Source organism: Tasmannia lanceolata, unplaced genomic scaffold (genome assembly GCF_043159265.1).
Source record: "Tasmannia lanceolata isolate RefF3 unplaced genomic scaffold, GAP_Taslan_0.1 ptg000005l, whole genome shotgun sequence".
Taxonomy (NCBI): Eukaryota; Viridiplantae; Streptophyta; class Magnoliopsida; order Canellales; family Winteraceae; genus Tasmannia; species Tasmannia lanceolata.
Window position 1 is genome coordinate 20,408,040 of NW_027518682.1, and position 142,308 is coordinate 20,550,347.

The 142,308-nt window shown below is 38.4% G+C and overlaps 11 protein-coding genes, 1 long non-coding RNA gene and 3 pseudogenes across 24 annotated transcripts; 8 read left to right on the plus strand and 7 right to left on the minus strand.

Annotated features, from left to right (window-relative positions):
• The first annotated feature begins 1,958 nt into the window (after positions 1–1,958).
• LOC143877893 (putative ubiquitin-conjugating enzyme E2 38 pseudogene) lies at positions 1,959–2,825 on the plus strand (annotated as a pseudogene).
• Positions 2,826–3,145: 320 nt separating this feature from the next.
• LOC143877892 (transcription initiation factor IIE subunit beta-like) lies at positions 3,146–11,376 on the minus strand. Its single transcript, XM_077380197.1, has 5 exons — positions 11,153–11,376; positions 6,507–6,800; positions 6,195–6,326; positions 5,377–5,493; positions 3,146–3,975 (listed from the first exon to the last, which is right to left on the minus strand). Exons 2-5 carry the CDS (start codon positions 6,771–6,773, stop codon positions 3,631–3,633), a joined length of 861 nt encoding a protein of 286 aa, XP_077236312.1. The 5' UTR covers positions 6,774–6,800; positions 11,153–11,376; the 3' UTR covers positions 3,146–3,630.
• A 3,731-nt stretch (positions 11,377–15,107) lies between these two features.
• On the plus strand, positions 15,108–22,025 carry MSL10 (mechanosensitive channel of small conductance-like 10). Of its 6 annotated transcripts, none has more exons than XR_013250834.1 (6): positions 15,108–17,432; positions 17,516–17,639; positions 18,266–18,559; positions 18,640–18,842; positions 20,121–21,598; positions 21,686–22,025. XR_013250834.1 is itself a non-coding variant. In XM_077380201.1 (6 exons), the coding sequence occupies exons 1-5, from the start codon at positions 15,961–15,963 to the stop codon at positions 20,377–20,379; spliced, it is 2,352 nt and encodes a 783-aa protein (XP_077236316.1). In that variant the 5' UTR covers positions 15,108–15,960; the 3' UTR covers positions 20,380–20,412; positions 21,672–22,025. The 6 variants fall into 6 exon arrangements, 3 of the variants coding, with proteins under 3 accessions (XP_077236316.1, XP_077236315.1, XP_077236314.1); XR_013250835.1 differs by having other exon boundaries at positions 20,121–21,551; positions 21,672–22,025; XR_013250836.1 differs by having other exon boundaries at positions 20,121–21,551.
• A 1,202-nt stretch (positions 22,026–23,227) lies between these two features.
• LOC143877895 (NAD(P)-binding Rossmann-fold superfamily protein) lies at positions 23,228–30,719 on the minus strand. Of its 2 annotated transcripts, none has more exons than XM_077380203.1 (9): positions 30,452–30,719; positions 29,251–29,337; positions 29,119–29,177; positions 27,386–27,481; positions 27,182–27,262; positions 25,791–25,853; positions 25,527–25,683; positions 24,464–24,559; positions 23,228–23,596 (listed from the first exon to the last, which is right to left on the minus strand). In XM_077380203.1, exons 1-8 carry the CDS (start codon positions 30,618–30,620, stop codon positions 24,495–24,497), a joined length of 777 nt encoding a protein of 258 aa, XP_077236318.1. In that variant the 5' UTR covers positions 30,621–30,719; the 3' UTR covers positions 23,228–23,596; positions 24,464–24,494. The 2 variants fall into 2 exon arrangements, with proteins under 2 accessions (XP_077236318.1, XP_077236317.1); XM_077380202.1 differs by having other exon boundaries at positions 25,510–25,683; positions 30,452–30,718.
• A 2,282-nt stretch (positions 30,720–33,001) lies between these two features.
• On the plus strand, positions 33,002–41,547 carry LOC143877896 (small ribosomal subunit protein uS3x). Its single transcript, XM_077380204.1, has 6 exons — positions 33,002–33,198; positions 33,420–33,567; positions 33,709–33,880; positions 39,835–39,889; positions 39,968–40,099; positions 41,167–41,547. The coding sequence occupies exons 1-6, from the start codon at positions 33,169–33,171 to the stop codon at positions 41,332–41,334; spliced, it is 705 nt and encodes a 234-aa protein (XP_077236319.1). The 5' UTR covers positions 33,002–33,168; the 3' UTR covers positions 41,335–41,547.
• A 3,714-nt stretch (positions 41,548–45,261) lies between these two features.
• ACL5 (S-adenosyl-L-methionine-dependent methyltransferases superfamily protein) lies at positions 45,262–51,893 on the plus strand. The gene is made up of 10 exons (XM_077380206.1): positions 45,262–45,576; positions 45,718–45,784; positions 45,912–46,006; positions 46,102–46,204; positions 47,063–47,151; positions 49,005–49,161; positions 49,287–49,362; positions 49,691–49,749; positions 49,863–49,999; positions 51,603–51,893. The coding sequence occupies exons 1-10, from the start codon at positions 45,434–45,436 to the stop codon at positions 51,685–51,687; spliced, it is 1,011 nt and encodes a 336-aa protein (XP_077236321.1). The 5' UTR covers positions 45,262–45,433; the 3' UTR covers positions 51,688–51,893.
• A 1,680-nt stretch (positions 51,894–53,573) lies between these two features.
• LOC143877899 (uncharacterized) lies at positions 53,574–54,201 on the minus strand. The gene has a single exon (XM_077380207.1). It carries the CDS (start codon positions 54,088–54,090, stop codon positions 53,722–53,724), a length of 369 nt encoding a protein of 122 aa, XP_077236322.1. The 5' UTR covers positions 54,091–54,201; the 3' UTR covers positions 53,574–53,721.
• A 7,221-nt stretch (positions 54,202–61,422) lies between these two features.
• Positions 61,423–63,196, minus strand: LOC143876825 (protein ELF4-LIKE 4-like). Its single transcript, XM_077378520.1, has 2 exons — positions 63,031–63,196; positions 61,423–61,996 (listed from the first exon to the last, which is right to left on the minus strand). The coding sequence occupies exon 2, from the start codon at positions 61,969–61,971 to the stop codon at positions 61,627–61,629; it is 345 nt and encodes a 114-aa protein (XP_077234635.1). The 5' UTR covers positions 61,972–61,996; positions 63,031–63,196; the 3' UTR covers positions 61,423–61,626.
• An 11,086-nt stretch (positions 63,197–74,282) lies between these two features.
• LOC143876829 (acyl-CoA-binding domain-containing protein 1-like) lies at positions 74,283–107,140 on the plus strand. 2 transcript variants are annotated; one of them, XM_077378522.1, is made up of 5 exons: positions 74,283–74,438; positions 75,035–75,152; positions 75,231–75,293; positions 75,408–75,513; positions 107,128–107,140. In XM_077378522.1, exons 1-4 carry the CDS (start codon positions 74,427–74,429, stop codon positions 75,479–75,481), a joined length of 267 nt encoding a protein of 88 aa, XP_077234637.1. In that variant the 5' UTR covers positions 74,283–74,426; the 3' UTR covers positions 75,482–75,513; positions 107,128–107,140. The 2 variants fall into 2 exon arrangements, with proteins under 2 accessions (XP_077234637.1, XP_077234636.1); XM_077378521.1 differs by lacking the exon at positions 107,128–107,140 and having other exon boundaries at positions 75,408–75,689.
• LOC143877900 (E3 ubiquitin protein ligase DRIP2-like) lies at positions 80,267–94,053 on the minus strand. Of its 5 annotated transcripts, XM_077380209.1 has the most exons (9): positions 93,728–94,053; positions 93,482–93,525; positions 91,757–92,016; positions 90,722–90,821; positions 86,494–86,812; positions 85,783–86,240; positions 85,637–85,684; positions 81,758–81,830; positions 80,267–80,684 (listed from the first exon to the last, which is right to left on the minus strand). In XM_077380209.1, the coding sequence occupies exons 3-9, from the start codon at positions 91,872–91,874 to the stop codon at positions 80,502–80,504; spliced, it is 1,299 nt and encodes a 432-aa protein (XP_077236324.1). In that variant the 5' UTR covers positions 91,875–92,016; positions 93,482–93,525; positions 93,728–94,053; the 3' UTR covers positions 80,267–80,501. The 5 variants fall into 5 exon arrangements, with proteins under 5 accessions (XP_077236324.1, XP_077236325.1, XP_077236323.1 ...); XM_077380210.1 differs by lacking the exon at positions 93,482–93,525; XM_077380208.1 differs by lacking the exon at positions 93,728–94,053 and having other exon boundaries at positions 93,482–93,694.
• On the plus strand, positions 95,835–96,931 carry LOC143876826 (stress-response A/B barrel domain-containing protein UP3 pseudogene; annotated as a pseudogene).
• On the plus strand, positions 101,478–103,076 carry LOC143877901 (stress-response A/B barrel domain-containing protein UP3-like). Its single transcript, XM_077380213.1, has 2 exons — positions 101,478–102,364; positions 102,750–103,076. Exon 1 carries the CDS (start codon positions 101,502–101,504, stop codon positions 102,360–102,362), a length of 861 nt encoding a protein of 286 aa, XP_077236328.1. The 5' UTR covers positions 101,478–101,501; the 3' UTR covers positions 102,363–102,364; positions 102,750–103,076.
• Positions 107,141–110,741: 3,601 nt separating the features above from the next.
• On the plus strand, positions 110,742–111,680 carry LOC143876828 (stress-response A/B barrel domain-containing protein UP3 pseudogene; annotated as a pseudogene).
• A 10,024-nt stretch (positions 111,681–121,704) lies between these two features.
• Positions 121,705–123,414, minus strand: LOC143876830 (uncharacterized). 2 transcript variants are annotated; one of them, XR_013250481.1, is made up of 4 exons: positions 123,220–123,414; positions 122,761–122,890; positions 122,262–122,470; positions 121,705–122,168 (listed from the first exon to the last, which is right to left on the minus strand). It is a non-coding gene; the product is annotated as an uncharacterized LOC143876830 (long non-coding RNA). The 2 variants fall into 2 exon arrangements; XR_013250480.1 differs by having other exon boundaries at positions 121,705–122,470.
• A 12,638-nt stretch (positions 123,415–136,052) lies between these two features.
• Positions 136,053–137,883, minus strand: LOC143876831 (transcription factor MYB1-like). Its single transcript, XM_077378524.1, has 3 exons — positions 137,546–137,883; positions 137,152–137,281; positions 136,053–136,970 (listed from the first exon to the last, which is right to left on the minus strand). The coding sequence occupies exons 1-3, from the start codon at positions 137,676–137,678 to the stop codon at positions 136,361–136,363; spliced, it is 873 nt and encodes a 290-aa protein (XP_077234639.1). The 5' UTR covers positions 137,679–137,883; the 3' UTR covers positions 136,053–136,360.
• Positions 137,884–142,308: the final 4,425 nt, after the last annotated feature.

A 142,308-nucleotide genomic window follows, 5' to 3' on the forward strand; every position in this document is an offset into this window, starting at 1 on the left:
TCCACCATTTTACACCCATCCATAGTAGCATGGGCCAGTAATGCTAATAACACTCAGAACTTTGTTGTTTAGTGCAAAATTGGCCAAGTGGCCAGTCTCATCATGACACTTTTTTCGTAATATGATGGTATTAACTCAAAAACTAAACTAACTCTTGATCATCTCCTTTCCTAATCAACGTATTGTCCTTGTCTTTTGTGCATGTGTCACAACAAAACTTGGCGGCGCAACGTTGCACAGGAGGTTCTGGGCAACGACCTAAATAAAGAGAAAAAAGGGGGTGTGGAAATATCAAACATAGGGTGTGAAAATATCAGACCATGGAATTGATATTGCCACAACCCCTGCTTTATATTTTAGTGCGTTAGGTTGCGTAGCCAAGTTTTTTCGGGTAGCCCAAAACAACATAAAACAATTTCTAACTAATGGAAAAATGGGGAAAGAAAGGCAGAGAAGACATTATAAGAATCAATTTTGAGAAAACAGTTCTCATCAAGAGCAATTGAAAGGAAAAGTTGATTTTGGTCATAACAATCTTGAGAACAAAATAAAACATTGTAATCACAAAAAAAGAAGAAAGAAAGGGAGTTCAAAATTGACCAACATAGTGTTTTGAAATGCAGCAGCGCCTACATGGATGATCCAACCATTGCTTTGTTGACCCCAACTTAACTAAGCCCTGAGATCCTATATGATAGATATGTTTTGACTATGTTGGCATATGCACGTCCTTTTGATAGTAGTATTTAGAAATGAGTGGTGCCCACATGGATGATCCAAGCCGTTCCTCTGTTGGGCCACCATGTTGTCCCACGATAGTTCTTAAAAAATTGCAGAAGCAATATAATATTTACTTGCAAAGGAGATCGGATAACTAAGATCATATATGGGTAACTACTGTGTTGGTATCCGCACATACTTGGACATAGGTTTTAGAAGCACTGGGTCCACACATGATTTAGAGAGAGAAGTAGTTCCGAAATTTCCATGGCATTATAGGTACGGTTTGATTTAACTTTTGAAGATAGAATTTGAGCCCAAAAGTGATTATTTGACTCGAATTATAATTAGGCCCCGTTTGTTTTGATTTTGAGAACTGATTGAGAGTCCAAAATTGATTTATGGGGTCAAAATCGAATGTAATTGTGAGTCCAATAATCAGCTTTGGAAATACAATCGGTTCTGAAAAACAAAAACAGATAGGGCCAGAGTGATAGTATATCCAAAATAATTGGGACGAAGTAGAGGGACATAATGGGTGGGCTATAATTTAGAAGTACAAAAAAGAAATTGAAGAACCAAAACAAAAAAAACGTAGCATGATTCAAGACACAATAACCAAAAAATGATTGAAGATATCACTTAAAACTAAACAATAAAAATTGAAGATGAAATAAAAAATATCTAAGTTTTATTTACCTTGGGGAAAATCTGAAGTGGCTTGTGAATAAGGAATAGAGAGAAATATAGAGAGATGCATGTCTTTTATAGATATGGAAAACTCCTTATTCAATGACGAGAGAGGAAGTTGCTGAGATTAGAAAAGCTTCTTATTCAAAGAGGAGATAGAGAAATTAGCTACAAATAAGTAGGATGGATGCGTTCTTAGATATAGGAGACAGATTTTAGCATATATTTTCTTGAGATCTTTCAATTGTAAGAGAAAAGGAAAGGGGAATAGAAGGGGTCCGCTACATTTATTGAAATAAATCCGGGTGAAATATTTATGGAAAAATAAGATAAAGAGGGGAAGAGAAAACGTTTGGGCTGTAATAAGCCAAGTAGATTTGTAGGAGGAAGGGGAGGGATGAGTAAACAGCCTTTCCTCTTTATTATATAAAAAATATAGACTTTATTATATATTCCTCTTTATTATATAAAATATAGACTTTATTATATATAGATTACCTTAACAGAAAGGAATTTTAGCATGATTTGTTTTGCTTAGAGAAGTGGGTTTTCTTCCTTGCCTTTTTCTCCTCGCTGCTGCCTTCCCTTTCACGCCTTCATGGAGCAGCAGCCCAAACCCATCTCCCTAAAATGGTATTCTCTCTCGCTCTCTCTAAGTTTGAGTTTCCTTCTATTCTCTTCTTCCCAATTCCGTAGCAGACTTGTTCGTCTATTCTCCAAGGGGTCTTCAAGCAACCCAAGTTCAATCAAACATTTGGAAGAGAAGGATCAAAACACACTTAAGGTGATATATAGAGAATTGAAGCGATTTGACAATGTGGGTGGTGATTATTCAGACCACCACTACATGAAAAAACCAAACAAGTCGGGGCAACCAACAAAATCATGGACAAACACAATCCAGCAAGAGTGGAATATACTAGAGAAGGGTCTACCCGAGTCGATATTTGTTAGAGTTTACGAAGAGAGATTGGATCTTATGAGGGCCGCCATTGTAGGAGCAGAGGGAACTCCCTACCATGACAACCTCCTCTTCTTCGATATTTTCTTTCCAAGCAATTATCCCAACGATCCACCCAAAGTATATTTCCACTCGGGAGGCGTTGGGTTAGACCCTAATTTATACCCTGATGGGAAAATCTGTCTTAGCCTTCTTAACACTTGGTATGGCAGTGGATGCGAAAGGTGGGGAAATAAAGTGTACTTCAAGTCCTTGTTTCAATCCAAGGGTTGGTTTTGAATTCCAAGCCTTATTTCAATGAGGCCCGGATATGAGAAGATTGCTGGCAAACCGGCAGGGAGAAAAAATCCATAAAATACAACGAGGATGTGTGAACGATGCCGTATGCGTTAAAGAGGCCTCCAAAGCATTTCGAGAAGATTGTGGCCTTGTATTTTAGATTACGTGTACTTGCTATTCTAGATGCTTGTAAAGCGTATATTAATGGGGGCCAGGTCGGATCTCTTTCTGTCACCAACCAGGTCTGCTCATCCAAATTCAAGGACTCACTCCAACAGCTTCTTCCGAACCTCTGCACGGTCTATACTCAAATTGGGTTAGATTGTGGGCTGTTTATGGAGCAGGAGGAGAGAAAGTCTTTGTTAAGATATCTAGATCGTATATGGTAAGATCTGACCGTTAGATTATTAATGATCATGTCCGTTGATCCAAACCGTTCAATTGATAGGCCTGCATTAGAACCCCTGAGGCCAATCATCCAATTGAAACATCAAATAGCCAACGAAAGCTCAGTTAAAAAGAAGAGTTGAAATCAAGCTCCCTCAAGAAATAATAATTTGTATCTTGCAACTACAACATTTTGCAATGCACATCTTACAATTCAGCAACTGCATTTTTCATTATGTCAGAGATTACTTAAAATTTTGCATAAAGACAGACAAATCTAATGTTTTAATGAAGTATCAAAGCCAAGCCCAAGCCGCTCTTTCAAAGGCCTCTCATGAAATTTCAGAAACCAAGCCACCCAATTGCCATGAAGAAGCACCCAAATTACACCGCTCCCCAACACCACCCTTCTGAGATAGCAAGTCATCAAGCACTCTCCTCTCCCTCTTTCCTTATTCTCAGTCCCATCATGAGGCATCTGTTGATTAAAAATCTAACCTGGGAAGGGACTCTGGGTCATTTTCCACAGCTATAATTATTGAGGATCACCTAGTTATAGGAAGACGCAGAAATAAGAACATTGTCATTAATTTTCAGGTATCCGGAACGTTTAGGTTCTGGAAAAGCTCCGGAAGATGTGCATTTGTTAACTTAGTCCTCTTGCTTATCTCGCGCTTCTTCTTAGGTTTGGGTTTGGGGGCAATGCCATGCACCTGAGCCATGGCCTTCCTCTTGACGGTGTTAGTCGCAGGCTTCATCCCATTCTTTTGGAGATCCTTCTCGATATCTACCATGTCACGTGGCAGTTCAATCCCTCGGAAGAGTTGCTTCAGATCATCATCAACTTTTATCACCACCTTGGGGTCATTCGGGTAGGCTATGTCCTCTTGTGAGTCGAAATTTGACAGCAGCCATATCTCACCTGCACCTTTCAGACCCTGCAAATATGGGCATGTAACTTTGGCTTTAAAAAACACTAAGGATCACATTTAGTTTGTAATAATAATGAAACAAAGGAACATAACAATTGTATACGAGGTAATAGCATCTGGCCAAGCCAAGAATAAGAAGGATTTCAGCTGCGGCAATAACAGAGGGAGCTGTAAAACTACCAGTTGCTATAAGGAGCATCATGCGAGAATCAGTAAAGCAGAATCATAGATAGCACATTTGTTACAATAAAATGAACCACCAAGGTCCAAAAAGCCGCAGGTTTAGCCTGGTTAGCTTGGCATGGCTTTGACGGGTGCTTAGTACCATGTCAACAATTTCAGGTGTTCATAAAGCCAGTGAGGTTTTCAATGAATAAGACAATTTAAACTCAAAAATTGAAACAGATTTAAAAAAGTCAAAGTTGGAAACAGAACAGAATTCCATGTCAATCCTTTGTTTTTCAATAATGGTGGAATGTCAGAATTAGATTCTAGTGATCTTAATGCCTTGGTTTCTAAATGAGTGCATGTCCTTGAAGATCAGAGCAGATTCTAGACAAGATTCGGGGACAAAAGATATATGGGATTTATCTTCGGATTTAGGCACCCTTTGCCCATATTTTGTGAATCAAATGAGTTGAAGGATCCTGTCGACTGAAGTCGTTAGCTATTCAGTCATGTAATGGCCAATTATTACCCTCTTGTAATCATCTTTCTTTCAATCAAGTATCGTGGTGGAATAGAACAATGTATGATTCAGGTTAAGTGATGGCATGACATGAGGCTTTGGCTTCCTTTAACTTATATAAGAGAACATTTAATATTCTTTTTCTTTCTTTTTTTGAATGGTAAAAGAACATTGAACATTCTATTCTTTTAAATTAAGGTACTTTAAACATTTGAAAAGGCAAATACATTTTTTCCTATGTCAGTATAATGGGAACATCGGATCACATTTACATTACCCATTGCACAAAGTTTTGAGTGCAATTATAATTTGGTCAATGGGGAAAGATTTTAAAGTTTTTTTTTTAAAAAAAGTATATGATGTTAAAAGTTTTTTACTCCAAGCAAATCAAAGGTATAATTTTAAATAGGGAAAAAGTAATACCATTCGAAATGGGTTTGTGCCTTAATTAATTCAGAGTCAGATGAAGCTTTCAGACATTCTTCAGCTCGCTAACCATATTATTTGTGGGAAGCAGTTTAGCAAGTATGGAATGGAGCCTCGCATCCATGACATTTGTTGCCCATTTTTTTTAAAGATAACTAAATTAATTAAGAGACAAGGTCTACAAGGGGGCAGAGGTTGCCCCTCGAACATTACATCCCAACGGACACCGGATTTAGCTAACAAATCAGCTAAACCATTAGCTGATCTCGGAATACAAGTAAGCATTCACGAACCTGTAAGTCCTCCATAACCGAAGGGTATGCATCTTTGAGATCCACAACAGCAATGCCTTCACGGTACTTCCGTATCAAATTAAGCAGCTGGGTTTTGTCCTTCAAATCATGCTTAGACTGTAAATGAAATAAATACAAATTATTTCATAACAATTTGAATGTTGTTAAAAGCATCTATTTAATAATCCATCTAACACAGACATACATATATGCATATGAGGCTACATAGCTATGCAGAAACAAGCATTCGCACATGCACTATATGCAAGTAACATTTTTATGAAAACGCTTTTAGCCATTCTAACCTGAATTCTTTTAACATTCCGGATGCCCCCGTAAATGAGGATAAACGAGAAGAAGCAAAATATCATGATTTCCTTTATAAGCTTGACGGACGAAATACTATGGCTGCTATGCCTGAATACTAATGGAAGTTTCGGGTAACAACAAAAACACCTCACTGACTGAGAATTGGAAGTGCCTTTGGCCTTTGAAAATGAACATATAAATAGACACCATGCCCAATTGCGCATTTTTAGGAGTTGTAGGGAAATTCATATGAGGAGATCTGCAAACTCTATTGTGGACGGTTTGGCAAAAGACGGTGTGAATCGTGAGGTTACATGTACTGGAGAGGGCATATTGGTTGGCGAAAATGGGTGATACCTCCTGTATTTGATTTCACGCTGATCTAAGCTTGAAATTGGGATTTTGCAACTGTTTGGGGACCTCTTGTCCCCTCTCTGAAATCCTTTTCCTTTGGAATAAATTTTAGTAACTTTTTCCCCAAAAAAAAAAAAGTGTAGGGAAATAATTACCTTGTAAGAGAAGCGCCTCCCATCATAATACACTTTATGGTTATTCCTCAAACTATCAAAGACGGCCTTGTTAGCGTTCACATCAACATAACATGCTTCATTTATCTGCTCAGGTGTAAAGGCCTGCCTCGTCTGTTAAAGTTTGAAATAAAAGTTACATGCAATTGCCAGAGATGATAAATTACTATTGCATTCTTTATAATATAAAGCATACACCTAAAATTTACAACAAACAAGGGTGCCACTAGTTCTATCTACCAACCCTCTTTAACTGCAGATATGAGAGTAGTAGATGAAAAGAAAGAATAATACCTCTAGGAGAAGGTCAATTACACGTTTGATCTGAGCACCAACAGGGGACTTCCTAATGTTGTTGATGTGCTGGAGCCTATCTGTATCACTTGAAAATTTGACTGCAGGTGGAGCTCTTGTTGAAGATGAAGGTGCATTTGGTGGTACATTCTTGTGAGATTGAGTGGGCTTAGAGGAGGCTGCTCGAGCTGCAATGCTGGTCAAGGTTGATTGGCACTTCTCTTGCTGCTGCTTGAACTTATTGAGGCTGTCCTTCAATGACGACATCTTGGAAGAGGATACATAAACCGAGTGCTGAAAAAACAAAAAACAAAAAGCGTAGATATTAAGAAAACATAAGGTAAAAACTGTTACAAATTGAATGCCCATCACATTAGAAGCAGAATGTTCAAATTTTGAAATATATTCTCACTAGCAGAGGCTTTTTTTTTTTAAAGATGACTTTTATTGCAAGCTCACATGCATAGGCAGGGACAAGACGTCCTCCTACTAGTACATAAGAGACCAAAGATTCATAGTGGCAGAGAGCCCCACACATCAGACGACTCCCTATACAGCAATTGTATTCTTAAGCATGCAGTGACTACAACTGGACCACAGAAAAGACAATGCTGCTCGGCTGCACAGAATGCCCCCAGCACGATCAGCTCCACCAGAGATACACCCAAGAGCAGATTATAATGTCACACTAGTATAGACTTGTGCCTTCTCAAAGAACTACTATAGTTCTTCCCTACTGAGGTAGAAAAGATAATTTATATGATTACATAACATTCAAGCAATTAAAACATGGAGCCAAATAATGGTCGGGCAAAAGTATGGCAAAACTTCTTTATGTCAGATTTAGGTTAGCAAGTATGGCAAAACTTCTTTATGTCAGATTTAGGCCAGCAAGTATGCACATCACAACATGTGACAAAATGCAAACAACTATGAAAACTTTTTTTTTAAACCTTTTTTTTTTTAAGACAACGGTGAAATGTAATAATCCTAACTACGAAAACCTCAATAAACAAATGCAACCTTCATTATATTTTAATTTTAAGCATTTTCCATATTAAAAAAAAGAATAGTATGCACAATAGCATTAAAGTTTTAACAGAATCCTAAACAGATCTTCGCTATCCCTCTTGAGTGTGTATGGAGCCTCACTGTGACAAAAATAGCACAGGCAACCAACAACAGGATTCTGTAACCAAGTGGAGCCCTCCTGAGCCAAGACAGCTTAAGTTAAACTTTGATGGCTCCAGTCTTAACAATCCTGGTCCTTCCGGTCCTGGTCCTTCCGGCATAGGCGGCCTTCTAAAAGATGAGACTGGGACAGTTTAATGGTCCATCTCGGGGGCCATCAGTATAGCGGATACCAATGAGGCAGAACTAAGAGTGGTGCTCCAAGGGTTGAGGACTATTGACCCAACCCTTATAGATAAGTTTGTGGTGGAAGGGGGGCTTTCTCAACATCATTAGACGGTTGAAGGGTGATTCTCCTCCCCCTTGGCCGTTTGCACATTGGATGGATGAGATTTCGGATCATGTAGTTCAATCATCGATTGGTTTCCTCCATGTCCGGAGAACGGCGAATAGTGTTGCCGATAGGTTAGCTAGAGGAATCACTAGAGCTTCTTAGGAGATTTTTTATTCCCTTCCCCCTTGAGGGGCTTTCACTGTATCCACATTTCTGTATTGACCATATCTCTCCCCCCCCCCCCCCCCCCCCCCCCCCCCACCCCCTCTTTGAATCAATACAGTTCATTACGATTCAACAAAAAAAAATGATTCTGTAACCAATGACTAGTTATGTATTTACTTTTCAATCTGAATGAATTAACTACTTTGTTTTCTTGCAACTTCGTGAGAAATTTAGGAGGAACTGGTTTTCCTCAAATTGAACCAAAGGCATTATTCTCTTCTTCAACACCAAATCGTAGGTGGTAAGGAGAGAGGATGCATCAAACTAGTATCAGAGCCGGCTGCAATGATGGACAAGAATAAGATGGTGTGCAGTGACGAGGCCTCTTTGCAGCAAATGCTGGAGACCTTGGTTGAGATAGGCCAACGATTGGCGGCCATTGAAGCTAGGCAAGCTCAGAATGACAGCAAGCTTGACGAATTGACAAGCTTTGTGTACAAGGGTAAAGTTGAGATGAACGAGAGCCAAAGCATCCAAAGAGGAAACGGAACTGGGCCGTCACATTTTAGTTCCACGGGTGCTATTCAATCTCAGACAATGAAGCTCAATTTTCCAACCTTTAATAATGGATATCCATCTGCGTGGATTTACCGAGCCGGGTAATTCTTTGCTTACGACTAAATAGACTTCGAGGAGAGATTAATATGCAAAATTGCTAACATGCAAACATGTCTCAAACAAAACCCACTAACATGCAAAACTACTCCGAAGTGCACTTCTAACTTCCAACAAACACCACTCTTAATAACCCACTAACACCACCTACTAAACTGATGTGATCCGGCCTTGCCTTCATACTATCTTTAGAGATTTTTCAATTATTTAGTTTTTGTATTTATCTAGGACTTTATATTTCATTATATTGTTATTATGTAGCCTGGATGGGGGGTTTATCCACATCACCTAGGGTCCACCATTACCTCACCACTACCCCTTTACCTATACCATGATTTTCAATTTGACATTTAGCCTACTTTTGAAGCATCAAATCTTGTTCAATTGTCGTGATATTGGTGTTATTAGAAAGGTTTTTCGATTACCCATTAAATTAGCCCAAGATCACTCAATTTGGACGTGATTTGAAAAGGTTATGGATGATTTACGGACGTAGTACATGTTTATGACGGGATTCCTATTTTAGGGTGGTTTTGTTTTAAGTAAGGGCAATGACTTACGTGAAATGATTTCATTGGCCAAGAAAGTAGACCCATCTCTATCTCTTAAAAGAGCTTATAAAAGGGAGGCCAGGAGGGACGAAAAATCTACAACTTGGAGAAAATCGTGTGAAGCCCCTCCTCTTAACGTTTGACACAAGGTATACAAAAAACCCTACGGTTTTCACCTTCTATCCCTCTTTTTCTATCTTCTTTCCCTATTCCTCTTCTACATAATGTCTCCCGTATCTCTCTCTCTCTCTCTCTCTCTCTCTCTCTCTCTCTCTCTCCATCACTTAGTTTTCCCATAACAGTCCCATGACTGTCAAAGTGCATTTCAAACTCTTTTCTCCCCTTCCACTCTACTCCCTTGCCTTTCCTTTCTTTTTATTCTTTTTCCTCACTCATCCCTTCACCCTTCTCTCATTCTTTACCTACCCGCAGCACACACTTTTCCCTTATTTGGGTGTTTATTCAATTGGACTGCAATCCTTGTTGTCTAGATCTCTTCTTGTCCTCTTTTCCTTCTATGTTCCATCCTCCCATCCTTCTATTCTTGTTTTCTGCTGCTCTCGCAACCTAGGGACTATTAAACTGCAATTTTGGGGTTGTTTGATACATACGGCATCTCATTTGACCTTCTTTTATTGCCTTTTGTATTCCCATCTATACCTAGTTATTCAAGGGTTTGCACGAATGTCTCTCCATCATATTTGTTCCTTCTTGGCCTGCATGAGTGGTGGCAGTTGTGGCTTCTTTAGATTGTTCAAGCTTCCAGGCTTCTCCACTGCCCTCTTGGCCTCCGAATGCAAGATTCGAGGTGGATGCATAGGCTTTCTGGGTGAAATCTGATCAATTGTTATTTCCATCCCTATTAGCCATTCTTTGACTGGCATATAGTCAGATACCCTTTTGGCCAGAGACCCTTGCTTCTACAGTTCTACCTGATTTTTTTAGATCATTTAGCCCATATAGATGGTTAGTTGGGCCCTAGTTCTATTATTTTATTTATTTTTCATATTGTATTCAGACATTTACTCCCTGCTGCCATAGTCATATATATTTGTCATCTTTTGGTGTAAACTATTACTACTACTACTACTACTACTATTATTTTATTTATTGATAAGTTGGGGTTACGCAAGACCCTGCCAGAATATACAAGAAAGAAACAAAACGAAATTACAATCAAATGTAGGAAGACCTCACACAGTCTTTAAGAATGCAATCCATCAGGGAATGAAGAAAGGGGGAGGGGGGGGGGGGGGGGGGGGGGGGGGGCGGTAGGATGTCCTCACTCTTACTCGAACAGTTGTGCTTTGAGAGTAAGTCAGCCACAGAGTTTGCCTCTCTCCAAATGTGAGAGATATGTCATGAATTGAAGGGCGATAGACTAAGAGGGTTTTCATGATTTATGAGTGAGTAGGAAGGTTCTTCCAAGGGCTCTTGTAGGTACCATTGATAATCTTGACAGCCCTAATAGAATCCGATTCCACCAACATATTTTGAATACAAAAAATCAATACAGATCAAGAATACAAAAAATCAACTAGAAATTTTACTTCTTCGTCCTGCTTTCAGTCCAAAGCAATACAGATCAAACCAAGACTAAGGTTCTTTTCCATCCAAAAATTCCAACCTAACTAAAAAAAACAATAGAAGAAGGGGGAAAAAAAAAGAGAAACAGAAGAAAAAACTAGGGAAGAAAAAATAACAACGGCGAGAGTTGTCTGAGGGGATTGATTTCGCCTTTACATAAGATTAATCCCTAATCTTGACAGTGAAATCGATTTTACCCTTACCTGTTATTAAACCCTAATTTTCGAAGCTCTTTCCTTGAAACATCAGATTGCACGACGAGTTGTCTGAGGAGATAGGGGGGAAATCTGTGTGTGTGTGTGAGAGAGAGAGAGAGAGAGAGAGAGAGAGAGGGAGTTGTTTTCCAGGGGACTTGCTCTCCGTAAACTTTACCCTACCTATTTGATTTTCCAGAGCGTGATGGCTTTTTATTCTTCTTCTTTGGTTTTATGGGCAAGCTGGGGAATTATTCTTCTTTTTTAAGACTGACATGTTTTAAGTCATGACCAACCTTGGCAATTTTCGGGGGCAGAAAAGGTAACCCGTAATTTTTTTACACGAGATTTTCTCTTGAGATGGCGTGCCCATAGATTTTACATGGTGCGCGCGGGTGGAGTCCAATGTTTTTCAAAAAGTAAGTGAGGCCCTATTCCTAGCATGATCCAAACCGTTCATTTCCTAGGCCACAACGTGTAATAATGGAAAACCTGTGCCAAAGGATAGGGGTGTTCATTATTCGGTTAAAACGAATCGAACCGAACCGAATTGGTTCGGTTCGGTTCGGTTTGGTTTTTTTTTGTTTCGGTTCGGTTTCGATTTTTTTTATTTGGCAATTCGGTTTTGGTTATCTCAAAAAAAAATTCGGTTAACCGAAATAATGATAAAAATCATTATTTTTTCAAAAAAAAGTATAATATGAGCACTCCAAAGGATGATCAAAACCGTCCATTTGATTGATCACAACTTAATTAGGTTGTGCTCCAAAAATCATTTCGATTGGATGATCCTAGCCCTCCGATCGAAATCAAGTTTTTGCTTTTTTCCCTCTTTTTTCCCACTATTCGGTTATTTGGTTTATTCGGTTATAACCGAATAACCGAATTTTTAATCGATTCGGTTTCGGTTCGGTTATAACCGAATAACCACCCCTACCAAAGGAAGAGCCACAATAATAGTTGAAAAATTATAAATATAAATAGGAGGAATGCTAAACTCACAGGGGCCCTTGTAGAAACCGCCTACAAGGGCTGCACTATTGGATCATACTGATCCAATAGTCCAGCCTTTGTAGGCAAGACTCATGTGAGTTTAGAATCCCTCAAATAATAGTTTATTTTTTATTAAATGCTGGAGCAGTGATAAATTCACCCCCTTGAAAGAAGAATACACCCCCGTATGACCGTATTCCAGTTATATAGGAGGTGTATTCTTCTCTAACCGGGGTGTATTCTTCTTCCAAGGGGTGAAATTTATCACTGCCCCTATTTTATTGTACGTTATATAATGGGAAAACCTTGGTGGCCATGGACATGCCCCAAGCATAGCTAAAACTTAAGAGGTTGTTTCACCTACGCCGTCAGGTAGGAGAAAATGTTTCGCTTAATCTTCTTCTTTATTTCTGCTCATCCTCTTCACCTCTTCTAGATGTAAGGAGAAACTAACATTTTGGGAACCAAAGCACCCGCTTCCACATCAATAAACACCACCCATTCGGATGAGCCGATAAATATTGGTGAAATTGGCATTAATGGTCCAATAGCTCAATTGGACAATGTTTTGTACTTCAACCTATGAGATTGTACTTTACTTTTGCTTAATTTGATTATGGAAGACATTTATTGTCAAAACTCAAGTCAACTAAGCCTTTGTCCCAAGCTAGTTGAGGTCGGCTAATGAATCTTTTAAAAAAAATTCATGAAGGTGAAAGGATCTACCAGGCTCAAATTAACTAAGTCTAATCCTGACACTAGTTGGGTTCATCTACTAAGTCAAGATACTACAAAAATTAGGGTTTAATAGTTTTTTCCCATTTATGTCTAGAATCAGGGTTACTTAGTGTTAGGCTTGGGAGTTGACTTAAGGTCTCCCTTTTGATGTGTGACTGAGTCAATAAAGGATATTGTAATATGATAAGCAGATGGCCCTGTTCATTCGTTTAGACGAAGACGAATGAGGAAATGATGGGGTTTTCCACGTGAAAAAATCAGAAAAGAAGAGGAAAGGGGTTACCAGCTACCTCTTCTCAGCAGTTTTTTTAGAAATTTTAATCTGACCGTTTGCTTGATCCAAAGGTTGAGACATGGGCGACGAAGTGTGTTCTCCTACATCGCAAGGGACGTGAAATGGCCTCAGAACTTAAAACCTTATGATTGTAACTTTGTATTTATTTGTTAAATACTTTAAATAGATATTTCTTTACATCAAGTAAACATTTTACATAACAAAAAACTATGCCAAAGGATACTATGTTATAATGTACTTAATAACGAGATTTTATATGGTGAATGGGCATGTAGATTGGTATATGCAGTACCACGCTTGTTATTTGATCCAACCGCAGCGCACTTTTAAGGTGCTGCTGGTGGATCAAATATCAAGGGCAGTACTTCTGTAAGGATACCCTCGCGGTTTGACCTACATGTACAGCAACCCTATCATCCTCCCTGGGTGTCCTAAACAATTTAGTAAAGAAAATCAGGATTTTTTGTCACTCAAAAAACAAATAAATAAAGAAAAATAAACAAAAAACAGCCCTATGCATGTTGCGTATAATCAAATCCATTGAATTGGTGTAGTCCATAATTTTTCAAAAAGATTGTATGGCCACTTCCCGGGATGATATAAACATGTCATCTCTTGGCCACAATGTAGATAGGTTGTGTCCCAAAAATCATTTCCAGAGGATGATCCTAACCTTCCTAGAGATCGGAGGGTTAGGATCATCATTAGACCTGGCAAACGGGTGGGTCGGGCCGGGTCAACCCACGGGTGATGCGGGTGTGGGTCCACGGGTCGGGTGAGGAAATGACCCGCATTTTTGCGGGTCAAAATTTAGGTGACCCGCGCGGCCCGCGGATGGGCCGGGTTGACCCGCAAATATGGGATTGTGATTTGACAGCATCTGTTTTTTCCGTAATTCTCATAGCCTTTTATATTTTATTGGTATTTTTTAGTAATTTTACAATTTTATAACCATTTTTAGGTAATTTTTCATTTAAAACTTTATAAAATTAGCTATTTTACTTCTTTTTTTCTTTTTTTTTTTTGTGTAATGATTACTTTTTTTCGTTTCCTAGCAACATTCGCCGGTGCTTATCTTTGCACCAAGATAGCCACTTGACGAGAAATTGCCATAGGAGAAGCTTGGTAGTAAATTCTTATAAAATAAAAAACAGATGTAAATTCTTATAAAATAAAAAACAGATGTAAATGTTATCAACACTACTATTTCTTATGAGCGCACTCTCACTTTATTAAAAGTATGGTATGGCCCACACCATAGGATGATCTAAACCGTCCATTAGATGGGCCATAGCCTAAATAGGTTATGCTCCAAAAATCATTTCCATAGGATGATCCTAACCCTCCAATCTGAATGTTAGAGGGTTGATCCTGACCCTCTATAGATGGGAGGGTTAGAATCAACCAATGGAAATAATTTTGGGGCATAACCTATTTAGGCTATGGCTCATCTAATGGACAGTTTGAATAATCCTATGGTGCAGGTCATACCGTACTTTTTATAAAGTGAGGAGTTCCCTCATAAAAAACAGTAGTGAGGATAACATTCTCAAAAAAATTAAAAAAAAATACTGTAAAAATGCGGGTGCCCGCGGGTTGACCCGACCCGTGTTTTTGCGGGTTGGGTCACCCTGGGTTAGTTTTTTGACGGGTCACTAAAACTTAGACCCGTGCCCGCAAATTTGCGGGTGGGTCGGGTCGACCCGCGGGCACGGTCGCTTTTGCCGGGTCTAATCATCATATGAAATTGATTTTTGGGGCCCGCATACGCTGTGGCCCAACAAAGGAACAGTTTGGATCATCCTTTGATGGTGTCCACAACCATAAGTCAATATTTGAACTTCCTAGAAGCATGTTCAAGTAGTGTGATTTGGCGGCATTGATATAGAGAAGTAGAGAACCACCATTCGAGAAGGAGGTAGAAGTGCAGAAGAGATTTCAGAAAGATCCCGTTGCAGGAATTATGATTCATGTATTTTGTGAGCGATAACAAGAGAAAACGTGGCTGATGTCAGCCACCACAGAGCCCTTTTCCTTTTTTCTAACAAAGGCGAGGGCGGCTTCACATATAATCAGTTAAACAAAACCAGAATTTAGAAAGTTTTTTAATATTTTCAGTCAATAAACCACGGCGTCACCAAAACCTTCCCATTTTATAAATCTCCTTCACTCATTTTCTACTTTCTTCGCAAAAACCCAGACATTTTTATACTCTTCTTCTCCACTTTTCCATGTGCTCTGCTGCTTTTCAGTTTCAGCTTTTATTTATTTAAATTTCTTATCTGGACTCACCTAATGCTGACCCTCTCATCATCTTTTGAGACTCTTATCTGATAATTTTCAAAAAATTTATCTTTTTACTTCTTTTACCTTTTTTATTTTTTTTTTCTGAAAATGCTCTTGCGCTTTGCTGTTCTACTTCACCGTTTCTCCGGCTGCCTAAACATCTTTATTTTCCGGCGTTTTTTTTAGGGGAAAAAAGGTAAAGCAAGTGAACCTTATTCGATTCAAATATAAAGTTGTGAATATGTTGTAGAATTTCTGCGGAAAATTCGGTGATTCTCTTCTTTTTCAGCTCGTGAAAAAACCAGTGATTCTTCTTTGCCAGATTAGAAAAGATTTTTTTTTTTTTTTCTGATTCAATAAGTTGTATTGATTAAAAGCTAGGGTTTTTCTATTAAAAAAAAAAGGCTAGGGTTTTTCCGTTCATAAGAAAAAAAAGCTAGGGTTTTTCCATTCAAAGAAAAAAGCTAGGGTTTTTCCATTAAAAAAAAAAAGATAGGGTTTTTCCATGGGGGGCGACGGAAAAGCTCTAATCAAAGGTGAAAAAGACGAGGTCATTTTGGTAATATCAGAAGAAGAAGCTTCGAAGGAAAGAGACAATAAGGATCCGAGTAAGGATCCTTCAAGTGATGCAGGATCATGCTCCTTTTCGAAAGAATCCGAGGCTTTGCCTCATAAGGAAATGAAAGATTTAGATGTTGAACTTTCAAACCTTGACAGTCTTAAATCCAAAATCCAGATAGCCACATTTATCAGCAGCCCTTCCCCAGAGATCACAAAATTCAGTCCAAGTCCTAACAAACCTCCCAAACCCCCAACAGACGCCCTAACTCGACGCCGTTCCCTTTCAAGATCAGTGTTCTCCAAGCCAAAGTCGAGATTCGTAGAGCCCTCTTATCCAACCTCTTTGAATCAAATCGAAGAGAATAGTTCAACAATGTACACGCACGCTTCAAATTCGCCTTATAGGAATTCACCTTACCGAAATTCTCCTCACAGAACTGCTAGCACTCCAAAGGAGAATCTCAAAATCGCCACAACTCCAAAGACACCCTTTTCGACTGCATTAGAAGAAGAAGAGGAAAAGATTTACAGAGAGTATCTCCCTGCTCGTGAAAAATGGCTTAAGAGATTAAAATTCGGGGTACTGCTTGAGTGGGTTGCGTTGGTCTGTGTCACAGCATTGTTAATTGCGAGCCTTAGCATTCACAGATTGCAGAATTTTGTGATTTGGGGTTTGGAGATTTGGAAATGGTGTTTGATGGTGATGGTAATTTTTTGTGGTGGATTGTTTACTGATTGGCTCATCAAAGTTTTGGTCTTTTTGATTGAAATGAACTTTGTTCTCAGGAAGAAGGTTTTATATTTTGTTTATGGTTTGAAGAGGAGTGTTGAGATGTGCATTTGGTCGGGTTTGGTTCTTCTTACATGGCTCTTGTTGTTTGATCGTGGAGTCGAGCGATCGCATAACACAGGAAAGTTTCTGAATTATGTTTCTCGAACTCTTGGGTCTGTTCTGATTGGGTCAGTTATGTGGCTGGTGAAGACTCTATTGGTGAAGATCTTAGCTGCTTCTTTCCATGTAAATACATTCTTTGATAGGATTCAAGAATCAATTTTTCATCAGTACATTCTTCAGTGCCTCTCTGGGCCACCTGTGATGGAGTTGGCAGAGAGGGTTGGGAGCACACAGAGTACAGGGCAGTTGAGTTTTAGGAGTATGAAAGGGAAAGGTAGTGAGGAACAAGAGGTGATTGATGTGGCAAAGCTTCATAAGATGAAGCAAGAGAAGGTTTCTGCTTTGACAATGAAAAGGTTGGTTATCACAATAATGAGTTCTGGCCTGTCGACAATTTCAAACACGATTGATGAGAGTGTTGATGAAGATGGTGAGCAGAAAGATAAAGAGATTACTAGTGAGTGGGAAGCAAAGGTGGCTGCCTATCAGATTTTTAGGAACGTTTCCAGGCCTGATTGCAAGTGAGAGAATTTTTAAGTGTTTTTGAGGTTCTGATGACTGGTTCATCTTGATCTCTAACCCGGTTTTTTGTATTGTGGAGCAGGTATACTGATGAGGAGGACCTACTGAGGTTCTTGAGTAAGGAGGAGGTGGATAACATACTTCCACAGTTTGAAGGAGCTGTAGAAACTGGAAAGATCAAGAAGTCGGCATTGAGGAACTGGGTGGTAAGATTTATCAATTCCCTCCCTCTTTTCACAGATTTTCTTATGTCCTTCCTTGCTTTTCGATCTTTCAAATACTAAGAAACTCATCCAATAGAATCAATTATTAAGTCCTGATTCTTTTAATGATAGTTTCAGATAGGACTATTAAGACTTTGAACAGTTCATAGTTTCATATAGAACTATTAAGACTTTGAACAGTCCTGTTTTACAATGTAATACAAAAGATGTTCTATAATATTGGCAGACAGCATAAATGAGACTTAGTTTCTGGAGAATAACTTTAGTATTTATTTTAGGGTCTGCTCACCTATTAACATGCATGTAGGTTCATTATTCCGCATTTCAACCTGCTTTTTCTACATATTACATCTAAATTCTCTGAACCAACAGTAATGGGCTTAAATATGGTTTTTGCTATCTGACTCTATAGAGTCAAGTGGCTAAAAACAGGCGATTTTGAAACCGCAACATGAGCTGATTAAAAAACACTACATTATTGGGACTTTTTTTTTAGAAGAACTGGGAAATTTCATCTAGTTGAGAGAAGGTTCATTTCTCGACATCTATGAATCTCTTGTTTTCCCAGCATGTCCGTTCAACTTCGTTTTCTTGATTCTTGTTTTCAGGTGAAGGTCTACCTCGAACGCAAATCTCTAGCACATTCCTTGAATGACACCAAAACGGCTGTAAGACAGTTAAACAAACTTGCAGCGGCACTTGTGATAATCTTGATCATTATTGTCTGGCTGCTTTTGATGGGCTTTGCAACAACCAAAGTACTAGTCTTTATCTCATCTCAGCTGTTACTGGTGGGTTTCATGTTTGGAAACACTTGCAAAATGATATTTGAAGCCATCATTTTTGTATTTGTGATGCACCCATTTGATGTTGGTGATCGTTGCGTCATCGATGGTGTGCAGGTAACTCCCTGACTATTGCCATCTTATTCTGTTATATTAATTTACTTAGTAAGCTATGCTTAAGAACTGTCTCCTTGCAGATGATCGTTGAAGAGATGAATATTTTGACAACAGTTTTCTTGAAGTACGACAATGAGAAAATATACTATCCAAATGCAGTATTGGCCACAAAACCCATCAGCAACTTTTATAGAAGCCCAGACATGCGTGAGTCTGTGGAATTCTCTGTTGATGTTAAAACCTCAATGGAGACTATCAAAGCTCTCAAAGAAAGGATAAATAGGTATTTGTTGACTATAGCCTTTTGTTTTGAATCTCTAAGCGGAGCAAGCAACATTAATTCTTAAATTAGTGTTAAAGTTACTTCCAAATCACGTGTACTTTTCTCGATGCTTGTGCTGGGTTAATGATTTGTTTCACTTGTTAGGTAGTCACCTAATGATGTCGGGATTTTATATAGTTTCATAATATGACCAGGAGAGAGAGAGAGAGAGAGAGAGAGAGAGAGAGAGAGGTTTGCATTACAATACAACGAGATAGATTGTTGTCCTAACCATAGTTATCGGAAACTTCCTAGTTGGATGGGGGGCTCGCTTCCTCGGAAACTCGCTTTGGAAGCTAAGTTCTTCTCGATTCCCAAATTTAGGGGAAGCACGTTTCCTACACGTTTCTTCCTAATTAAGAGTACATTTCCTATTTAGGTGATTATTTCATCCTAAAGAGAGAGGCTTTCTTCTTGTGGCGGCTTTCTTTCCTCCTTGTAGTACTTGATCGAGATCCGCACTAATGCTTCAAAGGCTAATCCGACCCTAATACAAAAAACACCACTCGTCCGGCTCTATCGATCAGTCACAAAGTCTTCTTTTCTACTTGTAATCCTTACCTATATTAACCCTTCCTCCCTGACCTACTACAATCCTACTCTTTTTATATATGTTGTTGCTTCTAATGAGGCATATTGTATGTTTCATGTCAACTTTCAACGACGCTTCCCACACATTCTCTTTATTTTATTTAAAACTTTTTGCTTCCCGCTTTTTATGTTTTCTAAACGCCTTGCTTCCTGCATCGCTTCTCATACTCGCTTATGGTCCTAACATCCATCAAAATCTATTCTTTCTAGCATTATTCAATTTAGTTAACCTTGTCACGTCTTTATTGTTATTACTATTAATATCTAGAAAAATACCCTTTACCTAGAGTCTTTCCAGCATGATTCAATTGGATGTCACATTATTATTATTATTATTTAATCTAGAAAAACCCCTCACATTCACTAATAATACTCTTTTTTCAACCCAGAATTTATCTAGGGATCCAGGCCGGCACCTTGAATTTTAGTAATATGATAGAAAACAGTACAAGAGGGAGACCTGCCGGCTAACCTCCAAACCCAAAGATAAACAATGAACTAAACAATAATAATCATCTTCTAAAACTATTTTGATTTGCCGTAAAGTTTTTTTTTGTAGTTTTCCTGAAATGGGAAAGTAACTTTTGTCGTCAAATTTTTTTCACATAACTGTATTTATGGTAGAAGTTGCTGTGTTGGGACTGGCAGGTACATAGAGAGTAAGCCTCAACACTGGCATCCTAATCATAGTGTGGTCGTGAAGGAGATTGAGGATGTGAATAAGATGAAGATGGCTCTATCTGTTCTGCACACCATGAACCATCAGAACATGGGAGAGAAGACCAGCAGGAGATCCGAGCTTGTCTTTCAGCTGAAGAAAATATTTGAAGAACTTGCAATTAAATATCACTTGCTGCCTCAGGAAGTTCACCTTATTACCACAATACCAATGACTATCAGTCGGTGATAGTTGCTTCATAGCTTGACAGACTGAATTAATGTGAGTGTTGTATTTCTCTCCTCCATTCATTTCTTTTCTAACTAGCATAAATGATACAGTTTGGCTGAGGATTTGAACCTGCCAACCTTGGATATTGGATCTACAACCATAAAAGAACCCCCGTAACTGGACCTTCCAAAGATGACCAATTAGTCTTGTTTAGCCTCTGCAGTTAATACAGAGATGGTTGTTGGAGTCTTGGATAAATGTATTGTATCTGTCTCTGTCATTGTTTCAAAACATGGTCAAGTTCCAAGTCCTCGAATTTGACTCAGCACAATGGATCGAGCAGTCTTACACAAGCTCTGTCCCAACTCCAAGTTGAGCTAAACTTGATCAAATGTACAAGGGGAAGTGCCAATGCCCTCAATAACTGAGCGGCAAGGAACACCAAGTCCCTTTGCCCTTCGATGTAACAGTTTTTGGTCTGCCTCAATTTGACTTGCCTATGAGAAAATGCACAAGGGAAGTCTTAGGAACATCCAAAATGGTTGTCATTCATCTGAAATCATACACTTGGCATGTGCGTGAGAGTAGAGTGTTCGCTTGTGGATAGATCATAGCCTTTGTTATTATCTGATGATCAAAACTATCTGATTGAAGGGTTGCAAATGAATATTTGAGAACAAATGTGAGCAACAATCCAGCTTCAATTTGAAAATTTGCTTAGATTAGATTTTTAGAAGCCATCTAAATAATGTGAGTTTCTGGGCCATTACCTATCTACAATGGTGCCCACCAGATGAACACTCTGGATGCCACATGAATGGTTGTACTTGAAAGACACAAAAAACTTCCCTATTATACTTGTCAATTTCCCAGTTGTGAAACTAAATCGAGTTATCATGCTTTTGAAAATGCTTAGTAAAACATGGAGAGCCCAAGTAAGTGTGGTGGGCACATGGAGAGTTCAAAACACGGCCAAAGCTAATCTTAGTCGACTTGGCTTGGTGTGATCGAGTACTCAGTTGACATGGTCATAACTCAGGAGAGTCGAAGGAGTTTTGATTGAATTTGTAGGGAAAAACACGGACTCGGACAAGAATGTGGCCAAGGTAAAGGGGAGTCGACTCAAGCAAGTTGACAATGACTGACAGGGGAAGAGTTCTGAAACTATGGTCCAAGTTGGACTTCCCAAGGTCGTAATCTGAGTCCAACCTTATTTCAAACCTTATCTCTCTACAAGGTTTAAGTATGGTTTTAGCTGTTATTATTTCATGTATGATTCACTCACCAGTCATATTGCTTGTTCATTGTAGTTACTGTGTTTCAGGTGAAAGCTCCCAGCTGTGCAATGGAGAGAACAGGATCCAGAAAGGAATGAATCACTTGCATATGAATACAAGGAGAAAGGCATTTTAGACTCTTGGAAAGTCATCCGGCAGCACTTATTTTCTTAAGGTAGAATTATTAGGGCAAGGAAAAATGATGTTTATGCAAGGGAGCCTTTGGGATGCCACAAGTTGTTTTGGTCTGTGGTTAGTGTTGAAGTTGACACGCATTTACTCATTTACTCATTTTTGAGTTTTTTCCTGTCAGTGGAATTTTGGCTTCATGTTTGGATTTTGTACTGTTATTGACTGAAAGAAAGAAAGTAAAAGATCGCTTGATGAGATTGCAGTTTTATGGTGAAAATATGGACACTCAAAACTTGGCAGACTTGGTGTTGAAACTACCAAAGTATCACTTACCTCTTAACTAACACTACTAATTTTAGTTCTCTTCTTGCCAGAAAGAGTACATCATATTTATGAAAATCTTTCCACATCTCACTTTTTGATGATTTTTTTTTTGTGGTGAGGGACCTCCCTCCAGAGTAAAAAGAAACTTGGCTTCAAGGTTTCTCAACCTATAAAGATGCACTACTGCAATCAAGCTGCAATAAATATGTGAAATCCATGGATCAGCTGGAAGTGATATTTACAGAAGCACTTGCTGCATGTAGTCCTTTTTTTCTGAATTGCAGCACCTGCACATAGTCAATTTGGAAATACTCGTTCGAAGCTACATGGATGACATCTACGTACCTAGTTGAGGATGGGTGTTTGAAGCTAGGACTCACCATATCTTAACTTATATTTAAGTTGGTATCAAATATGTAACTTGATAGAGCCCATCATTAGGTGGCCCTATGAACCTCCTTGTAACATTTTTAAACTAGAGGCTGTATATGGTATAATCATGGATTTAAATTTCGTTTTAGGGATCGAAACTGGAATTTTTTCTCTTTCAAATTTTGGTCATTTCAACCGAAATGTTTACAATTTCAGTCAAAATGACCAAATATCGGCTGAAATCTGAGATTTTGTTCCCAACAAAAACCTGAAATGTCGGACTTCCGCCGAAATTTAAAACAATGATTATAATAGTAGGGTGGGGAGCTAAGTTGCCCACAAGAATTTCTTGTTTTTTTCTTCAACTTGGTTGCATGCCAAGAAAATTGACAGGTATCGAATATCTTATATATGTAAATTTCGCTATAGCTATTAATTAAATACCATGTAGATATGATTTTTTTATAGCTATTAAACACCTTACATTTTAAAGTTCCGATGCGATTTCCACCTCATAGAAATTTAATCACAAAAGCATTTTTCTGCTAGCTAAACAGAAATTTACATTTGTAAGATCTTAAATGGCCTAGGGGCATGGCGCATGACAATCTAGGTTTCCCCATTATAAATAACATAGAACAATCCAAGTTTTCCCATTATAAATAATATAGATATGGTTGAAGCTTATCAATTGTATCTGTGATAGAATATATTTTAACTGGCCATCAACTTTGATTCATTAAAGTAGAATGCACCAAACATAAAAGCTGAAACCTAATTGATGTAGGAGCCAACCAGACCATTCAAGTCTAGTGAAATGAGGTCTTTCTAAAATTCAAAGAGGTTCTTCACATAAATTTATAGGTGAAAGGAGTAGTTCAAGAAGAACTTCTTACAAGATACCCTCTAATAAACAAGTTCAACAACACTTCTTTTCATGCCAATCCTTGTAAAAAATCAAGCATAGCTTGTCGGTCAACTTACTTAAAGACGTTAAGACCTGAAGCTCAGAAAGCTGAGTAGAAACATTTCCTGAATCATCTGGTTGGTCATTGAAGTTCCTCCGTGCTCTTCATCAGTGAGGCAAAACACTCTTTCCAGTCTGAAACTTTTTCTTCCCCATTCACTACCTGTATAGTAGTCGCATAATTCTTTACATACTCAGAAGATACGAAGCAGATCATATAATGCTAAAAGAGCTAGAGTCAAACTTGAGATGAAAATGAATTGGTTGCAAACTTGGTTATGAAAATCATTATTGAAAGTTTTGCCACAATCATGGATTTTATATGACCTGATTTAAACTTAAAATTTGTTCATTTTGAAAATGCAAATTTTGAAAATGTATGAGAAATTTGTGCGTCCGTTTGTAATTTTTAAATGTCATGAGGCATTTTGAAAAAAAAATGCTATAGTGGGGATTGAACCCACAGTAAGCAAATGCACTTAACCACAACTCTATGCACTCAAGTGTTTCCCAAATAGATATATTCAAGTGTTTCCCAAATTTCTCGAACATTTGCCTCACCAAATTATTCCCAAATCAGAACTTTGAAACTATGTTCAAAGCTAAATTTTGAAGTGCCTACGACTTTTCAATATTTTAGAACATGCAAAATACAGCTGTCTTATCTATCTACTCATCTAATTTTGTCATGGTGACTTCTCAGTAATTTTGTCATTGAGTAAGAAAGAAACTTGATAGACAATATTTACTAAATTGATTGGGATAATTAATGTATTAAAAAAGAACTAAAATATAGAACAAAAACAACTAAAATCAACTCTTCTGTATCAAATGCATCTTAAGGCGGGCGTAGCTTGTTCACTTACATTCTAAATTACCAAATGCTACTCTTATTTTTCTATTCCTTTGCCTCATATTTTTTTTATTCTGGTATAGGTTCCGAAGAGTTGATTAATTTTTTTTCTGCTTTCCAGTTATGAAGAGAGTTCCATGATTGACTAGGAAAGACTCATGGTATTAGTCAACCAACCTCGAAAACCAGTCCATTTTGTGGAACTGCATCAAGTGCCTCCACACAAATAAGAGCAGCATCCTCTTTGCTGAGTCTTCCTTCTGCTGCACTCCCCTGACATAGAAAAATATATACCCTGTTGGAGAATCATCAACATATAGATATCTATCAACTGAAGTTGAAAGTCAGTTTAGAAGATTTTCTCTTGGCTCATTAGCGAGTACCATTAGGCTAGTTGGTGCCATTCGTCTAACATGTACTGATATGCATCAATGTTAGACATGGCCACCTCTTAAATACTCAATATGATGCATACTGGTACATATTATTCAATATAAAAGGTGTATCATCATACATTGATGTTGATATTAATGCATAAATAATATACGTAAATTTAGTACACACAAAAATATGTCTGGGCCTATAAGAGTTTGCTGGGCCTATCGGAGTTTCTGATGCTAGTGAGACAGAGGTTTGAGTTGTCTTTCAGGGCATCAAACTCCTAGACAGAGGTTCCTTGGATTGGGTGATTGTGGAGGGAGATTCCCTCAACGTTATTCGCTGGCTTCGAGGTTCTATTGTTCCTCCTTGGAGGTTTGCGCAGTTTTTTGATGAGTTTCAGGACATTGTGAGTGGATCTTCTATAGCTTTTACCTATATTAGCGAGAGTAGGTGTCTTCAAAGTAGGCATCGAGATTTATGATTTTCTTCCACCTTGAGTTTTTTCCTTGTCTTATGAAATTATGTATGCTTGCTTCTATAATTATTTCAGTTTGACCACCTCGGCCTTACCTTTTTTAATGAAATGTACTACCATTAAAAAAACTTCTAAGCACATATTGGGGTAAGATCCATTACATCAGGTTTTCAGGGATCAATAATATGTCAACACATTTGGATGAGGTCGTTCTTTCCTTTTTCTTTTCCAAGAAATGGAGTACCTTACAGGTTGCATGTCCTGCATTTACATCTTGGACTCTGCATCATAGGTTTCACTTTTGCTGGCCGGATTTTCCTCCATCGACTTAATAGAAATAAAGAAAGAGAAAGAAAATGAAGAAAACCTCTTTAAAATTGAAACCTTGCATGCCACCAGGACTATTTTGCAACAAGCCAGCTCTGATGATAGTGTATGGAATTCCTGATGCTATCACTGCGGCTTCGTCTCTTTCAGCCAACTTCTTAGCCTTGCTATTCATGAGAGCTTGGATGCCACTGCTACCTCTATAAACAGCCAACTGCAACATTATTATAACTCAACTACAACACCCGTTCCTAACTTACTTTGAACGGGTGACTGCATTTTCACACGGAACCATGGGCATGTGCATAGAGTGCAAAAAACCTGAGATAGAAGAACAATATGTTGTATGCCTTTCATACTCCCAATATCTGATAAGAAACCCTCCTGTTGAAACATATATTCAGAGAAAGTATATCAGTGACACAAAAAGTACATTTTCTTAAGAAGAGATGAACTAGATATGTTGTATGCCTTTCATATGTTGAAACACGAAAAGTACATATGTTGTATGCCTTTCATACTCCCAATATCTAAAACAAGAACCATTATACAGTGCAAAACCCAGGACAGAAGCCCCATTTATTGGAAGGTTCAAACTAGATAACAGAATCAGACAGTAACTAATTGCTTCTTTAATACAATATCTCCTTGATTATTGAGAGACGTTGAATGGAGAAAGAGCCAAAAAATTCTGGAGATACTGAAAATCATTAATAACTAACTCCAGTCTCACTTTTTTATAGGTTTGAAGTGGTCTAAAATTGTCAACATAAGAAGACACACAGCCCCGCCCCAAATTACCTAAGCCCCATGCTGCACATTGCGTGCGAATGAAGATAAGTGCTTTCTGTGAAATGAAAGACAATCTTCTGCAATTTAGTGGTGTTTGTTAGCTAATTTTCAAATCTAATCAATAATAAGCGATTGGATGGCCCTAAATATTGAGATAAAATTTGCTATTTCAAAGACTGAGATACTTCAAAAAGGGCATCATAATTGTGTCTTAGCATTATTAGACACTTCAATATAACTCCGTACATAGCTTGCCCCCTATTGAGCAGTTAATTTTTTTGAGGTCTTTTCTCGTAGTATATGAGAAAAGCAATTCAATAGGGTTCCAAATGACTTTAGTAGCCTTAGACGTAATCTGTTGTCAGTGTAAGGAAGAAAAAATTAATCTATATCTGCTGCAGAAACAGGAAGAAAGCGATTATATTCCACCTAGCACCCCTTACTTGAACATCAAATAACACCTCACCACTTAAGTATTTTTCAAACTTTTATACTTTTTTTTTCATCTGTGTGTGTGTGTGTGTCTTTGGGTGTTTGTTGCATCTTGAAGCTCTTCATCTAATGAAAAACCCCAGCTCAGAGACACACCATTATTCAGAATTTGAAATATTAGAAATCAGAAATTAGCCCATTTTTTCCTATCCTTATCTCTGAATCTTTAATAGGCACATTTACCAACAGACAATTCTAGTTAACAAGCAATTATAATCAGAATTTGACTCACCATTATATTGCAATGGTGACTTCAAAATGTACTTTACCTAGGAAGCAAGCATAACTTAACCAAACCAGTATCACCAAACTAACAGATAGAGGTACAAGAATGCTATATAAACATGTTTGCCTATGAGACCAAGAAAACATCAGGCTTATAGCATTAATATGGGAGTATAAAGCCAATAAATTGAATGGATACATACATTTAAAGGGCATATTATTGCACGGACACCTTTCAAAGCCTTCACTAGGAATGACCCATCACTTGCATCTCCGGCAATTGACTTCACATACAAAAAAATAAAGAAAAAAAGATGACGGTCATGAAAAAATAATGGTTGTGAAAATTTATATATTCCCATAGCGCATAACTTAATACAATGAGAAAATCTCCTAGAATGTTGCACCTCGACATAAGTTCCAAAGGCTTCAACAGCGGCCCGCTTATCCTTCACTAGGGCCTTTACTTGAGCTCGTTTGAGAATTAATGATAGTATTACCATCTGTAGATGCCAACAGATTCCAAATGTTATTCTTTTCTCTGTAGCAATATGTAAATGCTACCCGTTGAATCGTACATACTCTAAGAATTCATGTAACTACAGTATTTAAGCTATAGATCTTAAATTATAAAAAAAAATCCATGGTATTCAAGAAAAGAACCAGACATGTTAATCTGTTCAAACGTGCATAAAACAAACAAAAAATCTTTTCTGAGCACACTGGAATTCCAACCATGGTTTCCAGTCAATGGAAACTGTTGACCTGAAGAAAGTTGAACTTAAGAACAGATGCTGCATAGTAGTCCACAGTTATCGGAAACAGATCCCTAGCTGGGAGATAGTAGCAAAGATTCAACTCAAGGTATCAGATCTTTTATCTGCTTCACAGTGGATGGATCCAATTGCACAAAATTTCCAATAGGCACTGATGTACTCCTATCCACAAGGCAATAGAAAATAATTTGTGGGTATTTAGGGTATGTTTTGCAGAAAGAGACTACCATGTGCTATGAGATCAACTGTGCTTGACATTTCCGGTAGGCTTGTGGGTGTAGATTGATAGAGGAATTTGAAGGATCGGTGTGGTGGTATACAGAAAGTGCAGAAGTGTTTACTTCATCGTTAATCTAGAAAACACGAGTAGTTCTTAATCACCAAAGGATGCATCATTCTTTTATTGAAAAACAAAATGTGCAAGATTGATTTGGTTTATGGCTCTCATTGTTGCAACTTATTGCAAGTTTGCACAACTTAAAGAGAAATCCTTGTATAACTTCTTAAAAAATTGTCATCGATCAATCATGGACACATCTTGTGCATGCATAAGCTTCAATAAGCAGCCAAATCCTGTAACATATGCTAATCTATGCTGCTCTAATTACATTATATAATGTACGGGCAAGGGTACCAGCATAAGCCTCAATCGATTTTGCGCAGCTTTTCCTCCTTAAGGGTTGCTCAAGAGAACTAAACGCATCATCCCATGGACTGGTAAAAGAAAGTGAAAAATTATGTGTTTTCGAGTGGATGCTCAAGATGGTTGCTTTTTTTTTTATGGTAAGATGGGATCGAACCCCTGAACTTAGGGTGAAAGAACATGGTCTTTACCAAGTTTGCTTTGTTGGTAACTTGGGGATTTTCAGAAGTTGCTGATTTGATTTCCACTTGAGATTAAGAATAATGCAAGAATGATTTTCTCCATTGTCAGTACCAATTGCCATAGTTCTCTTTGTATTAAGACATTTAATCATGGTGGTGTGGCAATGCACACGGTGAGTGCAGATGATTTCCCTGTGAAACAGGGTAATGGTTGGAGTTTACTAGATTAGTCTGTCATATCATCTTTTGACTATACAATTTAACAAGGAGAAAACATGAACAGACAATTTATCAGATGGACTGATTTAATTCGAAGGCCCTGTTTTGAGTCCAAAACTGATTGCTGGACTCAAAATTATGTTTAATTTTGAGTCCAATTATCGGTTTTAGACTCAAGATCCGTTCTCAAAATCTAAAACAAACTGGGCCTAAGTATGTATATAGTAAGAGAGATGATTCATTCCCCAGTTCTAATAATAAAATCCTGAAACATGCATTGCGATGTAAATATTGAAAGTCAGCTCTGTGTTAAAATCTACCTGACCAATCTCACTATCTCCACTGGTTACCAGAACTGCATCTCGAGTCTCCTCTTCTTCTGTGCTTCAGACAATCACACCGAGTTTTCTTCAATTCCTTAAAAACAAAAAACTTTCTAGTTACCCACATACCTTGGGATCCATTCTCTTCATCTTCAAGACCCCCATCTTTTGGAAGTAGATCAGGTGCACCATACCACTTCCTCAGCTTCGGTCCCCCTACCAATTTAAAAACTTTATGTTACTCCGACGCACAACTTTGGACCCACTATATAGTTTGAACTTTGAACTTCCAGGCAACATTTAAAAATGAATTAACTATAATAAAATCATACAAATAACAAAACCAAGAATGAACATATATACCATCCACATGGTTTGAACTTTGAACTTCCAGGCAACATTTAAAAATGAATCAACTATAATAAAATCATACGAATAACAAAACCAAGAATGAACATATATACCATCCACATGGTTTGAACTTTGAACTTCCAGGCAACATTTAAAAATGAATCAACTATCATAACATCAAACAAATAACAAAACAAAAAATGAACATATATAGTATCCACACAGACAAAGACAGAGAGCTGTCTACATCTAATTTCTATTCAAAGACCATAACCCGAACAATTTAGGCTACTGATATTGGCACTCTCATATTTTGATAATGGGTCCGACTACCTCGCCATTTCTTTTTTAATTGGCTATTAAGAAATTTTTTGGGAATTGTAATAGCTTTTTAAGAGTTGGTTAAAAATAAATGACAAGGTGAGTTCGGCCAATTATCAAAACATGGTAGGGCCAATATCAGTAGCCTTAATTTATTATCAGAAAAAAATTATAATTGATTTCAATGGCACCTTTTTAAATAGATAATTCCATTCTCAGAGTAGTTTTTGCTGCGGATTAAAATGAGAAGATGATAAAGAAAGATATGCCTTTGTGGGCATGTTGGGCAACAATGAAAAGTTTTTCCTTGGAAAATGAATTTTCTATTAAGGTCTGATAACTCTCCTTTTTGGGTGAAAACTTTATGTTACTGTACATCAAAAAATCCTGAAAAAAAAAATCACAGTATAAACCTGTTTCCTATCACTGTGAAATTCTTCAAGGGTAACAAAAAAATCCATGAAATTGTTTTCATTGTTGCCAAACACGACCTTAACGAAGGCACGATGAACAATCTTGTGATAAACGCATTGGTTTATGGTTCACGAAGAAGAAGACCTTGGTCATACATAGTGAAGAAAAGATAATACCCATACAATTATCTGAAATTGAATAAGAAAAGGGAGCCCAGAGGATGGTTTGAATAGAAGAAAAGAACCTTCAATGTAGTCTAGAATTTGATCGGTAAAGCTGAATTTTTTCTTGGAAGAGCAGCAGACAGAATTCCCGAGCCTGGTGAAGAAATATTGTGCCTTCCCAGAAAGAGAGTCACGTGATGGGAAAGGAGAGGAGAGGATGTTGGGAAGAGATGAAGGGAGAGAAGCCATCAATATTGAGGAGGAAATCAGTTTTTCCTGTTCTAACGTTCAGATGTCGAGTGGATAAAGCTCGAGGTAAAACGTTTGGATGCCATTGTGTACAATTTGTGTACATCAGAAGATGAGTTGCGAGATGGAGGGCCCATTCCATGCATGGGTTTGGCAGTTTGGCTAGTGTTGGTTGCAGGCCACGCCCCATCAAAGGATGATGTGTGAGATGGTGGGTCCAGTGGCGGAGCCAGGATTTATGCATAAGGAGCGAAGCTTATACGGGCTTATACATATGGGGGGCGGGCATGCCTTCAAATTTTGAAGGGGGCTGAGCCCAATTAAGGATTTGGCCCAACTCAACAGGGGCAACTGCCCCCTTCTACCTTTAACTCCGCCCCTGGGTGGGCCCCACCTTAATGCATGGGTTTGGATGAAAGATTGTGAGCCCACTGTTGTATTTACCGTCATCGCTAACCCTTGATATTGTTTCCACGGCTGACAAGTCAATGATGTAGAGATATAACCCTAGTCATATCTCCGTAGTCATGCCACTTTACGGAGATTTCCTTGTTAGTGACACTCAAACATGGTGTTCCAAGCACCCTGGTCAAAGACTCAGAATTGGGCTGAGCCCAATTAAGGATTTGGCCCAACTCAACAGGGGCAACTGCCCCCTTCTACCTTTAACTCCGCCCCTGGGTGGGCCCCACCTTAATGCATGGGTTTGGATGAAAGATTGTGAGCCCACTGTTGTATTTACCGTCATCGCTAACCCTTGATATTGTTTCCACGGCTGACAGGTCAATGATGTAGAGATATAACCCTAGTCATATCTCCGTAGTCATGCCACTTTACGGAGATTTCCTTGTTAGTGACACTCAAACATGGTGTTCCAAGCACCCTTGTGGTCAAAGACTCATAATGCACTTCACCATTATGTGTTGTGAATTGTGATCAAGGTTTTAAATTTCGGTTAACGGAGTAAATTTCGGCCGAAATTCGGTAAAAAGTCTTCAAATGTCGGTATTTTGGGCCAAAATTTCAACTGAATTTCTGTAAAACGATAAAATAAATATTATTTTTTCGAAATTTTGGCTCAAATTTCGAAATTTTAGCCGGAAATTCTGAATTTTTGTGCATTTTAGAACTTTCGGTACGTTTCGATTTCGGTCAGATTTCGGTTTGAAATTTCGGCCGAAATTTAAAACCCTGGTTGTGATTTATAGTCTTCTACACCATCCAATCCATGAAATTAGGACTGGATTGTTCAATATAATCTAACTATCTAGCTAAGAGATTGGAAAACGACATTTGATGTCAAAAATATAAAGTAATATTAAAGGCAATATTAAACAAGTATCTACATCATTGATTATAATTTCATGACATATAACCAACGAGTTTGGACTAAGCGTGGTCCATTTTCATATACCCATTAGGTTACAAGGTTTAAGAGTTGGGAATATCTAAACGTAATGCTGCATCCTTAGGACCGGCCTGCATTGTGCTCTTCTTGGGGGTTGAAGAGACGTAGCGCAATGCAAGATGCAAATATGGAATGAATGTGAACTTCCGCCCAATTTCCATGTAAGACTCCATTGTTCTGAGTTTTTAAAATTATATTTTCAGCCTTTGATGGATATTAACTTGTAGAATACTATGTTCTGCAGCCTTCGATGTTTAATTTTTCTCATTTTAATGTCTTTTCAGCTTAAAGCATCCTCGTAATGGTTCATTAGTAGATTTCCTAATTTTTCTCTCACCCTTTAATATATCTATTTTTTATTTTTTATTTTTTATGATATTTTCCTGAATTCAAACTTTGTTAAGTACGACTATTTAAGAAGATCAGATGATCACCTATAAGTTGAAAGTAGATTATTTACCAAAATGTTGAAAAAAATACACCAAGGGTTAGTGGGCCGTGAAAACTAGGGGTGCAAGTCGGGTCGAGGCCAACCCTAGCCCAACCTAAGATAGGGTCCCTTAACCCTAAACCGACCTGACCTGAGGAGGAGGTGATCAACCCTAACCCAACCCACCTCTAAATATCTCTGCCCTAACCCAACCTCTCTAACTAGTTTTTTCCTTGCTGGGTTCGGGTTACCCTAGGGCCAAACAGGAAAAAGAAAAAGCACATAACCCTAAGAAGGATCACGATAATATTAGAGGACGGAGGCCAGGTCGGGCCGGGTTAGCTTTTCCCAACCCAACCCAACCCAAGCCGACCCAAAATGGGGTCGAGAACGACCCAAGTTCACCCACGGGAAAAGCCCAAAAGAGGTGCGCGTCCTGCGCACTCGGCGTATTATAATAACTTTATAAGACAAAGCAGTATGCGATTAGGGTTTTAATAGACAGAAAGCAGAGGTACCATCTTACCCGTCCAGAACAAAACCCTAGCCTGCCAACCGTCCGATCCACTTCACTCCCATCCCGCTTTCTATAAGACATCCAGCCGTCTCGTTTTCTCACAGAAAGCTAGGGTTTTTTTTCCTCACAGAAGAACCAGCTCTAGCATTTCTGCAGGCGTTTCTAGCTCTTCTCTCTATTCGTGTCCTGAAACATGGCGACTCAGATGAGCAAAAAGAGAAAGGTGGATTTTGGTTCTTCACTTTGATTCGGATCTCTCTCTCGCACTCTCTTTCGTTTTTCTCTTTCGTGCTCTTCGATTCAGACGCTAGGGTTTACAATTTTCGTTTTTCACTTTTGATTTGGATCTCTCTCTCCCTCTATCGATTTTCTCTTTTTCGTGCTCTTCGATTCAGACGCTAGGGTTTACATTTTATTTTTTCTAATGATTTCTTCCTCTTGCAGTTCGTTGCGGATGGAGTTTTCTTTGCGGAGCTAAATGAAGTATTGACTAGAGAGCTTGCGGAGGATGGATACTCGGGAGTTGAGGTTAGGGTTACCCCGATGCGCACTGAGATCATCATCAGGGCTACTCGAACTCAGAACGTTCTTGGTAATTCCTATTAGGGATTGATCGTTTGACCCCCTTTTTTGTTTAGTTTGCATTTTAGAAAAATAGGGTTTTATTTATTTTTGAATGGAGAAATCTATGGGTTTTGTCCTGATTCAATGCCCCTTTTTTTTATTCTCGAAGGTGAGAAGGGCAGAAGAATTAGGGAATTGACTTCGGTTGTACAGAAAAGGTTCAATTTCCCAGAGAACAGCGTGGAGCTGTATGCTGAGAAGGTTAACAATAGAGGGCTTTGTGCTATTGCTCAGGCAGAATCCCTCCGGTACAAGCTCCTCGGCGGGCTTGCTGTTCGGAGGTACTATAATTTTTTCAATTTTATGTGTATTCTTTTAGTTAGTCAGCTCTATAAAAAGGTATTTCTCAATCATGAATTAATATCACTTAAATTAGTCCAACATGCTGTCAATTAGCAATTTAATACAGTTTAATGCATGATACAGTTGGTTTAAGTTAAGAGTGGTTGATTCTTTTTTATCCTTAACGCATAATCTGTGCTCATGGAATGTTTGAGAGTTGATGTTTGCGTTGTATTGGAGATTTCTATATATTTATTCTGTGATCTTTAATGTTTGGAACAATGTAAAAGGTGCTCCTGTCTTAAGATTATACATTGGATCTTGGTGCATAAATCATCCCTACTTTCCAGTCAGTACCCACACCGACTGCCTAATCATGTACAAAGTCATAGCTTAATAAACTCGCTGATCATATGTTCCACGTATTCCGATTAATGACCCGCTTTTGGGTTATTACTCGAAGTGGTGGATAGAGAACCCTTTGGCTGGGCAATTAGGATCATTTGATTGGTGTGGTTTTTAGTCTGGGACCCACTCAAGAGTTGGCCCACTGGTTGGAAAACTGAGTCTACAGGCCCCTCCACATGTTAGTATGGTAAAGATTGTTTTCTATATTTGAGAAGTTTATGCACAATACTATGCATTTATTGTTTTATTGTTTCTCCCTTTTTTGTTTATCTAATGTACTGGTATGGTTTTATGAGTTTGCTACATTCTAATTCTTCGCAATCCAAGTCATCTTTACAGCAAGGTCGGTTTCTCTTATCGAATCTTGTGTCTGATGATGACAACATCTAATATTGCCATTCTTTGCTGTAATTCTCAAGGAATCATATTTATTTCTCTCTTGATGTTAGCTTGGAATGGACATTTTATTAAAATTTATGCATACTATGCTTAGTTGAAGGCAACTTTTCATTGTACAAACAACGAGGGGCATTCTTTTTATCTTCTCTATCCTTGCTGTGTATCAACGAGTTAGTAGACAGAGAAAAATGATAAGACCTACTTTACAGTACTAGACTTCTGTCAAATATCTGTTCTGTTCCATGTTCATTCCTGGCTCTCATATGATGTTGCCATCAATAAAGCAAATAGGTTATTTTCATGCCAACTCTGAGTTGGAAGTTGGCATTTATCGTGATTCTACAAGTTGTGCCATACCCATGAAGTATGTGAATTTTCATGGTATAATCATAGGGTGCAACTATGAACCTATTCAGGTTACTAATCCTGGGGAGAATTAAGTGATCTTCCCCTGCAAATGTGTTTAAGCTGAGGTTGATCATACAAAATATATAAATTATAGGATCTCAAAATAAAAATCTCTGAGAAGGTAGAGGCTTTATGCTTTAAAATTTGAAAATTGAACATACTCAGTTTGAACGTAGAAATTGGGTTTGATTTGATTGGACTGGACCGATACCAAGGCTGAGATGGTCCATGTGGAGTGTACTTGGTTTGTCCACATCGAAAATAAATGTTTAATCATATTGTAAACCTTTTTGATATCAACATGAATACCATAACTAAAAGATATCACAATATAGCATTGATGCATTCTTTTTATCTTCTTTATCCCTGCTGCGGTGTATCAGTGTGTCACAAATGGTTTGTGAAAAGAAGTATAACAATAATTAGAATTACATTATATTAATGAATGTTAGCCAAATATATGTAATATCCCGTTTTCATTCTCGACTTTCATATGATGTCAGTCATCTATAAAGCAAATAGGTTACTCTCATGCCAACTTTGTGTCGGAAGATGACAACATTAATCATGCTTCTGCATGCTTTCTTACCATGGAATGATGTGAATTTTCATGGTACAAGCATGGAGACACAACATTTTTAATCACCCATTCAATTTACTAATGCGGGGGAGAGTTTACTGACCAAGGAAGACTAGTCATTACTATAACCCCTGTTACGTTTGATAGCTGCTTCTACTCGTCTGGGACACCAATGAATGCTAATGGTGATTGTTCCACGCCTACTAATGAGCACCATTCCCAGTTTGCGGAAAAAAAGGCTAGTGAGATTCAATTTTTTTGCTCTTGAGAATTCATGTTACCTAGCCATAGTTTCTTCAGGTTTAGCATTGATTATTTTCCTCCTTGCCAAGCAAATAGGTTATTCCCATGCCAATTTTGAGTTGGAAGATGGCATTTATCATGATTCTACATGCTGCCGTACCCATGAAGTATCTGAATTTTCATGGTATAAGCATAGAGTTGCAACTAAGAACCTATTCAGATTACTAATCCTGAGGAGAGTTAAGTGATCCTCCCCTGCAAATGTGTTTAAGCTGAGGTTGATCATACAAAATATATAAAATTATAGGATCTCAAAATAAAAATCTCTGAAAAGGTAGAGGCTTTATGATTTAAAATTTGAAAATTGAACATACTCAGTTTGAACGTAGAAATTGGGTTTGATTTGATTGGACTGGACCGAGACCAAGGCTGAGATGGCCCATGTGGACTGTACTTGGTTTGTCCACAGCCAAAATAAATGTATAATCATATTATAAACCTTTTTGTTTATCTACTTTATCCCTGCTGCTGTGTATCAGTGTGTCACAAATGGTTTGTGAAAAGAAGTATAACAATAATTAGAATTACATTATATTACTGAATGTTAGCCAAATATATTTAATATACCATTTTCATTCTCGACTTTCATATGATGTCAGTCATCTATAAAGCAAATAGGTTACTCTTATGCCAACTTTGTGTCGGAAGATGACAACATTAATCATGCTTCTGCATGCTTTCTTACCATGGAATGATGTGAATTTTCCTGGTACAAGCATGGAGTTGCAACATTTTTAATCACCCATTCAGTTTACTAATGCGGGGGAGAGTTTACTGACCAAGGAAGAATAGTCATTTCTATACCCCTGCTACGTGTGATAGTTACTTCTACACTCGTCCGGGCTGATGTCATAAGGGGACACTAATGAATGCTAATGATGATTGTTCCACCCCTACTAATAAGCACCATTCCCAGCGAGCGGAAAAAAAGGCTAGTGAGATTCAACTTTTTGGCTCCCAAGAATTCCTGTTACCTGGCCATAGTTTCTTCAGACTTAGCATTGATTATTTTCCTCTTGGCCAGTGTAATTTTATGAGCTCTGGGAACTTCGGAGCAATGCTCACATTAAAGAATTCAACGGAGTTTAGAAGGCTTCTTGCATCGTTCATTGTTTGCCTGGTGTTTGGGATACTCTCCCACATCCCTGTAAAGCATTGTCTGTTTTGATATAGGGGTGGAACTTTTTTTTTCCTACGTTATTTTGCTTAGTGGATTTGCTTCCAAGTTCTTGGATCAAGGGCTGATGTCTCAAGGGGACACTGGAACACCTGACGAGGCCCAAGGTTTTAGCTACTCCATGTTCAACCCAATGGTGCTCTTGCATACTCTCTTCTGCCTTCCCGATTAATATTTGTGCAGTAACATTGCTAGAGGCATTATTATAACCATGTTCATAGGGGTAACTATCATTCTTCATACCAGCAGTTTTATTTGTTTTATTCATTTCTTTCTTTCCTTTCTTCCAATTTCCTTTTATCTTATTTTTGTATTTCTATTATTTCCCACAAATTTTTTGAATAGCTTATTTCCCACAATTTTTATTCTTCAAATAACATTCATTGAAGCTTAACTGCCTTGGCTATTTCACTACCTTTGTGAGGTAGAGCTAGAAATATCATTGCTTCATTCTTCATTAGCATTTTTGATCTTGAATAGCCATTCAAGCAGCATAAAATTTCAGCTTCCTAAATTTATACAGAACACATTCGTTCAATGTTAAAACTTAAAACTGTTTGAATTCCCACAAGCGATTAATTTCTGTGGTTCGTTTCTACAAACTGCTGAATGCTAGACTTGCTTCGGCAGTAAGTCATCATCTAAATAAAATGGTTTTTAGGCTCTAAACTGTAACTTTATACTATTTTAATATTCAGACGAGTGGTCTAGGAAAATCACTCGAGGTGGTCTTCTCATTCCTCAACAAGTAGGCTCTACATAACTTCGTATTTTCTCATACCCTTTTATTAAAAAAAACCTTGATTTTTTCAACCCTGTTTTTTTCTCTCTCCTGAGAATTCCTTTTACTTGGTCATAATTTCTTCAGACTCAGCATTTGATTATTTTTCTCCTGGCCAGTGTAATTCAATGGGCTCTGGGAACTTCTGATCAATGCTCACATAAAAGAATTCAATGGAGTTTATCAGGCTTCTTGCATTTTCATTATTTGCTTGGAGTTTGGGATACTCTCCCACATCCCCTTAAAGCATTGTCTGTAATGATTTAGGGGGAACCCTTTTTTTTTGGTATGATTTTGCTTAGTGGATTCGATTCCAAGTTCTTGGATCAAGGACTGATGTCTTAACTACCACTGGATCAACTGACGAGGTCCAAGGTTTTAGACACGCCATGTTCCACACTGGTGTTCTTGCATACTCTCTTCTGTCTTCTCAATTAATCTTTGTGCAGTACCATTGCTAGATACATTATTATAAGTTTATAACTATGTTCATAGGATGAACTCCCATTCTTCATCCAAGTAGTTTTTCTTTTGTTATTCATTTTTTCACTTTCCTTTCTTCTAATTTCCATAAATCTTATTCAGTTTGATTTTATATTTCAAGATCATGGTCTGGAAACTGTTTGGCCTTTCCTCCTGCATAAGTTCTTCCTCAGTATCCTAGTTAGTGAAAATGCTTAAATTGATTTAAGTGCGAAATAATCCTCTAAAGTGGTGTATATTCACATTATTCATTTTCATGCTGTGTTAATTTCTACATTTGTGACAATTCCATGCATTAGACAATAAATATTGGTACTCACATGTTGGTGCTTTGTTTATGTTACTATCTTTGTCTTCTTACCCATACTGTCTCAATTGTTTAATATAGTTAAAGTCCCTACTGTTCAAAGCAGTAATTATTTTTGTGTAAAGACCCATGCCTTGCCTTGTCGCTGCAATTGTAGCGATAGTTCATTTTCATGCTGTGTTAATTTCTACATTTGTGACAATTCCATGCATTAGACAATAAATATTGATACTCACATGTTGGTGCTTTGTTTATGTGACTATCTTTGTCATCTACCCCTATTGTCTCAATTGTTTAATATAGTCAAAGTCCCTACTGTTAAAAGCAGTAATTATTTTTGTGTAAAGACCCATGTCTTGCCTTGTCGCTGCAATTGTAGCCATAGTTGTCAACCCATGACTCGATTTCTTAATTTTATGACTTGTGACTCGACTCGACTTGTGACTCGTAAGAGTTTTTGCCAAGAACAAAAATTTAGTTTTAAAAATTATAATTATGTATCAAAAGATGATGCATGCAAACAATATAATCCAATAACACATAAATAAAGCACTAAGCCAAAAATATGTATATATAACTATATGCTTGTAACTTGCATGTAACTTCCAAGTTCCCAATAAAATAAAAAGGAGAACTCAATAATCTCCAAAGTCAAGGCCTTCATCATAATAAACTAGTCATTAATTATTCAAAATCTATCAACAGTATTAAAATTAAACATATTTGGGCTTTAAAAAAATAAGTCGTCGCATGAAGAGGTCTATGAATTTGTTTATCATGTCGTTCATCAATTATCTTCAACATCAAAGCACTCAACCGCATAACCATCATCAATCTTATTTTTTTCATTATCTTTTAAATATTTAGCAAACGACTCGGATGACTCGTGACTCGACTCAGACGAGTCAGCAGACGACTTGGACGAGTCTTCACAGAGGCGAGTTAACCATGCGATTCGACTCGAAATCCCAGTGACTAGACTCGACTCGTGAGTTGACTCGTACAACCTGTACGAGTTTGACAACTACGATTGTAGCAATCTTTCTTGTAGATGGTGTAAATCCTTTTGTTTTGCAGTTTGTTGCTGACAATCTTTTTTTTTTCCAGGGCTTGCTATGGTGTCCTTAGATTCATTATGGAAAGTGGGGCTAAGGGTTGCGAGGTTTGTTCGAATGTTGTTCTTGTTCGCGTTTTTTGTTTTTTTTATGGAGATGCTAATTATGTGTTATGTCTTTGACAGGTGATTGTCAGTGGAAAGCTGAGGGCACAACGTGCTAAATCGATGAAGTTCAAAGATGGATATATGATATCTTCCGGTCAGCCTGTCAATGAATACATTGACTCCGCAGTTAGACATGTTCTTCTCAGACAGGTCAGCTACTTCTCAAATTGATATTCCTTTTTAGGTTGTTAGCATGCTTTGAAGCTGAACTTGGTTAGTTGCATTGTTGCCATTTCTTTGATGTTTTGTTGTGTTCTGCTTATTAATAGTTTAAGGGAAATGTTATCACACTGCAATGTTTTGTTATTTCCACGTGAGCTTCTTGTCTTTTATTCTTTAAGGCCTGTCAAAAGTTTATTTCAGTTCCCCAAAAGCTCTCACAAGCCCATTAAAAAAGAAAAGACAAGCTAGGACCGCGGAAATATCAGAACATTGCAGTACTGATATCATTTCCCTATTTTAAATTGATCCCCTAAATCTAGCAGATCAATTGACTCCAGTAGTTCATATTATGCTTTAGTTGCATGAGTTGCCAGTTATTTAGTGCTTTAGTGGCTGTGATTTTTATAGTAATAAATTCGTAAATCCAACTGATTTCCTTAGAATTTTTGGGTCGGTGGGCCACAGTCCATTGTACTGAATACAAACTCTGATACATTGGTGGGGTTCAAAATCTCTCTACGTCAATCGTCGATTCAGTCGAGTTGGCTTTACCATCTCCGAGTTATTGTCCGATTCTTTGTTTTGCACCGAGTCGACCAGGATTTGTTTTGGTCGCAATTTCGCCCGCATCTGCCTTTTGAGACAGTGGCTAAATATTCACTCGCCTAATTTCACTTCTAATATTAAGGATTTTCTCGAGTTCCTTAGACAGCTGTCTGACTAGCCTAGGTATTCTCTGCCTACCCCACCACATACGTTGGTTTTGAATACAGGTTGTATGTTGATATTTTTTATGAAGTTGACAAAAGACATTATTAAAAGGTAAATTACATGCGTGCATCATCAAGCAAAGGCTGACCAGAATGCATGTGGCATGAGTTACTTTCAGTGTTGCATAAAGTAGAAAAAAAATATTGATTGGAACTTGCATGCAACTGCCATATTTTTTTGGTGATAGTTGTTTATTATTTTTCTTGTAATATTTCTGTGTAGAAGCAGATAGTAAATATTAAGATGAAGTGGAGGTTATTTACATATTCTCTATGATTGGGTAGGGTGTTCTTGGGATCAAGGTGAAGATCATGTTGGATTGGGATCCAAAGGGGAAGCAGGGCCCCATGACGCCTCTTCCTGATCTGGTCACCATTCATACCCCAAAGGAAGAAGAGGAGTTCATTAGGCCGGCTATGCTGGCCACCGATATTGAGGTCGCTGCTGCTTGAAACCAACACCCACCTCTTGAGTGCTGGGCAAGGTCATGCCATCTTCCTCTCACTGTTAATGCTATGAAGTCAGTTTTTTGAGTTTTTACATTTATATCTAGAAAGGATTCGATGTTTTTTGTTACTTGCTTCTTTGGAGTACTGCCTGTTTAATTGAGACGGAATTGGTGTTTCTAATCCAGTAAAAATTCTGATGCTGTTTTATTAGTTTAAGTTATTGGGCTCCGTTTGCTTTGTCATTTAAGTGTATCTTCTGGGGAAAGTGAAGTTCATTTCACATCTCAGTCACGTTCTTTAAATAATAGATTGGTGATCCTACAGGCAACTGGTATGGGACACCCTTCAGCTTAGGCATGTCACCCATGTAAAACAGGTGAAAGCAAATCAAATGAGTAGAGCTCTTTGGAAACCAATTATTTGCCAAAAAAATCTTGTATGCAATTTTTTTAAAAGTAAACATTGATGGTTTACACCAATTCTTATACAATGATTCCACATGCAACTGCAGCTTAAATTTATGCATATATTGTACACATCTCAAGAAAATCTCCATAAACAATATTAAAAGAGAATCAAAGGCCTAGCTATTAGATGGTCTAAATGACCATGTTTTTTGGCTACTGATGGTTTTGATGATAGGACGAACTTACTGTCTTACATTTGTTAATTGACTGCTGAGAGTTTTGGGTAATTTTAATAACCATTAATTGTGTATGTCACGAGACCGGAGAGCATGTAGGTGCTTCATGTGTTTCATCAAATCAATGAGTTATGTATGTGGGACCTAAGGTTGATCCTTAAGAGCGTTAACACATATAAATGTATACTATTGTATTTTATTTTCTAGTCATCACTGAAAAGGGCCAAAATTAAAATGTTTCGAGGAAGGAAAATTTTTGTGCAATAATCAATTGATATTTGATTGACCTATCATCGTCTTGAATGTGCTCGTTTGGATTGTTAGACACTTTGGACTCACTTATAATTTGGCCCTCTTTTAATCTTTCATTTTGGCAGCCTATATATAACTTGCTTAGTTTTCAAACGCCATTTCTTCCTTTTTTTTTCGTTTTTTTTTCCGCTAAGCGAAAAGACACTTTAATCCCCTTATCCCTGAAAAGATTGGAAAAAGTACATGACACCTCTTTCTCCAAACTCAACTAAAAAGGAAATAGTGATTTGTTTGCCATAAATCACTACTTTATATTATGGGTCTCCATGGATCCACTAGGGATCAGATCTATCTGTCTTGGTCATGATCCAATAAGTTTTCTTATCGGTTGGATCCTTAGTGTTTTTATCTTAATTTTTTCGTTTGGGTCACTATTCATTTGAAATTGGATCCTTCCTTTCTCAGTGTTATTTCCATCTTAATTTTTAAGTTTGGGTCTCTATCCATTTCAAATTGGACGTCCATAGGAGTCACCTAGGTTCTCCAAGAAAATCTCCCTAGGACGCCCATAGGAGTGTTACAGCCAAACACAGTACTTACCACTATTCTACGAGGTGTTCTAGGTAACTCCAATGCTTGTTTCCCTGTTGACTACTTGCACCGCTACTCTACGAGGTAAATATCTACGACCAAACAGAGTGGGTTAGGGAAGAGGGAGAGGAGAATCGTTATGAACACGTAAAGCGGGAAAATAAAATATTTTTTGTGGATTTGAGTTGGGCTTTTCAGTGTTAGGAAATTATCTACACGAAAAGATTCAAGTGAGTAATTTGTATATTGGCATCCTCATTCGGATCAAATTTTGTGGCTACTTCTAGATCATGGTCATAAATAATTTCAGACCTTAAGATAATATTCAGTTCCTTTGGATCCATTGACACCTTTACTTTATAGGGTGTCCGATGGATGAAAGGGCATCTAAGGGATGATTTTTTGGGCACCAACAACTTAGATGGTTGTCCTAACCCCTCTGATATTGGAATGTTTAGAAACCTGTACGATTGGAGGGTTAGGATCATCTGATGGCGATGATTTTTGGAGGCATGGCATATCTAAGTGATGGGTTTGGATCATCCAACAATATGGGCCCCACCAACTTGAGTGTACCATATAAAAACTCAAATCATTCGTAAATCACTTATCTAGAAATGACAGCACTTGTTACAGTTGAGAAACACAAAAATGTTGTACCAAAAGAAGTATCACACTCGTCTTTGCAAGTGTGACAGATTAGATACTATAAGTATATGATTAGCTTAGAAAGAAAATATCTTAACAAAACTTGTGACGTAATCCTCCATCACTAGCCAACAAACCACGCGAGCCCGGCAATGGAGCGACACATGGGACCTGGCAAATGCGTGTCCGCCGAGAAGCAGACACGGTCGGACACAATTGGGCAGATATCTTTAACACCGCCCATAAAATAATTACTAAGAAAAAATCATATCATTAGTCGTTCAACCGTCCTCCAAATCACTTCATTTATTAAACACAATGTGACTTTGCTTATTGACTTTAGAAAAAACAATGAAAGAAAACGGTGGGAAAAGTTTTGACTCTTAAAAGAGATTCAGCTCCCCTATTATTGAAGCTTTTGACTTGGGATGATAAGGTGAGGTTGAAGATTGTTTATAAAAATCATTGAAGCCGCCCTTGATATTGTGAATGACCAAAATGCCGCAATTGGGACTTAAAAAAACATCTCATCAGACAGATGCCCATCTTCTAAAATTATGGAATTACCCTTCTAATGTTTCATTCATACGTAGTAGGACCATTTAAATGCGGGGTTATTGTATTTTATTTTATCTAAAGAGCACAGATTGGATGGCTAGGATCATGTGATGAGTCAAATTTTTGGGTTTATCACGACATTTATAGTGGGACCCAATTGGAGAATGGTTATGATCTTCTAACTCAAATGGTGTATTCCGAAAGGGGATTTTTTTGGTAAGAAAACGCAAAGTAAGATTTCGGGGCTATCGACTGTAATTTTCTCTTCTCCTCCTCCCTTGGAATCACCTCCTCCCTGCTGCTGCGACGGGAACAAGCTTATCTTTTTTTTACTCAGGCAGTGATATATTCGTCCCAAGTTATAAATACACTAGAGGGGGCTGTCCCACGTATAAAGAAAAAGAAAAGAAAAAAAAAGGGGCTAATGTATCATCGCCTAATTAAGAGAGTGAGGGCTGTTCTTTCAAAGAGACTAGGGTTGATTTGAGAGGTTGGTTTTTCGTGTAGTTTGTGTGCGAACTTCCAATTACAGTGTAAATGAAAAATTCAGTTAGATTGGAAGCTCGTATGCAACCTCATCCAGAAGCTAGCCAGCCAATGAATGGGATTGACATACAATCTCAACCCACAAGCTTTCCAATGAGAATTGACAGTAGTTGACCTTAATATAGGTAATAGAAAGGGGTTAGTAATTTCAACTCACTGCGGGCAGAAAGGATGAGGAGGTCATTTAAATTTAGAGTAGGGAGAGTAGGGTAATTTCATCATCAATGAAAACATCAGCACGCAAAGACATGCTCGCACGATGATGGAGGAGGGTGTAGGTGGACACTCCACAAATCTAAGTGGATTTCCCACGCTCGACAGGTACTAGTCCACTTGCGGGTCCCACCGCTAAACTTGGCCAAATATTATCTATCATTTCCTCTTTTCTATCCACCCCCACTCGCTTTTCTCCTCTAAATTTGGCGGACCCTTCTGACGCCCCACCAGCTGCCCTTGCCAAGTGGCGTGGGTTCGACCATAATGGCTCACTCCCAGAAAAGTGGTCCCCACATCACACCAAACCCATATCAAAAGCCACGTGGGCACGAACCATTCCTCCACGCAAGCATTGTAACGCGTGGTTAAATGGTGGTCCCCACAATAGATCACGCCTTGCTCGACCGTTCCTATATTTCCACTATCCCTCCTCATGCAAAATCCCCCATTCGCCTCGCGTGCTCTTATTCCCCGATTTTATCTCCTTTTCTTGTTTTTAGCTCCCCTCTCACCCTATATTTTTATCTCCCAAACTTACTATAAAACCACTCATTCGAGCTCAACAATCCCTCACTCACTCTCCTCCCATCTTTCCTTAACTTCTTCTTTCTTCCCTTCTTGTCCAGTTTTTTTTTTTTCTTCATAGGTATGGGAGAAGCTGCTGAGGTTTTCCATGGAAATGGATTCACTGACTGTGAAGATGATCTTTATTCAAAGGAAAGTCGAAACAAATGTTCTTGGTATGAGGAAGACCTCGATGATGATCTCAAATGGTCCTTTTCTCTCAACAGGTAAATTGGATTGGTCTGCATGTTACTTTTTTTGGACCAGTTCTCAGTTGGGTTTGTTTAAAATTAAATGACAAGTCATGTATTGATGATTGATCTAACTGGGGTTCTTTTCTTTTCTTCTTCTTATTCTTTTTTAATCAGTGTTTTGCACAGAGGGACTAGTGAGTTTCAGGAGATAGCCCTTTTGGATACGAAGCATTTTGGGAAGGTGGGTCTTGTTCTTTGTTCCTTCTTTCTTTCTTTCTTTTTTGTTTTGTTTGTTTGAACATGAAAACGATTTATTTGATTTTTTGATACTGTGAATTTGTGATGTTCTTTCTGATGCATGATTGTAGGTGTTGGTGATTGATGGGAAGATGCAGAGTGCGGAAATGGATGAGTTTATTTATCATGAATGCTTAATTCATCCACCTCTTTTATGTCATCCCAAGCAAGTTTTTATGAATGGAATTTCTCTTCTGGGTGTTTAATCATTTTAAATACTATATGTTTTTTTATAAATTTTTTATTTTTCCTTTTTTGCAGTCCTAAAACGGTGTTTATAATGGGAGGGGGCGAAGGATCGGCTGCAAGAGAAGTACTCAAGCACAAAAATATTGAGAAAGTAGTCATGTGCGACATTGATCAGGTGCCAAAACTTTTAGAAAAAAGAGAGAGACAGTTTTTTTTTTTTTTTTTTTTTAAAAAATGACTAAAATACCCTTGTAAAGTTTCATCGTGGCTTTCTTGTCACAAAAAAGTATAGAAGCAAATACCCTTGAAATCGCCCCTAGTTTCTGCTGGTTTTTATGTTATTTAAATTGCCATGATTTTTTCGCCCTCCCTGTAGGATAATGCACGCCCCTGTTAACGTGATTTGACGTCAAAAAGCGTAAAAGTCTACATACAATTCTCGCTGAAAGTTGGGCTAGGGGTGTAAACAATCCGAGCCACTCGGCTCGGCTCGTTAAGCTCAAAAGCTCGGCTGGAGCTCGAACTAGGCTCGCGAGCCTTATCGAGCTCGGGTTATAAAATTCACACCCCTCATCTTCCCTGGATAGCCCTATCTAGTGTAATTTGACTACTCTATTTACACTACGGGGGGTGATCCAAGTAACAAATGGGGTTCCAAAAAAGAAGTGACATATTTTGCCTCCCCTGGACAACCATTTTAGTGTATATATTAATATATAATATATATTTAAATATATTAAATTCTTAACGAGCCTTAACGAGCTGAGCCGAGCCTGGCCTAACTCGGGCTCGGCTCGTTAAGCTAAACGAGCCTGGCCAGCCGGCTCGGCGGCTCGTTAAGGATTCGAGCCGAGCTCGAGCGAGCTTCTGAGCCCGAGCCAAAATTGACACCCTTAAGTTGGGCGTATTATCCTACAGGGGGGCGAAAAAATCATCTCCCTATTTAAAAGGGTACTTTGTGAATAGAGTTTCTTCAGCTCTTTTTTCCCCACACATACTGCGTAACCCTAGATTCTACCATGTGGCAATACAGGAGGTCGTCGATTTCTGCCGAACTTATCTGACGGCCAACCAGGAGGCGTTCTACCACGAAAAACTTGACCTTGTTATCAAAGATGCCAAGTGAGTCCCAAAACCATGGTTTGAAATTTCGACCGAAATCCGAAATTTCGGACCGAATTCGGATTTCGGTCAACACCGAAACGACCGAAATCTGAAATAACTGAAACGTACAAAATTTCGGATAACTTCGGCGAAATTTCATAAAATATTAATTTTTATTCCTTTACAAAATTTTTGCCGAAATTACCCAAATTTCGGCCAAAAACCCAACATTTGGACCGTCTTAAACCAATTTCGACCGAAATTTTGGGATTTCAGCTGAAATTTCGGTTTCGGCTAGGTACAAAATATATTCCGAAACCGAAATTTCAAACCATGCCCAAAACTCGCGATATTTTCCCAAAGGGAGACGATAAATTCGCACCCCTGTAGGTTGATTCGCACCACAGTTAACCTGAAACAGTGGTGCGAATCATACTACCGGCCCACCGGGGGTGCGAATTTATCAGCGCCCTGTCCCAAAATATCTTTTTCTTTCGAAGCTCTTTGGTTCATTTTGGTCTTTTCACGCCCTTTTTTCTTTGGAAATGAAATATTCGACCCCTTTTCTTCCCTGGTCCACCCCCTCGTATGGTAAAAGGAATCTTTATAAATAAACTAGAGAGGGGTGTCCGGGAAAGAAAAAGGGGCGGCCATATCACTTCCCTTTTCTTTTGCTTTCCTTTCTCGGGTACAGCCATCTTTGATATAATTTTACTGTTCTATGTATGGGTCAAAGTGATGTGGTTACTTGCCTAATTAGGAAGAATATGCCCTTTTTTCTTCTTTTACTCATTATGTAGAAGGGAAATTAATGCTAAAGCTGACATAATAATGTGCATGGATTGTGTTATTAATTTATTAATACATGAGTTATGTACATGCATTTTCTATTATTGGAAGAATCCATCATTATGTTATTAATTAAGAGGCATCATTAACCCAAATTAATACATGATTTATGTTCCCAATGCAGCTTAATGAGTCCCCCGGGGAGGGGCACTCGTTAACAAAACCCAATTACATTTCATGTCTTGTATTGTCAATTAAGAGGCATCAAACTTAACCCACATTATTAATAGGAAAACACTTCTAAAACGGGATCCCGTGCTGGAAATAAAGAAGGGGTGATTATCGCGGAACGATTTGGTGATTTCTGCAATTGTCGGGATACACGCCTCCTTTTTGTTCTATGCGATAGAGGTCCCGTGGCTTCTTTTTTTTTTTTTTTTTCCAGCACGGATCCTGTTTTCCTAGCAACCCTGTTATTAATACATGAGTTATGTGCATTTGCTATTATTAGAAAAAAAATCATGCATTGTGCTATTAATTCATAGGCACCAAATTTACAACCCTTGCAAAAACCCAGCTGAAAGGGCACCCCCATTCCTTCAAATTTACATTTTTTAGTGCCACTGCTAGTGTAGTTGGTGACTTATATCCAACGGGGCACCCTTGCGGCTGGATTTCTACTAGGGCACCCTTCAGTTTAGCTTTCATTTGAAATTTTTATGATATAGAAATAGAGCCAAAGCATAGAAATTTAAAGTATTTAATAGCTACAAAGTAATTTATATCCATAAGGTATTTAATAGTTATGAGAAATTCACTTGTATAAGACATTTTAAAAGCTATGAAGAAGTATGCATTTACAAGGTTTGTTAAAGGAAACTTTATTAAATACGACATCTATAATATAATCATGATAAAATGAAAGATTTGGGTTTTTCTTACATGGGAATTGAGATACTTTTGTCTCTCTAATGCTACTTACCCTTTAGAAGTCATAATACTCTTAACTCAGTCATGTATTTTATCTTACTTTTTCTTGAATTATTACAAACAATTGATTTGTTAACGAAATGCTGATTAAGGATTGAGTTAGAAGAAAGGGAGGAGAAGTTTGATGTGATAGTGGGAGACTTAGCAGACCCAATGGAAGGAGGACCTTGCTATCAACTCTACACAAAATCCTTCTACGAGCAAGTGCTCAAGCCCAAGCTCAATAACAAGGGCATCTTTGTCACTCAGGTGGGGAACGTAACTTTGCATTCTATATCACTTAATCTCTGCTTCTTTGAATTTCTATTGTTTTTTCTCAATTTTGTACATACAATAATAACAAACATATATATACGTTGAGTTTGTGAATATAGGCTGGACCTGCAGGCGTTCTTACTCACAAGGAGATCTTCTCATCCATTTACAACACCCTAAAACATGTCTTTAAGTGTGAGTATATTCATATTATGTCATGAATAATTTTCTTTCTGTCTATTCCTTTCAGATCCTTTCAGTGTTCTATATAAACACTCGTAAGGCAACCATGGTTAGTTGAAAATCATTCCTTTACATGGTATCTGAGTGGGTTGATCGGACCTTGCCCTAACCACAAAACACGAAGCATTGTACTCTGGTGGACAGCTGATTGCCCTGATCAAACACCTTATCTAACACCCCAATGAACCAATGGTCAGATCTTGCTGGATCTGATCTGATATATTCTAACACTTTAAGTATTTCTTTTTGCTCATGATGTATCATGAATGATGGAGTGTAGATGTGCAAGCATACACTGCTCATGTGCCATCCTTTGCAGATACATGGGGATGGGTCATGGTAGGTAATTTCATCTTAATAAAGATTGAATTAGGTTTTATTTGACAAAGACTAGAGCTAATATTTCTGATTGCTTTCTTTGCTTGTGTTTATAATATTCATTGTATCTCAAGGCCTCTGATCAACCGTTTGATCTCAACGCCAAGCTAGTAGATGGAAGGATCGAGGAAAGAATCGAAGGCGAACTGCTCTATTTGAATGGCGATTCATTCATCTCCTCAACTACCATGAATAAGAGCGTGTATCAATCGTAAGTCTTCACCTTAAAACATACATCATTACAGTTGTAGACTCTCTTACGCCCTGTTTGTTTTGGATTTTGAGAACCGAGTCCAAAACTGATTATTGGACTCGGAATTACTAATTTTGAGTTCAATCATTCATTTCAGACTCTCAATCGAATCTCAAAATCCAAAACAAACAGGGCCTTAGGGTACATACCATCTCAACTCACTATATCTCGCATGCATACCTCTCTGTATTGTACAATTAATTGCCCACAAGACATTTCATGCCAAAAATATGTGCAAGGCTATAATCTAAGGCTTAAATAAATTTATTCATTGATTTGGTGGATTCCCATGAGACAATCTACATTATTCTGATCCTCTATCACATGGACACCTGATCTGTATACATATCAATTTTGACAACAACCAATGGTGTAGCATCTCTTAGAGGGCTCAAAAAGATGCTTTATTGATCAACGTTCCAGGATCATCCAATTCGGGTACATCAATGCTAACTCGCCGCGCGGGGGGGGGGGGGGGGGTGGGGGGGGGGCGGGGAAGAAAAGGGGGCAAACATATCACTTCCCTTTTAGCTTAGGTTTGGGAAAATGAGATTTCCACCCTTTTTGTTTATCTTTTCTTGAAAATGACATCTTAGGAAAGGTCAAACAAAAGGGAGTGGAAATGAGTCATTACCGAGATAAGACACATAAAAGGGGCTGAAAAGATTATCTTCATTATTTTTTGTGGGAAATGATAAATGCGCCCCTTTTCATCACTCAGTCTTTACACCCAAAAGCATTCTATGTGGCAATCAGGTCACTTCATCCCTTCAAATGTGAAGTACATCAGTCCCTTTGCAGTGATAGATGTAATGTAGCTGGGTGTCCCAAGTGATGAAAAGGGGCGCATTTATCATTTTCCTTTTTGGTTCACTGTGTGACGAAATTTCGGCCGATACACCATTAAAAAATAATATTTTACTTAATACCAAATTTGGTCCAAAATTTCAGGAAAATATTATATAATCTAAAAAATCGAGATTTTTTGGTTGAATCTGAAATTGGTAAATAGTTCTGGTATTGCCAATTCCGGTTTGGGTGCTTACCGGAATCCGGAATCCTTTGGGTGCTTACCGGAATCCTTGTTTTTTTTTTTTTTACATTAATGATTAAGAGCTTACTATTCTTCTCCAGTGGTTGTCGGCAGTAAAATTTTCAAATGCAACCCGCTTCCTATTGTTTGACTTTCCACTCAAATCAAGAGAAAAAGGCAAAAATAAAGAACTAGAAATCTATATCCCTAGCAACATTTCTTTTAATAAAGTAGCATTTGTTAGTGTTTTTTCAAAACTCAACATTTTCTCGTTATTTTTTCAACTCTCTAGCATGCAACAGTAATTGATCCATATTATTTCCATCCAAAGGGACTCTTGACTTCCACCCCTTTTGTTGGTCTTCTCTTGAAAGTGACATCATTTTTAGGAAAGATCAAACAAAAGTTAGTGAAAATGCAGTCATTTCCAAGAGAAAACAAATAATAGGGGGTGGAAATATCATTAGCATTATTTGTGTTCATGGTGATTAGATGCAAAATCCTTATCTTGTGTTTGTATTGTTGCAGGTTGTTGAATGAGACCCATGTTTATACGGAGGAAAATGCAAGATTCCTGCATGGACATGGAAGGGCCCACCGTGCAGAAGAGTGAGATTGGATGATTATTGTATGGAGAGTGAAGAGTTCGCAACTGAAAAACAGAAAGTAGTTAAAAGTTACTGAAAAAAATCAATCACTAGAAAGCTTATTGGAGTTGGGATTCTTTACTTCTTTTATACAATATGACATTTTCTTCTGTTACAAAAAAAAATGACTAGAGAAGACATAAATAAAAGATTTACAATTTTCTTCTTTCTATTTTTCTTTTTTCGTTTTCTTTTTATGATGTTGATAGCATTCTTTCAATGTGTTGAGACGGCCGGATCATAGCCGAGAAATGATTTTGCATTTTCTTGTTTTGAGGGAACAAGTGTTGGGGTTCCACGCAAAAGCATATAGTCCCACATAGGATAAGTGGAATGGATGGAGATGGGTTATAAGGGAATGGGCACCCTCCCTCTCATGGCTAGCTTCTAGGGGTGAGTTCTACTTGGTTAAATTCCCTCTAACTTCAGGGGCAACCAAACTTGGTGATGTAGTGAAGGGAAATTCCAGGAGCAACCCTATCTATATAGATCATCAGCTGAAGACTCATGGTACAGTATTTCTGGATCAGAAATGTTAGAGGAATTAGGTCAAGCAAGAGGTTGCTTGAAGCATTACACCCAAGGTATCTAGTTTGGAATACCAAGTTTTTTGCCTCAAGCCCCTATCTATATAGATACACTAGGGTTATAAGAGGTTAATGGGCTCCAGCCCATATGGGCCCACTACACCTGATCCATTACCTATTGGGCATATATTAGAACAAATAATAGGGTTATACCATACACATGTATACCCAACAAGAAATACCTTCTTCCAGGTTTTATTTTCTACCTGCCATATGTACATGAACACTGCCACGAAGGCTTTATTCAGGATTTTTGCTGGTTTTAGACAGCTTTGAGATTGAAATTAGAATGGTTTGTTCAGCATCTTCTGGGATTTCGTGGGAACTAGAGATAAAGTAATTGAGAATTTGATTTGTTTCACTCACACCAGATGGAAAACGATTTACTTCACTTAAGCTGGAGATGCTAATTTTGTCTGGCTTATCTAAGCAATAATGTATGGAAGATCAGATGCCAGCCCTATTTAGGCCAATTATTTGAATTTAAAACTCTTTGGTGGAGCTTTGTCATTGATCAAATAGTTGGATATGCTCAGAGGCACAGCAATCCATTTTTTTTTGTTCTTTGCTTTCTGAAATTATACTAGTTGCTCTCTATTATCATAAGCTCTAGGTCTCTCTTTTGTTTGAGTTTTCTCCAGGTGGATATGATGAGGGCCAAGAAGGAAACCCTGTTACTGGTTTAGGAATTTCAAGGCATCAAAACCTCGCAGCAGATAGACACGAAGAAGTATAACAATATCATCATCAGGAATGATCTTGCCACATTTCCATGCCGTTACAAAATGTTCTTCTATTTGGATCGGCAAAAGTATTTTGCAGAATTAGTAATATTAGGTTACACATTTGATGGAACCAAATAGATTGTTCATCTCTCTCCCATTTCTAGAATCACGGATTTCCAGTCCCACAACGACATCTACGAGCCAAAATTCCAACAAGCAGAGGACTTGGAATAAATTGAATAGCAGTATGCAAGCTGACATTGCCATCCATTTGAGAGACCTCACAATTTTTTTTTTTTTTGGAACAATAAAAGGGACAGGTATGAAACTTCTTAGGAGGTCACCCATCCTAGTACTACTCTCACCCTAACACACTTAACTTTGGAGTTCTGATGGGATCCGAGCATAGAGATCTGATATGTAATGACATGTGAGTGGCCCATCTTTTCTGATTGAATTATTGATGTTGCATCTTCCGGGATTAAAGAAATGCAAAAAAGGGAAAAGAACCCATCGTCAGAATCATTCCAAGAACACCCATTACACTGAAATAGTGTTCTTCATTACAGTTGACATATTTCCCACCAAATTACAGCAAAACAGAATTACAACTCACCAACATAAACATAGAACACAAATTTACCAAACATTAAAAAAAAAAAAAACAATCATATTCAATCTCTCCTTTTCAAGTCCGTTTAACTGGGTCAAAATTGGATACACCAATAACGGCACCAATAATAACGGTGAGAACAACTCCGCCCGCGACAATGCTGAGTAAGAAATTCTTGAGAGAAGGTGAAATTCCGGGCTGAGCTGCGTCGGCAACATCTGGAATCACCATAGCAGCTGTTAAGGCAATAGCCGTTAACCCAGTGACCGCCTTTTCCTTCATCGAAGCAGAGACTTGGAACCGCCCGCCATTGAATTTGGATTCTGGGCTCATTACCTTTGGTGAGAGCTTCATTGGGTTGAAGAAGGAATTTGAGCTCATTGGCCTTTTGTGACCAGCCCAAGTTAACGGCAAAGCCATGGCTACAGCTGAAGTAGAGGCCATTTGTTTCTCTTACTGTTTAGTTTGGAGACTTTAAGAGAGAATTTGGAAGAGTGAGGATTTGGTTTGTAGTGTTGTTGTGAGGAGAAGGGGAGAAGCTTAGATGGAGAGATGATGAAGTTGGGATGAGAGGTAGGGAATGGGTTTCAGATGCCATGTCATCTCCAATGTCTGACGTGGCTGCTTCTCTATTGGTTGGTGAGGCACTGATCGAGGATAGGGTTATCTATCCCATATCTGGGAGTAGGTTGAATGTGGTGCCACGTCCGTTATGGGAGACATAAAATCTGCACCCAGCTCATGTTAGCAAAATCCCGGGATTCAAACTTCCATGGCATTATTTTTGACTTTCTATATGGTTGACGGCCGCGCGTATAGGCATATGTGCAGAAAATTTACTGTGGGCCCACGTTATTGCGTGATCTAAATCATTCATCTGTTTGTTGGGTCGCATGGTAATTCTTTGTTGGGTAAAATAGTAGATGCCCCGAAGCGTATTCTCGATGGGATGATCCTAAATCCTCCGAATTTTCGGTAAATGACCTCAGACAGTGTGTTTTATTTCTGATATGAGTGACAGCAGACTGATGCTTATTTTGAATTCATGTCAGAATTAGAAGAAAATGCCCTCCAAGATAGTTTTGTCCCTCTTCCTCTTTAATTTTTTTTCCTGAGGTGGAAGAGGAAGAGGAAGGAGAAGGAAACAGAAGAATACGCCAAAAAAAATGGAAGACACCGGAAAAAAATGAAAAAGATGGAAAAAAGAAGAACCTATGCCGGAAGAAATGGGAGACACCGGACAATATGGAAAAAAAAAAGTGGAAGAAAAAGAAGGGAAATTAGGATTAACTAAGAAAAATTGGTGAGATTTGGGACAAAAAAGGTGAGATACAAGGTCAACTCGGTAGAAAGCAAAACAAGCAAACCATAGCATAAGCAGAGGAAGGTTTCGTAAACATATGAAAACCTAAAAGTAATGTGATCACATTACAAATTAGAAATGTGCTGCCTTAAAAACTATAAAACACCCAAATAAAGAAAATCTTGTTTCTTGAATCCAACAATTAGGAAGCATCACCAAGTTACAACTAAAACAGAGAAATCAAACACAGTTAGAATGCCACCAACACACAATTGAAACCCAGCAAAAATGACCAAACAATTGATGATAAAAACTGCATTACAAGTATTTGTCAAAATAACAAACATTGCATTAATATAAATTTATCAAAAAGTTAACTTAGCAAAGTAATCAGACATTCAAGGCATTACCATCATTTGATGATGAGTAACGCTAGGGAAGCCGAGAGTAGGACCTAAAAGAGGACCGAACAAATTGTTTCATGCCACAACATCACTAATGACGTGAGCAATCCCTCAAGTTAAGGGAAATAACCAAAAAGTAAATTTTTCTTTAAGACATGGCATTCTCATTGCAGGTCCCGTTTTAGGTGGTGCTCTAGGTCTCCATATCATTTTCCTTTGATTAATTAATGGAAAATGATATGGAGACCTAGAGTACGACCTAAAAAGGGACCTACAATGAGAATATGCCACGTGTCATAGAAAAATTTACTTTTTTATGATTTTCCTAAACTTAAGGGTTTGCTCACATCGCTAGTGATGTTGTGGCGTGAAACAATTTGTTCGGTCCCCTTTTAGGCCCCACTCTCAGTTTCGCTAGCAAGGTTTACAAACTGAACTCCCAAACATCCCTGATCAACTACGCTTGAAATTCGTTGAAATGTATTTTCTAGAACCATACAGAGTGGACCAACGATCCGAGGCAAGAATTAACAAATCAATACCAAAATCACAAACAAAATGACCTTCCTCATAAACTGAAATCAACATAGATCGAAACAAATCTAAAAACAACCGTGTTCATATGTGATCCTAGGCCCTTGATGCATCATGCCTCGTTAAAGGTGTGTCAAAGAAAAGTTAAACTGTTGATTTTTGTCACCCATTAATCTTACGAACGAAATGTCAGTTCGGGAATGGACCAAGATCAGTCTGGTATGTCTTGTAGGATCAACGGCCTCGATTCCCACTTACATGCCCCTTTTGCACCCAAAGATAACCTTTTACCAATCATCACGAAGAAAGTGAGTTTCTGGGTAGTCGAAGCCTCCAAGCCACGAATATTATTGGCCATTAAAAGCCCGGGAGCTTGATACCACCCTCATCGGATGCTTCTAGAACTTCGATCAAGTATAATGAAAAAACATTTTAAAGATGTCGTTAAGTATCTATTTTTTGTAAGCCTAAATATTTTGGATTGAGATCTCCATTTGGCATCAAACTTGGCCCACAGGGTTGCCCTGCCATGGCCCATCAAATCAACAGTTCCAATCACAGAGCACACATGCTGTGTGTGCATTGGATCTGTTGGGTTTTGGTGTTTTGTTTCTTAGAAGATGAGACCCTCCCTTTGATTAGGCTTCCTAGCATGACTATGATGACTAGGGCTAAGTATTTTCTAGTTTGGCTAGAAGAAGAAGAAGAAAAAGGAGGGAGGGAGAGAGAGAGAGAGAGAGTTTCTTCTTGCTCTTATATACCGTCTTGTTGGAGAAGACATGGGAAGGGTTGCGGGTTTTGGCTTTAATCTTTGAATTTTTGCTTTCTCATAGTGGAAGATCGTGCTCTCACCTATTGACCTAGGCATCTTGGCTGAAACGGGTAAAATCTCAGTGTGTTCATCGTGTGATTGGTTCTTTTTTAGATCTTTACGTGCGATCGCATCTGATTTTGTCCTTCGGATTTCCCTACAGGATCATGGTCATTGTTCTTCATCAAGGCAAGATTGTCTTGCGTAGTTGACATCAGTGTAGAATAAGAGTATCAATGGGATGGAAAACAATAGTTAATTAACGGTCGCATTATGATCTGATATGAGTCCGGCTCATTGACAACATTGTATATTTACAAGGATTGTGCTTAGGCATCTACATTTCAGTTATCATTATTTTTCTTTTTGGTAGATTAAAACTAAAATAGATACTGTAGGGCAAAACGCGGAATGCGGATGTGGTGCAACACGGAACGTGGCCGGGGCAAAAAGGAGTCAACTCGGGGGAGTTCCTTGTCGAGTCAAGGAGTTTTTAAACACTGATCTTTTTTATTGTCGGATTGAGAGATTTCGGGTTCTCTTTTGGATACCTCCAAATATTATCTTATAAGCAAATGGTTTTGAAGTTAGATATGATTCTTGAGGGACAAGTACATGAAATCAAGATTGTTGATCTTGTAAAACACCGTGAAGCCACCCACTATTACAGATGTTAAAATAGTCTTAATAATAGTATGATTAATGGCTTCCAAAGACACCTTAATGTCCCATTTGTAAATAAGATTAAATTAAAATAACGGGTGAGAGTCTAGGTCAGTTGATTAAGGCTTTATTCTTCAACTCTGAGGTCGGAGGTTCAATACAAGGCTTTGTTCTTCAACTTTGAGGTTGGAGGTTGAATCCCGCCAGCTTACCTTCCAAAAAAAGATAAAATTATAATAACTTACCTACCAAAAAATTGATTAAAGTGAAGTAACTTACCTACCAAAAAATGATTAAATTAAAATAATTTTATTTAGTGGCAACCAAAGTGGGTTTTCAGATCGAGCAAAATTTGAACTAGAAAAAAGACCCTTCTATGGGGAAAGAACTAATGTGCCAAACTGCTGGTTTGCAAAGAGTGAATGATAATTGAAAATGTGCGTAAAGGTTCTGATGGATATAAAGGATCCAAAAATTAATGGCCAGGATTTGGGCAAAACAGCTATTGGATCCATATCCTAAGGTCAAAAATTATTTCAGATTATGGCCTAGACGTAGCCACAAAATCCAATTGAGCTTTTAATTAGATCCCAATAATTGATGCCAACGTAGAAAAATAACCTTATATATTTGTTCATTTATGTCTATTCATGAGGGGCATTTTGTTAACAATAAAAAACACTCCTATAATCGTCGAACATCATTTCATTTTCACGATTTTTTTTTTATCATGGTCTCTTCTCTCTCAAGTTTCTTCTCTCTTTTAACCCGAAGTCCTAATTATGTGCAACATAAGTAGGACATAGGACTCTCGGATGGACAGTCCGATTCAAAATGGATCTAGATACAGACTCAACAAGTAGATCCGGAAAGCACTCTCCGTTTGGTTGCCACATGCCTGGCATCCTCAAGTATTTCCTAAGCAAAAAATGCACTTTTCTTCAACTTTATGATGCTTGTAGCATCGAAAGCCCGGGAGTTTAGAGGTAATAATTGCATGCCCGGTGATCTCGTATCGATGTCCTCTTCTTATGCTTTAGAAGTCAAATTTCTCAAAAAAAAAGAGAGAAATTTGGCTTGGAAAATTTTGATTTTTCTCATTTGCTCTTCCTTCTCTCTTGTCTTTCTATTTTGATAATGACACCCCTTCCCACTGCTCTATGAGGTTGGCAATCAAACACTACTTATCATTGTTCAACAAGGTAAATTCTAGGTAAATCAAATGTTTGTCTCCTCTCTAGTGACTACTTATACCACTAATCTATAAGGTAACTACCTGCATCCAATTGATAAGGGATCTGAATGGATTGTGACCGAAGTGGATATGTTGACACCCCTACCCAGAAAAAAATATCTGATGTAAAAAGAGAGTCTTTATAAGGCGCCCGGGCATCGAGGCAGGAGGTACCGCACTTGATATTTGATCCATCAGCAGCCCACTTTTTAAGAGGCGGCTGTTAGATAAACATCAAGGGTGATACTTTTGACGTACCACCCACCCGGGACTTGACGCCGGGGCACCATATAATTTCTCGTGAAAAGAAACAAAAGGCCTAAACAATGAGTTCAGGTTAACCTAACCATGGTTAATATCCCTACCACAGATGTGACCCACATAATTCCACTTGATCCGTGGCATCCGATACGGGCAAGGCCCTACATAGGTATAATTCAAAGTCCAGATAGGAAGACATTCGGGATTTTCTCCCAAGTTCAGAAAATCAAGCTGTGATTCCGGAAAAGAGGATCAGTGACTTTGTTCCATGTAAAAGGCAAATGCATACATAATCAATTTGGAGAAAAGCGTGGAGGAATCATGAAAAGGAGAACCAGCTTCTAAAGGGCATTTTATTACATAAGTAATAAGTAGAAGGATAAGCTTTTCTGTATTTCCATTTTCCAAAAGAACCTTTGGGTTCCTTGTCCAGATGTTGGGTGTCACTGTTTATAGAGATCTGTCTCTCTCTGGAAATCTGGTGCTTTGTTTTGGACTACCTAATCTACTTTTCTTTATTATTATTTTTTTCCAATCAAGGCTACACGAGAGATTGCCATCTGGCTAGTACAAAACAATGGTCAAAAAGCTCACCATCTCTAGTATGAGATTCTGCCCTTGTGGGGTGATTGGGAACCACAAAACCGTCTTAGTTGCTCTCTTGTGTATGTCTGAGGCATCTTAGGAAACAACTACCTTTACAGGCATTTTACACAGAGGTGCATCATGCATGCCTTCCCCACAGGCAAAGGAGATCTTAACATGGAGAGAGAGAGAGAGAGAGAGAGAGAGAGAGAGAGTCCGTAGTACTGGTTTCTTGGTGGAGGGTTTCAGTATATACATTTATTTTGAAGGTATATGAGAAGAAATCTGTAGTCACTTTAGAAAGGGAATCAAGAAAAATAAGGGGATTAGAAGACACTAATCCTTCTTAAATACAATTTAAAGATGCTCCTTAGTCAATCAAGTCAAGCGATTTAATTTGATGTTCATTATGAATTAAGACAAACTTTAACATGCCATTTCTGCCCCGTCACTTAAGTTATGACTCCTAAGTATTCATATTTCCAAGATCAATCTGACCTATTTGATTTTGAAGAAACTTATGTCCCTTCAAATCCTAATAAAATAACATTAGAACTCCTTAAAAAGATTAAGCGACAAAAAAGTCCTTACGAAATTATAAAAAAGAATCAATCATCGACAGAAAATGAGTGGAAGATTTCCAAACAAGGAATGGGCGAATTCAATCAAAGTAGAATAATAATGATGATGATGATACACCTCTTAGACTGAAAAAATGTTAGACCCAAATCAGATTTCGACCTTTTTCGACAACAAAAGGTGGGGAGAGCTCAATTATCAAATGAACAGAACTTGTGACTACAAAGAAACTTTGTAAAATCTATATGCGAAAAAAAGCAGTCTTGATTGGTTTTTGTTGTCATTTTAGCGCAAATGACCCATCTCACCATTATTTTATAGATCAAAAATTAAGTTAGGTTGACGGGGAAAGAAATCCCAATACTCCATCATGAGTAGGGGTGGCAATCCAACCGAAACCAAACCGAACCGAAAATTCGGTTTCGGTTTGGTAAAAACTAAACTGATTCAAATTTCGGTTTCGGTTTCGGTTTGGTAGAACCAAACCGATTCAAATTTCAAACCAAACAATTGCCCCCCATTTCCAATGATTATGAGTAAGGGGTGGCGAAATTGGCTGAACCGAGCCGAAACCGAACAGAAAATTCAAATTTCAGTTTGGTTTTGGTTCGGTAGAACCAAACCGAAACCGAACCGTTGCCACCCCTAATCATGAGAATGCCCACTGTGAAACAACCAATTTCTCCAAAATCTTAAGCTGTTAGAGTTGGTGTTAATCATTTATACTTACATGTGGATTTTTAATATCAATGACTTGTCAGGTTTTTAACCCAGGACCTGCCTTAAGGCAATAGCTCTAATACCATGTGAAATAACTAATTACTCATAAGCTTAAGCTGTTAATATGGCTCTTCGTGAGACAATTAATACAAATTGTATCCCAGATCTAGCAGATAATTAAATTCCAACCAACGATGATGCTACAAGGTCAATCCAATTGATTCTTAACAAATTAGTATCCGCAATTTGTGAGGGTAGTTATAGCTATATAAGAAATCATTGATTAATAATAAGATAAGTCAATGAACTTTTGACTCCACATATCGATTTAATTGGTTACTATTTTCATATATCAAAAAAGAGATCAAAATCAATGGGGATATTATCCGATCACTTGGTAACCTAACAGAACCAATTGATTTGTGTATTGGATTACAGATCACTTGGTAACCTAACAGAACCAATTGCCAAGGATTAAAAAAATATACGATTAAAGTAGCGGAGTCAAGAGTTAGCATACCATGTGAAACAACCAATTACTCCAAAAGCTTAAGCTGATAGAGTTGGTGTTAACTAATCATTTATACTTCAACACCCACAACCCAGTAGCAATAGAACTGAATTGCAGCAAACCTGTAGAACTAATCTTTAATTAAAGCATCATCAAAGAGAAAGATCAAAGGAAAAGGAAAGACAAAAAGAAGCTTCATTTCAATCAGATAACACAGTTGTGCATAGAATTAACAATGAAAGAAATCACCTATTATTTCCCACAGCTGGCTAGCTTAAATTCTTCTCCACAGCCGTGGAATCTACAGATAAAGTTACATAATCTCAAAGGATCCAATTATAATAACTTGAACACCATATTGGAACAATTGGTGGTCTACCCTGGCCTAATTCTCTTCTGACCGGTCTTCCCTTCAGATTTCAAAGTCCCCGCAGAATCCCCCTCGGATGAGACTTCAATGGACTTTGTAAAAGAGGTAGAGAGGTCCGCGTAGAGATCAACAACTCTTCTGATATTGTTATTGAGCTCCCTGATCAGACCCACATTTCGGCTTAGATTGTCAGGGATTTTTGACTCATGGTTTTGGTTAATTTCATTGATCAGCAACCTGTTCTGATCTAAGATGTTTTGGACTTGAACAAAGCTCTTTTGAAAGGTCTGTAACACCTTGTTATCCATTTGCGTTACATTGCCTAGCCCTGAAAATGTATTCCCCTCCATTTTCAAAATCCAATCAAAACCAATCCTGCATAAATAGAAAATTAACAAAACAGTGAAAAAAATAAGGTTAAATATTAGAAAATGAGCTCTCTAATGGGTATCCCTCACATTTTCAGAAGAATTGAATCGAATCAAAATCATTCCTGCTTATATAGTCAAAAGGAAGAAAAACCCAAAAAAAGAACATAAAGGGGAACTGAGATTGTTATAAGGGGAACTCTTTAACTGAAATCAGTAAAAAAGACAATAGAAAGCTCATAAAGAACAAAAGAAATGCAAAAAAAAAAACATATTTTTCACAGAGAGGGAACAGGTTACAAACAGGGGTTTTGTTATGAAAAGATATAAAATCAGATCCAATTCAATAAAGGGGGAATTTCCTTTTCTGAAAATACAGGATCTGAAGCTCTGATAATGAAAACAAAAACCCAGTCAATGCCACATATCAGCGTAAAAAAAAAGGTACAACTGAACGGCAAAGAAAAACAAATAGGAAAAGCAAAAAAGAAAAAAAAAATTGAATTTTTTAAAAGGACGTTTGATTCTGAAAGAACAGGAAAAATAGGACAAATTGAAAGGCAAATGATCGACCGTACATGAAAGTTTTCAGAGGAATTCCTGAATTGGAAAATAAAGGCCATACAGAAGGAAAAAATAAAAAATTGGAAAGAAAGAAAAGCGAAGGCTAGTTATATAAGTACCTGAAAATCTCCCAGAATTCAAAATTACAAAATAAAAAGCAAAAAGCAAAATCCTCTGAAAGAAAAACAGAAAGGAAAGTTGAAAAAAGGAAGGGAAAAAGAAAATTTCTTTGTTTTTCGTTGATTCAGACAAAAATTTAGACACATCAATCTATTTGTAAAAACAAATCTTGAGACCACATAAAATTGAAAAAAATAAAAATTGAAGAGATTTATGTCAACCCAAATCTCACAGTTTCGGGTTACAGGAAAAACTTGAACAAAAAATAGAAGAGGAAAAAAAACCCACTACTAAATACAAGCTAGAATTGAAACGGAAACATGAGGTTTTTATTTGGTAATTTTTTCTTTCGCGTACCTTGGAAATCTGAGACATTTTCTGAAAAGTCCAGAGAGAGAGAGAGAGAGAGAGAGAGAGAGAGAGAGAGGACGTTTAAGAGATAAAATCTCGAGGTAGCGTCAACAGATCGGCGATTTAATGGAATCTCCGCGGAAAGGTACAGAAATCAAGAGAGAGAGAGAGGGTGAGAGAGAATATTTAGATTTGACAGTCACGCTCGGGAGCCCTCTCTCCTCTTTTAATAGTCCTTTGAAAACATTTGGAAGAATTGCCAATGGATGACACCAAAAATACGAGAATTGCCATAGGGGGACACTCTTTTGAAAAATTGTTAAAGAGGGTGGTTGATAACCCCCATTTTGAGTGTTTGATAACCCTATTTAGAGGGTTGATAACCCCTTTAAGAGACTTGATAACCCCATTTCGTCCCTCTCTAACAAATTTTCATAAGTGTGTTACCCAGTTGGCAATTCTCGTATTTTGATGTCCCCCTTTGGCAATTTTTCCAAAACATTTCTCCTACTTGTTTGTGTTTATTATTGGGTGATGATAAATTCGCGTCCCCTGTGAGAGAATTCGCTCCCCAAGGATTTTTAACGTTGCAGACTTTAACGCTTTTCAATGTCAATTCATAGTAATTGGGTGTGAATTATCCTACAGGGGGTGCGAATTTATCATTGCCCTTATTATTTAGCTTTTTTGGTTTAATAATCCTACGAGGGAAGTAGCAGTAGCAATATTAAAAATTCTCCCTGATTTGTTTAAAATGACGAAATAGCCCCCATCTGGGAGTTGAGATACGCACTCAACTTTTTTTGTTTTATGCGCACGGGGGTAACGATAAGGGATAGGGGTATTTTCAGAAGGGAAATGATATCACCACAACCATGGTTTAATAATTGCACAAACTTATCTTGTCTCTTATTTTTTAAATTGGGTTGTCAATGCTTTTTGGGAAGTTTAATAACCTTTGACAGCTCTGTAAAAATGATAAAATAAACGTTGCCGTTAACCTCTCGAAAACCCCCCCGGGGGGGGGGGAGGAATATCACTCCCCAAAAAAAATGATAAAATAAATTATAAGTTAGTGCCACTTATAAAACATGGGGGCTGTGATATCAGCTCTTTTAATAATAATGATATTTTCACTCCCCTCTGCAGTAGGCATGCGCCCCCTTTGCAACTTGATGTGACGTTAAAAAGCGTTAAAGTTGCATACTGTTCACGTCAAATCAGGTAATAAGGGGGGCGCATGCCTAATGTAGGGGGGAGTGAAAAAATCTCTGTAAAAGACAAGATAAGTTTGAAATGTCATCGCATCGTTTTCATTTATTTAAATATCTCCGTAATTAACCCTCTGCGCGATCGGGTGTCCGGGCCCGGATCTTCGCTTTCGGGGCAAACATAAGTAAATTCCTAGATCTTCCATTAACTTGATAAAGTCCAATAAAGTGTTGACGCGTGTGATTCAGGTTCGGCAGATCTTTAGGCTCGGATCCGAACCTCAACATTCCGGACCCCTCCAAAAGAAATGCAGCTTTTGTTTCCCTTGATGTGGGCCCAACTTTTGGCCGGTCGTGGACAGCCTATCCAACATAAAAGTTTACCCTTTGAAGAGAAACCTACGGACATCACTAGGAAGATATTCGATTTGTTGAATGACATTAATACCCTCATCCTCTTGTAATTTTCGAAACTACCCTTTCCCCGAAATGCCAAATCTAACCCTCCCATCAGGAGATGAAGACAACATGAAGCATCCTATTCCAATTTTTAGGGCCCCACAATTCTGGCCCACTTAGATCAATCTCACATTCTCACCTCTTAGCTTCTTGATAAGGATCGGTTCTGTTAAATCTCTTTTAAAACTTTTATCAAACCGATGAGAATCGTTCGAGTTTAATAGGTCTTGATTGCAAATGCATGTCCTTGTGGGACCCAAAAAATTGACCATTAACAATTTACATTGATCTTGACACTGACTTTCTGCCAAGTCGGTCTCATATACACCAAAGTTCAGTGTACATCATCTTTACCAAACACTGCCATGGCTATCAATGTGGGCCATCAAAATGACATTTCACCCTATCGGATGTGCCACACCATATGTATCGCTGCAGTTGAATTAATTCCAGTCATTCAATTAATGAAATATCTACGATCAAGATTAGGAAAACACTTTCAAAACGGGCTTTCTTTTGGAAATTGAATGTTCATTAAATTTCAATTCCTCTAAAACTTTCACAGGTGGTTGCACTTTGATGAACTATTGGTCCAACTCGAGCCAGGTTGGGTCAGGTTGAGGCTAACTCTAGCCAAACCCAAGGTTGCATTCCTTAAACCCTAACCTGACCCAACCCGAGCCTCGGGTAGAGGAGGGTCAACCCTAGCCCAACTCACCTCTAAATCTCTCAACCCTAACCAGCCTGCTTAGCCCGCCTTTCCGTATTGGGTCGGGTTGACTCAAGTTGACCAGGTGCAAAACTAGAATAATACAAAAAGAAAACACATTACTAGGATTTTAAAAAGGTAAATGATCAGCACAACCATATTTTATAATTGCACTAACTCTTCTTGTCTTTATTATTTAAAAAGATGTCAAAGGTTACTACTGTTTCCAAAAAGGAAAAGCAACTGGGTTAGTGCAATTATAAAACGGTAATGTTGATGTCATTTCCCTTTAAAAATTAAGATAAAATTAGGGAAATGATATTCATTTAGTTTTAAAGGCAAAGAAAAAAGTTAAAGGGGTGACTTTATCCTCAATCAGTACTGAACCATTCTCACAGATACTGTTCGCAAGGGGGAATATCATTTCTCTAAAATTAGATTATAGGGCTTGTTTTGAGTCAGATCGGGTTGTTGAATCCATTAAGTTCGGGTTAAGCCTGGCCTAAGTTGCACCCATTGGATAGACGGGGCAGAAAAGAATATAAAATCTAACAGAGTTTAGATCTATTTTTCAGCTGCCGATGGACCACCATTTGCTGGCTGGACTTTCGTCCAATTATTGGATAGGCAGAGAGACCCCGGTCAGCATTTGTCTATTGTCACGGGCAGTGGGAGTTTAGGTTTTACTGAAAATTTTACCCCTAATTTAGGGCGTAATATGGTCATTTTAGTACTTCACTTTTTGAATTAAATCTGAATTTTATGAATTAAATCCAATTTTACAGAAATAATTGTGGATTTTTATGAAAAATCATCATATAATAATATAAAATAAAGAGGAAGTCTAAACAGAAGGGAGTCCTTGCAGGAAAGAGGTGAAAGGGCTCCCCCATTGGCTGCATGATGGTGATGTGCAGCCAATAGGAGAGTCCTTTCACCTCTTTTTTGCAAGGGCTCCCCTCAGTCTAGAATTCCTCTAGTATAAATTGTTTATAAATCTTGTGAGAGATTCAAAACCAACAAAAAAGGACATCATACTGAACATGAGTAATGCTAGGGTAGGGAGACCGAGAGTACCACCAATTAGGGAACTAAGGGTGTCAATTTTGGCTCGGGCTCGGAAGCTCGCTCGAGCTCGGCTCTGAAAAAGCTCGGCTCGAATCCTTAACGAGCCGAGCCGAGCCCGAGCTAGGCCAGGCTCGGCTCGGCTCGTTAAGAATTTAATATATATATATATATATATATATATATATATATATATATATATATATATATACACACACACACACACACTAAAAGGGTTGTCCAGGGAGTGAAAGGGGGAGGCAAATATATGTCACTTCTTTTTTGGAACCCCATTTGTTACTTGGACCACCCCCCGTAGTGTAAAAAAAGTAGTTAAATTACACTAGATAGGGCTGTCCAGGGAAGATGAGGGGTGTAAACTTAATATAACTTGAGCTCGATAAGGCTTGTGAGCCTGGCCGAGCTTGACCAAGCCAAGCTGAGCTCGAGCCTGGTCCGAGCCGAGCTCGAGCCTGGTTCGAGCCCGAGCCAAGCCTGACTGAGCAGAGCTTTTGAGCTTAACGAGCCAAGCTAAAAAGCTCGGCTCGGCTCGGCTCGGCTCGTTTACACCCCTACAGGGAACCAAACAAATGGGATTTTGCCACAGCATCTATGTGACCTAAGCCCAGCCTTAGTAATAGGAAAATTATATGGTGCACGACCGTGTGTAGGCGTCAAATATCAAAGGCGGTCTTGCACTGAATTTCATGCGTGCACTACTCTCTCTCGGGCACCATATAAAAACTTTGAAAAAAATAAGTACACTTGTATTAGATATTATACGCTGTAAATAAACAAACCATGCACGTTTTTTTCTGATTTTTTCTCAAACTATTTCAGTATTTTCTGAGCATTTTCATGCCGATTTATTCACGTACTCCAAAGGGATAAATACGAATTTGAGGAACTTGTGTATTTTTATAACATGTATGGAAAAATCTTGATGTTATATGGTTAATTTTTTTTATAAAGCAAGAAGAAATGAATTCGTGAATTACAAGGAAAAAACCCACTACTTTGGAGGAAAGAAGAAGTGGAAATCTAATAATATTACACACCATTGTTGCCAATTTATTCACTCCAAATTTTCAGTGTTTTTATTAATGAAAACAATGAAATGGAAAAATTAATCACTAGAAAGTTTATGCTTGCTCCTTAAGCATTACTTGTCTTTTCACTGATCACACGTCAACTTAGGAGGGTTTAGTTGGATTTGCTGCTTGCCAAATAGAAACAAAAAATATTCGGATTTGTGGTACCTGCGCAAGAAACAAGAAAGAAGTGTGGATCGTAGCGATGAGTCTTGGAAAGTGTCACTGGCCCGGGTCCACATCCAACCCAAAAACCACAAAGAAGGTGGATTTTAGGGGTTTCTTGGAAATGAAGCTCTCGCTATTGGAAATGGTACTCCATACCATTACTCTAGGATATTGAAAGCCAAACACTACTTACCACTATTCTATGAGGTAAGTTCCTGGTAAATCCAATGCTCGTCTCCTCCCTGTTGACTGCTTACACCAGTATTCTATTAGGTTAATACCTGCAATTAACCAAATTGAGAATATTTTAGTTCGCACGGTTTCCCCTGGCTAGCAAGGTACCTTTCAATGCCGGGCTAATGTTGGGACAAAGAAAGTCTAGTGAGAGTTGGTCGCGTACGGCGGTCAAGCCGAGCATCCCTATGGCATTTTCTACATCAGCCCTTGCAGCTCATTAGCCTAGCATTTTTTTTTTTTCATTTGTTTTAGCTTAGTAGTGATATTTTGGGTACATTCATATTGTTTGGCCATTTTTTTATTGTATTAGGGGCTGCCTGTACAAAGCCTTGCTTTCTTATTTGCTTAGATTTTTAGATTCCTTTTGGGAGAAGGAGAGAGAACTTTGTTCCTTTTCTTCCATCCAACTTCTTGTAGCATGCAAGATTACTAGTTTCACCGGCTGATTCGTGGATTCCAGCGTCACTTCACTTGAATGCAAGATCAGACCTATGCCATTTCAAGTTCTTATTGAGGCTAAAATGCAAGATCTATCCAAGCCGAAGAACGTGACAATTGCTTCCGCAGCCACTTGCGTCATGATGGCAATGATTTGAAAACTTTTCCCTAGGCTCCGTTTCTTTCGACGTAAAAATGGACGTAAAATTTGTTTTATGTTGTATAAATGAACATAAAACAAATTTTTCGTCCATTTTTAAACGGAGCCTTAACAAAGGTTTTTTCTTAATCATTTTTACATCTTTTTTTTCCAGAACGAAGCTCCAAAGTGATTAGGGAAATGATATACCGCTATCTTTTACTTGGGACAGCCTCCTACAGTGTAAAAGAGTAGTTATAAATACACTAAAGAGGGTTCTCACAAGTAGAAAAAGGGGTTAATATATCACTTTCCTTTCTAATAACTAATTACTAGCTGGGATTTGCTAGGTACTTTTGAAGACAGGCATTTGACGGCTGGCTGTTCCATGAGAGCAGCCACATTGGCTCACTTTCCAGCCGATTTTGTCTTATTCCTCACATGCAACACCCGGCCGTGAAATGCTGTGAAAGTCCCTAGCAAATTTCACATCTGATAGTGACACAATGCCTTGTGCCTAAGCGATTAAAAAGTGTTGGAAAAGTGGAAAGCTTTAGTTAAATAAACAAAACCACTAGTCCTAACTTCGCGGTTAGATTTTAAACCCAATATGGGGCCCTTGCAAGATATTGATGATTTTCATTTAAGTTCATTCTCAACTAGGGTAGCATTAGACTAACAATATTTTTTGGGCTTACATGGAGATGGGTCACTTCTAATGATCTCAACCTTGCTGCGGATAGCGTGCAGGGGACCCGCCATTGAGTAAATGTTCATAGCCTGGAAACTACATTGATCGGATGTTCTTAACCTCGACAGATTTTACTGGTTGTTTGTAGACTTACTCAATGTGTTTATAGATTCTACTGGTTGTTCTTAACCTCGACAGATTACAGTTACACCCCCTCAATTTTCTAACGCATTCAATGACAACCCTTCAGTTCCAAACTCATCCACTACAGCCCATGACTTTTCAATGTGTATAAGGTAGACCCCCTCTTTAACACAATCAATGCTAGTTAAGATTTTATCTCTAGTCGGTCGACTAGAAAACCTTCTCTAGTCTACCAACGGAAAACACAGCGGGCCCAAAAATTCAGCTCCATATGATCATCTTACACCCGTTTCGATCTATGGACGGACCGTCAACTACTGAGGGGGTCTACCTTATACACATTGAAACTCAGGGGTTGTAGCTGATGAGATTGAAACTCTAGTTGTCGTTGGTCTAACTTTATTTTTCTCCTTTTCATTTCATGTTGTTTGGACAACAATTTGTTTCTCTAGTTATTTGTGATTAAATCAGATTTGCTCACCTCCATTTCATTCCCCTTTTTGCATTTTACTATTTTAGTGCTTTCAGTGCCATCGGCCCTTTACATCGTTTTAGAAAAGCTTCTGTCATTTTGGAAATGGCATAGGGTTGTTTTGATCATTATACAGAAAGGTTATTTCGGTAATTTCGGATAGCCACGTTGCTACGGCGTAGGTACGTATCATAGTCCTTGCCTGTAGTGGCCCCTACAAGAGAATCTCGTGAAAGGTGACAAAAAGGACATTTAAGCAGACGGGAAGATTAGAGGATACGTGTTCGTTGGGCATTGGATAATTTAATTTAGGTAGAAAACGAGTGGGATTTTCTATTCCGATTTAGGTGTGGGGCCCACAAGGCGGAGTCTAAGATTCGAATGGCATGGGTTGGAAACATGTGACGGACGTGCATTATCCTCCATTTAAAAAAAGGGTAGACATTTGCCCGTAGTTCTTCCCAGGGCCATCCCCTTGTAGTGTAAAAAATAGTGCTCATAAATACACTAGAGGGGCGGACCCACGAAAGAAAATGGGACGGATATATGACTTACCCAATGAGAGAAAGGGGAAGAGAGGGACAATTATCTCTTCCACTCTTGTACGAGTATATGCATAGAAATAATGCATATTTATATGAAGGGGAGCGATAAATCGACCGCTGTGTGTCTATCGCTCTCCTCTTTCTCTCTCTACCTCAGAGGAGAGAGAAAGACAAATAGGGGTCGATTTAAGATATTTGTGGGTCGATTTATCACGGCCCTTATATGAAAAAACATAGTCTTGTAGGTTTTACTTCTTCACAAAAGTGAAATGGATGTAGAAGGTCTTTAAAAGGACTTGGACACGCTCTCCTGGACGGCTAGGTTTTAAGGGTGGGTTTTACCCGAGTTTTAACAAGTGGTATTAGTTGGGATGTGGTAACCTCGGTGTACTCTTGAGGACGGAGAAAATTCCTCGAGAAGATGTCATGAACTCCAATGTACCCTCAAGGATGGAGAAAATCCCTAGGGAAAGTTCTCGTAGTTCCCAATTTACTTCTGCAAGGAGGGGGAGTTTGTTGCGATTTTCACGTGAAAGCAACGGGTAGTTTTGAAGGATGATTGGGATGTTCATTAAGTTGAGGACCAAAACGTGGTTTCCTCATGATGTTCTACAAGATCAAGAGTCTCAATTATGCATGTTCCTATGTGGGACTTGAACATTTATCATCCAATTGGTAAGTGTTCATCTCATCAGACTCTAAACCAATTGAAGGACATATTTTGTTTTCTTAAGATCTGTGATTGATTTGCTCTATGCCATTGGTGGAAACCACAGGAACCCATGCAAAACATTGGTCGGTCCACTCATTTGAGGGAATTTCTCTCTATTTCTTTCAATGTATATGCCAATTGTATCAATTTACTAAAATGAGGTTTCACGGAGTTGGATTCACCTGAACTTCACCCATGTCCGAGTCATGATTTGCTCCGATTGTAATTGGATTAGATTCTAATATAAGAATTCCCCGGTTCCTAATCTTATATGTCGGATAAGTCAAGATCTAACAACAAAATATAAATTAATTTGCCACCATTAAGAAAATTAGGGATTTGCTAGGGAGCATCGCAGAAGGCATTTCGTGGGCCAGCTGTTGCATGAGAGAGCAGCCACATAGAATGAACTAGATGAATAAGACAAAAAGTGAGACTATGTAGCTACTCTCTCATGCAACAACCCGCCCACGAAATGCCTTCTGCGATGGTCACTACCAAATCCCTAAGAATTTTGCAATGTTTGTCATTTTTTTAGTGAACAAGTAATTATTACACACTTGTTGAAACAAAAATCGGAACGCTCTTATAATTTATACAGAGCAATGTTTACAATTATCAAATTACCATTATAATTTGAGAAAACGGTTCCTACACATATGTGTAGAGAGTTCTCTACACACTAGCTTTAAATACAGTGGGGGCCCATATTGTTTGGGTGATCCAAGCCATCCATTTTAAAGGCCCTCACATAGATAGGGTGTCTACAAAAAATCAGATCCATAGGTTCATCCCAACCCTACGATTTGTGGAGGTAAAATGGATGTCTTTAAACCTTCACAAATTAGTCCATTTTTTGCCTCCACAGTTCGAATGGTTAGGATGATCCTATGGATCTATGTGAGGGCCTTAAAAATGAATGGTTTGGATCACCCAAATAATGTGGCCCCACTGTATTTTAAGCTAGTGTATCTATAAATGATCCATCAAATCAAAATTAGCTTCAAAATCAAGTTTAATTGGATTGAATTTTGGAGATAACTCTAGGCCCATTGACACCCGACTATTAAACTTTATCATGAGTTTGGCAGAAAGTTATTCCCAACCAAATTCCCACTTCGAATGCTTTCATTTTCTTTTAAAAATATAGGTCAAGGTATTGGTTCTTCATTAAGGGTCCCACACCCACAGAGAGAGTGCTTTTTCTGTTCACCTTTCCCAATCTCCCTTCACGTGGATTGCTCCTCACACAACATTCATTCTGCCTTTGTGATAGCAACGTGTTTGAGTCTGCGTTACCCTCAAACAGCCGTACATTCTCCCCATTGTTGGGTTCAACGTATCTCAACCGTCAATCCCCACTCCCGAGCCAGATAGACGGTGGGGATTCGTTGGGAAAAATAAATAAAAGTGGAGGCAAATGTCACGCCTGGTGCCAAAACAAGCATCTCCTCAGTTTTATGATTGGGTTTTTTATTGTATATTATTTCTTGGGAATTGCTAGGCAATTTTGCCAAAAAGCCATTTCCCGTCTCACTTTTTCCGAAGAGAACGCACACCTAGCAGCAATTTTGTCTTATTCATTTTATTCATCTGAGGTGGCCGTTCTTACAGGGCATAACTTGTTTGGAAAAGTTTGCTAGGTAATTTCGCGGAAAGCCATTTCCCGGGTTACTTTTGCAGAGGAGAACATCAACCTCAGATGAATTAAATCAATAAGACAAATTCCGCTAAAAAGTAAGCCTGCCCTGCAAATATGAGCCGCGAAATGGTTTCCTGCAAAATTGCGTACCAAATCCTTTGGAAACCTCAACTTGCACTAATAGATCTTGCTAAAGTTTTGACTTTGACTTGTGGGTGAATCAACTCAGATAACTGAGTGAGTTTCAACAAAATTAACTTCATATAAGCTTAAAAGTAAAAACAAAAAAAACAAATAGGAAGGAGAATAAGATTTCATTAAACCAAATAGGAAGGAGAATGAGAGTTCATCGTGTTCTCATAAGAAAACAAGAGGGGCTGAGATTAAACTCTTAAAAATGATGTTTTTTCAATCCCAGCCCTTCACAAAAAAGTAAGATGCTTATTTCTAGGTGACTCGGTTTCATCGTGGCAAAGGTGAAACTGTGACGAATTACTCCAAAAGCTTAAGCTGTTAGAGTTGGTGTTATTTAATCATTTATACTTCAACACTCTCCCTCACGTGTGACCCTTATTTTGGGTGTCGGTGGTATCATGGATTTTTAATATCTTGAACTCGGGACCTGCGTGTGATGTGAAATAACCAATTACTCCAAAAGCTTAAGGACCTGTTCATTTCAGGTTATGACAACCCATTGTAAGTTTGTAACCCCAAAACCTATTGTTGGACTCAAAATTACATTTAAATTTGAGTCCAATAATAGGTTTAGGGCTGACAATGGGTTGTCATAATCTGAAACGAGCAGGGCTTAAGATGTAAGAGTTGGTGTTATTTAATCATTTATACTTCAACAGAAACAATCTCCTTGTAAATATATACTTCCATTGAATTTTAGTTTGAAAAGCATGCATAAATTCATTGAATTTTAGTTTGAAAAGCATGCATAAATTAAGTCACATGTTTACTTAAACACAACTATAGATACGCTTACATAAGCTGTTCTTGGGATTCACTACTCTGCTTGGATGATATAAATAGGGTGATGATATTTTCACCTCCTGGAGTACCTGCACACACCCCCTTATAACATGATTTGACATAAAGTTGCCCACTTTTCATGTCAAATCAAGTTATAAGGGGGAGGGTTTGGGCAACCCGTCCCGAGTGAAACCTGATATTTTTTTATGAAATTTGATTTTTGTAAGATTAAAAACTCAGGTAGGGTCGGGTTGAACTGGGGTAGGGTTGGAAAAAAAAGGGTTTGTCGGGTGGGTCGGGTAGAACCTTGTCGGGTTTGAAATCGGGCCCGACCCGACTTGCACCCCCTAATTGGAGGGTTTGGATCATCCTATGGACATGAATTTTTGGGCAACGTAAATATAGGTCCGAAAGTAGATAGGGCTTGGATCATTACAGTCACATATCTGCGACATATCCCTTCAAAAGAAAATTAGAACAAAAAGGCCCTCGTTGGAGTATTCGGCCGAGCGGGCTAAATCGAAACGTGCCACCATTCCGCTCAATGGCAAGACAAGAGGCTTATCCCCCTTGGGCGGACCATACAACCTGCTGGGGCCCACCATCATTCTTCTATATAAAATCCTTCTCGTTCCCCTCGCCTTCATAAGAAGATACACTCAACAGAGGTTTGGCAGCTGATTCTCCAATCTCTCCAAGATATGGCTTTGCAGGTCTCTCTCTCTCTCTCTCCCCCTCCATTTATCTATCTATCCATCATCTTACCATATATTTGTTTTTGAATAAATATCATCTTACTATAATCCATTATGAATTTATATAGAAGAATGATCCCTTGCCCCCCTAAAAAATCTTTAAAAAAATCTTACCCTGTTCTGAAATTAAGAAAATTATCCCTTGCCCCCTCTTAATTCCTGTGAAGGGGGCAAATGCCATAATGCCTTTTCTTTCCAAAAGGGCAAAACTGACAATTCAAGTACCCACAAAAACGAAGAATCCAGAAAATCCCCAAAATGAATGATTATGCTAGAGAATTTAGGGCGAATCCAGATATTTTTTTATTGTGAATCGATTCCCGATTTAATCCTACTGTTAATTGATTGTTGATTTAATCCTCACATATAGCCATTATAGTTACTGTCTTTATTACCCCAACTATATGTTCTTTGGTACTAACAATGTACTCTCGTGCCCATACACACAACATATACATATAATGTATACGTAGATGTCTGAGCATGATTTCTTCTCATGTGACACATCTTGTAGAGTGTTATAGATGTGTTCTCTCTTGTGTATTATGGTACAGGAAGAGTTCGAAGAATATGCAGAGAAGGCGAAGTCATTGCCCCCAACTACGAAGGATGCAGAAAAGCTCATTCTCTACGGGCTTTACAAGCAAGCTACCGTCGGAGCTGTGAACACTGGTATGTGTTTCTCCACCTGTGATTCCATTTCATTTCAAGCTTTGTTGTTCTTACAAACCCATTTGAATGATGAGACAGGTCGACCTGGAATTTTCAGCCCAAAGGAGAGAGCAAAATGGGATGCATGGAAAGCAGTAGAAGGTAAGACTGAAAGTTTTCTTTTGTAGAGATCCAGGCCACTTGTGTTAAAATGCTGTTTTTTGTCTCCTTGTTTGTTTTTCTAAAACGAGTGAATTTGGATTCCTATGTATTCAGGGAAGACTAAAGAAGAGGCAATGAATGATTACATCACAAAGGTGAAGCAATTGCAGGAAGCAGCTTCGGCATAGCTAGTAGTTCTATAGTATCTACTGTTTCTCTTTATCAACGACCTCTATGCATCTTCTAATAATCTGTAATAACATATAATTATGTCGGAAGAATTTGGAATATCAAATCATGAAATAGATGGCAAAAGTAACAAATTATATGTAAGTTACAAAAGTGAGGCAGTATTGCCCCTCACCGGTTCAAATAAAAGCCCACCATCTCACTATTCTTCAAGGGTTCATTTGGTTGCCATTGAAATAGTATCTATCCAGGCCTCAAACAGCGCATTTTCAGCTCTTTAACCCCTGCTTCTCCTTTATCATCCATCCTCCCCCCTAACGGTTTCTGTGAGAATGGTTCACTCCTTGAGGGTTCACCGCCCCCTTTAACATTTTTCCTTGCCTTTAAAACTTAACTGATAAAGGGGGGATTTTATCCGTCAGAGGGGGGATAAAATGACTTCATTTTATCTTTCCTAGAGATGTTTGCTTGTCCTCTAATGTTCATTCTACTTTCCTTGTCTACAAGGAATTTTTCAAATAATAGCCTCTTGAGTTTCCTCCCAAATCAAGAGGAAAGTGGAAGTAAACTAGATTTTTACTTTTAATTTATTTGTACTTGGAAAATGACATCATTTTTCTTTCTACTTCTACTTAACATACATGCAAATGGACCCTTAAAGAGTTACAATTTAGTCCTTCCGGGATGCCCTGAAATGATCCTCCACTTATATTTTTTGAAGGTAAGTTCGTACTGAACCTCCGACCTCAAGGTTGATGAATAAAATCGGAAAAGAACAAAGTACTAACCAATCGAGCTAGAGGCTCAACGGCATCCTCTGACTTGATCATATAAATAAACAAGGGAGTGGCTACTAAAGGAAGTAAAGTCATGAAACGCTAACCATGAGATGGGGGCACATTTATCATCAGCATTAGATTGCACAACTTACCAACCATGAGTTGCACGACATTCCAATTATCAAAAGTGAGTTGGTATTGGTAAACCACTTGTTCTTGTCAGTTCACCATCTCTTTTCTCACGCACACTTTAATTTCTTTTATTCTTTTTGCTAATTAAGCATTGTATTTAAGAATGAAGAAGAAGAGCGAAATAGATACAACAACAATCACAAAAAGCCCAAGTGAGAGCACCCATACAGCAAAACAGCTAATGGAATCTGAATTAAGAATAGCCCGAGTAAGATGTGGGTGATCTTCCATTGATGAGCTTGAAGAACAACTTCGATTCTACTGAAGATTACCTCCTGGTATTCTTGGAGATGCTGTGGTGCTTGGTCATGGCTTTTCGCAGCAATGAGTCACTTTCGATCAAAATTGGAGAATGAGGATAGAGTTAAGAAACCTATCCAGAAACCTGACCAGGCTTCTTTCACCATTCTTGAGAAAGAAGGGTGATTCAACCAATTGTTGATGAATTTGAAAGGGATGGGATAATTTTGGACCATATCTAAACTACTAAGCTTAATTGGACAGTGATCTGAGGCAATTTTGGAAAGATAATTGACAGCAGAGTTGTTGAACCAGAGAATCCTATGATCAATGAAAAGAGCTCTATCAAACCTGGCCATAGTGAAGGAGTTTCTCTTCCGCTGATTCTCTCAAGTGAATATTTTTCCAGAGAAACCAATGTCATGGATCCATATGTTGATCAACATTTCGTTGAATTCTGAAACTGTTATGCTCGTCATTCAGAAGATGGAAGAATAGTGGCTGAGCAAGAAATCAGGTCGTTCTAGGTTTGCCATATCAAATGATATTTGGTGTTAGCATAAATTCAGTAACATCAAAATGAACTTCACCGGAAGAGTTAGAGAACAGACCATGAATCGCTTGAGATGAGAAAGAAACACTAAGGGCCTGTTTGTTTTAGATTATGACAACCAATTGTGGAGTCCCCAACCGATTCCAAATGGTTGGTTGAAACTGCAATAATCGGTTGGGGACTCCACAATCGGTTGTCATAATCTAAAACAAACAGGGTAAGGTTCTAACCTGATGGCTGGTGAAGAATATCCAAATGGAGGCAGAGTGCTCAGACTCAGAGTTTAAGCAGAGTGAATTTATGATGTTCTTTGGGCACTGTCTAGCAGAGGACATAGCAGCACAATGGATATTCCAGTCAAAGTTTTAAATTTCGGCTTTAGTTTCAGTCATCATGAAACACAGACATGTTTCAGTTTCGGTTGAAAATATCAGTTGAAATCTAATCTAGTAAAATCAACAAAACGTTTACGAACATATGCAAATGAGAGTTTAAGATGAAACTTTAGAAAATGCTAGAATAAGCACAAATACACACTTAGAAACCATCACATGAGCAAGATAGCCATCCATAATGGTTAAACATCGAACGATAATTCAGTACATCCCACATTTTACATGTAATTTATATAAATATATGTACATAATACATACAACACATCACATGAAATTCATATTAAATGTAATTATGTAACACATTGATATAGTCGGTTTTGGTTTCATTACGCATGTCGATTTCGGTATGTGTTTCGGTGGGGATGGCGATGAAAAATTTTTGGTCGTTTTGTGTCGATTTTGGTGGAAATTTAAAACCATAATTCGAGTAAATGATGAAGGCCATCAACATATATGGATGAGAGGATGATTGAAGGCAAAGACCTTAGAGGCTAAGCTTGATGGTTGCTTTCTTTTGCGAACATGGGAAAATGAAATAATTTATTTTGGCTGAAATTGATTTTTTACTGAATTTTACGGTGGTGTTTTTAGATTGGCTGGGGTTTGAATTAGTCAAAGGAGAGTGAAAATTAGCTGGAAGCATCATAGCATCTACATTAACTGAGATGATTGCAGGGGAGTTGAGAAGGAATGTGTATAGGGGGTGTGGGGGCAGATGGAAGATGGGAGAGGGTCAAGAAAAAGAGTCTTTGCGGAGAGGGGGAGAGGGTAGCTGATGTTCTGGTTTCCTACAAAACCAGCCTCTACATTAGGAGCCATGGTGGGGTTGCGAGATGAGGGATTCGATTCAATAGGGTAAGGGTAGGCTGGGTTAGGTCCACAAATCTAAAAAGTGATATTGAGAGGAGTGAAGGTATGAGGAGATTAGCTCTAATGTTCTCATATTAAATTTTTAAAAAATCTCTCTACATATTCTCAGAAGTGATATTGAGAGGAGTGAAGGTATGAGGAGATTAGCTCTAATGTTCTCATATTAAATTTAAATGTGCAGGATTCCAAATGAGGTAGAGATTTGAACAGTCGATGGGAAGGTGGATTTGAGATCAACTCCTTTGGAAGCTGAGCAAAGATTAATTTTGAAGCATTTGTTGTAACTTTATTGAGTTTTAGAAGAGTCCCAATTAAGCTTGCAATGGGAATAGAATGTCATTTCTCCACAGGTGAGGAGCAAGGCCAAGGAATTTCAAACAGATTGGAACAAGATGAAAGGCTTCTTTTTTTTTATGATGGATTTAAGGAGAGAAACCATCCCAACAATTTCAGGGAAGAGGAAATGGAGCAGGGGGGAAGAATAGAGTATTTTCTTCATTTATGTTTCTGGGAAAATTTTGAAAAGGATCCACAGATGAGGAGCAAGGCCAAGGAACTTAAAATAGATTGGAACAAGATGGAAGGGTTTTTTTTTTTTTTTTTTTTTAACGATGGATTTAAGGAGAGAAACCATCCCAACAATCTCAGGGAAGAGGAAATGGAGCAGGGGGGAAGAATAGAGTATTTTCTTCATTTATGTTTCTGGGAAAATCTTGAAAAGGAAATAATCAACACTCATGAGAGTGATGCTGGCTCCATTCTTTAATTTTAAAATTGATGAAAGGTTTTGGGTGAGTCATTCCAGAGTAGCTCATCTTCCTACAAATTTCTGAACCAATGCAAACTGAAAATCTTTGAGCTTTCCTTGATTAGGTACTAGTCAAATTCAATGGTAGGGATTCCATTGATGTTTTCGTGCGGATGGTAATAGAACAGTTTAAGCAGAGAAGGGTCTGAGGCTTTTGCCCCAGAACATAGGCCAAAGATTTTGGTCGATGGGATCGAGGAAGAAAAGGATGAGCTGAAAAGAAGTGATGGGTGTTAATGCTGGACTGACTTACCAGAGAAAATGGAGGTCGGCGGTGATTCTGGATGGCCAAGAAATTGAGCTTCCCAGCTGGAAAATTTGAAATTTCTGGTTCCTGCTCAGAGGCCATCTTCTGTAAATTGGACTGCTTAAAAAATGCCAAAGAGATGAGTGAAAATGACTCTAACAAGTGGGTGGTTTCTTCTAAACAGCTCCACATATAACAGCCATAACACTTACCTAGCTAGTTTGGCCATGCAAACTAATTGGATTGAGTTTGCAATTTGAGTGTACAAACATCATGAAAAAAAATTTAGATTGCAAATTCACACAAGTTCTTACCAAAATCCAATTAGATTGAACATACAAACTCAGCTGTTAATGTACATTGCTGACTAGCTCTATATCTGGCAGTATTTAATTTTGAGCCTATGTTAAAATGGAGGACTCAAGCCTTTTCGAAAAAAAAAATGATGGGATTTTTAAAAAAATGATTGAGATGATTAAGGAATGTATGACAAACACAAAGCCTGGGATTTTAACAACCATGATCCCAATGCATCACTATAGATTATTAGCTGGCCCAAGGAAAAATCACTGATATTTTCTTGTTGAGGACTGGTTTAATAGGTTCATGCTCCCTTTTTTAAATAATGGCACCACTCTCTTAACTCTACACTTCTCTAATTAGTGGTTATAAGATATAAAAAAAATACCAACTATCAACATCCAATGAAAAAAGTGTTCAATAAAGTGGGAGTACCATAATCAAATCAAGAGTGTATATCATTTTTCTATCTTCAAAGGGGAGTATTTTGAAAGAACAATTAAATGGTAGATTAGCAAACTTATAAGAACATTACATGCACAATTAAATATGTTCTTTTGTTTTCCTACATTTCTTAAATATGCTTTTTCCCCTACTTTTATTTTCTGCATTGAGACTTTCCAAGAGAAGGAACCTTATTTCCCCCTCCTATATGTCAAGACCATTACGAAGTTGTGTGTGCTGGAGTTTATTTGACATTTCTGCATGTGCCAAGGACTCACCCAATCTGGTTTGGCGGCATGCAGAACCCAAATATCAAAGAGGCTGTTCAATGTTGCGCTTGAAACCAATGTTTGACCACAGCACATGACTTCAACCTGAAAGACACATTTCATTATAATTATAATTTACTAATAATGATAATAAATAACAATACTGAGTATAGCACAGGAACCAAAGATTTGTTGCATATGATATAAATTATGGAAAATGGAAAGACACGATGGAGAGTTGTTAGGGCTGAGACAGCCAGTCTATGAGTGTCGCGTGTTTGGTTAGAGCTGGCCTTACATATGACGCTCAAGGAGTGGCCTCCCAGCTCTGGTGTCTCTATGGGCGTCCTGCTAGCACTTCTTATACATTATCATCACTGTCAAAGATGGTGATGATGAAGGGGATGCCACCTACTCGAGGCATGGACCTACTAGAATGGGGCCTACACTCCCTAGTTGTAGGCTGTGGGTCTGTGTCATATTCAATGTGCCATTGTGATAAAAAGGTGTCAAATAGTGTATAAATGAATGTTCATAAGTGGCACATTAGATCATTTCTCGTACATTATATACATAAATAGGGAGTGTCTAGACAATTTCACACGAACACATTTTGCAGCCCTTCTTTTTCAAAAGAGAAGAGCCACCCATACCTGACTTTGTCTTATTCATTTAATTCATATAAGTTGGTATTTCTCTCCTGAAAAAGAGGGGATGCTAAAGTAGGGGCTGCAACATTATTTTTGCAAAATTGGCTAGATACTCCTATACACATACATATGCGCGCGCGCGCGCGCGCGTGTGTGTGTGTGTGTGTGTGTGTGTGTGTGTGTGTGTGTGAGAGAGAGAGAGAGAGAGAGAGAGAGAGAGAGAGAGAGAGAGAGAGAGAGAGAGAGAGAGAGAATTGTAAGGTGGAGGATCTGGGCTCACGGTTTCCTCAATGGTTTGAAATTTTCATGATTCCAGGAAGCGGGCCCAATTCGATGACATTAATTTAAATTCAAGCTTGTTAGCTATTAGAGGAAAGGTCAGTTTGGAATTGTGATGTCATCAGAGGAAAGCCAGTTCCAAGTTGTGATTCTGATAGGTATGGCAAAAAAGCCTCTAGTGAGACGGCAGGTTTACCATGAAAGGAGGTGCTTTAAACAACTAGAGGACTAAAATTTAAAAACCATTACCTCGGACTCATCTTTTAAGTTGAGCTTCTGCACAAGGTATCTTTTGATGTAGGAAACTGTTACAGTTCCATCCCTGAGAACATATCAACAGAGAGCAGAAAGTTACTATCAATGTAGCTTAATGCCTTTAACCATTGTTTATATGGAGAGATGCTTTTATAACAAGTCAAAAGATGTGAAAGAATAAGAGTACAAAAGTGACTAATGGTGATGGTTCTTCCATGGATTTACAACTCCAAAAGAGAATTATTTCCAGTGACCACAACGGTGAATGTATAGAAGTCAAAAAACTGTAAGCATTCACTAGAATTAGGGCCCAAATACAATATAGTAACAATAAAACTATAACACGAAGATGAGAATTATACACTTCTCTTCAAACCCTTACAAAGACGTAGTATCTACAAACAAAGATAACATCTCCAATTTCTAGTTATCCTCATTACTTGAACTGGAGATTGCTACTTTTCTCCCTCTGCATCTCATCATTTGATTTTCTCTACTTTTCCCCATTATGACATGCGTGCACAAAGTTTTAAATTTAAATTTCCATTTCCCAATTCCACTTTAAACCCATGTGTGTATACTGTACACCTTTCGACATGTGTAAATGTACTGCTAGAAGTGCCGACTTAATGTGGGCGTGTTGACACGTTTTTGTACTGTGTTCCGTGACAAGCGTGAAATATTTGCTTCTATTCCTATTAATTAAATCTTGTGTGAACTCTTCTTTTGTATTTGTTGTTATCATCCCCCCTCTAAAACCTAAAAACCCAAGCAAACTATTCTAATATTCTACTGATTGCATGTTTATAGACTATCGGTCTCTCTTTCCCACTGCATATTGATGATTGGAGAGAACTAGAGAATTCATGCTATCATGGGATGTCAAAGAGGAGATGAGTCCGTAATTATAGCTTAAATTGATGGATGCGCTGCTACTTGATTATCTCATATTGTTTTAGAACCGTAGCTACATAAACTTAGGATTTCTGAGTTTGTTAAATTAATACCACATGTACCTTGTTACAAGTTATAAGGTTAATAAATTAATACCACAATCCTTCCGAGCCTGGAAAGCTATTCAGGACAGGCTTAATACGAAAGACCATATAGCAAAATGGGATTCCGATATTGACATTACTTGGGTCCTTAGCCATTCTAATATAGAATCAGTAGACCACTTGTTCTTCAGCTGTAGCCACTCAACTTGAATTTGTCTATCAATCTTGTGGAAATTTCATTATAGAAGTCATTTAAAATAATCACCATGGAAAAGCAATAAAACTCCTGCATATTTGACAAGAAAACTTCTCGTAAGTGCATTATTCAACCAAATAGTGGCCCCTTTGAACCATGTGCCGATTTGCTGAAAATAAGATGTTTCAACTGTCTTTAGAAAAAGATGCACCAATTTACTCTCCTTGCATCCTAGTCGAACCTTATTCTGCAAGTATCTACTCATAGCAATAGCTAAAGCAAGTGTTGGCATTACAATGCAAAACCCTTTCTGGAGAACTTCCACTTAATCTCCTTAGACATCATACAAACCTGAGTGGAAACCCAACTCAAGGCCCAAGCCTTCTTTCAAAATCAACTATGCAGAAAATGATCACAAAATCACCCATATATAAGAGTCTCTCTACTTATAAATACCTAGCTAGAATTAGAAAAGAAATACTTAGAACCTCTACCAAATCCTCGACTCTTCCTCTCTTCTTCCTAAAGAAAATAAAAGTGCATAAATTATATCTAAGGGATTTTCCTCTGAGAAAAATTATGGTATTTGTCTGTGCTAATAATTCACAAAATTTCCAACTCTAACCCAAGGTGAAACCTTGTCAAAATGCAGTATTTTTTTTAAGTCTTTTATGATCAAGAAATCAAGAAAACAAATGAAAATTTGCGACAAACTCTACAAATGCTTCAGAGTTTAGAGTGACTAGATTACTACGAGACAAACATAAACTACCACCAAAAAAGTGTAGAATGATAAAAATACTTTCATATCATGAAAGAGTGGATGCTAGTACATTACCAACAAAGAAGATCACATGCAATCACAACTGCATGGTGCAGTTGGCAACATAAGGTCCAGAATAAAATGGGTGTACTGGACCCACCTTCTTCCAGTATATCACTGGCAGTCCCTTGTGAGTGTGGCACGCACCTTTTTGTTTGCTTCGGAGCCTTTTTAGGGCATACTAAACCCACTACATAGGCTAAGCGAAGTGAAGCAACTAGTTTACTTGCTTTCCAGTTCTGAACAACAGGAACAACTCGCTAGCTCCAGTTACCACTTTCAAAATCGAAACAGCTAACAAGCAACTACTGCGCTACCTTGCTTGGAAGCTCAATGATCTGATCTTCTGCTAGCATATCATCTTTCATCTATCATTTTTGAGCTGTGGAAAGATTTCCATAAGGGGAGTGGTGCTATGCCATCCATGCCTCAAAGTGTGATAGGCTCGAAATGCATCCCTTCTTCAAATAAGCAAAAGGGATATAGTTCTATCATTGACTTTCATTAGGAATGATAATCTCTAAGAAGCTATAGGATTACTATTGCAGTGATGCAATACAAAAGGACTACCTAGAGTAATGAATGGAGGAAGTCTTACTAAAATTTATCCCATGATACATCCATAGTGGGTTACTTTTAGTTGATGAAACTCAACTGATGATGACCAATTTACACTAGTTACCTATGATATGTGAACATGGATCCACATGTCAAGTGTCAACACGAATATGGGGTGTCTGACATGCCAATGCCTAAAAAACCAGAAATGGGGACACCCTCATACGTACACATACATATAAAATTACTAATTTATTAATCACAATTTGCAAAACAAAAATAACTTTAATATTTATTTAAAAATCTAAGACGTATCAAGATTAAGCAACTATAAGTCTAAAATAAACATTAGATAATCAGATAAAAGTACATTCATCAATCTAAGCTATAATTACGGGCTTCTCTCTTCTTCTCTCTGACACTCCATGATAGCACAACTTCTCTATTTCTCTTCATCTTCAACATGCAAATGGAAAGAGAGACCAACAGACATGCAATGACTAAAATATTAGAAGATTTGTTTAGAGTTTAATGTTTGGGGTGGGGTGGAGTGGGGTTACAACAAATATTAATTAAGAAGAGCTAATAATAAAAGAGGTGTTAGAACAGAATTTAATTAATAGGACTGGTAGCAAATATTTCACCCTTGACTTGGTACAAAAACATGTCAACACGCCCACATTAAGTTGACACTTCTAGCATTACGTTTGCAAGTATCAGAAGGCGGGTAGACACAAACTGACATGAGTGACAGCACTAAATTCAAAGTGTCGGGTAAAACATATGTAGTTGCTAATTTTTTAGGCCCTGTTCATTTTAGACTTTGAGAATTGGTTTTGAGTCCAAAACTGATTATTGGACACGAAATTAAATGCAATTTTGAGTCCAGTAATCAGTTTTGTACTCGAAATCCAAAACGTAGAGGGCCTTAGTAACTACTAAACTGTAACACTGGTTGGATTTCTTGAAAAACTAAGAAAAGTATGAAGTGATCTCCTAGATGAAATCATACAATGGAGCACAAACTATAAAGTGGCAAAAATATGGTATTTATATACACAACTTGTATTTTTATGCTAAAAAGAAAACTAAATGCAAAGTTAATCTAAGTCTATAACTACCAAAGCGAGAACGCACCAGTCATAAAAATTAGTCTCTTATCATAAAACAAAAATCTAGTTAAAGGAGTGCTATGTCTTCGTATTTATCATCAACTTTTCACTATCAAACCCAAATTGACATGCACTGTGAACTTGCGAATCATATATTTAAACACAAATATGCATGATTCAACTTACTTGGTCCTGATATAACACTTTGGTATTTGTGGGTAGGTTTGTCCATTCCTGTGAGGAAGAAAAAAAGAATAAATGCAGTTTATAGTAGGCGCTACAACGTGGAAAATATCCAAAAATTGTTTAAAGCTATAGGATTTGGCCCTCACTGATCTTTACTGGCAAGAAGGGCAAACCAAACAGGATGTGATTTTTCCTGAGATTGATCAGAAGAACCGCTTTCGGATGTCTTTGCAACAGGCCATTTTTCTGAGCCAAGGACCTTGACAGCACCCGTTGAATCAGGCTCCAGTCTTTCTCCTATTGTATTACTGCGGCGAATTTTACCTGTCTCTTTCCTTTCATCAGAGGAGATAGGTTTTCTAGCTCTTCTCTTCAAATTTTTTACTTTCTTCATGTCCATTTTATCATTGTTTTCCCCTTTGAATACAGGAAGGCCCAACAATGCCGAATTTGAATCATCTGTCTTATTTGCAGTTTCTGCAAGAAAAGTCAGCAGGTCCCAACTGGGGTCTTTGCCTGTTTTTGGCAAACAAGTGTTTATCTGAGCTGAAGATCCGAATGCAGTGCCAGAAACCTGAGATATTTTGCCATCACCTGAAACCCTCTGCGCAATTTAGGTAAAATCAAATTTACTTAGTGGAATTGCCTAGGCCCTGTTTGTTTGAGATTATAACAACCGGTTGTGAGTGCTAAACAGATTATTGGACTCAATTTTAAACGTAATTTTGAGATCATTAATTGGCTTGAGACCCACAATCGGTTGTCACAATCTTAAACGAACAGGGCCCTAATGTTTGCTCAGATGATGCATTGAATTTTATTCGATAATAAAAATGGAAACAGTAGATAGACAATACCTGTTTCTTAGAACCCACAGACGACATATTTGTGCAGTCAATTGAATAACTCCGATTCAGATGATTTTTTCCTTCTGCTAAGTCTCTATTGGCCTGAGCTCTACCAACAATTCCTCTTAACAAGCCTCCTCTCTTGGGTGTGGCTTTTGCTCTACCCTTGCCAGGCTTTGTTGATACAGGATTTGTACTAGTAACAAGTGATGACAGTGATTTCTCCTTTCTTTTGGTTGGAATTGTTAGAGTGGATGGATTTTCTACTTCTTTCGACTTCTTTGATGGAAATATTTTCATTCTAAGTTCTTGCAAATTATTATCAGGCCTGTGAAGAAAAGTCATGCATCACCCACTAACATATCTAAAGACCTCAGATAACACATAAGAAACGTAACAAAATATCAAGGGACAATCAAATGATTGATCATGGTACATAGTCAAGGGAAGATAAACAGAAGCGACCTTTATTCTTGTATGAGAAATGAAGTTTGGATGAATTCATTGTCCTAGAGGAACAGGAGGAGGAACTTTTTTTAAGTAAAATGAATTTAAGAACTCGGCATGATTATAGTCTTGGGTAGACAGATGAACCCATGACCATTTGCAACATTAATTGAAGAAAGGCTTGATGGTTAACCTTTAATCAGTATGTATTGATTTTTCAAACTTTAAGTTAACATAAACATAAACAGTCATGACAGTCATGTGACTGATTAGAGAACACTTAACTGAGAGCTAAATAAACAATACATACATTCTCTATTTCTTTTTTTTATTGATGGCTGCCTTTCATATTTGACTATGCCTAAACCCATAACAAAAAGTGATGTGGCATTACATTATAACCATGTATAAGGATTTTAGATTTTTCCTTTCTTTCCATCCACTTCTAGGAAGACTTTTACGCAACTGTAACCGCATAGGAGTTTCCTGTTTCCAAACACATATGATCTCATATTCTGTTCTAAGATTTGACTAAAAGTGTACTAATAGTGAAGCAGGTAAAATGAAAAAATCAAATGAAATGGCATTGGTGGGGAGAATAATGTGAAAGTGGGATACAGACATATTTGTTCATAGTTTTTTTTGTCTCTCTTCGTTAGTTGGGGGAAGAATCAGCACGAATCGGATTTTTTGAGGTTCAAGACTAACGAATAAATTTCATGAAAGGTAAAGGAAAATAAAAATTGGGAGGGAATAATTTCATGAAAGGTAAAGGAAAAAGAAATTTGGGAGGCATGGGAAGATTAGTAGGACCAGCTCCCACTGGAAGATAAGTAAGACCCTAGATCCATAGATGCATCATCAAGGACAGAACATCAAGATAGTGGGACTTGAATAGCATGAACATATAAATATGGCCCTATAAATAAAATGCAACAAAAGCAATATAGGACTAAAAGTAAGTTTATTTTTAATTATCATTAAAACTTGAGGTAGAAGCAATAACGAGAAATGGAGTAGCTCTCTCTCTCTCTCTCTCTCTCTCTCTCTCTCTCTCTCTCTCTCTCTCTCTCTCTCTCTCTCCTACTTAAAGGTTAGAATAGCTCTCATTAACATCAACGTAGGGATGAAATTCCCCAATACATAAGTGTGAGTGACAAATAGAAGGAGAAAAGTACATAAACGACGAATCCTAATACAGGATATGAGAGAATAATAAATGTACAAAAGAATAAGGCAAACTACCAGACTCTCTCATCTACAAAGAAAACATAATACAACATATACAAAATTTGGCACACCCAGACAAAGTTTAGCAAATGCCAACAAGAGTGTTTTTAAATAAACTAAGAAATTATATGCTTGGAATTTGAATGAAATCTTTGTTTGTGATCTATGGAGAGTGATCAGACCCACTATTTAGAACAACAACACCACCACCCCATGTCAACTCAGTTTTGGACCTACTGATTCAATCAAATGCTCCTTTGACCCTGCGAGTCAATAAAAATTATTATACCAATTATTGACTCACTCGAGTCAAGTTGCTCTTACCTTGGATGGGTTCTTGTCCGACTGAGTTTTTATACTGATCATATTCATAACAAAAATAATAATCCGAAGATTGGCAGTCTAAGGTAATTGCATAACCTCAAAGGAAGGGTATGTATTAATTGAGAAGAAAAGAACTATACTTTTAAAACTTATTATGATACTCATGGCAGAAAAACTTCAAATAAACTACATATGAGCTTAGTTACAAGTGCTACTGCTAAAGATATTTGTTCTCCTCAACCTCTTGGTGATCTCTGGTATGTCATAGTGAGTTTCAGTGACTCCTTCCATAGGTTACAGCCACAAATCCTTATGTATCTCAGATCAGTCTACCAGTCTGGTAGGACTTTTGCATTTCTACAGATGCATGCTCTTCCCTTAAAGAAGCCGTCCATTGGACAGTGGAGCCACAAATCACATGACCGGTTGCTCCAGTTTATTTTCTAAGATTCTTGAGGTATTTGAGTATGGAGACTCCTACGTTTATTTGCCAAACAGTACATTTCTCATAAATCTGTCACTTGGGTATAGTGAGTTTATTACACCTTATCTCTGAATGATATTCTTTGTGCCAAATCATTTACACAAAACCTTATTGTTGCTCGTTAACTAACTGAGCCGTGATGCTGTCATGTTTGGTTATAGACTGTACTCCTTTTTGTGTTAGTGTTCTTCAGGACTCAGACGCAAGGAAGGTGATTGGATGAGCTAGAGATAAACAGAGGGCTCTATTATCTGGATACAGTGTCCCTCCAATTACCATCTAGCGAACTCATCTTTTTCCAAACAAGGTGTTCATTGATGGAAATTCAACACGACCATCTCCGGCATCTTCAATACAGTTACTGTCATGGGTAATTTTTTCCAACGAAATTTCTTTCGCAAGGTACGCCATGAAAACCTAGTCTTCTCAATAGTCAGCCACACCAAAACAGACACACAAAGAACCCACAACACAGGGACTTTTAACATGGTTCGGCCAACATTGCCTACATCCACGGACAATCTCTTATTTCCTTTACAGTTTACACTAGGGAAACTCCCACCTCCAAGGCTCCAATGCCTTGAAATTACAAGGAACACACACACAGCTTTGAATGCATGGGGGCATGAGGTGTAGGTCTATTTACATGCTTATTTTACAACTACCCAAACCCATCATTTAGCACCTGCACAACGAAGTTACATTCCATAGGGAGACATGTGGCACAACTACATGCTTCCTATTTCGGTGATTATTTTTCCTAAAAGAGTATTTTCTCTTTTAGGAGAAGCGTATGGGAAGCTAAGTTCTTCATAAGCTCGCTTAGGAAGATAAGTTCTTCTCGCTTCCCAAATTTAGGAGAAGCACGCCTCTCATACGCTTCCTAGGTGCTTCCTCTTAATTAAAACATTTACTAGTTCGGTGATTATTTTTCCTAAAGAGTGTTTTCTCCTTTTGATAATACCTAATGAGCTTTTTTTTTTTTTTAAAGAGTATATTTAAATCTTAAAAGCTCATCTCAAGTTTCAAATGAGACTTATATGGATCCTTTTCCAAAAAAATTAATTTTAAATCCACATGAATAAAACATGTGAAACTATAAATCCATAAATATTGTAATTCAAATAAGTTATGAAGTCTTCTTTACTGCTTATAATCATTCCCTATATGAACCATTCCTTCCTAACCTACTATAAACCTACTCATTCTATTATGCTCGGGTGTTGCTCGCCACAGCGAACTGGTAAGCTCCATGATTAACACTGGCACGAAATGAGCCCCTTCAATGTGGTGTTGTTTAGGAGGGAAGGATAAACCTGAACCACTTTGTGTTCGCTTCAATGAGGCTCATTACGTGCTTCCAGTAGACTTTTAATGATGTTTTCCATATGTTTCCTCTTTACTTTATTTACAGGTTTTCGCTTTCTACATTTGCTCTTTTCCAAACCACTAGCTTTCTGCTCCCGCTTTTCATAGCGCATCCCGCACGCTCTTCCTATTCTAGGAAATATGTTCAAACAAATGGAATGTCAAATATCTATTTTTCTTTATGCTGTGTTTTCTATGCTGTAGCAACTAAAAACTGTATAAATTTAAGCAAAAGATTCATTTCTGCAAGTGTTGAATGGTAGAAAACACTTGAACATAGATTTATGCACAGAGAAATGCCACAAGCCACGGCCAATGGATACAAGGAATATGATAAAGAATCATATACGATGTGAAAGAACACTATAAGGGCTTAAAGATCACCTTAGTTTATCTTGAGGCAAGCAGCCTAAGTAGACATTACAAATAGGACAGCAATATGTTTCATCTTCTTCAAGCTTTTGGTATATACAATCCTTGCAAACTGCAACGTGAAGATAAAGTATTGTTTTAATGTGGAATAATAACCCCATACAGCACCTAAAGGAGTCACATGAAATATCACTTTACCAAATTATCAATTTTACAAATGATTAAAATTTAGTCCTCTTGACAATAGCATTATGTGTGTGTATACAAAGTATGAATTGATTGGAGGTACATAATCTGCATCTGAAGGCATCTTACATATGCAAATCCAAGAGGGAATTATGTTTTGCGTAGATTTATGGCTAGGTGATTATCCTTTGTGACATTTTTTCTTGGAATATTTTAGTTTAGTGATTGCTTAAGATTGTAATTCTACAGTGTCAAATTGTTATAGCCGAGTGGGAGAGAGGGTAGTTTGGATGTGGACGTTTCGTCGTAATCTAAAAGAGAACAAGTAGTTTGATAGTTTTATTAGGCTTGTGAGTCCATAAAAGTGGCGTTTCCTTCCCTTGATGACCCAGACAGCCTGGTGTGGTCGGATGAGGCTGATGGTGCCTTCTCTGTTTTCTCTTTTTCTCACCTGTGGTTGAGAAGAGGGCGAAAGATTATCTTTGGAGGAGAATGTGGAAAGATGTCATTCCTTTGAGTATAGTGTTTTACTTGGAAGACACAATCCATTCAAAGATCAATACTTTGGACACACTTAAGTCTAAAGGTTTCCAGCTGACCATTAGATGTGATGCACAATCAGCAGCAGACAGTGAATACAGGTACATAGATATCCAGTGTGGGTTATGTTGATAAATGATGTGTCCGCAAAGCTATTCATGAGAGTGAAAATCAATTCTTCCAGTTTAAACATTGGAAGTAATAAGGATCTCAGAATTGTAGAAATCAAGAGTGATGTTTGTCTTACTGCTTTAAATAAGTCAGAAAACATAACTAGCATGAAAGAAAAAACAATGAAACTTGGGGAGCTAATATCCTTACATGTATGGAGGCAGACACATATTGTTGTAGCTTCTCTGAGACGATTCAAACAAAGAGGGCAATTCAAGCAGTTCACAAGTGCACTCCTTTTAACTTTTACATAATGATTTGTCATCATAGATATCCCAGCATGTGTCACTTTTAACACACCCGCACCTTATCAGTATATTTCAATGAAGGGCCAAGGGCTTCATGCGGCACGAAAAAGAAAATTTCAGTGCAATACCGTAATCCCCAATAGCACAATGCTGCAACATTTCCTGGTTCATCAGCATAAGAAGGTTCATGTGATGAGGATCACGCAACATGTATTAAATTCATTAATATTAAATAAGGAAATATGATAAAATTATATTCCACAACACATGCACAGATATAATTGAGTCACACACAGATTTACATACAGACATGAATACATACAGATGCAAATCTAACTAGGATCGAATTGCTTTGAAGTCTAGAGTATGTGATCGATTACCAGTTCTCATCTACCAGGGACCTGTGTACTCTTCTTCCTTAGTGTGACCAGTTTTTTGCTAATAAAAAGGATGATACAAGCAAAATCATGCTATTGATACACAAACTATAGACATTGAAAAATTGTACCTAGGTAGTAACAAGTGCGCCACAGTATGTGCACAAACCACTAATGCACCTCTGTAAACTGGATCATCGAGAAAAAAATGCATTTGCTCTTTGAAGCACCAAATTTGTGTTCTACAGACATCTGTAGATCCATGACATCTTCGAAAGAAAATTATTACTGGTCAAGAATTTCCAGTTACCAAATAGACTAACAGTAATATCGCAATATATGTTGAGAGAACCAAGCAGAGACAAACTTTTAGCAGAGCACTATTGAGCAGTTCCACTGACATATCAGTAGCACAGAGGTAGGAAAGTAAAATCAGTCTGTAGTCTTGGAACAACCTGTGTGGCTAGCAATACCATCCTGTTTAGAAAATAACCAGAGGACAACATAAAATTAACTCTCTTACTCACTAGATGCACAACTGTAACTCTTGAAACTCTAATCAGTGTACTAGTAGAAATAATCATAATGCCACCAAACCCTCCCAAATCCAACGACTATAAAGAAATATCAAAAGGGGAGTTCCCTACCCATTTGACATTACAAAAAAAAAAAGGAACAAATAAATAAGAACAGACAATGAATTCTACGTATAGTGCCAGTTGACCCAAAATGAGCCCCAATTCTTGTCCTAATCAAAGCGCTAACAGAGGTAACTGGTTCATTAACAAATTGTTGATAGCTTGGAAAGATGGAAATAATGGCTCCATCGCCATAAACAGACCAATGTGGCAATTGATGTTTCAGACTTCGAATCCAAAACCATGAATGCTGATGGTATACAGAAAAGTAGTTCTTCAAAGTGGACTATAAATACCGCGCGCGCAACAGTTATTAAATGCAAATATAAAGCTGGAAGAACAGCATCCGCAAAGACACTCCTGCGAAGTAGAGATCAAACATTTACAAGAACACAATACCAGCAATTTCACTAATTTCGACGAAATAAAAAAGCAATCCATAAACAAGAAAGTCTGGAATTTGAACTCAAGGTTCTCGGTGAGATCCAAACGAAAGTAATGGCGAAAACAAACATAAATGTTGAGAAATCTCAGGTCCACCATTATACAAAAGAAGCTGTTATAAAAAAAAATTAAAAAAAAAGCGTGATCAACCATGCGAAAATCAATCACCTTGAATTCCAGTACACATCGAACGGTTCTCGATTCAACTCGCGCTAAAAAATTACGTGAATCGAGATAAGATTGCAAAATCGACGAGATTAGATCAAAAGAAGATGAAAATTATGGACATAGGAGAGAAAAGGGGGAGATTTTTAGATCGGAAAACTCCATTCAAGCGAAAATCTGACGTGGCGATTAAAGTCCAGAATTCATATTGAGGAGAAAATGATGGGGTGAGAGGTCGAGAAGGCTTACCGTAGCTCGCGAGATGAGAAGAAGGTATATCGACGAGAATTTCACGTTCATGCAAGAAGAGTTGCAGGAGAAGCCTGACAAAAATACCCCCGTGTTTTTTTCTTTTTATCTTGTTTTTGTACGGATGAGAGAATGGAGGAGACGTGGATGTAAAGAGGAAGTAAGAAATCTTTGCATGGAGAAAAAGGAGACGAAGGTGGTGGAAAGAGAAGAAGACGAAAAAAAGGAGAAAAAGGAAAGACGAGGGTTTTTTTTTTAGGACATGTTGGAGGAACGGTGAAGTAGAAAAAAAAAAAAAAAAAACCAGGGTTGTTTTTTAGAGAGAGAGAGAGAGAGAGAGAGAGAGATATCCTATTTGTTTCTTTCCTTCGCACATAAATACGAGGATCCATGCGACCCAGAGAAGTTGCAACCCGCGACAGGAGAAGATAAGTGGTTGTTTTTCTTTTATTTATTTATTATTTAGGCTGTCAAACGCTTTTATTATGGTACGAATGGACCCATATTTGCACTGGCATGTTTTTGATAATGGTACGAGCTCACCTCGACTTTTATTATTTAACTTAACTGTCAGAGGCTCTTTACCCATGATTGACCTGCCGTTACGCAATATCTTTGATACCATGAGAAGCTATCAATTACTCAAAGCTTAAGTTGTTGGAGTAGGTATTATTAAATCTTTTATACTTTAACAAGGTCTTAGCATTTTATCTATTATTAAATCTTTTATACTTTAACAAGGTCTTAGCATTTTATCTTTTATCTTAGGAATTTGCTAGCGTCCATCGTAGAAGGCATTTCGTGGATGGTCTGCTGCATGTCAGAGCAGCCATCTCATGAATGAAGACAAAATATGTTGAAAAGTGAGCCTTGGTGGCTGCTCACTTGTAGGATGAGTGAGACAGGGAGGGTAAGGGAAAGACATGAGAGGAGACAATGTTGAATAATGAGGGAGAAAATCACCACTCAAAAGACAATTTATTTTTTCCCTGTTTTTAGTTTTAGTCGCTTTTCACCTTCTCCCTCACTCATAACCTCATTAGTCTTTCATTCTCTCACCCTCTCAACCCTTCTCTCACCGCGTGATTAGCTAATATCCTACGAAAAAAAATTATAAGTTGACAAGCATGCCCTTAGGCCTTTGAGCTTCTCCAAACTTTCATTAATTTGTGATGTGGTACAATGAATATGTCCATGTTGAGACACATGGTTTACTGAGATTAGTTGTACAGTTGTACCACAATTGTATAAATAATGATATGGTAACTGAGCAAGGTACGAGTGGAACCGATTTGCGCATTAGCAATCTTGATTCTTGATTTTTCACTTTTTATCTCTTGAAAAGGCAAAAATACGATGCAACGTTGTCACGCCCCAGCTCCCGTGTGTAGATATTGTCCGGTTCTGGGTCATCTACCCTCCCCGGTTTTGTTTTCCAACAGTATTAACTGTGCCCGACCCATTTCGCGGAGCCCGCCCCTACAGATGCTGAAAATGCGTCTACATATGGAGAGGAGAAATCCATATAGCACCAACCATGCCCGACCCACTCCGCGGAGCCCGCGCCTTGGAGATGCTGAAAACACATCTACATAGGGAGAGGAGAAATTCACATATATAGCCCAGTAAATTTTCCTCCCTTTTCAATGTGGGATCTCACAAACGTGGCATGTGGAGACTTGTTCAGTTCCACTCCCGACTCCACAGCAGCACTCTAATTGTATTGATTGTCCTCCTCTTTTAAGACTTTATGTTCTAGTTAACAAGATACATCGTAGTCAGGTCCTATTAGTTTAAGATCATGACAACCGAATGCAAGTCCAAAACCTGAACTCAAAATTAAACGGCAATGTCATTAGTGACTTAAACTGGAATGTTTATTTCTAATAAAAATTTCATTCCAATTGGGAGTGGAATCAGGATACGAACTAACCCTCTAGTTCAACCCCGGTGTCAATTCCTCCGCCTTGCCCTGGATTATGTTCGTCTTTTCTTCTCCAAACACCGGAATCAGGTGGAATCGAAATCAGATCCCAATTCCAGTGCTTGATTCGGGCAATCACAGATGAGATTGTGTAATAAGAATGTGTAATACATCACATTCACTAATTCACTAATTCACTATCATCAGACCTGTATTGGACGAGGAAAATGCTCCGTCGCAAGTCGCTCTCCTTCTTTCATCATCCTCCATCATGTCTTCAAACCCTCACCCTCTTCTTCACCACACCTACTTCAATCTCTCATCCCACACCAAAACCATCCCTCTCTCTCTTCTCCACATCCAAACCCCTCAACCCCAAATCTCTCTTTTCTCGAACCTTCTCCTCCTCCTCGACCCTCACTCCTCCGCCAATGTCAAAAACTGTCGAACACGTCGTCCTCTTCCACGTCAAAGACCACACCGACCCTTCCAAAATCGACGCCATGATTTCCAACCTCAGATCTCTCACCTCTCTAGATTTCATCCTGCATCTCACCGCGGGTCCCATTTTCAGGAACCGATCCTCCTCCTCCTCCTTCAAATTCACACACCTCCTCCACAGCAGAAACAAAACCAAAGAAGATCTGAACCGTTATTCAGCTCATCCGGACCATATGAGGGTTGTGAGGGAGTTCGGATCGCCAATCTGCGATGATATCATGGCCGTTGATTGGATGGCTGACGTGGAAGAAGGGCAGATGGTTCCTCGTCCTGGTGCCGCGATGAGGCTGACCTTTCTGAAGCCGAAAGAGGGGTCGGGGGATGTGGAAAGAGAGGAAATTTTTGGAGTTATTGGAGGGGTGAAGAGCTCATTCCCTTTGATCGATCAGATCAGTTTTGGGGAGAATTTTTCGCCTGCGAGGGCTAAGGGTTTTACGCTTGGGTTTCTTTCGGTATTTCCTGGGTTGAAGGAGCTTGATGCCTTGGATTCGAATGAGGAGGTGGTTGAATCTCAAAAGGAGAAGGTCAGGCCTTTGTTGGACAGCGTCATCGTCTTAGATTATCTGATTCCGATGCCGTCTGGAAATCTTTGAATGTATCCTGTTCCGATTCCCTTTCTCTTTCCTTTTTTTTTTTTTTTTTTTTGAAATGTTTTTAGGGCTGGAAATTTGGATTATGGAATTCAATTTGGTGATGGTAAACAATTTGTACGTTTACCCATGAGAAATTGAATGTTTCATATTGGAATTGGACACAGAGCTATTCTTTGTGATATGTTATCCTTGTTTTTGACTGTTTATGCACACAATAGGTCTTATTAGAACAAGTTAAACTCGTACAGGCCTGCATCTAATGGATGCATGTATCAGTGTCAAAGACAGATATGTTGGAAAACTTGATAGGCGCATGGCTGACATGGCCATGTATCCATTATATTGAAAGGTATATCATTATGAATGTATTAGCATATACAATTACCAAATACATAAATGCTTATCCAGATGGACAAAGAGTGGGATGGCATCCCTCAAAGAGTAGAAAGTCGCATACCGTGTTTGCTTGCTTAGATTTTAATTTGGAAAAAAAAAAAACAAATAGATCTTTGGAGAATTTCAAACTTGAAAGGAGCTAAGGGAAAGTAATTGCTGTAATCCTTGCTATCCACAAACCTTCAAATGGGAGGCTCCTCCACTTGGCATGTTCTGTCTCTTTCCTGTAGGGGTCTTTGGTCCATTGAATAAAAACCAGAAAAAAAAACCAGAAGGAAAATAAATGCTTCAGTGAGGACATTTTATTCTGCTCATAACCAAGCCTTGGCTTCAAAGGTGGAGAGCTTGTTTCCTGGTCATGGAGACTCCTTGTGAGTTGAAATCTGGAAAAGGCTATTATACATTGCTCGGAATTTTGGCACTGTTCATACTTGTTAGTTTCTGGTTTATGGTTATTAATATTTTTTCCCATCAGTCCTAGATCGTTGATCATAATATGTCAATTTCCAACTGTTTGTTTTTATTTTCCTTGTTTAACTTTCAACTCAATTGCTAGTTTGTGTATCTTGCATGAAAAGTACTACTTTGATCAATTGTGTACGTAATCATTCTTTTCAGCAACCCAATAGTTGAATGTACTGAGGTGACTTGCTCAATGAGCAAGGCTGTAGAAATTCCTGGATTACTTGGAGAGGGAATGAGGGATGATTGAAATTGAAGGGTTTTTGCTGGACAAGGATGGAGTTCAAGGGGTTTGATCTGGGAGAAGAAAGTGATGTCACAAAGTGTAGTTTACAGAAGAAGTTCAATGATGTTTTGGCCTGATCATAGATGTGTAAGTTGATGCAAAACAAATTAATATGTTATTTAAACCATAAATGGAGGAGGGATGACATTTGAAGAAAGAAATTCTCATTAATTTTTTTTTTTGTTTTTTTTTTAATTTTGGGATATTTTTATTGCGTTTTAAGAAGTCCTTGCTTTGAAAAGATGAGTTTGTCTGAAGCTTATGGAGTTTCTATTCAATTGAGGAGGTTTAAGTTGAAGAGATAGTTGAATTAGGAGTGGGCTAGTGGTTTATAGTTAGAAAGTTTAGATAGGACGTTATAAATCTAGAGGATATTTGGTTGGTTTCCCTCGAAAGTTTCTATTTTTAAGTGTGTTTAGAATATGAATTAAAATATAAGTGTTTTGGTCCGTTAACTGTTTTAAAGGTAGAAAGTGGGGCAGGATTAGAAGTCTGTACTTTGGAAAGAGTCATAAAGGTAAAAGTCTGTCTCCTATGTAAGGATGCTTTGGATGGGGTTTGTAACCATTCCGAAAATTGACATTTACGCAAACAGTTTTGGCTTTTCTTTGTTGTTTCTCTCTGAGACCTTGTCATTTATTGAGGTATTTGCTTTGTAATTTGCGCAAATAGTTTTGGCTTTTCTTTTTTGTTTTCTCTTTGAGACAACACTAAGTCTTACTCCTTGTCATTTATCGAGATATGTTCTTGGTTTTGTTTTATGTTTAATTTAAGTTCAGATCTTGTGATTATTGTTCTACTCTATCGCACCATAATTGGTATCAATGCAAACTTGATCATTGGAGTTATATTTGGTAACATGGCTACGAGAATTCATGGTTGTGGAAATTTTAGTGGATGATGAAGGAATATGAATCAATGCTTAGTAATTGTTAATCTCCTAACAAAACAAGTAGGTACTTTGACGGCACAGATGGGTCATGTTATTTGCGAGATTCAACTCTTAACACACCAGTGCCTTATCAGTATATTTCAATGAAGGGCCAAGGGCTTCATGCAACACGAAAAAGAAAATTTCAGTGCAATACCGTAATCCCCAAGAGCACAATACTGCAACATTTCCTGGTTCATCAGCATGAGAAGGTTAATGTGATGAGGGTCACACAACATGTATTAAATTCATTAAAGTCATTAATATTAAATAAGGAAATATGATAAAATTATATTTCACAACACATTCACAGATATAATTGAGTCTCACGCAGATTTACATACGGACATGAATACACATACAGATGCAAATCTAACTAGGATTGAATCATTGAATTGCTTTTAAGTCTAGAGACTATGTGACCGATTACCAGTTCTCATCTACCAGGGACCTGTGTACTCTTCATCCTTAGTGTGACCAGCTTTTTACTAACAAAAAGTATGATACAAGCAAAATCATGCTATTGACACACAATCTATAGATGCTGAAAAATTGCACCTAGGTAGTAACAAGTGCGCCATAGTATGTGCACAAACCACTAATGCACCTTTGTAAACTGGATCATCTAGAAAAAAACGCATTTGCTCTTTGAAGCACCAAATGTGTGTTCTACAGACATCTGTAGATCCATGACATCTCAAGAATTTCCGGTGACCTAATAGACTAACAGTAACATCACAATATATGTCGAGAGAACCAAGCAGAGACAAACTTTTAGCAGAGCATTATTGAGCAGTTCCACTGACATATCAGCAGCACAAAGGTAGGAAAGTACAATCAGTCTGTGGTCTTGGAACAACCTGTGAGACCAGCAATACCATCCTTTTTAGAAAATAACAGGAGGACTACATAAAATTCACTCTCTTACTCACTAGATGCACAACTGTAACTCTTGAAACTCTAATCAGTGGACTACATAAAATTCACTCTCTTACTCACTAGATGCACAACTGTAACTCTTGAAACTCCAATCAGTGCACTAGTAGAAATAACCAGAATGCCACTATAAAGAAATATCAAAAGGGGAGTTCCCTACACATCTGACATTACAAAAAACAGGAACAAATAAATAAGAACAGACAATGAATTCTACTCATTGTACCAATTGACTTTAAATAAGCCCCAATTCTTGTCCTAATCAAAGCGCTAATGGAGGTAACTGGTTCATTAACAAATTGTTGATAGCTCGGAAAGATGGAAATAATGGCTCCATCGCCATAAAAAAACCAAAACAAACCAATGTGGCAATTGATGTTTCATACTTTGAATCCAAAACCATGAATGCAGGTGGCATACAGAAAAATATTCCTTCAAAGTGGGCTAATGGAAGGAACAGTGGTTCCCTTTCATAAATGCCACGCGCAACAGTTATTAAATGCAAGTATAAAGCTGGAACATCATCCGCAAAGACACTCCTGTGAAGTAGAAATCAAACATTTACAAGAACACAATACCAGCAATTTTGGCGACAACAAACATAAATGTTGAGAAATCTCAGGGCAAAAAGCATAGTGAAGACTTAGCAGCCAATAAGAGAAGCATAAAGCAAGTTGATCTATCCCATTATCAGAATATGATCACGGAGATAGTAGTCTTCTAAAACAAAGGTTGCCAATTGAAGTCATATCATTGGGAGGCTACTCAAAATTGGAAAAGCCTAGCAAAATGAAGACTTTTGGCTTTTCATCTATGTCGTATACTGCAGCAATTTCATTAACAAAGAAAAAAAAACAAAACAAACAGAACAAACAGTTTTCAATCTGGCAAGACTTGAGGGATGAGTGAGATAGGGAGGCTGAGATAGGGAAAGATATGAGAGGGATGAGAGATGAGGAGGGGAGCAATATTTAAAAAAAAAAAACGAGGGCAAAAATCATCACTCAAAACCCAAATTTCCCCCCCTTTTTTAGTAGCTTTTCACTTTCTCCCTCACTCACACCCTCACAAGTCTTTCATCCCCTCACCCTCGCTACACTTCTCTCACTGCTTGACAAACATGGCCATATGCCTTTGAAGCTTCTCCAAACTTTCATTAATTTGTGAAGCTTACATGTCGAGACACAAGGTTTAGTGAGATTATATTGTAGTTGTACTATAATTGTATTGATTGTTCTCCTGTATTTTAGACCTTATGATCTAGTTAACAAGATACATCATACTCAGGCCCTGTTCGTTTAAGATCATAAAAACCCCCCATGCAAGTCCAAAACCAACTACTGGACTCAAAATTAAACGGGCAATGTTATTAGTTACTTAAAATAAAAATTTCATTCCAATTGGAGTTTCATGGTTCTATCATTTTCTCACTCTCTACTGCCACCCCGGTGTCAATTCCGGAATCAGGTGGAATAGAAATCCGATCCCAATTCCAGTGACTGATTCGGGCAATCACAGATGAGAATGAGATAGCGAGTCCGAATTTATTATGTCTCCCCATAAGTGGACCATCGGAGGCAACGATCCACGTTCATTTGAAATGCAGCATAATCAACGGTTAAGAGTTAAGACAAGGGGCTGAATCATTGCCGGGCCCACCTACCATTTCTCCGAGGCAACAGAAGGTCATAAGAATCCATACTAGATCACATCACTGTCATTAGACCCGTCTTGGACGAGAAAAAATGCTCCGTCTTAAATCCCTCTCCTTTTTCCATCATCCTCCATCTACTCAACCCCTCGCCCTCTTCTTCACCCTACCTACTTCAATCTCTCATCCCTTACAAAAACCCTCTCTCTCTCTCTTCTCCACATCCAAACCCCTCAACCCCAAATCTCGCCTTTCTCGAACCTTCTCCTCCTCCTCGACCCTCACTCCTCCGCCAATGTCAAAAACCGTCGAACACGTCGTCCTCTTCCACGTCAAAGACCACACCGATCCTTCCAAAATCGACGCCATGATTTCCAACCTCAGATCTCTCACCTCTCTAGATTTCGTCCTTCATCTCACCGCGGGTCCCATTTTCAGGAACCGATCTTCCTCCTCCTCCAAATTCACCCACCTCCTCCACAGCAGATACAAAACCAAAGAAGATCTGAACAACTATTCGGCTCATCCCAACCACACGAGCGTCGTGAGGGATTTCGTCTTACCGATCTGTGATGATATCATGGCCGTTGATTGGATGGCTGACGTGGAAGAGGGGCAGAGGGTCCCTCGTCTCGGTGCCGCGATGAGGCTCACCTTTCTGAAGCCGAAAGAGGGGTTGGGGGATTTGGAAAGAGAGGAGATTTTGGGAGTTATTGGAGGGATTAAGAGCTCATTTCCTTCAATCGATCAGATCAGTTTTGGGGAGAATTTTTCGCCTGCGAGGGCTAAGGGGTTTACTCTAGGGTTTCTTTCGGTATTTCCTGGGTTGAAGGAGCTTGATGCCTTGGATTCGAATGAGGAGGTGGTTGAATCTCAAAAGGAGAAGGTCAGGCCTTTGTTGGACAGCGTCATCGTCTTAGATTATCTGATTCCACTGCCTTCTGGAAATCTTTGAAGGTATACTGTTCCCATTCCCTTTCTCTTTTCCTTTTCCTTTTTTTTTTTTTTTTGAAATGATTTTAGGGCTGCAAATCTGGATTATGGAATACAATTTGGTGAACAATTTGTACGTTTACCGATGAGAAATTGAACGTTACATGTTGGAATTGAATGCTCTGGTGTCCTATTTAGTATTTCCCATTTCGATGTTTACTTCATCTCCCCCTTTTGTTACAATGAATGGGTGGGATTTTTTTAAACTGTTGTGATTAAAGTTAGGCCCCTTTGCATTTACTCCTCAAGTTTCTTGTAGATTTAGTGTTAAGTGGTTAGTACTGTTAGCTTTTAACTCATCTGTTGTTTTGGATTTTTCTTTGTATTAATTTCCGTAGTTGTTCTTTAGATTCTTGTCAGAACGCACAAGAACGGGTGCTGATCTTCCCTGGCGACTGATAATAAGGAAGAGAAGAAATGAAGTTGGTGGTTAATTCATGGTTATACAAACTTTCATATAGTTTATGCTATATGGACACAGAGGTATTCTTTGTGATATGTTATCCTTGTTTTGACTGCTTGTGCACAATATGTCACATTAGAACAAGTTAAACTGGTAAAGGTCTGCATCTAATGGATACATGTATCAGTGTCAGAGACACACATGTTAGAAAACCTGATAGGCGGATGGCCGATCTGTCCTTGTATCCATTATATCAAAAGGTATGTTATCATGTATGTATTAGTACATACAATTACCAAATACATAAATGTTTGCGTGCAACTTGGGCCGGGTCGGGTTTAGCTTTTGCTAAAAAATGAATTGGAATGATCCCGAACCCGACCCGATTTTAAGGTAAAAGCTCAACCTGAATTCCAAAAAATCGACCCGAGTTGCAGCCCTACATAAATGGGATGGCATCTCTCAAAGAGTACAAAGAAGGGTAGAGAGTAGCATACTGCGTTCGGCTGGTTAGATTTTAATATGGAAAAAATAGTTCTTTGGAGAATTTCAAACTTCAAAGGAGCTAAGGGAAAGTAAATTCTGTAACCCTCACTATCAGCAAACCTTCAAATGGGAGGCTCCTCCACTTGACCTGTTCTGTATCTTTCCTAAAGGGAGTCTTTTGTCCGTCTAATAAAAGCCAGGGAAAGGATCAGAAGGAAAATAAATGCTTAAGTGAGAACGTTTTATCCTGGTTATAACCCAGACTTTGGCTTCAAAGGTGGAGGGGTTGTTGCCTTGTCATAGAGACTCCTTGTTAGTTGAACCCTGTTAAAGGCCATAATTGCTCAGAATTTTGACAGTGTTCTCACTTGTTAGTTTCTGGTTTATCATCATTAATATATTTCCATTCAGTCCTGGATTGTTGATCATAATATGTCAATTTTGAACTCCTCTTTTTTTTTTGGTTTTCCTTATTTAATTTCCATCTATGGTGTTCAGTTCCTGGTCATGCTATTATTTCATGATGCATTTTGCAATTTACCCTCTTGCTAGCTTTTGTGTATCTTGCTTGAAAATTACTGCTTTGATCAGTTGTGTTGGTAATCAGTGCTTTGAGCAACCCAATAGTTGAATGTACTGAGGTGAGTTGCTCATTGACCAAGGCTGTAGAAATTCCTGGATAACTTGGAGAGGGATGATTGAAATTGAAGGGTCTTAGATGGACAAGGATGGAATTCAGGTGTTTGAGTTGCGAGAAGGAAGTGATGGTACAAAATGTAGTGATGAAAAGAAGTTGCTATGTTGAATGAGTATATTTACTAGAAAAAAGATCAATGTATTTTGTGGCCTGATCATAGATGTGCAAGTTGATGCAAAACAAATTCATACGTTCTTTAAACCATAAATCGGAGGAGGAATGACATTTGAAGAAAGAAATTCTCATAAGTTTTTTTTTTTTATAATTTTTTTGGGGTATTTTTATTGGGTTATAAAAACTCCTTGCTTTGAAAAGATGAGTTTGTTTGAAGCTTATGGAGTTTCTATTGAATTGATGAGGTTTCTAACCCAACCATGAACATGTTTCAATTTGGTGTAAATCAACATGGAGGAGTTTTGAGGCACTAGTCTCAACATGTTTGGGGGAGTACGCCTCCAATGAAGAAAAAGAGTTTGACTTCATTTAACGTGCTATTGAAAGTGGAGAGTTATGAAGAATTCTTAGAAGGAACTCATAATCCATATTACAATGAGTATCTAGAAGTGGAGGCAAATGATTCTGAGTTTTATCGGATGTTCTACTTTGATGAGGATTACCATGAATATTAGGATTTTATAGAAAAATTTTGATGAGCCACTTCACGATGAAACTATTGATGACTCCATGGAAGAGGATGAAGCGTATGTTGATGATAGAGTCGTCACATAATTAATTTTGTGGGTTACTTTTAATTTCATCAGTTAATGACGATAAGAATCAAAGTTAAGGAGCGAGGGAGAGAGATCATGCAATGATTTTTGAGCTTTTACTGCCATAAACTGACATTAGACTCATGCTCTAGTGGCCATAAAAGAGAGCCCCTGCAAAGATGAATTTGTTTTTTGTCACCCTTTTACGTATACACTCTTTATTATTACCAACTAGATCGATGCTCCAAGTTCCAATTTTCTTTGGATCTAGCAATTCTTGGTGCTTTAGGGTCATTACTACCCCAAGACAGGTTTTGTCAGCTTTCAGATTGCCTACTGTGCTAGATGAATTTGGCTTTGGTTGGAGGAGGCATTTATTGGGTTCTGACTTGGTGGCAACTGGCAAGTTTCAACAAGTTCATGGTAACAGGGAGACAAGCCATCAATACTTGTTGCAATGGCTTGTACGCCGCTGGGGGTGTCGCTCCAACTGCCTACCCAAGGTTTTCAATGGGGAATAATGTCATGTGCAAGTAATCTTGACCATTTGATGAGGCAATTTTGTAGGTGCAATATCTAGGTTCTGAGTGGAAATTCTTATAATGTAAGTTTTTAGATGTAAGGAATTTTATAAAGTGGGAAGGAGGAGAAAGGGAGGGGATTTTATAATGTGAGTCTTTTTTTCGAATGGCAAGGGGCAGTAAGTTTTTTCATCATCATTTCACCCCTTCTCAAGGTTTTCAATGGGGAATAATGTCATGTGCAAGCAATCTTGACCATTTGACGAGGCAATTTTGTAGGTGCAATATCCAGGTTCTCAGTGGAAATTCTTATAATGTGAGTTTTTAGATGTAGGGAATTTTATAAAGTGGGAAGGAGGAGAAAGGGAGGGGATTTTATTATGTAAGTCTTTTTTCCGAATGGCAAGTGGCAGTAATATTTTTCATCATCATTTCACCCCTTTTCTTTCTTCTTCCTCTGGGAGGATTTTTCTTCTTTTCCTTTCCAGTCCTTTGTGTAGTGTAAAGGCTGGCTGCTAGAGGAAGTAGTTTCTTTGGCCTTCATTGATGATTTCTACATTGACAACTTTTCTTTTCAAATGACATGGGGTTTCGACCATGATTCTAGCAGTAAGTAGTTTTTTCTTATCCGTACAAAGATGATGGCATTGGACTTGTGCTTGAGGAAGAAACATGTGAGGAAGAAGAGAAGAGAGATAAGAGGAAGGAAAGGGAGAGGATAAAGAAAAACAAAGATCGGGGTTGTTTTGGTCAATTTAAAAATTAGGAGATGTTAAGGACATGAAGAGCCAATATTGTTAGCAGTGAGTGTAGATTGTCAAAGACCGGCTCTCTTCTGCTATATTCCAGATATTTTTCAATCTGCTTTTGTTTCCATCGAAATCTAGATTTCGATTTTCTTGAGAAAAGGTAGGCCCACTGATGCAGGACAGCAGGAGTATCCCCTAGGCAAAGACTACATCGGCCCAACAAGCTCGTTAGTGTAAGAAGCTTCATTACTTAGGGTAGTTTAGCCTTTTTATAGTCTTTTCGTGTCTATTTTAGTCATTTTCCATTGGGTAAGTGTAGTTTAGGAATTTGGTGTTTGTAATGGGCTATAAAAGCCAATGTCTTTCATTTTTCATTTTGGACTTTAGATATTGCAAGCTTGGAAATTTGGGGAAAAAAATGAGTTTTCGGTTTTAGAGGGAAACTCTTGAAAACGAGGCAAGGTTGGTCCAAATGAGGAGGAGATTTTTAAGCTGATATTCCTTGTTTCTATCCATTAATTCCTTATGATCGGAGCGATTCTCAGCTCAATACTTCAGCTAGCTATCCCCTTGGCTTGTTCCATCAAGTTTCTCCAAGACTTTCCAAGAAAAGAAGCCGATTTCTGCCTTGAATTGTTTGTGCTTCTTTCTCCTGCTATGGTTGCTGTTCGATGGGGTTTCATCACCATTCTAATCCACTTACTTCAAGTGTGTTAAGAACGGTCCTCTAATTGATTGAGTCCTACCTCACTGATGTGGTCAATTTTGTGGAAATGTCTCTCAAATTGGTTGGATCTTCATGTCTGGTAAGGGATTTCATTGCCACCACCTACTCTTTATTAGATCTGGTGATTTAGAACTCGTTAACAACAACCTGTGTAAAACGAATTAGAGTCCGAATGAAGAGTTGAGCTTCAGGCATTTATCTTTGCAAATCAGATTATTGTTGCATGTTGAAACCGTTTGCATGCAATTAACCTCCTTGAAAGCGGAGAATCAGCTTTGATATATCAGATCCGGACGAACTCTTCACTTTTGGCTTAAACTTCATTTGGACAGTGTTAGTGAAAGGAATGGTCAATTTCTATGTAGATTATTTTTCATGAACATTCATGTTAAAATTTTCAAGGAAATTTGCTCAGATCCAAATGAAAACAATAGATCAAGGACCTCTTGAAATCCTCCGACTTATTTTGTGCATATCAGCGGCTCGAGTAAATGCTAACGGTTGTAGTTGTTCACTAGCTCAAAACAGGAGCTCTTAAAACATATCACGCATGGGAGAGATTGTCGTCTGATACTCATCCCTCTAAACGTTAGCATGTGTGTGGATATTTTGTGGAATTGCATACTAACCTGAAGGTATAAAGTGAGTAGAATTGGGCATGAACGAATTCAATTCTCTGTTTTGCACGGTTGTGATTGCTATCTGAGGAGCTTTTTGGCCGAGACTAATTTCACCCGAGGAATGGATAAATTTTAGCCTTACTTGGGGTGACATTTAAACCCTACCGAGAGTGGTTCAGAGAGCTATTTTAGAACCAGTTCACTTGCTGAATCTAGTTGACATTCTACAACCGAAAGACCACCTACTTGAGTATTGTTTGAGACTCCTTTAGTGCTTTTATTTGACTGAAGCTACACTTCAACCCCTACCATGTATATACCCTACGTCACCCACTAAATGAGATCGGTTGCACCTACGTAATTGGTCATCTTACTACGTGAGGCTCTGCCAAGTACCACCATAATTGATCATAGAGAGCTATTAGGTAAATAAGAACCCGTATTCCTTAAACAATCAAGGGCTTAAAATGGTGACTTGTGTGCAAGAAGACAACAAAGAGCCCCATATTCGTTAATTTGGATTTCAACAAGATGAAAAAACCCCTACTATAGGGGTAAATATCCAGCGTAATAGCTACCGATCTTCGATGCGGCCAACACTGACATGTCTCTCCGCTCAATGAATACGACATTGGAGGAGAAATCATTGGTAAAAGATGACCCACTGGGCCCAGAAAACGGACCAACTTTTGCCTCTTGTACTCTCCTTCGATGCATAGAGACTAGGGTTGGCCTTGGTCGCATTCGGTCTTGGATGTATAGTGGGGATGTCATCCATTTGGAAAATTTACCCTTTTACATAAGGATATTCTGTCAATTTCGTCATCATTTTGTTTACTAGAAGGATACTTCATTTTTGAATTGTTAATCTTGATTATATGAATGGGTTTTTGCCAATTAATACATAGTTGTTACAGTCTTTTCTTAATCGTCCGAAATCCAATCCCAGGGGATTGAAAATCTGGTCATTGACTCTGGAATTGAATTTAGAATTGTTTTCTTAAACTGGCATGCCAACACATTCACCATAGACCACACACCACTCGACATCTGACCAAAACTTGGACGAATACCCTTGTTTTGCACTTTTAAGCTCTTAGCAGCCAATTAGAGCAGCACAAAGCAAGGTCATTCGTCCGTCCCATTATCAAAACATGGTCATGGAGATAATAGTCCCCAAAAACAAAGGTTGCCAATTCAGGTTAAATCTGTTTACCGTTGAAGTCATATCATGGGGAGGCTACTCAAAATTGGAAAACCTTTAGCAAAATGGAAAGACTTTTGATTTTTCATGTCATATAATACATCAATGCCGATAGTAAAAAAACGGAACGAACTGTTATCAGTCTGGCAAGACTTGAGGCTCTGTTCACTTCTTTTCCCCGGAAAGGAAAGGAAGACGTGGCAGAAGGAAAAGGAATGCAGAGGAAAAGGCTTCGTTTTCCCTGGAAAGCCTCTTTCCGATATATTTAATCGGAAAGCAAATCTCAAGTAACAGGGGAAAATTCAATTTAAAAAAAAAAATTTAGCTTTTAAATAAGAAACTCCACATCTGATAAAGAAGTGAAAACAGAAATTCTGTCTCGTCAAGGTCTTGTCAGGGAAAACAGCACCAGGGAAAAGAAGTGAACAGAGGGTGAGATAGGGAAAAACACGAGAGGAATTGGTGGAGATAGCGTGAAACGGTGCTGAAAAAACGAGGAAAAATATCACCACTCAAAATATAACTTATTTTTTTCCTGTTTATTAGTCGCTTTTCACCGTCCCTCGCTCATACCCTCACAAGTCTTTCAGCCTTTAAAGCTTCTCCAAATTTTCATTAATTGGTGATGTGGTACAAATAATGTGGCCATTTGGAGAGTCGAGACACAAGGTTTAGGGAGATTATATTGTAGTTGTACTACAATTGTATTGATTGTCCTCATGTATTTAAGATCCTAGGAACTATTGACAAGATACATCCTATGTAGGCGGTAGGCCCTATTCTTTTAAGATTATGACAACAGATTGTAAGTCCAAAACAAATTATTGGACTCAAAATCAAACAGGCAACGTCATTAGTTAAGTAAACTAGAGTTTTTATTTCTAATAAAAATTTCATTCCAACTGGAGTGGAATCAGAATACCTCTTACCACTTGGGTTCTAGCATTTTCTCACCCTCTAGCTCTAGTTCCACCCCGGTGTCAATTCCACCCCTTGATTCTGTTCGTTTTTGGAACCAAACAGTCACACACCGGAATCAGGTGGAATCAAAATCAGATCCCAATTCCGGTGCCTGCTTTGATTAGAAAATAAAAAAGGCAATAATCCACGTTCATTTGAAATGTCGCATAATCAACGGCTAGGTGTTAAGATAAGGTTGGATCATTGCTGGGACCACCTACCGGTTTACTAAGGCAACAGAGGGCCATAAAAATGCAAATGGGAGGTATTTTTGGAAGATGAAAAGACAAAAGTGGAATGGGGAGACGATGCATGAGAGAAACGACACCTCCCAAGAAGTTTCGTGAAAAAAAGGAGAGGACGTAAATGGAATTTTAAGCAAAGATGGTTGACCAATTTTCAATAAATTTTATAGGATACAGGGGATGCTTGATTGATATCTTAAACCCAAACCCCTCAAGCACAAATCTCTCAGGTTAACTTGGTCGTTTACAAAAATAACTGTGGGCAAAAAAGGAAATAAAAAGCGCCCTATAATTTTCATTTTTCCACATAGAAAACCAAAGTAAGAGAGATGTCTCCGTAGGAAAAACTAGGGCTGCAACTCGGGTGGGTCGGATTTTGAAGAACCCGACCCTACCCGAGAAATATCTCGGGTCGGGGTTTTTTCCGGAAAACCCACGATTCCCAAACCCGGCCCTACCCATGATAAATCTCGGGTCGGGCCAGGTTAAGTTTTTTTATGTTGACGCAATTTTTTAGGGAAAACTCTTGTTTGGCAAGGCAACTCAACTCATAGAAGTAGAAAAACTCAAGCATGGCAAACTCTTTAGTGCATTAACTAATAACTAGTCCAAAGAGAATAAATTGATGCATTACCAACTGAAAATGATTATACTCATATGAGATAAACAACAAACTATTTAGTGCATTAACTATTTAGTTGAAAATTGAAACCATAGAGCTAAAGGGAGAAACGAACAAAAGATGGAAAGAGTCCCTGTGATTGAGTGCGTGCGTGAGTTTTACTTTTAAATTTTCACTTTTAAAGTAACAAAGTTTTAGAAAAAATAAATAAATACTACAACTTAAGTAACTCGGGTCGGATCGGGCCGGGCCCCTTCAAACCTGGCTTGACCCGAGATTCATGCGGGCTTTTGGATTGTAGACCCGGCTCGACCCGAAACCCGAGAAACATGAACCCAACCCAAGCTATTTTCGGGTCGGGTCGGGTCGGGTCGATGGGGGTCGGGTAAAACCCGACCCAAGTTGCAGCCCTAGGAAAAACTAGTATCTCATTCATTTCTATGGCAATGTCAAACACCGTCGAACACATCGTCCTCTTCCACATCACAGACGACACTTGTCCCTCCAAAATCGACGCCATGATTTCTAACCTCAACTCTCTTTCTCTCTCCTCTCTCGATTTCGTCTTACATCAGAGCACCGGTCCGCTTTTCAGAAACCGGTCGACCTCCTTGGTCCGGTTTTCAGGAACCGGTCCACCACCTTCTTTAAATTTCACTCACATGCTCCACAGCAGATACAAAACCAAAGAAGATCTGAACCAGTATTCAGCCCATCCCAACCATATGAGCATCGTGAGGGATTTCGTCTTACCAATCTGCGATGACTTTATGGCCGTCGATTGAATGGCCGATATTGAAGATGAACGGATGATGTGAGGCAATGCGAGTGACATTTCTGAAGCCCAAGGAAGAAGGATTAGGGGATTTGGAACGAGAGGAGATTTTTGGCCCTTGGATCGATCAGATCAGTTTTGGGGAGAATTTCTCACAGGATTGTGCTAAGGGGTTTACGCTAGGGGTTTCTTTCCATTTTTCCCGGGTTGAAGGAGCTTGATGATGCCTTGGATTCCAACGAGGACAAGGTTGAACATTTGTTGGATAGCGTTATGGTCGTAGATTACCTGATTCCAATTCCGTCGTCTGGAAATCTTTGAAGGTATCCTATTCCGATTTCCTTTCTCTTTCCCTGTGTTGTTTTTCTTTTGTTTTCTTTTTGAAACATTTTTCATCTTCCCTGCCTACTGATAAAATAAGAATAGAATATATGGAGTCGGTGAGTTATTCATAAAGTTTATGCTAGATGAGTAGATGGACACCGAGGTATATATTCTTTGTGATATGTTATCCTTGTTTTGACTGTTTATGCACACAAATATGTCACATTAGAAGAATAAGTTATCCTCGTAATTTTTTTTTTTGAATGGTCAGGATTTCATTGATAAGGCACCAAAAAGGTATCAAGGGAAAGAAAGAAAAAATTCAAGGGATAGGAGGCCTACTCCACTTTTAGCAAGTTTATCTGTCTCATCATTGGCCAATCTCCTAACATGGCGAAAAGAGATGGAAGTAGACCTGGCAAACGGGCGGGCCGGGCCGGATTTGACCCGGCCCGTACGGGTCCGGGTCAAACGGGCCGGGTCAAAGTGACCCGGAAAATTTTACGGGTCGCGGACCTTGGACCCGCACCCGGCCCGTATGGGCCGGGTTGACCCGCGGGTCACCCGGGTTTTTTGCCTTTTTTTACACGTTTTCTGTTATTTTTTTCCCTGTTTTTATGCCTACATTTTTCCTATTTTTTACACACTGTAATAGGATGATCCAAACCGTCCATGTGATGGGCAATGACATAAATAGGTTCAGCCCAAAAAATCATTTCCATAGGATGATCCTAGCCCTCTAATCTATGTAGGAATCGCATATTATTATTTATGGAAACCTCTACAGATTGGAGGGCTAGGATCATCCTATGGAAATCAATCATAGGATTTTTACCCATGTTTTATCCATTGTAATAAAAAAGACAAATATCCATCCATTGTAATAAAAAAGACAAATATACATCCATAAAATGATTATCAAAAGACAAACAGCCCCTGTTTAGCACCCAACCATCCATTGTAATAAAAAAGACAAATATCCATCCATAAAATGATTATCAAAAGACAAACCGCCCCTGTTTAGCCCCTGTTTTAGCACCTGAAACAAGGGCTGTTTAGCCTCTGTTTAGACCCTGTTGACCCCTGTTTTGGCGCATGTTTAGCCCCTGTTTTGGCCGCTGTTTTAGTCCCTGTTTAGCCTATGTTGGCCCCTGTTTTAGACACCCACAAAATGAATTTTACAAACAATGAAACAGAAAAGTTCACAAAGTGAAGTCACATCTTTAAGCCGCATTTACATTATCCTACTCCTAAAGCTTTCGCCAATGGTCTTGTTGAAACCTATCCAAGGCATGCTACTCATGGTATAGTTCCTGTGAACAAAAATAGGCATTTACAATACATGATGAAGGGCCATATGAACACAATACATCATTGTTATCATCAATATAACTATATAACTAAATATTTTACCTGCAGCTTCCAAGGCATTAGTGGTAGTGGATTCTCTCGACACCGACGCCAACAGGTTCTTGGATAATGGCACCACTAGTTGCTCATCACTTGGATCATCGCCTGCATTTACCAAATACAAATAATTAATTTATTAAAATACATAAGAAGAATATGATTAAATATTATTTGTGTACTGTAAATCAAATATTGTAACTTATTTTCTATTTCATAACCAAACAACCAATTTCTAGAGCAAATCACCGCTTGGGCATTTTCCGGTCGAATTGAAGTTCGGTATTTGGTGAGAACTTTGGCTCCAATACTAAAAGCCGACTCCGAAGCAACGGTTGTTATGGGGATGCTCATGAGATCACGCGCCAATATAGATAGAACGGGATACCTCGCATGGTTGTCTCTCCAATACACTAAAATATTCATGTTTGCATAGTGTTTGCGATCGAACTTTGGCTCTTCCAAATAGAGGTCTAGTTCGGACTTTTTTGCGCTACTATTTCCACCATCATATTCATAATAATCAAATTCCTACATTATTAAGATATGAAAGTCAATAATAAATTAATAATACACAAAATTTAAAAAGAAACTACCACAAGTGTTTAGGGGGAAAAGAAAACTTACACTAATGTCGTCATCGTTGTTACTACCGCCCCTATTTTCCACCAAAGAATGGTTCGGAGTTACCACGGGACATTTGGTAACATATTCTTGAAAAAGATAAGTCAATGCACTTCGAACAATATCCACCTTCACCTTGTGATTGTCTTCATCAATCTTCTTATAGCAAAATTCTACAAGATTCATCTTGAAGCGAGGGTCAAGTACAACGGCCATAGCAAGCACAACACTATAAGAGTCCCAATACTTTAGAAACTTTGGTTTCATTTCTTGTGCCATGCTACTAATAACAGTATCAACACTCTCTATCTCTTCATTTAGGCGCAAATGAATTTTCCACACACATTGGAAATATAAATTCGCTGTTGGATACTCGGAACCCGATAAGAGAGTTGTAATATCAAAAAATGGCTTCAAGAATTTGTGCATTTTCTCCCCCCTTTCCCATTCATCTCTTGTTGGACAATACTTGTAACCCGGTTCCATCAAAGCATAATGTGCAAAAGCCTCACGATGTTTGAGGGCACTCTCAAGCATTAAGAAAGTGGCATTCCATCTTGTCGGTACATCCATGCGCAAACCCATTGACCCCGTCACTCCCACTACTTCACAACACTCCGCAAATTTCACTAATCTACCCTCGGATCCTTTAACAAATTTAACACTTTCTCGGATCTTGTTTAATGCAATATTAGCCACATTCAAACCATCTTGAACAATGAGGTTCAAAATATGAGCCGAACATCTTATATGGAAAAAACTACCTTCACATACTAAAGCTCTTTGAACTCGAAGTTGGCTCTTTAAGATTTCAACCAAAGTGTTGCAACTAGATGCATTATCCAAAGTTAGAGAAAAAAATTTCTTTTCGATCCCCCATTCCTTTAAGAATTGAAATATCTTCTCCGACAAAAGAACACCACTATGAGGTGGAGGTAAGTGGCAAAAATTGAGAATCCTACTTTTTAATCAACATAGTGAGCGGTGAGGCAAATATAACCCTCGGTCGTACAAGATGTCCATACGTCGGATGTGAGACATATCCTACCGGGAACCCTCTCCAAAGCAAGTTTGAGTTTTTCTTTCTCTCTCTTATATATTTTCAAACAATCGGCTTTGGCGGTATTTCTACAATATGGTTTCACATCATGATTTAGATACGTGTGAACATCCCTGGTGCCTTCATGCTCTACCATTGAGAATGAGTAGTTATGTTTCATTATTGAAATGGCCACCTTCTCACGATATGTCTCTTGACATAATTTTTTACCCCTCAATTGCATTTCATTACTTAAATGCATCTGTCCTACATCCATATTTTCACGTTTTGGACACTTGGAGTAGTGCTCTATTAAATTCTTTGTCCCATGACTACTACTACCAACGGCATAACTTTTACTACACAACTTACATCTTGCCCTTTCTTTCTTGTTCTCGTCAAAGTATGATTCATATTCATCCCAAAAAATTGCTTTACGCTTCTTACAAACTCTACTTGCAGTACTATCATTAAGAAAATTCTCATTATCATCATCTACATCTACGGGGGTACTCATATTCACAGTGAAAGACATTAATGATCAAAGGAGAAGCTGCATTATCGAAAAAAAGAAAGAAAGTGAACATCAATAGAAGCAAGATAGAGTCGCCAAGATAGACTTGCCAATATATAAAGTAATAACAGTAACAATTAAAGAAGCCCCAAAGACGACATGGAATGGGGCTAGAACAAATGTTATCAAAACAATAAAAAAACAATTAAATGACAATTGAGATATCACATGTAAATAAACCGAAACAACCACTCTCTTGTATAAATTGAAGCAACCACTCTCTTGTGTAAATTGAAGCAACCACTCACATGTAAAAAAATTCCAGCAAAACTGTTTTTTTTTCTTGTAATCCAAACAGGGCCTTAATGAAAATGTAGAGAAATTGCAATCAATACAGAAACTTATGTGAGATACCTTCTCAGAATAGTGACAGGCAACACAGGATCCAGCAAGGGAACATTCAAAGGACGCGTTCCCTTTTGTTTCCCTAAAACTCAGCATCGATCTACGCTGAGATCCCCTTTCTTCAACATCTTTTCCCCTACAATTCCACAATATCTTTTTAGTAAAATCGACCATCAAAATCCATCAGAAAATTTCTCTCTCTCTCTCTCTCTCTCTCTGACCTTAGGGTTTGTGTTTGCGTGTGGGCATGTGTGCTCCAAGGAAAAGTAGAGGAGGAGAACAGAGTTATCAGCAAGAATGAGAGAGAGAGAGAGAGAGAGAGAGAGAGAGAGAGAGAGAGAGAGAGAGCCGTACCTGTGGAGAGGTGGCGACGCCGCGACGCTTCTGGAGGTTGAAGAAGAAGAGAAGAAACCCAAAAGAAACGACCTTTTTTTTTTTTTTTGTGTGAAAGTGAAAGAGTGAAATGAAAAACAAAGTTATAACTTATAAGGGAAAAAAAAAACGACATTTTTATGTTTAGTTTTTTACGGGCACCCGCGGGCACCCGTGGGTCCACCTGGACCCGCGCAGTTTTGACGGGCCGGGTTGACCCGCGGGTCACAATAGAAACGGGTCACAACATCTTGACCCGGACCCGGGATTTACGGGCCGGGTCGACCCGCGGGTCCGGGTCAATTTTTGCCAGGTCTAGATGGAAGGAAATCCCATGATATCTAATATCTCATTGAAATAATCTGTGAATAGCCAAGGAAAGGAATGTGAACCCGAGAGCCACCAAAGGACATTAAGAGAGTCACCTTGCACCATGACATGATTGAGATCAACCTTTCTCTCCTCCAATAATTTGATAGGTGAACCGCCCTCATCTCCACCTCATTAGAGTCGCCAACTTCAATTGACCCTGTAAAAGCCCACATCACCCCTCCATGCTCATCTTTAAGGACACCCCCGGCTGGTCCCGTATTAACTGACCTGTCCATTTATCCATTATATTGAAATGTTCATCCTTATGAACTTATTAGTAAATACAATTACTAAAAAAAATTACCAAATATGTAAATGCATATCCAGATGGAGAAAATGTGGGATGGCATTTCTCAAAGAGTAGAAAGAAAGGTAAAAAGAAGCATACCCTGTTCGTCTGGTTAGATTTTAATTTGAAAAAAAAAGAAAAGAAAGATCCTTGGAGAATTTCAAACTTCAAAGGAGCTAAGTGAAGTAAATGCTGTAATCCTTTCTATCATCATACCATCAAATGGGAGGCTTCTCCACTTGACCTGTTCCGTTTCTTTCCTGAAGGGGGTTGTTGGTCCATCCAATAAAAGCTAGGGAAAAGGTTAGAAGGAAAATAAATGCTTAACTGAGGGCATTTTATCCTAGTTATAAATGAGACTTTGGTTTCAAAGGTGGAGAGCTTGTTGCCTGGTCATGGAGACTCCTTGTTAGTTGAACTCTGGAAAAGGTCATAAATTGCTCAAAAGTTCGACCGTGTTCATACTTTTTAGTTTCTGGTTTACGGTTATTAGTATTTTGGGAAAATTACCAATGGGGGACAAACATTAGGCAGAATTATCAACTGGACCCAGGCTTTTCAGAAATTACCAATGGGGGACAAAATCTGTCTTTTCAGTAAAAGCTGGACAAAAATACCCTTTGGCATATAAAACACGTTTTGACTTTGGAAGGGGGTTTTCAAGTCTCTATGATTGGGGTTATTAGGTATCAAAATGGGGTTACCAATTTCAGAACGGGGTTTTCAAGTCCCTGAAAATTGACCGAGAGTTCTGGAGTTTTGGAAGAGGGTTTTCAAGTATTTAGGAATGGGGTTATCTAGTATAAAAAATGGGGTTACCAATTTCTGAATGGGCTTATCAAGTCCTTAAAAATTGGCCGAGGGTATTGGAGTTTTGGAATGGGGTTTTCAAATCTCTAGGATTGGGGTTATCAAGTATCAAAATGGGGTTACCAATAACCCCAATCGTAGAGACTTGAAAACCCCATTCTGAAATTGGTAACCCCATTTTAATACCTAATAACCCCAATCGTAGAGACTTGAAAACCCCCTTCCAAAGTCAAAACGTGTTTTATATGCCAAAGGGTATTTTCGTCCAGCTTTTACTGAAAAGACAGATTTTGTCCCCCATTGGTAATTTATGGAAAGCCTGGGTCCAGTTGATAATTCTGCCTAATGTTTGTCCCCCATTGGTAATTGGCCTCCAGTTCTGGATTGTTGATCATAAATGTCAATTTCCAGCTCTTTTGTGGTTTTCCTTGTTTAACTTCCATCTATAGCGTTTAGTTCCTGGTCACTCTTATTATTTCATGATGTATTTTGCAATACCCCCCCCCCCCCTTTTGCTCATAGTTCAAAACTCACCTCGTCATCATGGACTCCCCCAAGTCGACTCATTTTTTTGCCTTGGCCGTGCTCCTATGACCTCCACGAGTAGCTTAAAATAGGGTACACGGAATGACAAGCACTTGCGTAGGGTCTTTTCGCCGTTGGATAAGGAGAGCAGTGATAGATTTCAAGTAGCAGACAATGGTGAGATGTTAGTTCATGTTATGGCAGAAGACAGATTAAGGTACCTGTCTAGAGTTGGTTAAAAAAGTTGACTTGAGCCACCTTTGCACGGGCATTGGCCATATTAATTGAGATAGGTGAGTCAGAATTTGGATGATTAGATGGTGTCCAACTGATGCTTCCTATGCCTATTGTTTTCTTATATTAAATATTTCTCAGTGCAACCATGTAATAGAACTGTTTATGAGATGCTTTTTTATAGAAAAATATCTTATTCACTGTATTTAACAACAAAAATATCACAATAATAGGGGATTGTCACTTTTAAAACCCATAAAAAATAATAATAATAGGGGATTGTCTAGGCAATTTCGCAAGAAGCCATCTTGTGGCTCACTTTTTCTGAAGAGAACAGCCACCTCGTATGAGATTATATCATTAGAGGTGGCTGTTATCTGCTGCAACAGTGGACGCGAAATGTCACCGATAATAAACATATTTTTGTGCATCTGATCTAGTCCAAAAATATTGTTACAGAAAAGATTTTATAGATGCATTGTAAATTTTAATTATTACAATGCTATATTATAGGTGAATGATACCAATGCATTACTTTGGGCCACCATTTGGGTCCTTTAGAAGTAGAAATACGGCCACACTTTTAAAAATGTAATTAAAAGTGCTTGCTTTTCTTTCTCAAGGATCAAATCTTTAGTTGTCTCTTGGGGTAAAGGTCGCCCTTCTTTCAATCCGAATTCCGTCGCGGATGTTAGTCGTTTGTGGAAGGAAATATGCTTTAGGAGGGTCCGTGAGGATATCGTTGCACCAAGATGGACCCCACCTGAGGCCGGGGAACAAAATACAGAAGACTAATGAATGATGAATGTAAATGAAATAATAAAGCTAAATTCGATTTCAAGTGTTATTTTTGAAAAATAATTTTCTTAAAGTATTAATTATTTCTATATCGAGTAGAGTTTTTGAAGAGAACCCAGTCAAGGAAAGCAATTTCATCCCATGTCATGGCAAGCCAAACCATCATCAAGGACACAACCCCTATCTTGGACCATATCAAAATATTTCTGCCTAGAGCACACGAACAGAGAAATCAAATTCTATAACTCAGTTATCTCGAGAAGTGAATATATTTGTAAAGAACTCAAGGACATGTCTAACCCTCTCAATATCCAATATCTCATATTTCCAACGACATTACCCAACTTGATTGCTCCCTTTGGACTATTTGGTTGATCATAACCCTTGCAATGATAACATTGCACACCTTTCTCATTGTATGCCTTTCTCATTGACTTTGGATCTCGAATTGAAATTATATCCCTTATCAAACAGTCTTCTTCTTTGATTCTCACTAAGAATAACCAATTCATGATCTTGATTACCCTTAAGATTGAACATTCTCCTCTCTCGTTACACTGATTGAAAAATAATGTTTCTGGTGTCTATGGCTGAAATTTGGGAAAGAGAAATGTTTGGTCATTTTGTGTTGGTTTCAGAGGAAATTTTAAACCAAGCTCATCTTCCATCTCTCAGCTCCTCTTTACTGCTGCAAACAATCAGCAACAACCAAATCTTTCTCCCAGTCAGATTTTTACCCAAATCGTTGGTTTACACTTTTTCAAATAATCAGAAAGATTTCTACTCCCAGCACTAATTCCTAAAAACCCAGATCCATCCTTCTTTGAGATCCAATCGGATTGGCAATGGCGCTTGCTGGCTTGAAATGCTTGAGAACCAATTCAGAGAGAGAGAGAGAGAGAGAGAGAGAGAGAGAGAGAGAGAGAGAGAGAGAAAGAGAGAGAGAGAGAGAGAAAGAGAGAGAGAGAGAGAGAGAGAGCACCATTTCTTCTCCACTCTAATAACAACCAAACACCTCCTTAGAGTCCCTCGTCACTTCCATCCAAATTTCCACTATTCCTATGCAAGGTTACTTTAGTTTTTCACCAAACGAGACAACCAACCGTGGCTTAGAAGATTTTAAAGATATTTTCACAATATTTCACGCGTAACTCAAATTATTTTTCTAATAAATTTTAAAGACTTTCTTAGAGAGTGTCGCATGAGAAATCTCTCTAGGGCCAAAAGCCCCAAGAGGACCACTAATTCATCTCTCTAGGGCCAAAAACCCCATGTGGTGCATTTATTTTAAAAGAATATTTGCTTTCAACGTGGGTCCCATATAAAGTGCCTGTGGAGAGAGAGAGAGAGAGAGAGAGAGAGAGAGAGAGAGAGAGAGAGAGAGAGAGAGAGAGAGAGAGAGAGTGTGTGTGTGTTCGCATGAGCCTCTTATGATTAAGTTCCTTGATCTCTTTAGAGCCTCCTCAAACTGTGATGCTCTCGTGCAGGACTACCTTATTAGAGATGGAGACAGGCCTTGGAGAATTGAATTTGGGAGGAATTTCTTTGATAGGGAGTTGGATATGATTACTTCTCTGATTCACTTGGTTGAGTCTTACTACATTGGAAAGGTTGGAAGTGATAAACAAGTTTGGATCTTGAACAACTTAAAACCATCGTAGTCAAGTCATTCTATCAATATCTTGCTCCTTCCTCCCCTCCCTCGCAGCTCTCCAAAGTTTGGAGCATTCCAGCTCCTCCAAGAGTATGTGTGTTTGATTGGACAGCTTGCCAATACAAGATTCAGACGATTGATCACCTTCCTCACTGCCACATGCTTATTGTAGACCATTGTTCCCTTTGTAGGGACGGGCGAGACAGTGGATAATATGCTCATCAATTCTAGGTGTGTTAGAGAGGTTTGGGCCAGAATTTTGGACCTATTTGGGATCTCATGGGTTTTCCTGCCCACGTCTCTGATCTTCTTGACAATTGGTCTTTTGTGCCGTGGCGTAACAAGGGAAGAATATAATCCTATGGAAGCTTGTGTTGTTGGCCACTTTTTGGGTCATTTGGAAATAGAGAAACACTCGCACATTTAAGAATGTAGTAAAAGGAGCATTCTTTTCTTATTCAAAGATTGTAGCTTTAGTCATCTTATGCGTTAGAACCCTCCCATCTTCAACATGTATTCGTCCACGGATATTTGATATTGTTGGAAGGAGATATGTCTCAGCATGGAGCCTGAGGAGATTATCGCTCATAGATTATTACACCCTAATCCAGGTTGGTTACAGTTAAATTTTGATGGGTCTAGCTTGGGGAATCTAGGGCTGGCAGCTATTGAAGGGATTCTTAGAGATGAAAGAGATCTATCAAGTGGGTCTTTTCAGGACAGATTGGTATCAAGGACTCAAATGAGGCTGAAGTCAAAGTGATACTCCAAGGTATTAGATTGATGGAGGTTAGAGCTTTGGACCATCTCATAGTGGAGGGAGACTCCCATAAATTTATTAGCTGGCTAGATGGGAGGTATCCTCAACCTTGGAGATTCTTGCAATTCATGGATGAGATCTTCGACTGTGTGGAGGGTTGCTCAGTTCATTACCACCACGTTAGGAGATTGGCTAACAGAGAGGCAAATCGACTAGCTAGAGCCGGAGTGAAGAGATCTAGGTTTGACATTTTTTATCTCCACCTCACCCCATGCCCACCCCACGAGATCTATTGTCCATGTCAGTTTTTTTTAATATTTGGTCCCATGACTATCTTGGTTTTGGCACTTTCTTTCTAATATAATCTTACCATTTAAAAAAAAAATCCTTTAGAAAAGCTACAGTGTAAAAGACAACCAGGGAAAACAAAAAAAAACAAAAAACAAAAGTTGGCCACCAATCAGACATGTCCTCTCAAATGAAGACGTTCATATTGATAAAAATTAAAGGAATAAAGCTATCACAATTCCCAAAAGGCTCTCAGCAGCCAATTAAAAAAGAAAAGACACTAAAAGACAACCTGAGTTGTGTTATCATCAAAATATGGTTGTGCAAATATCAGTAGCCTAAATTATTCTCGGGAGCTGCTCTCAAATCGTTCTAGCTTTTCTTCAAGACCTAAAAAACTAGTCCACATTTTGAGTTATGAAGCTGCATTTGCTTGAACTGAACTAAACTCTCTCCAATCCCCAAGCATTTCTTCATTGAAATAAGATGGGTGATCATAACATGATAAAATGTTGTTGCCTCCATCATCTCCACCAATTGGATTGCTTTTCTCTTGGACTTCCTCACCACAAACTTGCATTAAATCAGAATTCGAAATCTCCAAATGAAGTAGTTCCTCCATGTCGAAATCCATCTGAAAGATCAAAGAATCAGGGTCTCGAGGAATTAGTAATGGCAGGCATTCTTTGTTCTTCGTTTTCTGGTCTAGTTGTGGTGGGAGGACTACCTTGGTGCATCCTACAGCCTTGGTTCGAATCACTTGGTAGGTTTTCACATTTAAGAGTCCTTCGATTGATCGATTGGTAGATCGCGTCTCTTGAGATTTGTTGTGGTTTTCTTGAGTGGTCATTTTAGCTGAGTAAGGTTGTCCCCTCTTCCTTAAATTTGTATTCCAATAGTTCTGTATTTCATTATCTGTTCGCCCCGGCAATCTTCCTGCTATAAGAGACCATCTGTGAAAAATATAAAATACCCCTTGGTACTTTTTCTTTCGACGTAAAATGGGTGTAAAACAAATTTTACGCCCATTTTACGTAGAATAATGGGCATTAAGTTTGTTTTACACCCATTTAACGTTGAAAGAAATGGAGCCTCAAATAATAAGTACCATTTATCCTTTTTGCATGGAAAGAGAAAGAAAGAAGAAGAAAAATAACTCCCATTTTTTGCTTTTTGCATGGAAAGAAAAAGAAAGAACAAGAAAATAAAAGATAAATAAAACCTACCTGTTTCCAAGGAGCTTGTGGAGTCTGATGATGAGGTTCTCCTCTTCTACAGTAATGTTGCCTCTCTTGATATCTGGTCTCAAATAATTCAACCAACAGAGTCTGCAACTCTTACGGCATCGCCTCAAACCTGCAAATTTCCATCAAGTTTAGTTAGTTCTACGGTAAAAGGAAAATGTGGGCATGGTTGGCAACCATGGAATTTTTCCCCTGAATTTTCTCCATGGAAAACGAATTTTCCTAGTTTTACTAACCCCTTTTTCTTAGGTAAAAATTATGTTAGGTAAAACTTCTAAGTTTCTTTGCTGGAAAAGTTGTAGTTGAAATAATTCTTTACCTAAAAAAGGTATTAGTTTACCAAACCCTAGACAATCGTTTTCCAAGGGAGAAAAATATAATGGTTGCGAACATAGCTTTAGAAACAAGAGAAATGAAGAAAATGTGGTTTACTTTCTTCACCTGCTCTCTTTGGGAGGTCTCTCCATTTTCCATCCCCATGTTTGTTAACGTAATCAGTAAGGATTCTATCTTCAGAAGCAGACCAAGCACCTCTGTTGAGTTCCACCTCAGAGCAACATGGTCTACCCCCCCATCTATCCTCCTCTCTGTCTCTGTATTTAAATTCTAAGTCTAATGAGGCTCTTTCGGGGGCTCTTATGCTTCTCAAGTTTCTCTCTAGAAATAAAAAACTCTCCTCTATATAAAACTGCAATCGCACATATGATACAAGACTTGTCTCCTATTTTCATTCAGCACATGCAATTATTTTTCTGCCATAATTGAAAGACACCAAACAATATGAAGAGGAAGCCTAAACTGAAGGGCTCCCTTGCCAAAAAACCAGCTACACGGGCACCCCCATTGGACCATCTCACCAAAGTGCATTTGTTATTCATTTATTGAGAAATGATAGAATGAAGGGCGTCCTTGCCATCATAAACGCACTTTGCTGAAATCGCCCAATGAGGGCGCCCTTGAAGATTCAATCTATTATTCCTCTCATTTAATTTTATATATTTCTGGGTCATTATAAATTCACTCTGGTGAAAATGGTCCAATCTGGCGTGCCATTGTAGCTTGTTTTTGTCAGGACGCCCAAATTTGAAATACATGGAGTCATATTCCCTAGGCCTTGTTCCTTTCGGAGTTTCGGGTTTTGATAATTGATTTTGAATCCAAAAGTGATTATTGAAGCCGAAATCAAACACAATTTTGAATCAAATAATCGGTTTTTGATTAAAATCAATAATAATCAGTTTTGGGTTAAAAATCAATTTTTCAAAATACAAAACGGAAATGGCCTTACGGGGGAATGGTCGGTCAGGTTACAGATTATGTCACAAACAATTAGGTCTCTCTCATTTAGTGTGCCCCACTCATCACCATCTTAGCGTGGGGAGTAAAACATACACGGAGCTTATATGTATATGTATCTGATAAATATTGGCCATACAGATATTTATGTTGGCCATACAAATATCTGAGGCATAGGTAGGGACCAAGTGTCTCCTTTTCGATACTCGGAAATGAAAGGGAAATGACATGAAGGCACTCTTGTAGTCTTGTGTCATTGTCCTTCTCAATTACCCCTCATAATCTGCCTCACTATCGATATAGGGGTATGTTTGTCATTTCAAAAAAGACAAGTGTTTTCTCAACTAATTGTATACGTGTAGCGATGGGGAGGTTTGTCATGCCCTGACCTGGCCGCGTTTTGTTACTATAGGCAACATGCTGACATCTTGTATGTGTGAACCCCCATGATATCGTGTAAAGAGACCATGAAACATTTTATAGATGTTAAAAACTGGCCCATTGAATTTTTCCCACGCGAAGTACATCAGCCCCTGCACTAAAAGCTCAACCCGAATTCCGAAAATTGATCTGAGTTCACTCCTACCCATGGTTTCAAATATCGGTTTCCGAATGCAATTTGGTCTCACCGAAATTTCGGGCGAAATCCAACGAAATCAAATAAAGTAATATTTCAACTCGTTTAAAATTTTGGCCGAAATTGTCAAACCGAAATTTCAGGAAAATATTAGATAAAGAATAAAATCCAAATTTTTTGGTGATATTCCATATATTTCGGAAAGAAATTTCAGGGAAACGAAATTTCGGTCGAAATAAAGCAACATTTCGGGTATTAGTGATTTCGCTTTCGGTCTCCACCCAAACCTGAAATTTCAGATTTCAGTCGAAATTTAAAACCAATCTCCTACCCTTGATGGTGCAATGCTGTCACGGGACCTAACTCGTAGGCTCTGTTTGATTGCAGGCATTTATCTCTTAGAGTAGGAGTGTAAGTAGTCAATAGGGAGAGGGCAAGCATTGGATCTACCTGGAACTTGCCTTGTAGAATAGTATTAAGTAGTGTTTGATTGCTTGTCAACTTCTTAAAATTAAATGCACGGGGGGAATTGATATTGCCACCCCAATTTAGCATTTATACCCTTTTTCCCTTCTATTTTCTTAAAATAATTTTATTTTTAATAAAATTTAATCAGAAAGTGGTTCAAATGTTGTAATTCGCAAGAAAAGAAAAAACGAAGGGGAATTGCATTGGCTGGGGCTTAACATTTTACTGTAGACTCCAAACTTGTCTAATTAAAGAATTGCAATTATTGTGACGCCAAAAGTCACCACCAATAGCATCCGCTGATCTACCACCGGTGAACACACGAAAATACTCAAGATCTTGCACTAACAAGATAGAGAAAAATACGCCAACAAGTCACAATTACCAAAGGGAGCAAATCACAAGCAAGCACAAGAAGACAAGAATATGCGTGGTTCACTTCAATGGGCTACTCCACGGGCAAGGCAACGCACAATCCACTATTTAGAACTAAAATAGTAAAATGTTACCTCCATCGGTAAAATCCATCGATAAAACCCTTATCTCCAACCTTCTATGTAAGGGTGGAGGCACATATAGCATGAGGGGGGGCCATGGCCCCCCAATGAGTTGATATTCACTGGAACTACCTGGAACTTGCCTTGTAGAATAGTGTTAAGTAGTGTTTGATTGCTTGTCAGCTTCTTAAAATTAAATGCACGGGGGGAATTGATATTCCCACCCCAATTTAGCATTTCTACCCTTTTTTCCCCTTCTATTTTCTGAAAATAATTTTATTTTGAAGAAAATTTAATCAGAAAGTGGTTCAAATGTTGTAATTCGCAAGAAAAGAAAAAACGGAGGGGAATTGAGTTGGCTGGGGCTTATCATTTTGCTGTAGACTCCAAACTTGTCTGATAAAGAATTGCAATTATTGTGACGCCAAAAGTCACCCCCAATAGCATCCGCTGATCTACCACCGTCGAACACACGAAAATACTCAAGATCTTGCACTAACAAGATAGAGAAAAATACGCTAACAAGCCACAACTACCAAATGGAGCAAATCACAAGCAAGCACAAGAAGACAAGAATATGCGTGGTTCACCTCAATGGACTACTCCACGGGCAAGGTAATACACAATCTACTATTTAGAACCAAAATAGTAAAATGTTACCTCCATCGGTAAAATCCACCGATAAAACCCTTATCTCCAACCCCTTCTGCATATGCAGGGGTGGAGGCACATATAGCATTAGGGGGGGTTTATGCGTGTGGTTGTACATGCATGATTGGCTAGTTTAGTGAGCATGCCCCCCCCCCCCCCCCCCAAATGACCAATGCTTTAGCAAGTGAAAATTAGTCCGGGCTCCACAAGTGTAAATTCTTGGCTCCTCCCCTGCTTCTAGGCAACCACAAGGGAACCCTTAGATCTCTACACTGAGTATGAGAAAAACTCTCCAATACAATGCTTCTCTTGCAGAGAAGAACAATGGAAGAAGAATAATACTATACCTTGATAAACAAGAAGATGAGGAAAACCCCTTTTTGCTTCACCACAAAAAGCCTTCCAATAGCTCAAGAGAAAACTCTTCTTTTTGCCCTAAACTGTCTCCTCAACCTTGAGTACATGAACCTTGATTTTGCTTCACCACAAAAGACCTCATAGAGCCCCAAAAGGAAAACACCCTCTTGCCTTGCCCTAGCTTTCTCCTCAAGAAGAAGAAGAACCTTCCTTTTGCTCCACCACAAATGCCCTCCTAGGCTTGTATCCTTTCCCTGGCCTTCTCCTCTGCTCCCTATTTTTTAGTTCTTCAAACTCTCTTGCATTTACAAACCCTAAATCTAGGGAAAACACATCCCATTTAAAAAGGCCAAGTGGGACCCACTCCAAAAATGAAATAGAACCTATATCACGAACTCAACAATTATGGAGTCCCATTTTTTACTCAAAAAACGAGGGATTGCAGGAGGATTTTAATGCTAAATGGTTTGAATACAGAGAGGATCAAAATAATTAAGTAGTGACAGTTAACTAGGTACGTCAAGGTCCAAACTAAGATAGAGGGCTGCTAGCAAAATGGGAATCCACCTTGTAAAACAGACGCTTCACTTTATCGTGACACGTGCAGAAGAAAACAAGTGGCTGCACGAATCCCTTTTTGCAAGGATTTTTTTCATGTGTTTCATTATTTCAAGGGATTTGGTAGCGTCCATCGCCTAAGGCATTTTGCGGACGGCCTGTTGCATGTCAGAGCAGCCCCACACTTTTCAGCAGATTTTGTCTTTATTCGTGAGGTGGCTGAAAGACAGGAAGTGAGGGAGGGGAGCAGCATATAAGGCAGAGGCCCGACGCATAAGAAAACACTAGGTCGCCAGCACCACAGCCGTTGGATTAGGTTAGCAGCGCAGATTAAAAGTATTAAAAAACTAGTTGAAGAGGTAACCGGTGACTCTCTTCCCAACTTTCCCGATTTGTTTGGGCCGAAAATCCTGTCATCCTCTTGGTTTCCACGAAAAAAACAAGAAGTGCTACTCTAGAGGACTTTTCTCTGCATTTCTGCTCGTCCTCTTAATCCACAGATGTCGATGGCTTTCACATTTGGGCTTAATTTCAAGCAAGCAAGACCAAATTGTCCTCAAAGCTTATGCCTTACGCAAATCGAGGAGAAGAACAAAGCTTGAATACGTGAGAGAAGTGAAGTCGATTCCCATGAACGTTTGGTGTTTGATCTTTCAGGTTGTGTTCACACGTAAGAATTGACTTATCTGACATGGATCCATGTGAAGATATAAAAATCAACAGAAATGATGTACATAGTAAGATGCACACCACAATGGTGATAATACTGCACTTTGAAATAAGGGATTTGCTAGCGTCCATCCCAGAAGGCATTTCGCGGATGGCCTGTTCCATGTCAGAGCAGCCACCTCACGAGTAAAGACATTTCAGCAGATTTTTTCTTTATTGAAAACAATTGAGTGGGGTTCCTTCGTCAGCATTTATAATAGGAAGGTGATAGCTTGGCGTTAGCTAAGATGATATTTACTGAAAACATAATCCCAAAAGAAGGGCATTTTAGTCATTATCCACCACGTTTTTTTCAAACTGAGAGCCAATTTTCCAAAATGGAAAGCAAGAAAGAAAGAAGGGATTTGCTAGGGACCACTGCACAAGGCATTTCGCTGATGGGCTGTTGCATGAGCCTACGTGCTCAGATTTTATCTTATTCATTTAATTCACCTGAGGTGGATGCTCTCACATGCAAAAGCCTATCCGAGAAATGCCTGGTTAATTATATTCCCACTACCATGGTTTAATAATTGCACAAACTCGATCATCTTGCCTTTTCTTTTTAATTAAGCTCTGATCGGCAACCTTTCCCATTCTCTTAATTCTCATTCTAGAATCAAGACTAATTAAAATGCATTTTTCAATGGCCAAAATAGAATGGAGACCCTAGAATGCAGCCAAGTCAATTGTATTACAAAATGGCAAATCAAAAGTCTCTTTCTTTGCACATGCAGTCGTAAGAGTAGAGATAGAGAAAGACAAATAGACAGTCAATAAATTGATGACTTTTGCATGTAAATCAAAATGAAGAAAATTTGTGGATCGTAGGTGTCTTTCTCTCTAATCATTTCTTACAGAAATATATATATGTGTGCACCGCATGCGTCTCTTTCAAAAAAGAGGGCTGCTACCAAAACGGGACTTGGTTTGGAAAATAACGACGAAAGTGTACATGTTGCCACGTACACCAAGAAGACAAGGAAATGTGCTGTGTTAGATTAGATAAGATCTGATGAGATCCGACCATTGGATCATCAAGTATTAGGTGAGAGCTAGATAGAAATCTAAACCATTTGCCTAATATATACTAACTACGCCTCATCTCTAATCTAATACTTGATGATCAAACGCTCAGATCTCATCAGATCTAATCTACTCTAACAAGTGGGAATCACCATGAAAAGCGAAAAACACATTTGTCTTTCTTGCTTTGGAAGTTTCTCTCTCTCTCTCTCTCTCTCTCTCTCTCTCTCTCTCTCTCTCTCTCTCACGCACAACTACCGCTCACGTGTTTTGGGAGTTTCTTGTTGCATCTAACTTTCTTCGTTATAGTTTCCACCCTACTAGGATCCTAGGCTTACCTTTGAGTCCTTCCATTAGTCTTGACTTACGGTCAAATTGCTCCCTTTCACCGTTTGTATTTAAAAGTTTAGGAGAGGCCGTGCAAATAAATGTGAAGACAAGGGCCTCATTGGATACTCTTACAAATTGTTTATGTTTAATCCCATTTACATGAAAAGGACTTAGTAGAATAATTCTTTGTTATTGATAGTCTTAGGGTGAGAAGTTTCCGTCATTTTTATACATGGGATTTGCCGGGGACCACCGCAAAATGCAACCACCTCAGTTGAATTAAATGAATAAGACAAAATCTGTGCATATGTGACTGCTCTCATGCAATGACCAGCCCACGAAATGCCTTCTGTGATGGTCCCCAGAAAATTCCTTTATACATGTATACATGCATACTTTTTTATTATATTTATAGAAACTGCATTAATTCTTGTAACCTGCAGATTAAGAAAGAGGTCAATAAAAAAAAGAGATATTACTCTATCAATTGTCCAACTGATCTCCGCGTCTGTATTGTAAATATGCAGTCACGAATAATCCAGCTACCTGATAAAATGATCTTGTGGTATTAGTATAAATGATCTTTCAATCTTGTTCGGCTACAGCTGAAACGCCGAAATATAAGTCACTTTCCATGGGTCTCTTAATTTGAAACATAACATATCATGTACATTAGAGATTTGAGAGAACACGAGTCATGTTCTGTTCGGACCCGGGTAGAACTTGCCCTCAAAAGCTAGCTTTTAAGGGGAGGGAACCCATTCCCTTATAAGCCCATCCACAGCGTTACACTTTTCCGATGTGGGACTATTTTGCTTTCACGTGGAACCCCCTAACAATCTCCCCGTCCACGCGGTAGGAACGTGGGAACTACGAGATCTTCCCCCAGGGATTTTTCCATCCTCAGAGGCATAGGGTTACCGAGATCTTCCCTGAGGGATATTTCCATCCTCGGAGGCTAAATCGGGGCTACCACTGTTGGGACCCAGGTAGAACTCAGCCTCAGAAGCTAGCTTTTAAGGGGAGGGAACCCATTCCCTTATAAGCCCATCCACATCGTTACACTTTTCCGATGTGGGACTATTTTGCTTTCACGTGGAACCCCCCATCATGTTCCACAAACTAAAGTTAGTTGGATGTGAATAAGTCATCATGTGGTTGATAAATATCTTGCTTACAGTGCATTGTTAGTTTAAATGAAATGAAAAAAATTAAATTCAAAAACTCTAAACAAAATTTCATTCCGATAATCCCCTATGATGACATTGGCCAAATGTGGACCTAGTCAGTGGAGAATGCATAATACACTAACCTTATCGACAAGTATTTTTTGAACAATAGACTAACCCAATGATCCCGAGATGTTATTGATTACTGTTAATGATTACCGAATTGAACTCTGGCATCTGATTATGATTATTGACTCTCTGATATGTGTTTTGGACCTTTTACTGAATCTTATTTTGTTATACTATTGAGCCCATTCTTGTTAGCATAGCTGCCGATTTCTGTATTTATGTCACTTGCTTTATTTGCCTCGATTTATATTTCTATTTGTTATGGTAACTGTTAGTACTTCACACGAGAGTTAGCTCACTCGTGGTTTACAAATTTCAGATCTTGAGGCTTGATTCCAGTGTTGATCCTGAGGCTTGACTCCAGTGTTGACTTGGAGTAGCGAGAGATTTACCACACAGAGGAGATCTTTAGTTCTTTCGATTTCTCTTCGAGTGAGTATTAGCTAGAACATTAAATGTGACATTAATTTAATAATTATTGGGGAAAGAGTGTGAAACACTGATTATTACTATCTTAAACTTCATGGATAAATTTGGAATTTGATTGGTAGTTAGATAAATCCTGCATGCAGGGGTGGAGGCACATATAGCATGAGGAGGGCACCCCCCCCCCCCCCCCCCCCCCCCCGGCTTGCAAAATCCTTTTTTATAACCCATGGCTGTACATGCATGCATAGCTATTTTAGTGGCCATGGCCCTTCAAAGACCAAAACAAGCAAGTGTAAATTAGTCCGCCCCCCAATTGTAAATTCCTGGCTCTGCCACTGCCTGCATGGTTTTGTTTATGTTGCTAGCCTTGCATGCTTGTAGAGTTCACTTTGCAGGTATGTGTCGCTATTATGTTCCAAGCCATGGTAATGATTTGGGGTGTGACAAAACTTTTCTAAGCTTTTTATTTGTAAAGGTTTTATCTGAGAAAGTGTTCACAATGGCATTTGTGGGGCCCAATAAGTGTCTTTTAAGGAGCTTTTATATGGTGCCCGACCCTGAAGTTCCGTCAAGGCAGGGCCACCCTTGATATTTGATCGAACACAGCAGTGCACTTTTTAAGGGGCTGCTGCTGGATCAAATATCAACGGTGGGACTTTTATCGGGACTTCGGTTGGGCACAATATAATTTCTCTTTATGAAGTACGGCAAAAGTGACTTTCCTTTTACCATCATTCATTTCAAGGAAGGGAAATGCTAGCCCACTATTAGGCTCGTTGGGGCCTGGTTATGCCACATCTTTACGATCGAAGCCGTGGACCCCACAATGACAAGTCTGACAAAATGTCTTTGTTGGGCCTTTGATATCCATAAGCCTCTTTTAGGGCTACGAGTAGGGTTGCAACTCGGGTCGGGTTGAGGCCAACCCTAACCCAACCCGCCTCCAAATCAGGTCGGGTTGGGTTCGGGTTGAGTCAGGTTGGATTCAGGTTCATATAGGGCCAAATATATATATATATATATATATATATATATATATATATATATATATATATATATATATATATATATATATGAGAAAACAATTCCTACACATATGTGTAGAGAGTTCTCTACACACTAGCTTAAAAAACAGTGGGGGCCCACATTGTTTGGGTGATCCAAGCCATCCATTTTAAAGGCCCTCACATAGATAGGGTGTCTACAAAAAATCAGATCCATAGGATCATCCCAACCCTACGATTTGTGGAGGTAAAATGGATGTCTTTAAACCTTCATAAATTAGTCCATTTTTTGCCTCCACAGTTCGAATGGTTAGGATGATCCTATGGATCTGATATTTTGTGGACACCCTATCTATGTGAGGGCCTTTAAAATGGATGGCTTGGATCACCCAAACAATGTGGGGCCCCACCGTTTTTTAAGCTAGTGTGTAGAGAACTTATCTACACATATGTGTAGGAACCGTTTTCTCATATATATATATATATATATATATATATATATATATATATATATATGAGAAAAGTGTAGCTACACATACGTGTAGCTAACTTAGCTACACCGACGGCTTAAAATACAATGGGCCCCACATTATTTGGGTGATCCAAACCATTCATTTGATGGGCCCTCACATAGATAGGGTGTGCCCAAAAAATCAGCTCCATAGGATCATCCCAACCCTACGATTTGTGGAGGCAAAAATGGACGTGTAAAAACCTTCACAAATCTGTCCATTTTTGCCTCCACAGTTTGAAGGGTTGAGATCATCCAATGGAGCTGATTTTTTGGGCACACCCTATCAATGTGAGGTCCTATCAAATGAATGGTTTGGATCACCCAAATAATGTGGGCCCACTGTATTTTAAGCCATCGGTGTAGCTAAGTTAGCTACACGTATGTGTAGCTTCACTTACCTCTCTCTCTCTCTCTCTCTCTCTCTCTCTCTCTATATATATATATATATATATATATATATATATATAATCCAAAAAAATCATAATAAAATTAGAGGATGGAGGTTGGGTTCGGGTTGGGCCGGTCGGGTTGCCAAGGCCTCAACACTAACCCAACCCGAAATTAAATCGGGTTGGCTTTTTCTAACCCTAACCCAACCCAAGAAAATGCCAACCCAAACCAAGCCAAAATTGGGTTGAACCCGTCAGGTTCGGGTTGAGCCCGATCCAAGTTGCACCCCTAGCTATGAGAGCAGAAGCTCAACTGTAGTTCTTTCTTACGCAAGAGATATCCACAATCATTGGCTAGGCAAATAATATTTTCACCCCCTTTTCTTGCCTGAGTCACCCCTTGCAATATAAAAAAAGTAGTCATAAATACACTACAGGGGGTGGCCCCGGAAAGAAGAGGGGGCGAATATATCCCTTTCTTATTGACTTTTTATACATGTATTTCAATCATGGAGCAAGTGTAAAGTAGAAGCAAACATACATTGCAATGCAGAAGCAGAGAGAAGGCTCCACAATAATTGACTATTCATTACAGAGATTTGTTCACACGACTCCTGTACCCGCGTGGACATTCTCCTATGTAACTTCAAACCGAAATTTCATACTGTATTGATATTTTAAAGCAACATTTGAATTTATTATAGTGTCTTGCTTCAGCCAAAGCTTCATAAAAGTAGGAATATATCAATAATTATGGAATTTATCTAGTCTACATTGTATCTACACAGAAAAAGGGTTTGCTATTACCTTTCCCTGTTCTTGAATTAATATCAGAAACTAAGACATGAGGTTCTAAATTTCTAATCAATTTCACTGCATATAAACACAAAACCCTTTTTTCCAATAAGCCCAAAATGCCCCAAAATTGATAGTGATTTATTCCTATATTCACAAATTACAATAACCAGTTAATTAGGTTGATAATTTTCAATGTGATCTGTTAAGTATCAGCTCTGCTTATTTCCCCAGATACCGTGACTCGTTATGTTCATCATTTCCCAAAATGCCCCTAAATGTGTGATACTGTATATTTTCAGGTGATATTTCCAAAAATGCCCCACCCTTCTATCACCCATGTGATTGTGAAACGGGGTTTAACTCAGGTCGATTTTTGGGAGTTCAGGTTGAGCTTTGACCATAAAATCAGGTCGGGTTCCGGTTGAATCCAATTTATTTTTTATCATGCAAAAGCTCAACCCGACTCAACACAAGTTGCACCCATAATTGCAAATTTGCATGTAACATTATTTAAAGAGAAAAGTGTTCCTGAGCTTATCTGAGCTAGAGCTCAAAAACACATGTGGCCCCACATTTTTTGGGTGATCCAAAGCATCCATTTGGAAGGCCCTTCCATAAATAGGATGTGTACCAAAAATCAGCCCTAGAGGATCATCCTAGCCTTGTCATTGTGGAGGGAAAATATGGGCAGAAACATGGAGACTCTGTCCATTCCTCCCTCCACCTTTGATTAGGTTAGGATGATCCTACATGACTGATTTTTGGTACACACCCTATCCGTGGAAGGGCCTTCCAAATGAATGCTTTGGATCCCCCAAAAATGTGAGGCCATATGTGTTCTTGAGCTATAGCTCAGATAAGCTTATTTGAGTTATAGCTCAGGAGCACTTTCCTCTTATTTAAAATTTATATCATTTATATCGCATTCATACACGTGTGCCTATGTCGTTACAAAATTCAAATCAAAGTAAAATAGAAACCAAAAACGACATTATTGAAAATCATGTTTGTTAAACTAGCATCAGATCGCGACGTGTATCATGTTTGAAAAACATATATAGAAGTCACTTTTAAATCATCTTTGCGCGCTAATGAAAAAAAATCCCTCTTGAAGTTTGTCGTCAGTCGTGGAATTTTTAATCCATAAAATTTGGATTAAACCGTCATACCTCTTTTTGTTCTATTAACTTTTGTGTTTCTTCTAACCAAAATTCAACCCTTTTAAAAGAAAATAAAAAAAATCTTAGTAATGAGTTTTGATTGGAAGATACCAAGATTTCCATATATTTCAGAGATTTAAATTTTCAATATATCTCACCTTTTTTTGTTCCCTTCTATAGTGTACTCATGCTTAATAATAATAATAATAACAATAATTTCCTTTTGGGTCCCTTCCATGATTTCCTCTTGTATATGCCTGATGCACATGTTCATGCAGTTCCCAAAACGCTCTAAGAAGCCTATTACAAAAGAAAAGACAAACTGAGTTTGTGCAGTTATTAAAACATGGTAGTGCATGCCAATTTCAGCAACCTAATAATGATTGTAGTAGTAGTGTTGTGATAGTAGTGAAGTGTATCACTAAAATCTAGTCATGGATGCTGTCAGCAATAAAGGGCATAAGTATTAAACGCCAACTAATTTTGTATTATTTGATTTTGATCACATTTTGCTTTTTACACGTGACAAGAGACATTGGTGTCATGTCTAGCTTTAAAGGTGTCTATACCAGTCCCTCTTTCTCTTAAGTGGGATGTTTTCTCTTGTGGTTACACACGGTTCAATGGCCCAAAAATAACGAAGAGAACTCGTACACTCAACCTATCATAAAATTCTTCCCAACTAAGTTTTTCAACAAGTGAACACAATTTTCCAACGATAATGTTTCCCTTCTCATACATATTCTTCATGACGAATTATGAACCTTCTAGTTTTTTTCTTTGGTTAATTATAGTGAAAATGGAAACTTTTTTTTATTTTTTTATCAGCAAGCTGGGATTAGGCAGACCCCATCAGAATTTATTAAGAAAGAAACGAAAGTACAAGAGAGAACACAAGAGGACCATAGCCTCCATACAAGCTTACAACCTCACATATTCAGTTCCAATCCTATCTAGGTGCAGTATTTGTAATGATTCTTGAGGAGATAAAGGCAGAGGAATATGCATCCCTTTACAAGGGCATGACCTTTTAGATAGTAAGTCTGCCGCTGCATTTGATTCTCTCCAGATGTGCAATATCCTCCATGAGGAGAAGGAAATTAGCATAAGCACAATCTCAGACCCGATCTTTTATAGTGTCCACTGCAAACAGGGAATCTACCTCTATCCACATATGCTTAATACCGAGAGCCTGGGCTTGTCGGACCCAATAATGAATGACTCTGAATTATATTGAAAATGGAAACTTGACAACCCCTTACAAGCTAAGGGCACTTTAAAATTATAATAGGGTGTCATAGTGTTAATAACAGCACTTTTTATTTAGTTTACAATGACTACCAATACAAGCACATAGAAAAAGATGGTCCCGTTGAAATTCTCCAAATTAGGGAAGCTGGTTAATGGGGGTTTATTATAGCCGTAGACAAAAAGCTAGCTAACACATGGTTTTATACAGGACGATGGGTAGATCCTAACATATATAATTAAACCTTATTCTTAGAGGCTTAATTAGTTTCAATTATTCTCCTAGTAATTCCTGCTCGGAATCGAGAAACGAAGCCAAGGATACATCAGCTTGAATGCAATCTTTCCCTGTCCATTCCACCATTGTTTCGTTATTGAACAAGAGAGGAAGATCTGATGGCAAAGATAAATTATTATCATTGTCTTGAAGCCCCTCGCCGCTGTGTTGCAAAAAATCAAAATCGAGAAAATCCGAAAGGCAAAGGTCTTCCATATTGAAATCCATCAAAGAGTTAATAAAATTGTCTTCTTGAGATGTTAATGATGCTGTTTCAGGTGATTCCGAATCCGCTCCTTTCTGGGTCGAAAAATCTTCGACCTTATTAGCCCGCTCGAAATCTTTAATTTGCTCTGAATTTTCAATCTTCTCTTCTTGTGCGACAATAAAAACCTTACTGCACCTCAATGCCTTGGTTCGGATAGCCGGAGATTTGATCTTTGTTGGTGGGTCCGGTGGTGGTTCGATTGCGGGCTTCTTCTCTAATTGATTATGGTTTGCTAATTGTGTTGATTGAGCCTTGACCTTCTTCCCCAAATTGGTATTCCAATAGTTCTTAATTTCATTGTCTGTTCGCCCTGGCAGTCTTCCGGCTATTAGAGACCATCTGCAAATACCCAAGAAATTAAAAAACATTGAGTACATTTTCTTTGTATGTTTTGATCTTTTATGTACTTGGCTTCGAACTTGCTTAGTTACTCAAAAATTTAAAAGAAAAAAAGATGATACACAATTACTCAGTGTAACCCATACTAAAAAAAGTTCTTGAAATGAAGAAAGGATAATACCTGTTTCCGAGGAGTCTATGGAGTCTAATGATAAGCTCCTCCTCTTCATTGGATATGTTGCCTCTCTTAATATCCGGTCTCAGGTAATTAAGCCATCGGAGCCTGCAACTCTTCCCACATCTTTTAAGGCCTGCAAAGAGTAACAAATCTCACTGAGGGAGAGAGAGAGAGTATGAAGAAATTTGTCAAAGACTCCTTTAAGATGCATACACCCTTCTTATGTATACAGACAAAAAATGATGGTGGATTGTATAATTTGACACATTCTTTATGGTGCATACATCATTATTGTGTATATACACAAGAAATGATGGTGTATTGTGTAAAGAATTTACCATGCATCTCATCTCTTTTATTTTCTACAAAGCAAGTTATCTTGGTTTGGATCTCTCACCTGCTTTCTTGGGAAGGTCTCTCCATCTCCCTTCACCATGGAGTTTAACATAATCGGTGAGAATTTTATCTTCGGTAGCAGTCCAAGCTCCTCTATTGAGTCCCACCTTAGAGCAGCAAGGGCTTCTACCCATCTTTAGACACCCCCAAAACCCCTTCTTTCAGCGTCAGTCCTCTCTTCTTTTGAGGCTTACGTTGGCTTATTTGAGAGAGTGGCGAGCCTCTTATAGCCACATTTCTGCATTTTATTATTGAAAATCCGTACCCATGAAAGCAACTCCTGGGAAAAATAACGCTCTCTATTGCTGGGTTTTTGTAGCATGTGCACTACAAGTTTCCTTGAGTGGGGGAGGGTTTTTATGTGATGTTGGAAACTTCAATTCTTCTTCATCTACCCTTCTTAAGATGTGCTTATGAATCTAACGTTCTCAAATATTTTTTGAAAGTTCGTTGCATCTCTCGAGTATGGTCAGTGTATGCACTTGTCATAAAAGCTTGGTCGTGACACATTTGGTGGGGAATGAATAGTGCATGCCCATATTAATGCCCCCTACTATGTCACCATCTTCTATTATTTTGAATTGTTCATGCGCCAAATGTTCGGCATATCCCACATAAGACACCTCTCAGATGCTTACTGATATTGGCACTACATAATTAAACTAATTCGGCTTGTAGTTTATTATTCAAACAGTTGTAAAAAATTATTACATTTCCCAAAAAAGCGATAAAGACAATTGAAAAGGAAAAGAAAAACTGAGTTTGTGCAATTATTAAAGCATGGTGGTGCCAATATCAGTAGCCCTCTCAAATTATACAATCAAGTATTTTGTTTAAGGATATTCATCAATACGTCTCGTATATAGCCAAAATAAATGCAATAATACTGCTTAATGTTTTGTGAGTAAAGAGTGTAAAACAAGAGAGTTTTTTTATGTTTTTAACCCGGAATTTATCTAGGAACACATGGTGGCACCTTAATTGAAACTTTATACCTTGATTGGTTGATGGTAAGTCCACGATAAAAGCTAAGCCGTTGATTATCATATTTCTTTTATCTAACGCATGGGATTTCAGTTCGTTGTGGGTCCAAAATAGTATGGTCACCTCATCATAGATCAACAGTCTAGATTGCAGGTACATATCCCATGTGACTTGATCGTATCTCTGTGGTACTCTCTTCTGCCTAGTGGTTCTCTAGATAATTTGACTGGTGTATTCGGATATCACGTGACTACTCTCAAAAGTCACGGCCGCCGAGTTCTAATCAAGCATGCATCTTTTGCATTATTGGCATCTGCTTTTGAAATGAAAACAGGAGTGCGTTCATTAGATGGAGAAATTATACGGTGCAAGGCCTTACAGTAATAAGGCCCTCGTACGGTGGAAGTACAACCTTGATATTTGATCCAACAGCAGCTTCTCGGTGCAAGGCCTTACAGTAATAAGGCCCTTGTACGGTGGAAGTACAACCTGGGTGGTACCCCTACCGTATTGCTGTAAGGCCTTACACCATATAAAAACTCCCTTAGATGAGTGTAAAGGTAGATTGATTTGTTTAAGGGTTTCACTAACGAGTGTTAGTGGAAATTTATGGCACATGAACGGCACTTTTTAGCAACAACAGGACAAGGAAAAAACCCACATTTTCACCGTTTTTATCCATTTTTCATGCCCTCTCGATTATTGCTCCTCTAATTTGTCTCTCCCTCTCCCACCTCCTCCGCCCATCTCTAACAATGGGGCCTATAAATATTCCATGGAATAGTTTTTCGGCATTTAACATGCCAACAATTTCTTCAAGTGGACAATCAACCCAACTGGAAGAAATTTAGGTAGTGGCCCCCCTCTTTGCAGCCATGTCCACTATGCTTTTACATTCCTGTACATACATATATGTGTTGCAGAAAAATCCTCAAATAGCTCCAAAATGGCCTAGTGATTTTTCGCTAAAAAAAAATATGACCTTTAAATTTTCTGTTATTGTTTTTTTTTCCAAGTTTGAGTGGTCGCTCTGAATATCCTTGATTGTATTTAACGAATCTCCCTATCCATAACCTTCTGATATACCATGTAGAAATCAGCTCTTGTCCATCGAGGAGAGCTAATTAAATATCCAGCAATATGAGTAGTCATGTTTCTCAAATAAATGCTAAATGAACTTGTTGGGTTTTGTGTCTTGTTTCCTAAGGCTATGTTCATTTTGGATTTTGAGAACTGATTTTGAGTCGAAAAGTGATTGTTGGACTCAAATTTAAACGCAAGTTTTAGAAACATAACATGCTCGAAGTGACAAGAGACAGAGGGAAAGATTTTTCTACACAAAGGAAGGGGGGTGTGTGAGAGAGAGCATCTGGGCGATCTTCGGGTTGGGAGAGTGTAAGATTGTAGCTTGTCACGATTTTTTTTTTTTATTGACTATAAAATGCCATTTTTTGTTCTCTCATATAGGTTTATTTCCAAAAAATTTCAATCCGATTTTATCAAAAAAAAAAAACAGTTGATATTTCACAAAATTTACTGCAAATGGTACATATAATTGTCAAAAAATTGCATCCCTAATTTTATGCAAAAAATCAACTAAAAACAAGTCAATTATGTAATGATTAATTATCAAGTATCTTCATCGTAAATATATGAAATTATTGTACATCTATTGAGGATCTAAACCTACTCTAAATATTAAAAATTTCAGTCAATTATTCGCCTGCAGTTACGACATCACGATAAAACGTGGGCTATCATCACTTTATTCCGTTTAGTACTACTAATATAAGAGGAAGTCTAAACTGAAGGGAACCCTTACAAAAAAGAGGTGAAAGGGCTCCTCCATTGGCATTAATAACTGCCGAAAAGTCAAACATGATGGTGATTAAAGGGCTCCCCATCCAAAAAAGAGGTGAAAGGGCTCCCCCATTGGCTGCAAATCACCACCATGTTTGACTTTTCGGCAGTTATTAATGCTAATGGGGGAGTCCTTTCACCTCTTTTTTGCAAGGGCTCCCTTCAGTCTAGAGTTTCTCCTAATATAAATCAAATATCCCATCACGGGGTCTTATGGTTTTATTATGCATGATTTACTGTCTCACTCGAATTTGATCAGTATACATTCCTGAAACCTCACTGTCTGTGAAAACATCAGTATCAACCAATAGATTTTAACCAAAGATATATACTATATACACATGGTGTATAAAAAGAGTAAAGAAAGTGATAACTAAGACTATAAAATCCTAACACGTCTTTGTATCAGTTAGGAGGGGGGCCATCGCTTGTGCCATCCAATTAAAGCAAGTGGTCAAGAACTTTCGATGTCTCAAACAGCCAACTCGGCATTGTTTAGGAAGTCAACCATCCTCCCGTTGCCTTGCCACGTTAGTAAAATACATTTATATATATATATATATATATATATATATATATATATGGTGAGCTAGCTTGCCCAATCACATGGGGGCCCACTTTGTTAGGATGATCCAAACCATTCATTTGAAAGTCCCTTACATAGATGGGGGTGTACCAAAAATCAGCTCCATAGGATCATCCTAACCCTTCCATTTGTGGAGGACAAAAATGGACAGACACAAATCTGCCCCATTTTTGTCCTCCACAAATGGAGGGGTTAGGATGATCCTATGGAGCTGATTTTTGTTACACCCCCTATCTATGATAAGGCCTTGCAAATGAATGGTTTGGATCACTCCCCAAAATCTGGGACCCATGTGATTGGGCAAGCTAGCTCACCATAAGTTTGGTGAGCTTAAGCTCACCAACAGTTTCCTCATATATATATATATATATATATATATATATATATATATATAATCGAAGAGCTAGGATGGTCCTATGGAGCTGATTTTTTGGGCACACCCTATCTATGCCAGGGCCTATCAAATGAATGATTTGGATCATCCAAACAACATGAGCCCATTGTGTTTTTGGTCGGCGGACTAGAGAAGATTCTCTAGTCGGCCGACTAGAGAAACTTTCCTCACACACACACACATATATATATATATATATATATATATATATATATATATATATATATATATATATATATTAAGTGGTTGGATTTCCTTTAATATTTAATTTAAAAGTAATTAGTATATAAGTGTATCCGGAAAAAAGTAGATATAATATTTTGGTGGTGATAACATACACAATCACAGAACTAAAAACAAAAGATTATAGCATTATTTTTTCGCAATTATAACATGTACAAGAAATATTATATGCTAAGAGGAGTCAGTCTAGTGAGGGAACCTCTAGCCTCTGGTCTAGTTGTGGTCCTGATTTGAGGATGCATGAACCCACTTATACAAACTCGGTTAAAAAAACAGACAATGGTCTATATTTACAGACAAGAGATCTAAACCGTTCATCTTGTAGGTGCACTATCTCTAGCAATCTTAACCTTCGGATCAGAAATCCGCAGTGATAAACAACTGTAAACAAGATTGGGCAAATGTACGGTTGAAATTCAATTGGCAAAAGTCTTGGACACGAATGGAGAAACGTTTTAGAAAAGTGGGGGAGTTTGGTACAAAACCCATTTCTAGAAGCAGCTTCCCGTGAATGCTGCATGACGGAGGGAAGTTAATGGGGCCCACAAACTTTAGCTTACCAAGGCCATGTTTGGCAACCATAAAAAATTATTTCTTTGAAATTAATATCCATGGGCCCAATCGTGTGAGAAGAGATGAAAAGGAAGGAGAGTGGGAGAAATGATTGGGACGGTATAGAGATAGCCTAAAAAATCCC

Coding starts and splice junctions, on each gene's coding strand:
- LOC143877892 (XM_077380197.1), bottom strand. CDS start 6,773: ATGTCGTCATTGAAGGACAGCCTCAATAAGTTCAAGCAGCAGCAAGAG. Junction 5,494..6,194: donor GGAGGCGCTTCTCTTACAAG/GTAATTATTTCC, acceptor TTTCATTTACAG/TCTAAGCATGATTTGAAGGA. Junction 3,976..5,376: donor CGGTTATGGAGGACTTACAG/GTTCGTGAATGC, acceptor CCATATTTGCAG/GGTCTGAAAGGTGCAGGTGA.
- MSL10 (XM_077380201.1), top strand. CDS start 15,961: ATGGGGGGCGACGGAAAAGCTCTAATCAAAGGTGAAAAAGACGAGGTC. Junction 18,560..18,639: donor GCGTCATCGATGGTGTGCAG/GTAACTCCCTGA, acceptor GTCTCCTTGCAG/ATGATCGTTGAAGAGATGAA. Junction 18,843..20,120: donor CTCAAAGAAAGGATAAATAG/GTATTTGTTGAC, acceptor TGGGACTGGCAG/GTACATAGAGAGTAAGCCTC.
- LOC143877895 (XM_077380202.1), bottom strand. CDS start 30,620: ATGGCTTCTCTCCCTTCATCTCTTCCCAACATCCTCTCCTCTCCTTTC. Junction 25,854..27,181: donor CAATAATATGCCCTTTAAAT/GTATGTATCCAT, acceptor ATGTTTCAACAG/GAGGGTTTCTTATCAGATAT. Junction 24,560..25,509: donor AAGGTTTCAATTTTAAAGAG/GTTTTCTTCATT, acceptor TTTCTATGTCAG/GGGAGTGCAGCAGAAGGAAG.
- LOC143877896 (XM_077380204.1), top strand. CDS start 33,169: ATGGCGACTCAGATGAGCAAAAAGAGAAAG. Junction 33,199..33,419: donor AGATGAGCAAAAAGAGAAAG/GTGGATTTTGGT, acceptor TTCCTCTTGCAG/TTCGTTGCGGATGGAGTTTT. Junction 33,568..33,708: donor TCGAACTCAGAACGTTCTTG/GTAATTCCTATT, acceptor TTATTCTCGAAG/GTGAGAAGGGCAGAAGAATT.
- ACL5 (XM_077380206.1), top strand. CDS start 45,434: ATGGGAGAAGCTGCTGAGGTTTTCCATGGAAATGGATTCACTGACTGT. Junction 45,577..45,717: donor TGGTCCTTTTCTCTCAACAG/GTAAATTGGATT, acceptor TTTTTTAATCAG/TGTTTTGCACAGAGGGACTA. Junction 46,205..47,062: donor TCATGTGCGACATTGATCAG/GTGCCAAAACTT, acceptor GTGGCAATACAG/GAGGTCGTCGATTTCTGCCG.
- LOC143877899 (XM_077380207.1), bottom strand. CDS start 54,090: ATGGCCTCTACTTCAGCTGTAGCCATGGCTTTGCCGTTAACTTGGGCT.
- LOC143876825 (XM_077378520.1), bottom strand. CDS start 61,971: ATGGAGGGGAATACATTTTCAGGGCTAGGCAATGTAACGCAAATGGAT.
- LOC143876829 (XM_077378522.1), top strand. Junction 75,153..75,230: donor CGTCGGAGCTGTGAACACTG/GTATGTGTTTCT, acceptor ATGATGAGACAG/GTCGACCTGGAATTTTCAGC. Junction 75,294..75,407: donor TGCATGGAAAGCAGTAGAAG/GTAAGACTGAAA, acceptor CTATGTATTCAG/GGAAGACTAAAGAAGAGGCA.
- LOC143877900 (XM_077380210.1), bottom strand. CDS start 91,874: ATGATGACAAATCATTATGTAAAAGTTAAAAGGAGTGCACTTGTGAAC. Junction 81,831..85,636: donor AAGTGTTATATCAGGACCAA/GTAAGTTGAATC, acceptor ATATGTTCTCAG/GGATGGAACTGTAACAGTTT. Junction 80,685..81,757: donor ACTTAAAAGATGAGTCCGAG/GTAATGGTTTTT, acceptor TGTGTCTTTCAG/GTTGAAGTCATGTGCTGTGG.
- LOC143877901 (XM_077380213.1), top strand. CDS start 101,502: ATGCTCCGTCTTAAATCCCTCTCCTTTTTCCATCATCCTCCATCTACT.
- LOC143876831 (XM_077378524.1), bottom strand. CDS start 137,678: ATGGGTAGAAGCCCTTGCTGCTCTAAGGTGGGACTCAATAGAGGAGCT. Junction 137,282..137,545: donor AGACCTTCCCAAGAAAGCAG/GTGAGAGATCCA, acceptor TACTCTTTGCAG/GCCTTAAAAGATGTGGGAAG. Junction 136,971..137,151: donor CATAGACTCCTCGGAAACAG/GTATTATCCTTT, acceptor GGGTATTTGCAG/ATGGTCTCTAATAGCCGGAA.